The following is a 144,179-nucleotide window of genomic DNA, read 5'->3' as shown; positions in this document are numbered from 1 at the left end:
TGTAAAGGGGAGGGGATGCGCTGGACATCTAATCTTACAGATACTACCGGCCCTTTTGAGGGCAATCATAACGCTGATGCGGCCCATGGTATAATTGAGTTTGACACCCTTGATCTAGATCTTTCCAGCAGCTAGGGCTCCTTTTGTTTAGTGCAGTGGTTCTCAACCTAGGGGTCGGGACCCCTTCAGGGGTCGAATGACAATTTGTCATGGGTCACCAAATCCTGGGCTGTTTTTGAAGCCTGAACCGCTGTTCCTGGAGCCTGTGGCCGGCCAGCTGGGCTGTTCCTGAAGCCTGTGGCCGCCCAGCTAGGCTGTTCCTGGAGCCTGTGGCCGCCCAGCTGGGCTGTCCCTGGAGCCTGTGTGGTCGCCCAGCTGGGCTGTTCCTGGAGCCTGTGGCCCACCCAGCTGGGCTGTTCCAGGAGCCTGCGGCCACCCACTCAGCCTCTTTACTGCCGCCCATTCAGTTCACGGCATGGCTGGGGGGTCAGAGACTAGAGATCAGCTGACAGGGAGGGGCTGAAGGAGACCCTATCTCCTGATTTCAGCATCGGTGTCACTGCTACAAGACACTACAAAGCCAGAGACACAGTAAGAAACACTACCTGTGATTATTGGAGAAAGATGTGACTGCTTACAAAAAGAGAATCCAACAGATTGCTTAAGATTTTTGTATCACTCCTCTACATTCTGTTCACATTATTTTCATATCTTCCCACACACATTGTTTCTTTTTGCAGATCTGGCTCAAATAAATAATCTTAGAAATGAGAATGGACATGTGTGTTTGATGTAAAAGGTGTCTAGCTATCTGGTAACACCATGCTGATATGTTATGTGCTCTGCAATCCACTGTATGAATGAATCCTGCTGCAGATATTCTCACTGGTGAATGACTTGGTGGCTATGTGACCAGTGCCATTCTAACGTGTACAGTACCAGTTGTCACTTAATGCTGTGCTACTAACAGGTCCAGTGTGGGTGTGATGTGGTGTTCATGGCATCAATTCACTAAGAGATAAATACCATAGGAATTTTTGCATTAAAATAACTCATTCGGTATTTATCTCAAAAGTACAAAATTTACTAAAAAACATGCATTGTTTAACCACTTCAGCCCCGGAAGAATTTACCCCCTTTCTGACCAGGACATTATTTGAGATACGACACTGCGTTGCTTTAACTGACTAACCTTAAATTGCGCTGTCATGCGACGTTGTGCCCAAACAAAATTGATGTCTTTTTTTCCCCACAAATAGAGCTTTATTTTGGTGGTATTTGATCACCTCTGCGTTTTTTTTACTTTTTGCGCTATGAACAAAAAAAGAGCGACAATTTTGAAAAAAAAAAAAAAAATCTACTTTCTGCTATACAACATTTAAAAAAAAAATGTAAACAGCTAAATTTATTCCTCAGTTTTTTTTTTTTTTTATCAAACAAAACGTGTTTATTGAGCACAAAAGGTATACACACATACATGGTTAAGAGCAAAACAAATACAAAAGTGCTGCAAGTTTCAGCACACATAAGAGCAACATAATAAACAAAACAGACTGAAAGAACATTGGCAAACTATTCTCCACTGCAAAGAGCTGAACACCCCCCCCCCCCCCACTCCCCATACACATAGGTGGAAACGTGAGAACAATAACAGATCCTAGAACAATCGGTCATAAATCAGATCCAATGGGGCTAGTCCAGGAACTCCCAGCCATGGGGCTATTCATCAGTTTAGGCCAATATGTATTCTTCTACATATTTTTGGTAAAAACAAATCACAAGCGTATATTGATTGGTTTGCGCAAAAGTTATCGCGTCTACAAAACAGGGGATAGATCTATGCCATTTTTATTATTATTATTATTATTTTTTTTACTAGTAATGGCGACGATCAGTGAGTTTTAGCAGGACTGCAACATTGCGGCGGGCAGATTGGACACCTAACTGACATTTTTACACTTTTTTTGGAACCAGTGACATTATTACAGTGCTAAAAATATGCACTGTTATTGTACTAATGGCACTGGCAGGGAAGGGGTTAACACTAGGGGCGATCAAGGGGTTAAATGTGTTCCTTGCAGGTGTTTTCTAACTGTATGAGGGACTGTGTGACTGGGGAAACACACAGATCCATCTTCCTGCATAGCAGAAAGACAGGATCTGTGTGATCTCCCCTGTCAGAACGTAGATATGCCTTGTTTACACAGGCAGATCCCCGTTCTGTCACTGTAGGGAACGATCGAGGGTGGCCGGCGGACATCAAGTGCGCCAGACCCCGATTGGCTCCCCCACTGGCCAATGGGAGTGCGCCCACAAAAGCGAGTGCAGGAGCTGACGTACAGCTACAGTGATTTGCAGGAAAAAAACACCTTGCCACAGTATAATGATGGAGGCTGGTCAGGAAGCATTTAAATACCTTTTTTTGCAGGACCCAGCCTGGCATTTACAGCCCCCCCCCTTTTCTGAAACCTCCCTGGATACTCATGTCATGCAACCCAGGAAGCTTTGGGGCAATCTCCAGCACACTGCCCTTACGAAGCCATACACCAACATGGGGGGCAGCTGCAGGAACTGAAATCAGACAGCAGGCTCCCCGATTAAGTAAAAAGAGAAGATGGTGACACTGGACCTGGTGTGCAATTAGCAGAGCGGCAGGTTACATCAGACAATGCAGAATTTGTTGGCTGTGTAAGTAAGTTTAAGGACAACCCAGGGGTCAAAGTAAGAGGGGGCAAAAAATATATGGAGGGGGGGGGGGTGAAGTGCCTCTGTAAATGGAAAACTTAATGATTCTGCTGTTATCTGTAAGGCTGATAACAAAGAAACTGGTACAGGAAGGCCATAGAGTGTTCTGCAAAGTGTAATACCTCATTATACAGGTGCTGGCAGGATTGTAAAACATGCACTTCTCTTCTATAAAATAGCATATTTAAATTTTATATCTCTTTTTACAGTTTGTTTAAATGGCCACCATAGTCAAATATACAAAGGCGTTTTTTAAAGGGTACGTATAAAGTTTTGAATATTTTTATGTAAGCATGTAAAACATGAGCGATATATAAAAATCTTCTCAATATGTGTACATTTCTAAAAAAAAACTATAAAAAAATATATATATTTATACATGTCTGTATATCATTACATATGCTCTCTGTTTGATGCTTTGCAGTTCCAGTCATTGTTTGCCCATTACTGCTTATTCTCATAATGAGTTTACTGTATTGATTAAATAAAGCCAAATTGACTGTTCACTTTGCAAGTAAAGTTACACTTTAAATGAGGAGAAGTTCTGCTGATATCCATCATCCAATCATGTGCAAACAAAAATGTGTTTTTTGCCTTGCACCTCATTAGTTATTGGTTATGCAAACTGAAATGTCACTACATTCACTAAACTCTTGAGAAAAGTATTTTTCAAAGTAAACAGCCTATTTTCCTTTAGAAAAGGTGTGTCAAACTCAATTTCATTGCAGGCCACATCAGCACAGCAGTATGGTTGCCCTCAAAGGTCCAGTTGTGAGGTGTGTTATGTACAGAGTGCAGGGTTCAGGAGTGCATTATGTACAGAGTGCAGAGTTCAGGATTATGCTAAGTGCAAAGGCAGAGTTTAGGAGTGTGCTGTATACAGAGTGCACTTTTAAGGAAGCGATATGCACAGTGTGCAACCCCCACCCCCCATCTCCTCTGCAAAATAGCTCCTGTGGTGTCTCCTCTGAAGTGAGGCCCCTGTGGTGTCTCCTCTGAAGTGAGGCCCCTGTGGCATCTCCTCTGTAGTGGGACCCCTGTAGTGTCTTCTCTGTAGTGTGTTCCCAGTGGTGTCGCCTCTGTGTTTTGGCCTTTGTGATTTCCCTTCTCAGGGCCCACATTGAGGAATGCCTCTATACCTTCCCTCCTCCAGGACTGGTCATATCACTCACAGACTTCATTTGGCACCCAAGTGGGGAGAAGATGAGGAAGAGCTCTCCATCAATCAGCTGCCAAAAACACACTGCGGCCAACAAATCACACAGCAGTACTGCTCGTCCTGAAGCGTTTGTTGCCTGAAGATTCCTCCATTCTCTGGCCAGTCGTAGCGAAGCTGCACTCGGACCTCTGCCCAATGGCACTGGATCATTGGTGTTTATTGCTGATGTGACAGAAGACAGAAGCATCTGGGTGAATTATGCAGTGTTTAGAGATATACTGCCAGCCCAGATTCTGCCAAATGCAGCAAAGTTGATTGGACGGCGCTTCACAGTACAGATGGACAATGATCCAAAACACACTGCAAAAGCAACCTAGGAGCATTTAAAGGAAAAGTGGAGTATTCTGCAATGGCTGAGTCAGTCACCTGATCTCAACCCAATTGAGCATGCATTTCACTTGCTGAAGGAAAAACTAAAGGCAGAAAGACCCACAAACAATGAACAACTAAAGACAGCTGCAGTTATAGAGCCGGGCAAAGCATCAGAAAGGAGGAAACCCAGTCTTTGGTAATGTCCATGGGTTACAGACTTTAGGCAGTCACTGTCAGTAAAGGATTCTCAACAAAATATTAGAAATTAACATTTATTCATTATTATATTCATTTTTTCCAATTATATTTTAGCCCCTGGAAATGGGTGGGGGGGGGGGCGGGCTGTGTATAAAAATGGTTGCAGTTCCTAAAATGTGTACTTATGTTCAACCCCTTGAATTAAAGCTTAAAGTCTGCACTTCAAATTCATTTGGATTGTCTCATTTTAATTGTATTCTGGTGGCACCAAAAGTATGAAAATTGTGCATGTGTCCAAATATATATGGACCTTACTCATACCTCCCAACATTTTGAGATTTGAATGAGGGACACCTACTAACAAACAAATGTTGGAAAAGGACACACCCCTTGCCACACCCCCTTAAAAGAAAATTAACCCCAAAAAAGGTTAATTAAATCCACAAGTCCTTTTTTTTTACCACTACTATTCCTTTATATTGGCTTTTAAAATGTACAAATGCAGCAATTTAGAAATTGGATTGAAGGTTTAGCTCTGGGAAACACTTTTTGAAGGATAAAAAGTGCATTTTATATACAACTTTATAGATCAGACCAAAATGAGGGACAAATGAAGGGGGGAGAGGGACAGAGGGACATTGCTCCAAATGAGAGACAGTCCCTCTAAATCAGGGACAGTTGAGAGCTATGCTAACTGTATATGCATCATGAGTCAACCAGCTCATTTAAAACAGCATACTTCTTATGTAGTTTACAATAGTTTGAAAGAGAAACTTCCACCCCAATGATTTTTCCCCCCCTTTCCTCACTTACCTGTCAAGCTGGGTTCTCACTAGAGATATTTGGGTATGAGCTTGGGTTTGGTAGACATCAAAGTTTGCCTGGAACCAGAAATTAGTTGTCATTGCTGGGCCAAATCATGACCAATGTCATTGACTTTTGTATACACACAGTTTCAGGGCATCTCCCACCCGCAGCAATGACACCAACTTCCAGGTTTGGACCAAATTAGACATGTGCAATTCCGTTTGTAACAAATGAATTTTCGTACAAATGTTTTAGTATTCGTACATCCGAATAGCTGAAAGTACCAAAATACGAACATTACAGGATTACGAATAAGCAAAATAACAAACAAGCGAAAATACGAACGTACGATTGGACAAACTTACTAAAATACGAAACACCGAAACAGCAAAAGAACGAAAACGACATCTATAACAAACGATTTGCATTCCGTATTTTAAATCGTTTGTCTGTTCGTAATTTCGTATATTCGTATTTTCATTCGTATGTTCGTATTTTCATTTGTGTGTTTTGTAAATCCGTTTCTTTGTCTGTTCGTAAATTTGTGTACTTGAATACACTGGGCAGCGTAGTTAGTGAGTAATGTATCTTACTTACTTTATTTACTTGTATCTTACTTAAAGCGGTTGTAAACCTACCGCTTTAATATCTTAGCCAATCAGCTTATCTCTTTTGTGCTGAATCACATTTGACAGTGTAAAGCCTCGATTTTTTGGAAAACTTGCTCATTTTGAAGTTTGTTGGCAAAAAGTCTGACCGTGTGTATGGGGCTTAAGAGAAAGTCTATTTTAATATGGATTAGCCACGCGTTGAAAATGAAACTAAAATACGAGATTGCGAATGACCGCGCCGCAATGTATTTACGAAAGTACAAAATTACAAATCCATTAAACAAAAATTATTATCTAACAAAATTACGAATTTCGAATCAACGAAAATAAATTAGACAGAATTACGAATCATTCAGTATCAACGAAAATAAAACTGTTACGAAAATACGAATGGGTCCGAATAGGAAAACTTGCGTCTTACGAAATACAAACAGGTCCGAATAGGAAAACTTGCGTCTTACGAAATTACGAATCTTTACGAATCTACGGAATGAGGCGAACCGAAACAAAAAAAAAAAAAATGTTTGTTGTGCACATGTCTAGACAAAATCCAAGCTTACCCTGGTTCTCCCCAGAAAACATAATCAGCAAATCCAGTGTTGTCCTACTATGATCTGTAAATCTGATCCTACAGTGAAAAAACAAAACAAAAACATTGCTGTTGTCACATTGCTGTTGTCTGTAGAGACCCCTGTGTTGCTTGCCTACACAGGGCTGCCTTCTGACATTCGCTCAGCCGATTAGCAGGTCCTAACCATAAATCAGAGGTGGTCAACCAGTGGCCAGGGGGCCACATCTGGCCCGTGGAGACCTCTGATGTGGCCCTCGACCTCCTGCCCTGCAATGGCAGGTTGGCAAGCCCAGATCACAGGTTGCCGACCAGTCATACCACAGCATTAGTGTTGTGAAGGAAGCTAGTGGTAGAGGAGGAAAGCATCTACGGAGCAGAGCCCCATAAGCCGATGCTTCCTGTACAGTGCTGGCTTTTGCCACAGGCGGAGTCTATGGCAAAGTTTAGCCATCCTGCAGGATAGACACAGGTGCACTACGCTGAACAAGCGATGTGTGCAAACCGCAGCATGTCAGTGTGAAAGCAGTCTAATGCCGCGTACACAGGATCGGATTTTCCGTCCGAGAAACCTTGGATGGTTTTTCCCATGGAATTCCGCTCAAGCTTGGCTTGCATACACATGGTCACACAAAAGTTGTCTGAACTTTCGTCCGTCAAGAACGCGGTGACGTACAACACTACGACGAGCCAAGAAAATTAATTTCAATGCTTCCGAGCATCCATCGAATTGTATCCAAGCGTTGGAAGATGTATTTTGCACATCTGAATTGCTACAGACGATCGGATCTCAATCTTTTGTTGGTGGAAATTCTGACAGCAAAAGTCAGATGGAGCCTACACACGGTCGGAATTTAAGTTCAAAAGCTCACATCGGACTTTTGCTGTCAGAATTTCCGATCGTGTGTACGGGGCATTAGTCCCCTTTCACAAGATCGGCCCAACCAAATCAGACTCTAAATTCACCTCTATAGAACTACAGATGTAAACAGAATTTTGTCCGCTTACGCCCACCTACCTCCAATCCGATTCGCAAAAAAAAACACCTAAAGAGCATTTGTCCCCTTCCATCTGGGTGGATCGAATCGAAGGGCCTATAGAATAGCCGTGACCTGTCATCCATCCGCTCCACTCATTGTGGCCCACGACTGGTTACCAAGTTGATTAAGTGGCCCTCGCTCTTCAAAAGGTTGGGCACACCTGCCATAAATAATTGATGATCGGCTTGTGCTGTAGCGAATGACCCTACTGGGAAATGCAAATCAAGTATATTTACGTGATCCTGCACGGATGAGCTGCCCTGTAGCAGTAAAGCTACAGGAGGCAATCGGCAAGTGGTTAATGCAATAACAAAAAAACATTCAGGAACCTGATTACAAAATGTGAAAGTTAAATCAAAAATGACTTTTAAACACTGCTGTAAAAACTTGAAAATCCATGCCGATTATTCCAGGTTCACCTGTTGCAGACTTGTGTCACTTAACAGCTAGGAGCAATCAAGGCTACGCAAACAAGTCATCCATGCTGAAGGTAAACTTCTAATTGCTTGAGCCATTTTCCTCAGATTACTTTTTTTTCCCTGGTGGGACTCAGAATGGAAGTAACCCTTTAAACGGCGTGAAAGGGCCTCTTAAGGACATCCCACAAATCAAACGTCCTCAGCTGCTCTAATTATACAAGGCAGAGTTCATTGTCTGGAACACAATAAATCTGAAATCATTAACACATTCAGTTGTTAACAGAGCTCCCCTGCCAGCATACCCAGTGCCATCTGCCTAGTTATTGACGGGACTGTCAGGGGGGTGGCGGGAGTGGAGGAAGGCGCGGGTCTTCGAAGACATGCTTGGCATGAGACCAGCTTGCCTTAGGTCTGTGTTCAGATGCTTTTGATGACAGCTGGGCCTCCGCAGACTCAATGCTGCTGCCGGTAATAAGTGTCTACAATGGAGCTGCTGAAAGATGACATAGACGGGATCATGTAGAGCCGGGGAGAGGATTTGACTTCTCCATCGTTTTGTTTGTTTATGCTTTATGCAGTCAATTAATTTAAGCTTGCCAGCAGTTTACCATAGGCTAGGAAACGCGGGTTGGCCTCAGTGATAAATATCAGACACTTTTCATCTTGGCTGTGTGAGATAATATTGAACCTACAAGAGTCAACAGAAGCTGGCCAAGCTCTAATCTATACTAATGGCTTTAGGAGGCTTTGGTGACATTTTAACCTGAGAGTCTGCAGGAGGAAGAAAGGATTTCCGACTTCATATTAACATGTATGTAAGCTGGATTTAAAGGATCAAAGAACAGCTTTAGGTGTTACCGGTGGATGAGACAGTGAAACAACTTCTTTACGCCTCTTATGGTGGCCATACATGCTTCGGTTTTATTATCCGATTGATGTGTGATCATTCAAACTGTGGAAACAATGGAATAGGCATAACTTCCCTGCTGCTCAGACTCAGGCTTCATGCACACTGGGCATAAAAAAACACACCTTTTAAGGTGACTTTTTTTATTTCAGCCCCTAAACATCCCTCTATGTTAGCCTAAAATGGTGACCGTCTGCGCACAGACACCAACTCCCTGTTGCATGACTATTGTATAACATATGCACTTTTCTTTACATACCCCTTTTCTTCCAACCTCCTACCCTTACCTTATTAATTGAGACCACACTGAAAGTTGGAGAAAAACATAGGCCGTAGCAGCCTTATTTATTAACACAAACTCTTAAATTAACATTAACATAAGAAACATCTGTTATAACCCATCAGTCCACACTAGTGTTGGTCTTTGCCGGAACCTCGATCACCATCAATGTAAAATACTGCACTGCGGTACCTCTCCAATATGCTGATAGGCCTTAAGCCGACCGGCTGGCTCAGAGACAACCCCTGATCGCAGTGCACCCTTTACCAATACTTCCAGCTAACCTCCGTTATCTGGAATACCAATATCAGGACCCATATCACAAACAGGTCCTGAACTCTTCTTTCCGAGGTATCATCCTTTACCCGCAAAGCCCAACACCCGCCGCTGCCACGACAACTCGATCAACTCAACCCTGTCTGTGCATGAAAAAAAAAAAACACAAACAGAAGTACACACATGAAACACAAACCTAGGGGAGGGTGGGCGGGAACTTTTCTCCACGCTGTGTTGCCCAGGGGCAGGGTCAGCTCCTTTTTCGTTCCTCTCTGCCCCCCCCCCCCCGTGAACCACCCAATCCCAAACTCCCTAACAACTAAGTACCCTGTTTCCCCAGTCATGCCAGCCCTCCGCCTATTACATTTTATTTCATTACTCCGGACTTTTCTTGAATGTGAATAAAATGAACAAAAGATGGCTTCAGCTCCTGTTTTCTTCAAGTAGAGAACTCCTCGGATGCATTGCACCCTTTTTGTTGCCTAATTGTAGACCTGACCTCTATGATTAAGCCCCTAAAAGGTGAAATGCATTTGAGGAGTTCTCTACTTGTAGAAAACAGGAGCTGAAGCCATCTTTTATTCATTTTATTCACATTCATGCAACAGGGAGTTGGTGCCTCTGTGCAGACAGTCACCATTTTGTTGAAGTCTACTAGAGCCTAACAAGCCGATCCGGTCTGTCTTGCACCAGTCTATTGACATGCTGATCCAACTGACACAGATTTCAGTCCCGAATTGCCCGTGACATTCACAAATTCTTAGCAGCTGTCACAGGCAAGTGTCCATATTTTAAAAGTCAGCAGCTGCTGGACAGGTAAGTGTCCATATTTTAAAAGTCAGCAGGTGCAGTATTTGTAGCTGCTGACTTTTAAAAATGTACAGTATGTTTCGGCGGAACTCCGCTTTAAGGTTTGACCTCGACATTTGGCCTTGACGTTCGACCTCAACATTCTTTGAGCCATTTAAAGTCAGTTTAGGTGTGTTCGTCTGAGCAACTAATACACGGCCCAACAAGAATTTTCTTGCTTTTGTGGCTGTGTGTGTGGTGAAGAGATGAGTTTGGGCGTTTTATTTAGATATTTATATATCTTTTGTGGCCCCAACGAATCCCTGAGCGCCGCTCAGGACTAAGGATGAGCTTGGGCGTGTTATTTGGATATACCCAATTTATCGGCGTATAACACGCACCTTCACTTTAGGAGGGAAGTTTCAGGAAAAAACGTAAATTTAAAATAAAGAACTGTGAAGCAAAATAAGGGTCAGTGCCCATCTGCAGCCTCACTATTGCAATTAATGCAGCCTCACCATTGTCATGAATGCAGCCTCTCCATTGCCACCAGTGCAGCATGATCGATGCCCATCTGCAGCCTTGGAGGGGATGGGGGACGGGGGGCGGGACGAGCGCCAACAGATTACATACAAGAGAATCTCCTGTTTACACAGCAGCCTCTTTAATATAATGTCCTGCCTTCTTATGATAGACAGAAGAGTCATCCAATGGCAGCCCAGGAGACGAGACTTCCTATTACAGATTCCACCAAGTAAACAGGATATTCTCCTGTAGGTAATCTGACGGCACTTGGCCCCTCCCCGACCCCTTGAGGCAGCGCCGATAAATACAGTATATTGGCCTTGGGGGCCACAAAAGATATATAAATCCAAATTACCAGGGGGGCCACAGTAAACCGTAACGGGGGCCGCAATTGGCCCGCGGGCCTGACTTTAAACATGCCTGCCCTATACACTTTAACAAATGATCAATTTCTTATCTGATCGATCTCTTCCAATAGCGATGCATGGTTGACAATCAATTAGATTGATATGCATTATACTGGGATAGTGGGTTTTGATCAATAGTTAAGATATGATCATAAATTACGATCACAAGTTATCGATCGTAATCAACATTTCCACTATGTCATCTCATAACCTGATCTAGCAAAATACAATCGAACAAAGTATCAGTGCTGCTGACTGATGCAAAACAATCTATAATTTTCCTTCCTGGCCAATCAACCCAGTTAAGATCTGATCCAAACTGATTCTAAATCGATCGGGTAGGGAAGTTATAGCAATTGGATTGGTTTCTGATTCGATTGAACAGGGCACATAGAAAACAGTTTTCCAAAGACATGCTGGTAGGTAAATTGGATCTTGTCCAAATTGGCCCAGTATATATATGTATATCTGTGTGTATGACTGTGTGTCCCATGCGTGTCACGATCCTACGGGGTAAAATGACCGCACCAGCCAAGCAGACTCTGGCTGGAAAAAGCGCCCAGAGGCGATTCAGTTCGTATGAGTTGCGCTATACAAGTCATTCATTCATTCATTCATTCATTCATAGTGGTGACCAGCATTTTTCCAGTGTGGAGAAACACCACTCACCACAATAGTGTAAATGGGCCCCTAATCTGGTTATATCACGGCCAAATACCTTCTTTTCCATTGTCTGGCAAGATTCAGCCTCGACCCAGTCATATTAGTCATTCCATGCAAAGCCACTTATAGGGGTGGAGTCACTAAAGGCAAATAGTCACTTTGCATGGAAATGTTTCACATAACCACTTGACCCCCAGAAGATTCACCCCCTTCATGACCAGGCCATTTTTTGCGATAAGGCATTTTAACTGACAATTGCACAGTAATGGAACGCTGTACCCAAATGAAATGTATGTAATTTTTTTCACACAAATAGAGATTATTTTTTGGTGATATTGGATAAACTCTGGGTTTTCTATTATGTGCGCTATAAAGTGACATTTCTAAAAATACATAAAAAATCTGCTACAAAACATTCCCAATAAAAAAGCCAAATTTCTTCATAAATTTAGGCCAATATGTAAAAAAGCACCAATAAGCGTATATGGATTAGTTTGTGCAAAAGTTATCACATCTACAAATTATATGGATATATACTGGAATTGTAATTAATTAATTGATTTTACAGATATTGCGGCAGACACTTTGCAGGAACCAGTGACACTACTACACTGGCACGTTCTAAAAATATGCACTGTCACTGTACTAATGACACTGGCTGGAAAGGGGTAAAACATTAGGGGTTTTTACTAAGGGATGTAAAGGATTTTATTGCAGGGAAAGAAAATCCATCACATCCCTTCTGACAGCAGCTAGGTAAAAAAAGCGGAGCTCTTTTCTGTATCTCTCCTCGCCGATCAGTGGGTGCCAGCAGACATCCATTGCCTGGCACCCACTGATTGGCTTGTGCTGTGTCTAACCACAGCCCGGTCACGACTCCCCCCTACACGGAAGTGATGCATCACACACTAGGTACGTGATCCGGAGCAGTTATGCGGTCTGCAAGCGGTTAAAAGAGAAGTATGGCTAAAGCTCTTTTGGCCATACTTCTCCTATGAATCACAGGAGTGTAGATTGTTCTGCACTCCCATGACCCATTTTCAGTGGACAGTGGGCTAAAGCTCGCTGTCGGCTCAGCTGACATCACTCAGCTGCTCCAGGCTTGGGAAAAGATCTCGACCATACAGTTGGCATCTACCCAGATGTCTGGACCGGCACCTAGCCCCTACTCTCAGCGATCTGCTGAGAGACTGAGCCAGCCCCTCTCGCCTCCTCCACAGCCCAGCGCTCCAGTGAGTACTGGAGGAGAGGGCAGAGAGGAAGGGACTGACAGTCACGGCTCTCTGCTCAGAGCGGAGGGAGAGAACTGAGAGATCAGTGTTTGATTGCTCTGTTCTCACTGCAGAGCCGGCGGGGGACAGATGCAGCATCAGATCAATGCTGGATCCACCTAGGTGAGTATAATTGTTTTTATAACTTCTCTTTTAACTTAGGGTAGATAGATATACGTCTAAATTCCTCTGAAGCACAATCTGCCTTCAACTATGTGTATAGGGTTCTGTATATGGAGGTTTTCTGTTTAGTTATTCAAATTTTTTTTATTGGTTGAACTAGATGAATTTATGTCTTTTTTCAACCTACCTGTCTTTTTTCTTAAGGACCGCCGCACGCCTATTTACATTGACAGAATGGCACGGCTGGGCAAATGGGCATATATATGTCGCAAGCTCTGTTACCGTGCCCGTGGGAGCCGCGGGCTCGATGTCCGCCGTTGTCCCACGATCGGGTCACAGAGCTGAAGAACAGGGAGATGTTAGTGTAAACACAAGATCTCCCCGTTCTTCCTAGTGACATGTCACTGATCATCTCTTCCCTGTCACCGGGAACAGTGATCAGTGATGTGTCATGGCAAGCCACGCCCCCTAACAGTTAGAAGCACTCCCTAAATCACACTTAACACCTTCAGCGCCCCCTACAGGTTAACCCCTTCACTGCCAGTGCCATTTTTACAGTTATCAGTGCATTTTTATAGCACCGACCGCTGTAAAAATGACAATGGTCCCAAAATGGTGTCAAAAGTGTCCGATGTGTCCGCCACAATGTCGCAGTCACGATAAAAATTGCTGATCGCCGCCATTACTATAAAAAAAATTAATAAAAATGCCATAAAACTATCCCCTATTTTGTAGACGCTATAACTTTTGCACAGACCAATCAATAAACGCTTATTGCAATTTTTTTAACCAAAAATATGTAGGAGAATACGTATCGGCCAAAACTGAGGAAAAAAAATGTTTTGGTTTTTTTTTATATACCGTATTTTCCGGCATATAAGACAACTTTTTGCATCCAAAATCATGCCCCAAAAGTCGGGGGTCGTCTTATACGCCAGGTACCTGATGTCAGACGGCGGCCATCCATTATTCAAAAGCCGCGCCTCCTCCTCTGACTGTTCCGTGATAGGCGGAAACACTAATTTTCCCAGCAGAGCCTCTGTTTAGTGTTCCGCCTATCACGGATGCCTTCTCATCCTCAGCCTCAGCCTCGGACGAGAGGACATCCGTGATAGGTGGAACACTGAACAGAGACTCTGCTGGGAAAATTAGTTTTCCGCCTATCACGGAACAGCCCGAGGAGGAGGCGCGGCTTTTTAATAATGGAATCGCCGCCGTCTGACATACTCTGCAAACAGGAGAAGGTAGGGAGATTGTCGAGGCAGGGAATGGAATGGCACAGTGAGGCATGTATAGATGGCACAGTGAGGCATGTATAGATGGTACAGTGAGGCATGTATAGATGGCACAGTGAGGCATGTATAATGGCACACTGAGGCATGTATAATGGCACAGTGAGGCATGTATAATGGCACAGTGAGGGGTCGTCTTATACAGTGAGTATATCCCAAAACCATAATTTTAGCTGGAAAATTAGGGGGTCGTCTTATACACCGGCAAATACTGTATTTTTGGGGGATATTTATTATAGCAAAAAGTAAAAAGTATTGCATTTTTTTTTCAAAATTGTTGCTCTATTTTTGTTTATAGCGCAAAAAATAAAAACGCAGAGGTGATTAAATATCACCAAAAGAAAGCTGTATTTGTGGGAAAAAAGAGACGTCAATTTTGTTTGGGAGCCACGTCGCGCGATCAGCCTAATGGTCCGGGGCTTAAGTGGTTAATTGGTGTTCCTTATATCTGTCTGCAGCTCATCCTTCGCTTGCCCAGATGCAGTGATATATCAACAGTCTGGACAATCCTATTTGAGTCTTTAAATACTGAGAATCTTCGGTGCCTCCAGGCTTAACTACACGGTTACCTGGTAGCTAACATTTTCTATTAGTGCAGACCTACATAGAAAATATTAAATTACCATCCTCATGATCCTGCCATCATTATCCTATGCTGATTAGTTTAGTCTTCGAGAAGGTGCTGATAAAAATGTAATATCCTGTCCAGATATACTAAATCATTTCAATTTTCATGGTAGCTTCTGCAATTTACCCCCAAGTGGACCGCAGACCTACTGATCACATACATATGTATTTCAGCTTGCAGGACCAACATCCTGTAGCTAATATATTATGAATGTATATTGATACTACTAGTTATGGAAGCCACCAAAATCCATATGTTTAAGCAGCTCAATAATTGATTCTTGTATGTATGGTAGCTAAGAAGGTCTTCATGTTTATGCAGAACAATATCATATAAACCATTTTCTCTTTTAAATAATTTAAAATGAAAACAAATTGCATGATTTTTTTATATATTTTTTTATATATATTAGTGACACTTAGATGTCAGCCATGCAAATGAGCCAAGGGGGCACTGAATGTGTGCATGTTTCAGATTAGCATATTCATAGAACTGCACACATTTGCATTGCTCTATTAAAAGTAAAGCTATGAGCGTTAAAAATCTTGAGGGTGACAGATGGGCATTAACAAAAGCTGTAACGATACAGAAAGTTACAATGCCAATTAAAAAGTAGCGGTGTGTGAAAGTAGAACTTTTCCTATTCATAAATGAAAGATTCAAGGAGAAATATCTTTCCAAATAAGGCTCAGTTGAGTGGGACTGCTTAGCTTTAGCATTTATGGTACATACATGACCATCAGACTTTCAGAAGATTATGTTTTCACTCAACATCCACTAGACACACTAGATTTACTAAAACTGGAGGGTGCAAAATATGGTGCAGCTCTGCATAGAAGCCAATCAGCTTCCATTTTTTTAAATCAAAGCTTAACTGAACAAGCGTAAATTAGAAGCTGGTTGGCTACCATGCACAGCACCAGATTTTGCACTCTCCAGTTTTAGTAAACCATTCCCTGTATATCAGATAAAAGGGCCACTATAAAACAATGAGCAACGCATAATGAATGGGGTAATCATACCTGTAGCGCTTACCCCTGTATGGGATTTTAACTTAAGTTCTTTCCTATTAAGTGCAGAAGCAACACACAGCAGTGATCACTTTTTCCAGCTTAAAGCGGAGTTCCACCCAAAAATGGTGTCCGCTGTCAGGATTCCTCCCTCCCCCCGGTGTCACATTTGGCACCTTTCAGGGGGGAGCATATACCTGTCTAATACAGGTATTTGCTCCCACTTCATGCAAAAGATTGCTGCAGTATCTGTTGCAATCTACGCCATGTTCGGCCCCTCCTCCTTCCCCCCTCACTGTCTTCTGGGAGACACATAGGTCCCAGAAGACAGCAGGGACCACTCAGAATGCGCAGCGCGACTCACGCATGCGCAATAAGGAACCAGGCTGTGAAGACGCAAGGCTTCACTTCCTTATTCCCTTACCAGCAATGCGGGGTGCCTGCACCCAGAGCCGAGGGGTCGGATCAGCTTCGGGTGAGGACATTGCGGGCGCCCTGGACAGGTCAGTGTCCTTTTTTTAAAAGTCAGCAGCTGCAGTATTTTTTTTTTTTTTTTAGGCGGAAGGAACTCCGCTTTAATGACCAGTCTAGGGCAGTAATGGCAAACCTTGGCACTGAAGATGTTTTGGAACTAAATTTCCCATGATGCCCATGCACTCTGCAGTGTAGTTGGGCATCTGTCAGGAACCATGAATCAGACCGAGACAGAAGTGCAGTAAAAATTACACTTTTTAATAAAATGATAAAATTGTACAAACAGAGCAAACGTAATCAAAACATAGCCAGGGCTCGGTAACCAGAGGGGGTAGTCGAAACATGCCAGTGAAACAGGAATCTAGAGATCAGCCAAGTAGAGGCATTAAATAGGATCAGGAACCAGAAGGGAAGTCAGCCAGGCAAAAGTCTTTAACAGGAAAACACAGCAGAGAGTATCTGGATATGTTGACTAGGTGAAGGCACAGGAGATCTGATCAAGGAGGTTTAAATAGCCAGCAGACGAGCAGGAAATGAAAACCAGATGGGTCACTGTGGAATGAAGAGTGCTGGCAATTAACCAACAGCTGAGCACAGAGCTCTGAGAAGGAAGGGCTGAGCCCAGCCCTGACAGCTTCATGGAAAATGTAGTTCCAAAACATCTGGGGTGCCAAGGTTCGCCATCACTTGTCTAGGGGTTTGTCTTTTTGTATTTATTGCTGGAAACTGTTAATTGGGTTGAATCAATGGAGAGTGGAATACTACAAAATGCTTGAATACAAATGCAGGCTGAGGACACTCCTTGCTTGAGTAAAAATACTGCAAATTCTCTCACTGGCAAAGACTACAAGCAAAAATTAGGTTTTTAGCACTGTTTGAGGTAGACTAGAGCAATCTAAAACCCCGGCAGTGAAAACCATGGAAAATTTTAAGGAATTTCAGGTCTAACTGGAACAGTCACTATCCACTGCTGGGGACCATGGAGACTGTAGCTCAGTAATGAAGGTCTACTAACAGACCCAAAGAAGAGTTCCAAAGGTTGAGAGTGCTGACCATAGCATGGAGTTGTCTAGCAGCCAGTCCTGGAAGGCACCAGGGGCAAGCAGACCTCTGAAGTGTCAGCAGTCCAGCCTCCAGGAGGCTGGACTAGACACACACTAACTCTTTGCCCAGACTTCAGCCTATATACCCCCTTCCTTGACCACTTATTGAGCATAACCCCACCCCACCCCAGGGATTAGTCAAAGGGCAGTAAATATTCAAGCTGAGGATTTAAAATCTCTCTGCATGGCCATATTTGGTCTATGAAATTACAAGCATCCCGCTACTTTGTGTAAGTCAGTTGTGGGATGCCGGCGGAATCTCATGCGGCAACTCATTGAACCAGCAATGACAGCTAACTTCCAGGTTTGGATGAACTTGGACTTGGGTTTACTATCCTCTTATAATCACCATCAGCAGCTCAAACCATGAGCCTATGCCTCCTTTTCCCCACAGAGGTGTGGAGATGCCCGTTAGTGCACCACAAACATGTATCTGTACCATGACCTAAAATGTTAAAGTTATAAGTAAAATTGAAAACTGTTATAAAGAAAAAGATGTTAAGGCCCTTTATTTAATTAAAGCGTATAAAATATAAAAATATGCACTGCCCTATAGCAACTAAGCAGACTGGAATTTATGCACAGCTGTCAGTGCAAATTTATGTATAATTGGGTTGCACTTTGATAAATGAGACCTATTGTGTTAATGAAAAACTAAATTGGTGGTGTATAATGGGAACATGATATAATCAGATTTTGCTAGAATCTTATATATTTTTTTCTTACACATAGTAAACGTACACCTCAGCCTAGATATTTATGCTAGTATAATCCCAGATGGGATTGGCTATATTTTGGCACAGTATCCTGAAAATGCAACTGACCAATGATTTGAATCATTATTTTTATAAAATCAAAAGCACTAATTGAGTCCCGTGAGGCTGTTGATAAGCCTAGCTGCCAAAATGACAGAATGTGTCAAGCGGATCTGCCACATGTGTGTTCATAAATAAAAGATTATTCATTCTAAAGATATTAGTTGTGAAGGAAGTGACTGGAGGAGGCAGTTGGCTGAATCTCTTTACTTGGGTGGCTGATAGTATTCATATATTATATACAAACAAATTCCCTGCCCTCATTGTGTATCAGTAGAGTCTAGTCTATTCTGTTCATTAGTGTGAGGGTATACACACCCTAAAATATAATATATATATATATATATATATATATATATATATATATATATATATATATATATATATATATATATATATATATATACTGTATTGCCACAAGTTTCGTTAAAATGGCAATTGTTTTATAATTTTTCTTACACAATGTTGTCACTAAATGATATATTGCTCAAACATGCCATGGGCATATGTGGAATTACACCACAAAATACATTCTGCTGCTTCTCCACATGTGTGGGACTTTTTGGGAGCCTAAATCCAAGCACCACCTTCAGGCTTTCTAAGGGCGTAAAATGGTGATTTCACTTTCTCACTACCTATCACAGTTTCGGAGGCCCTGAAATTTCGAGATAGCACAACCCCCCCCCAAATGACCACATTTTAGAAAGTACACACCTTAAGCTATTTGCTGAGAGGCATGTTGAGTCCATGGAATATTTTATATTTTGCTACAAGTTTTGGAAAAATTACAATTTATTTTTTTATTTATTTTACACAAAGTTGTCACTAAATGATATATTGCTCAAACATGCCATGGTCATATGTGGAATTATACCACAAAATACATTCTGCTGCTTTTCCTGAGTATGGGGATACAACATGTGGGGGCCTAGCCGCTTACAGGACCCCGAAAACCAATCACCACCTTCACGCTTTCTAAGGGCGTAAAATGGTGATTTCACAGTTTCAGAGGCCCTGAAATGTCAAGATAGCACAACCCCCCCTTCCAATGACCCCATTTTGGAAAGACACCCCAAGGTATTTGCTAAGTGGCATGGTGAGTATTTTGCAGATCTCACTTGTTTTTGAAAATTAAGGAAATAAAGGACATTTTTTTTTTATTATTATTATTTTATTTTTTTACAATTTCAAAATTTTGTGACAAAAAGTGAGATCTGCAAAATACTCAATCAACATGCCCCTCAACAAATAGCTTGGGGTGTCTTTACATTTCAGGGCCTCCGAAACTATGATAGGTAGTGAGGAATTAAATCACCTTTTTAAGCCCATAGAAAGCCTGAAGGCGGTGATTGGTTTTCGGGGTCATGTACACACATGTGGTATCCCCATACTCAGGAGAAGCAGTAGAATGTATTTTGGGGTGTAATTCTACATATACCCATGGCATGGGTGAGCAATATATCATTTCAGTGACAACAACTATGTGTAAAAATGTTTTTTTTTATTATTATTATTCAATCACTTGTGCCAAAAAAAAACATGCCTCTCAGCAATTTCCTTGGGGTGTCTACTTTCCAAAATGGGGTAATTTGGGGGGGTTTTGTACCGCCCAGCCATTTTAGCACCTAATGAAATGAGATAGGCAGTCATAAAGTCATATTTTCAGCAATTTTAATACTCTTTCCATCCAAAAGGAATCACAAACACAATAGTGAGTAATCACCAGAAATTAAGCAATCCACCACCCACGAGTCTACTTGACCACCAGAATTCAGTTGATTGAAAAGTTGACCACCAAAATAGTTAATCCCTTCCCACCCAGGCCCCAGCGTCACTTTACCAGGCTATTATGCCTGGGATAAGGAGGGGGAGGGGGGGGGCGGGAGGTATGCTCGATAACTTGACCATTGTGATTGGCTAGCACAGTGGTCACATGATGGGGACCCACTGGCTCGCTATCATCACTGGAGACCTGGAGCTGTCTTTGACAGTTCAGTCACTGTGTCATGGTCTGGAGTTAGGCTCAGAGGATAGTAGCTATATCAGTGGAGCAGCACCCACCGACAAGCGCGACAGGTATACAAGTAGGTCACCCTGGCTGATGACACAGGTTCATCTGTCAGGTGCGGGGTCTAAGTTCTAACTGGTATTCACCAGAGCTCCTGATGGTGGAGATGGGTTTTGCTGCGTGTTAATACCAGGTCGTGGTTCTCAGGATCACACCACCAGGAGGTGAACAAGCTAGGGTCCAGGGGCAGGAAAAAATCCAAAGGGTCAGTAAAGAGTAGTTGCAGGTTGGCATTAAGCAGAAGCATAGTCCGGGAACAAGTCAATGGTAGCGAAGATACAAACGGCAACAGGAGAGACAAAAGCGAAAAGTTGACTGGAGGAAGCACAATAATCTGACAAACAGGAAGTGCAGAGACATAGATTAAATCAGGAAGTTTATGGGAGGAGTAAAGAATTCAAGGTTCACGGCAAACAAGACTCGGCGGGATCATACAAAGAGTTGTCCAGGGAACTGTCCAGCATTCCAGGTGGCTCAGCAAGCAGAGTTTTTGCCAGGCACAGATTAAATCAGAAAGTTCATGGGAGGAGCAAAGAGTTCAAGGTTCATGACAAACAAGATTCAAGGCAGGATCATTCAAAGGAATTGTACAGGTAACTGTCCAGTGTTCCAGGTGGCTCAGTAAGCAGAGTCGTTGCCAGACATAGCTTAAATCAGGAAGTTTATGGGAGGAGCAATGAGTTCAAGGTTCACAACAAACAAGATTTAAGGAAGGATAATTCAAGGAGCCATCCAGCATTCCAGGTGTCTCAGTAAGCAGAGTTGTTGCCAGACACAGCAGAGGTCCCAGGTCCAGGTCCTGACACACTGTTCCAAGAGTGTGCAGCAAGCATGCTCTTAGCACAGAAACCTTGGCCGCCCATTGATACATATCTGCGGTGTGTGGGTTGTGAAGCCAACCCTATTTTTTGACGCCACACAGTCATGACCTGTAAAAGGTTAATAAGGATTACATTGAAACCAGAAAAAAATGTCAATTTCTTTGGAAATGATTGGATAAGGGCAATTTCAATCCCATCTCCCTGTGGTCAATCAAAACCATCATTTTATTCCTTTGCAATTTTGACAAAAGTTGGATTTGAAAGGTTGATTGCTGTATTAGACTTGCATGCGCATGGCCAGCTTTAGTATGAGTCATCGCAAGGACCCTTTGACATTGCTCATTTTACCTTCATAACAATGCTTCTCACACAACCTCTTACATGATAAACAACAAAAACACTTTACTCAAATATGTCTGCAATATAATGTGTAGTTTACTAAAAGGTCTGGAAAATTAACTTTGACAAATAAAATTACCACCTGAGTCAGACGTTCGCTCAGGATTGTAAATTGTTTATAAAAACTGGCCTTGACAAAATCATATGGTCTCTGGCTAACAGGAGCGTTGTGGATGTTTCATGTCTTTAAAGGTTAACTCCATTTTCAAGAAAAAAAATATAGCAAATAAAAAAAGCATATACAATTGCTACACAATCCATATTGTAGTTTAATGTTATTAAAAATGACCCTTTTCTGTAAAGATCTTTGCAGAATGGCAAGCGGGGAGGTGTTCAGTACACCACTGATGTACATAACCCAACCCCTCCCCGAAATGTTTTTTCTTACTTGTGTGATTGACTTACTAATATTCCCAGAAGTTTGCCCCTGGAACAAAAATGTCATTTTTTGAGATACTCCCTAATGCCTCGTACACACGATCGGGTTTCCCGGCGGACTTTTTACCGCCGGGAAACCCGAGGGGAAAGCCGAAAACCGGCTCGGCAGTTTTTTTCCCCTACGCACGGCTGGTGTTCCTGGCAGGAAAATTGCCATGAGAGCTTTGGCCGGGAACCCCGGCCGTGTGTATGCTCCACGCAGACTTTCCCCATAGGAAACAGAAAACAGAAAATTCTGCGCTATCAATAGTAAGCAGCTCACACTACCAATGGACAATGGTGGAATACAAAGCAAACATAAAAAGTGTAGCACATAAAATTAATAGATCACCCAATGAAAGAATGAATAAACAGTGCATCAAACAAATGATGAAAAAATTATGATGACAATATATCAACAAAAATAGTGATGTGCAGTATACTGTATGTATAGACACGGGATGGTGTATATATAAAATCTAAATAAATATATGTGAAAAAAAAGTCCAATGTGATGAAAATTGGTGATAATAGTCCCAATGTCTCGGAATGAAGTGCAGTAAAGAAATCCACCACTGATCACTGAAAGGAAGGCTTACCAGAGATACTGTACCCTAATGGACATATGCCCAGAGGGTCAGTAAAGCAGGGTATAAACCACTCTCAGGCCTGGATCATCGGCTGCAATTCTCATGGAGACGTCTCACACGTCAATCAGAGAGGAACCCAGGGATCGAATCAGGAAAAAGGTCACTTCCAGGAACACCCAATGTGGGCCAAATTTAAACCAATATGTAGAGATGTAGGAGGAGAAGAGAACGGCACATAGCGTAATACTGAAAGGTACCAATGTTTAATGTAGGTAAAAACACTTACATTATAAAAGGTGATCAGCGCTTTTAAATGTACAAAATGGCAGTGGTGGAGTCAACTGACGCGTTTCGCATCAAATAGTGCATCGTCTGGGGACGGTGCACTATTTGATGCAAAACGCATGGGTAGACTCCACCGCTGCCACTTTGTACATTTGAAAGCGCTGATCACCTTTTGTAATGTAAGTGTTTTTACCTACATTAAACATTGGTACCTTTCAGTATTACACTATGTGCCTCTCTCTTCTTCTCTTCTTCTCCTATATCTCTACATATTGGTTTAGATTTTGGCCCACATTGGGTACCCCTGGAAGTGACCCTTTTCCTGATTCGATCCCTGGGTTCCTCTCTGGTTGACGTGCGAGACGTCTCCGTGAGAATTGCAGCCGATGATCCAGGCCTGAGAGTGGTTTATATTATTCTATTCTATTAATTTTATGCGCTACACTTTTTATGTTTGTTTTGTATTTCCCCATAGGAAAACTGCCAGGTTAAAAACCGCCGGGAATCCCGGCGGGAAAAAAGGAAACGTGTTCTCATTTTTCCCCCTGGCGGTTTTCCTGTCGGGAAAACTGCCATGGAGCATACACACGGCCAGTATTCCTGGCCAAAAGCTGTCACGGCAGTTTTCCTGACTGGAAAACCGGACGTGTGTACGAAGCATCAGGGGTAAAAACTTCTGGATCAAGGATGGGCAGTTAATTTTCCTAAGGGGCCACATGAGAAACTGGGACTGTTGTGGAGGGCCAAACCTAATTCTGCTCAATATTATGTTTTGACCTGGGAAAGTCCATAAGGATGTATACATATAGAAAAGAAACACCTAGGAAAAATAGGCACAAAATAGGTCATGAAATTGGTCTCTTTCAGATGGGCAGTCGGATAGTGGTAAAAACAGTGAGACAGTTTTATGTCCCTTCGCTTACCCAATCAAACTGTAAAATATAAGCCAGACGGGAGCTTGTCAAACTGTTAATTGAGTTTAATTGGGCCATGCCACAACCACGTCAGATGCACATGATTGTTGGGGTTAAATCAGGTACTCAAGCTCTCTCCGTTGAGTTCTTGTAGAACCTCCACACGGAAATCTGTCAGTGTGTCTCCCTGAACCTGTCAGTTTTCCTCTGGGAGGCATGCTTACAGTGGAGGCATCAAAGGCCGGCTATGGACAGCCAAAGGTCCAGATGTTGCCTTGGAACCCTAATTTGCCCAGGTCTGTTCTAGATAGATTCAGACGCTGCAACTTTTCTCATTGGAAAAGTGCATCAGGTGATTATAACGAACCAGACCCTCCCATTCAGAATCAGTATCCAATGGACACGGTCAAACACATAGCTTTTCCTTCAGAGCAGAAACAAATTGGAATCTGCAACAATGTTTAATAAAACACTTGCAATGTATGTTGATCACTATGTTGCAGATATAACAAGATAAAAAAATGAACCAGCAGCACCCCTTAAAATGACATGCTTAATATTTACTCGGCCGATGGGCATCAAGTCCTGTCTTTTTTCTTTTTCAGGGCTATGGCCGCAAATGATTTCTGAAATTGTCGGGTGTATTGGAGGTTAGGTTCCCCGCTGGGTGGTGGGGTTTATTTAATCTCACTTGCTGGCAATTACCTCATAAAGAACGTCTGGTGGACCACTGCACACTGCGGCAGACATGCTATGCAGCACACCTGGATATTTTGGATAGCAGCAGCTACAATAGGCTTCAAGAGAGCAACATCTTTTGTTATGTATTTAGGGCCAGATTCACAAACAGCGGCGCAAATTAAGTTACTCAAAACGTATGTCATTTAAGTTACGGCGCCTTAATTTTGTGTCGCAAGTGCCGTATTCACAGCGCATTTGCGCCCCAAATTGCGCAAGCGTAACTTAAATCCTGAGGCGTAAGGCAGGGTTATTGCAAGTGGGAAGGAAGTGGGCGTGCTCCATTGTAATGAACCGTGACCCCATGCAAATGAAGGGCCGGCCGTACTGCGCATGCGCGCACAAATCTGCACCTCACTGGGCATGTGCAGAACTTGGCTCGGCGCAATCAGTGAGATAGGAAAAAGGCCAAGCGTACTTAGTTTGAGAATCGCCCTGTGTATAAATAGCCCCAAACAAACACACTTCCCTTGCAAAAGTACATCCCTGTGTTCCCCTTCCTAGAGCAAGTTGCTTCTGCTCTGTCGTCTGTTGGTGTGTGTTGGTGAGTTTAGTGTTAGTTAAAAGATTTGGAGGAGTAGTAGAGTGTAGTAGTTGTGTGTTGTTTTTTATTGTATTTTCTGTTTGTTTGTTTTTTATTGTTTTTTTTCTGAGTGTATTTTCTGTTTGTTTTTTCGGAGTTTGTTTTAGAATTTGTATTAGCTGTCTGCTTGTGTGGTTTGATTTTTGTGTTTGTTTGTTGTGTGAGTATTTTTGTTTGTTTGTTGTGTGAGTATTTTTGTTTGTTTGTTGTGTGAGTATTTGTGTTTGTTTGTTGTGTTTGTTTTTTGTTGTTGCTGAGTGGTGGCTGTTATGGCACCGAAGCGCAGGAAGCTGAATTTTTCTACCACAGAGAAGCAGATACTTGCTCGGGCCATCGCCCGATATGGGCGTTATTTGAATGGCCCTGAGAGCCGGAACACCTCCCCGGCCAGGAGGAAGGAGATCATCCAGAAAATCACGGATCAGATCAATGCGGCGGGGGGGGGGAGACGAGGACCCCCAGTGGGATACAAAAGAAGATCAACGATCTTAAGAGCCTGGTCCGTGACAAGATGGCCAAGATCAATGCCCATGCCACGGGCACTGGAGGAGGCCCAGCCTGCCCCGTCAGACTGAGTGAGGAGGAATGGGCAGTGGCCCAGTGTTTCCACCCACAGCAGGTGGTGGGCCTGCCTGGCTATCAATCTGATTCTCCTGTGAGGACAGGTAAGTTTTCGGTTTTTCTATCTGGTGATTAGCATGTGTGAGTGGGGGAAGGGAAGATGTGCCAAGTGTGTGGATCCTCCAACCTGTGATTGTTTTGTGTCCTCCACAGATGGCCAGGAGATTGCTGGGCCATCAGGCCAGGAGGTTGCTGGGCCATCAGGCCAGGCTGCTGCACCATCCTCTGGACAACAGGCTGCAGAAGAGTCCCAAGAAGGGCAGGAGTCCCCAGGGGAGGGGAGTGGCCACACCTCCCCTCATGAGGAGGTTGAGGGGGGGGAGGATGAGGGGGTGGAGGCTGAGGGTGAAGATATGGACATTGCCAGGCAAGTCCTTTTGGCCTCGGATTTGTTGACCCTTGAGGCTACCCCTGAGGCTGGAAGCAGTCAGGCCACCATCAGGGGTAGCCCCTCCCACTCCTCCCCCAACAGGCCTCAACCCACAAGGGTCTATCTCTCCCCTCCTCCCAGGCCACAAGCCTCAGCTGCATGCAGGATTGCGACCCATGAGACCAGGGGGGTGGCCGAGCGTCTGCCGGCCAATCTGCAGAGGGACAATGCCCGGCAGACCCGCAATCTTGGTCAGATCAAACAGACTCTGACCCAGATGGAGGACAGCCTGGGTTCAATTAAGGAGTCACTCACTGATGTGGCCACAAACTCCTTGGCGGTCATCACATGCCTTTGTGACCTGCAGACCGCCACAACAGGCGTGGCCCAGGAGGTGAGTGCCCTGACCCAGGCTGTCCAGGACAATACCCGGGCTGTCTAGGCCAATACAGCTGCCCTCACTCTCAGTCTGACCAGGATAGCAGTGGCTTTGGAGGGCAGGCCAGCAAGAGGACAGTCACCAGGGGAGGCTCCTCCTTCCCCTGCTCACCCACCCCCCAGGATGATCCTCCTTCCCCTGCTCACCCACCCCCCCAGGATGATCCTCCTTCCCCTGCTCACCCCCCCCCAGGAGGCTCCTCTGGTTGGCCGTGGCCGTGCCCGTGGGCAGCCCAGGCGTAGCTCACGCCGCCGTTAATTTTTGGGGGTACTTTTGATTTTTGATTTTTATTATTTTTTTTTAGTATACTGTACTTATGATTTGTTTAATGTGTGTGAATGATGTGTGAATGTGGGGGTGGCATTCCTGATTAAATAAGGGAGTCACCCTCAGTTTTGGTGGAGTAGGGATCCCCAGGACCAGGGAGAAGTGATCCTAGGTCCATGTGAATGGTGTATGAATGCACAGTGACATAATTGGAGCCGTGGTGTGGCGTTACTGCTCCCAAGTACCATTGGGGGTACTTGGATCGAATCCAATTAGATGTGCATGTGATGTGTCTGTGCTAGGGACCACAGTGGGTGTGCATTCATGCATTCTCATTGTACCATGTTTAATGTGTGTGTTTACTGTGCAAAGATGCCTTCTGCGAGGCGTCTCCTGGCTGCTGTTCCCTCAGAAGCGGGGGTACCCTGGGTTAGGGGGGGATTGTCTGGTTCGGGGGTCAGGTCATCACGTATGTCAATCTCCAGGCCCCTTCTCACTGCGAAGTTGTGCAGAATGCAACATGCACCGATGATCTGGCACACAAAGTTTGGGGAATACAACAGGGTACCCCCAGACTTATCCAGGCATCGGAAACGGGACTTCAGGAGGCCAAATGTGCGTTCCACCACTCCACGGGTACGTATGTGTGCAGCATTGTAGTTTTCTTCTCCTGGGGTTTGGGGGTTCCGGTATGGAGTCATAAGATGGGGTCCCAGTGCATATGCAGAGTCACCTGGAAGGGAAAAGACAGGAGGATGTTAGTCATGCATGTGCCCCTCGTGATGTCTGCATCATGGGGGGGACAGTCATACCTGACACCCATGTCACTCACCAACCAGCCAGCTGTCCCCATACACGTTCTGTTCCAATTCTCTGGAGATGTTGCTGTGACGGAACATGTAGCTGTCATGGCTGGATCCTGGGAATTTGGCACAGACATGCCATATGAGGCATTGGGCATCCACTATCACCTGTACATTGATTGAATGCCAATGCTTCCTATTGCGGTACATGTGCTCTGTCTCATGGGGGGGCTGTAGTGCCACATGTGTGCAATCAATGGCCCCGATGGTGCGTGGGAATCCTGCAATTTTGAAAAAATCGGTCATTGTGTTCATTCGCTGGACCTCCTGGGAGGGTTTGATGAATTGATTGGCCATGCGTCTGAGGATTGCAGGGACAACCTGGTGCACACATCTGCTAATGGAGGATTGTGACATCCCAGCCACACCTCCACTTGTGCGCTGAAAAGAGCCAGTGGCCAGGAAATGCAGTGTTGCCAGGACCTTGATCAGTGGCTGCACTGCATGTGAGCGTTGTGTTGGGCTGGTGAGATCATCCTGCAGGATTGTGGTTAATTCCAGGATTGAATCTGAAGTTGCGATACACCTCAGAAGCAGTCATGGCAAACACATCTAGGCGTCTGCGGTATACCCTCTCCTGTGCCCTCCTCCTCCTCCTCCGTTCCCTCCTCCTTCTTTGCCCCTCTAAAGTCACTAGTGCAGTTATGAGCATGGATGGCCCTGGCATGTTGGCAGACAGATTGTAGTCCGGCAAGTGTGTGTGCTCAGCTCTTCCTTAATGGTGTTGCTTTAGCTGACCTTTACATGGCTGGTGTAAAATTAGGGCTGCTTTTATAAAGTGTAACTTCCTGCCGGGAAACTAACAGAAGCGCACAGGGCGTAATCTACGCCGCACACACTTAATTTTGTGGATCGCCTTATCTCCCTCATTTGCATCTTTGCCTATCAAAACAGCGGCGTGTCTAGCGTATTTTGCGTGCGAAGAAGCGCCGGTGTAATTCTTTTAGGTAGGATGGAAAAACCTGGATTTCAGGCGTATCTCGTTTTGAGGATCAGGCGCAAAGATACGCGCGACGCTAATTTCAATTACGCCGCGCATCTCGAGTTACAGTAAGTCGGCGCATCTGCTTTGTGAATCTGGCCCTTAGAACCTTATTTAACAGGGTTCAATTGTTATTGTTATTTTATTTTTTTAATCCAGCAACAGGATTGTTTTTAAGTTAGTCAATTTTAGGTTAGGTATAACAATATACTTTATGCCATTGCAAAGGTCTATCCTTTGCGGATGGCAAACCATTGAGTGAGCTACAGGAGAAGGAGATAAACCGACAGATACATACAGTACATACATGCATAATAGATGGGTAGATAGATGAATGGATGATTGGATGTATAGATAGATATACTGTATAGATAGATAGATAGATAGATAGATAGATAGATAGATAGATAGATAGATAGATAGATAGATAGATAGATAGATAGATAGATAGATAGATAGATAGATAGAGTGCCTTGAAAAAGTACTCATGCCCCTTGAAATTTTCCACATTTTGTCATGTTACAACCAAAAACCTAAATATTTTATTGGAATTCTATCAACACAAAGCAGCACATAATTGTAAAGTGGATGAAAAATTATAAATGGTTTTCAATTTTTTTACAAATAAATATCTGAAAAGTGTGGCGTGCATTTGTATTCAGCCCCTTTACTCTGATACCCCTAACTAAAATCTAGTGGAACCAATTTCCCTCAGAAGTCACCTAATCAGTAAATAGAGTCCACGTGTTTGTAATTTAATCTCAGTATAAATACAGCTGTTCTGTGAAGCCCTCAGAGGTTTGTTAGAATAACTTAGTGAACAAACAGCATCTTGAAGGCCAAGGAACACACCAGACAGGTCAGGGATAAAGTTGTGTAGAAATTTAAAGCAGGGTTAGATTATAAACACATATCCCAAGCTTTGAACATCTCATGAAGCACTGTTCAATCCTACATCTGAAAATGGAAAGAGTATGTCACAACTGCAAACCTACAAAGACATGGCCGTCCACCTAAACTGACCAGCTTGGCAAGGAGAGCATTAATCAGAGAAGCAACCAAGAGGCCCATGGTGGAGCTGCAGAGGTCCACAGCTCAGGTGGGAGAATCTGTCTACAGGACAACTATTAGTCGTGCACTCCCCAAATCTGGCCTTTATGGAAGATTGGCAAGAAGAAAGCCATTGTAGAAAAATACTACACCCGCTTGGGCACCACTCGATTGACCAGACATATGTCGACCTGCCATGCAGTTCATTGGCAAGTGTACCCCATAAGAAGTCCCATGTGCAGTTTAGGAGAAGCCATGTGGGGGACACAGCAAACATGTGGAAGAAGGTTCCCTGGTCAGATGAGACCAACATTGAACTTTTTGGCCTAAAAGCAAAACGCTATGTGTGGCAGGAAAACTAATCACCTTGAACACGTCATCACCACTGTGAAACACGGTGGTGACAGCATCATGTTGTGGGGATGCTTAATCTTCAGCAGGGCAAGAAAGCTGGTCAGAGTTGATGGGAACATGTATGGAGCCAAATACAGGGCAATCTTAGAAGAAAACATGTTAGTGTCGGCAAAAAACTTGAGATTGGGGCGGAGGTTCACCTTCCAGGACAACGACCCTAAACATACAGCCAGAGCTACAATGGAATGGTTTAGATCAAAGCATATTTATGTGTTAGAATGGCCCAGTCAAGGTCCAGACCTAAATCCAATTTATAATCTGTGGCAAGATTTGGAAATTGCTGTTCACAGATGCTCTCCATCCAATCTGACAGAGCTTGAGATATTTTGCAAAGAAGAATGGGCAACAATGTCACTCTCTAGGTAGAGACATCACCAAAAAGACTTGCAGCTGTAATTGCAGTGAAGGGTGGTTCGAAAAAGACTCAGGGGGCTCAATACAAATGCACACCAGACTTTTTACATATTTATTTGTAAAAAAAAATTGAAAACCATCTATCATTTTTCCTCCGCTTCACAATCATGGGCCACTTTGTGTTGGTCTATCACATAAAATCCCAATAAATTACATTTATGTTTTTGAATGTAACATGACCAAATTCGGAAGATTTCAAGGGGTATGAATACTTTTTCTAGGCATTGTAGATGGATGGATGATTGGATGTACAAATAGATTGATGGGGTGATAGGTGGATTGATAGATGGATTGATGGATGGATGGGATGGATGGTTGGTTGGGCACCACAGTGGTTTAGTGGTTAGCATCCCTGCAGGTTAATTGGACCTAGCAAGAAAGACAGAAACCTTAGATTGTAAGCTCCTTGAGGGCAGGGGCTGATGTAAATGTACAATACGTAAAGTGCTGTATACATTGTGAGTTCTATATAAATACCTATAATAAATAAAACAGATTGATTACAAAGGGTTGTGTAAAACTGTTGTTTCAAAGACAACATTGATAGTCATGTATCTATTTTATTCACTCTCATATTTACATTAAATACACATTTTAATCTTTCAGGCAGCATTTAATCCAAGTACAAAATAGATCATCACAAGCCATGTAAATCAGGGAGGTGTGAACCAGGCTCGAGAGCAGGATTTTTTTTCCCTAGCAATGATTAACATGCAGCAGCTTCTCCTGTCAGGCTCTGCTGCTTGTCTGTGGGTTGGCAGGAGGGAATTATCATTTTCTTACAGCAGCCTCTGCCATCACAGATAGGGGAGAAAGAGGGGGAGAAAAAAAAGTGAGGTCAATTAGCCAATTTAGCTTGGACCACCGTACACAGAGGCAACAGAATGCAATTTAACTTATCTATTCGTTACAAGAGATGCAAAGCCACAAAGAATAGCATGTTGAAGATTTTTTTATTTCCTGGTTGGTTTCATACATGAATGGAAGCCTGGAAGATATTTAGCCCATGTCAGGAACAGGACACATGAGGATTGTAGATGGACTCTACATATGGTCAGTATTGAATTTGGGATTACAGGTATGTGAGCTCCTGAGATGGACCAAGAAGCTGAGTGATATTGCATGGACTAAGCACCTGAGTGGTACACCATGGACTAAGCACCTGAGTGATACACCATGGACTAAGCACCTGAGTGATACACCATGGACTAAGCACCTGAGTGATATAGCATGGACTAAGAACCTGAGTGACACAACATGGACTAAGCACCTGAGTGATACACCATGGACTAAGCACCTGAGTAATATAACATGGACTAAGAACCTGAGTGACACAACATGGACTAAGCACCTGAGTGATACACCATGGACTAAGCACCTGAGTAATATAACATGGACTAAGAACCTGAGTGACACAACATGGACTAAGCACCTGAGTGGTACACCATGGACTAAGCACCTGAGTGATAAACCATGGACTAAGCACCTGAGTGATACAACATGGACTAAGCACCTGAGTGATACAACATGGACTAAGAACCTGAGTGATACACCATGGACTAAGCACCTGAGTGATACAACATGGACTAAGCACCTGAGTGATAAACCATGGACTAAACACCTGAGTGATATAGCATGAACTAAGCACCTGAGTGATATAGCATGGACTAAGCACCTGAGTGGTACACCATGGACTAAGCACCTGAGTGACACAACATGGACTAAGCACCTGAGTGACACAACATGGACTAAGAACCTGAGTGATACACCATGGACCAAGAACCTGAGTGATACAACATGGACTAAGCACCTGAGTGATACTACAAGGACTAAGCACCTGCCTGATACTACATGGACTAAGCACCTGAGTGACATAACATGGACTAAGCACCTGAGTGACATAACATGGACTAAGCACCTGAGTAATACACCATGGACTAAGCACCTGAGTGATACTCCATGGACTAAGAACCTGAGTGATACTCCATGGACTAAGCACCTGAGTGATACTCCATGGACTAAGCACCTGAGTGATACTCCATGGACTAAGCACCTGAGTGATACACCAGGGACCAAGAACCTAAGTGATACTACATGGACTAAGCACCTGCCTGATACTACATTGACTAAGTACCTGCCTGATACTACATGGACTAAGCACCTGAGTGACATAACATGGACCACACACCGAAAGGATGAAGTTTCAAAGACTTCATTACGAGGAAGATGCTGTATTGATATCAGCACTCTGGGACTTCAGATTTATTGCACTTTTATGACATTTGAAGCATGTACTTTATTTTTATATCTTTATCTTCTGCACTATATCTTGTATGTGTCGTTTCTGGTCAACAGATGCAAGATCTCAAATTATGTTAAATCCATAGTCTGTGTAATGGGCTTTTGTTCTGTCAGATGGTCTCATATAACAGGGAAAGCGGAAAAATATGTGCTGCTTTGCTGAAATGTTAGTGGTGTGTTAAATATGCATGTACTTAAAATATACAGATCTGGTTCTTGCAGTTATCTCATGTATGCATATTCATAGGTGTAGATGTCTGTCTATCTACGCCTTTCTTTTCACCTGATTACTGTGCCAAAGTTCTGTGGAAATGTCTAATAGACAATAAACACTTCAAATCATGTACAGTTCTGTGAAGTGTTTTTGAATGGCCGGCATATGGTACATAATTCAATACAATAAATGTAAGTGGTTGTAAAGACTGCAATCTTGAAGACGATGAAAGGAACACTACACTATATGATGGCGATCAAGTTTGTGCTGGAAACAAATAGCAATTTTTACTTACATGCTGTTTTCCTTTTTTTAGCCAGATGGTAGCTTTGCTGTAGTCACTTAGATATCGGATATAATTTTTAATCACATAGTGACATTGGATAGCCAGCTGTTGATAAGTCCTCTATTTTGCACATAATTACCCTATGTATTAAAATAAGGCATTTATTGACAGTTATCAAGCGATTATCTTAATTAAATCTAGCAATATAATTGCAAGAAAATTAGTGATGTGTGTGGTCAGCTTTATAATCAGCTTGGATTTAATAAAAAAAAGTCACCTTTTATAATCTATATTTAATGCAACCATAACCAATTGTGTAGATACAGTGGGGCTTTGGTGAGCCCACATGCATTCAGACTACTACACAGTTCTTAACTTAAAGAATTTAACTCCACTTTTGTTGAGAAAAAAACATCCCCCTCTGTATGATCTACTGTATGTATATTGCGAGGATTTTAGCAAACTTTGTTGCAGACAGGGCCGTTTGAAGGAATTTTGGGGCCCCAAGCAAAATTGACATGGAGGGCCCCCAACCCCCCCCCCCCCCACATGCAAAGCCCCCCATGCAAAGCCCCCCCAGTTCTTTTTACTCGCCCCCCGGACGCCCTCCCTATGTTCTTTTTATGCCCCCCCGGGGCCCCCCCTCCCTACCAGGTCCATACCATGTGGCATGAGATTTAGTTTCCTGTTTCCAGCCGGACTGAAAGGAAGTGAGTACTCAGTGTGCACTTCCTGTCAGTCCAGCAGGGAACAGGAAATTGAATCTCCTGTACCGCGGGGTACGCGGCCGGAGTCCGGACTGACAGAAGGAAGGAAGAGGAGCTCTGACACGCTACAGAGAAGGGGAAGTGATGACTCGAGGCTCTCTATAGAGCGCTCAGGCGGCTTCAGAATATAGGAAGCGCGGCAAGGGCCCTGCTTGTGGCCCCACGCTAGCTCGGGGCCCCAAGCAATTGCTTGGTTTGCCTGCTTTGTAGCGACGGGCCTGGTTGCAGATTCCTACCTTTTGTAATTCTGAAGAAATCACATTTTGTTACTCTGTGCCTCTGTGCTAAGTGGGTCTAATGGGAGTGGTTTCATAATTATCAACCAGCTGCTGCAAAATCAGGGCTCTAATGAGGAAAGTTGCAGGGTCTGCATCCCTTTTAGAATTTATTTTCTATTTGGAGTATCTCACCAAAAAATGAAATTTTTGTTGCAGGGGATGCTATTGCAATTGTGTATGCTATTTAATATGTATTTTTTTTATTTGCTATTTTTTTTATCCCCCATGAAAATGAAGTTACCCTTCAAAATATTGTAAGCCCTTATGAGCAGGGCCCTCCTGAATTGTAATATAACTGTACTGTCTTCCTTTTTTTCCACTGCACAAAATGCTAGTAGTATAGAAATTCTGTATAATAATAATAATAATAATAATAATAATAATAATTATTATATTAACCCCTTTGCACCAGCACCTCCCAGCCCTTTAACCACTTGCGAATGAATAACGTACATTTACTTCGGCAGAATAGTACGGGCAGACAAAGCAACCTACCTGTAAGTTGCTTTGAAACTGCCGCACAGTGGGCACCCGTGCCTGCCGCGAGCTCCGTGACCATCCCCGTGGGTCCCGCGGATTCGATGTCTGCTGGTGTCCCGTAAATGTGTCAAGGAGTGGCAGAATGGGAAGATGCCTATGTAAACAAGGCATCACCCTGATCAGTGTCGTTTTACTTGTAGCCAAGCCTCCCTACAGTCAGAATCACTCCCTAGGACACACTTAAGCCCTTCTCATCCCCTAGTGGTTAACACCTTCCCTGCCAGTGTCATTTACACAGTAATCAGTGGATTTTTATAGCACTGATCGCTGTATAAACAACAATGGTCCCAAAATAGTGTCAAAAGTGTCCGATGTGTCCACCCCAATATCGTAGTCACGATAAAAATCGCAGATCGCCGCCATTACTAGTAAAACAATTATAAAAATGCCATAAAACTACCCCCTATTTTATAGACGCTCTAACTTTTGCGTAAACCAATCAATATACACTTATTGCGTATTTATTAACCAAAAATATATAGAAGAATACATATCGGCCTAAACTGAGGAAAACATTTTTTTAATATATATTTTTGGGGATATTTATTATAGCAAAAAGTAAAAAATATAGCTTTTTTTAAAAAATTGACGCTCTTTTTTTGTTTATAGCGCAAAAAATAAAAACCGCAGAGGTGATCAAATGCCACCAAAAGAAAGCTCTATTTGTGGAAAAAAAAGGACGTTCAATTTTGTTTGGGTGCAACGTCGCATGACCACGCATTTGTCAGTTAAAGCGATGCAGTGCCAAATCGCAAAAAATGGCCTGATCATTGGGCATTCTTCCAGGGCTGAAGTGGTTAAAGGGGTTGTAAAGGTACAATTTTGTTTTTCCTGAATAGCTTCCTTTACCTTAGTACCTTAGTGCAGTCCTCATTCACTTACCTCATCCTTTGATTTTGCTTTTAAATGTCCTTATTTCTTCTGAGAAATCCTCACTTCATGTCCTTCTGTCTGTAACTCCACACAGTAATGCAAGGCTTTCTCCCTGGTGTGGAGTGTGGTGCTCGACCTCTCCCCTGGACTACTGGAGAGTCAGGACGCCCACTAACACACAGCTCCTTTCTCTATCTGCAACGTATAGAGTGTCCTGACTCTATTGTAGTCCAAGGGAGGGGGCGAGCACGACACTCCACACCAGGGAGAAAGCCTCGCATTACTGTGTGGAGTTACAGACAGAAGAACAGGAAGTGAGGGTTTCTCAGAAGAAATAAGGACATTTACAAGCAAAATGGAAGGATGAGGTAAGTGAAGGAGGACTGCACTAAGGTAAAGGAAGCTATTTAGGAAAAAAAAATTGTACCTTTACAACCCCTTTAAGGAGTTTCAGATGGTGGGAGGTGGGGTTTCTGATCATATGACTGCCATGATTGGCTGTCACAGTAGTCACAAAATTGAAAAGCTCCCGATCGCACTTAGAGATCGGTAGCTTCCTGTTAGCCTCTGATAGCTGGCCCAGGAGCGTGCAGGGAGCACGCTCTCGGCATAGTTCTGTTTATCTTTAGATACACATATATGCGGCCGCTTACCGGTAAAGCCCACCGCCAAGAGGCCATTTATATGTGTACGGCCGGCGAGAAGGAGTTAATAACAGATTGTAATGTGCAGGCAGCTTTAAAGTGAATGTAAAGGCAACCTTTTGAGCCGGTTCATACTGGAGTCGCACAGGATACCATCTGTTTTGTGCGGTGTGATTTTGCAACCTATTCATTTGAATGGTCTGCAAGTTGCACTGGAATGCAGGGAAAGTAGTGCATGCACTAATTTAAAAAATGCTTGTTAGAAAAAAAAATGCGATTTGGTGCCCGCTGGAGCACTGTGTTTGCCATCTGCATTTGGGGTGTCAATAAAGCGGAGCTCCACCCAAAATGGAAAGTTCTGCTTGAAAAGTTCCTTCCCATCCTCTTCACCAAATGGCACACCTGGCATACCTGGTTTTGACAGCAACCCACTCCCACTTCCGCTCCGAGACTCCACACTCTTCTGTGACAAGTCACAGGTCCAAGAAGGCCGAGGGGCCATTTAAAATCTCACAGTTGAGATGCCGGTGCCGTAGACAGAAGATTGAGAGAGAGAACGGCATGATGTTTAGCTTGACCAGCCCGATGGAATCCCTTCCCAATTTGGTACAAGAACTAAGTGTGTATGGAGAGTTGTCAAATTTTAAGATTAACTATGATAAATCGGAGGCGATGGGAGTGGCGATCCCGGGGAGAGAATTAAGGATATTGAAATCAAAATTTAGATTTAAATGGTCTGACACTTCCCTTACACACTTGGGTACCTCCATCCCGGCGGACCTAACACAAGTTTTTAAACTTAATTTTTTACCTTTGTTGTCGAAAACACAGGCCCTCCTGGATGGATGGATGGCAGAAGGGGTTCCATTCGTGGTTTGGGAGATCTAGCATCATTAAAATTAGTATATTACCTAAATTTCTGTACCTCTTCCAGACCCTCCCTCTTCCAATACCAAAATCTTTCTTTAAGCAAGCACAGTCCCTTATTTATAGGTTTATATGGGCAAACAAACGCCCAAGAATTAAGGCCCGTATAATATCATTAGCTAAACGGGACGGAGGAATAGCGGCCCCAGATATCTATAGATATTACCAAGCGGCGTTATTGTGCCGACTTATTGACTGGAGTAGACATTCTGGAGAAAAGTTATGGCCAGGGCTAGAGCAAGATCAATGCGGCAGTATGTTGCAGCGGGCGGCATGGTGTTATCGGGGGCTTCCAACAGATATTAAGAAGCATCCGTTGATAGGCCCCACCCTTCGGGTGGCACATAAGCTATTTGTGAAGGGGGTACTATCAACGGAGGACTCACCGCTTTTCCCAATCTTGGGAAATCCGCAGTTTGAACCAGGTTTGATGAAGGGACCATTTAGTAAATTAATAGAACAAGGGCGGTTCCAGGCATCGCACTTCTTGAGAGAGGGTTCTTGGATTACTAGGCAGGAGATGGCAAAAACAGTATTTTGTATATTGCTATGCTGATTAAGTCGTTTCTGCTTACTTTATATTAAGACAATTAGATTTCATTTCACTTCCGGTTTGTGGTCCATGCTGGTTGTTGGTCTGCTTCAACTGTCCTGACCTCCGGGTCTTGCATTCCACGTTGAGCAGCTTCCCTTTGCTGGCCAGGTTGAGACTCCTTGTTGCAGATCGGACCACTTCTGGGACCATCACCACTGGGACCACCCTGATGTCAGGCCATCGTCCTATACATTAGCATGATGAGCTCTCTTTCATCTGATGTCTTGCAAGGGTTTTTAACCTTTTGGGCTATTAAAGTCTTTTAATGCTGCACTTAGGCCCCGTACACACGGACAAAACCGATGAGAATGGTCCGACAGACCGTTTTCTACGGTTCACCGCTGAAGTGGCCTGATGGTCTGATGTGTGTACACACCATCAGTTCAAAATCCGATCGGGTCAGAACGCAGTGACGTAAAACACATTTCGTGCTGAATAAAACGAAGTTCAATGCTTCCAAGCATGCGTCGATTTGATTCTGAGCATGCGCGGGTTTTGAACCAATGCTTTTCTGTACTAGCCATCGGTTTGGTCCGATGGGGCAGCGGTCCATCGGTTCGGTTTTGAAGCATGTTTTAACATTTTGGACCGAAGGAAAACAGACCGATAGCCTATACACACGGTCGGTTTGGTCCGATGAAAATGAACTTTGGTTCATTCTCATCGGACCAAACCGACCGTGTGTACGGGGCCTAAGAGGCGCCTCTTTTTTTTTTTTTTTTATTCTTATCAGAGATTGCTTCCCTCATCGAGCGCTGCTTTAGTGCATGAAGGCACAACATTGCCTGAACTGTATCCATCCCTACTGCGGACAATTCTCTGCTCAATCCTGTTATTCAGAGTGCCCTACACACACTTTTTTTTATCAAGTAATAATTTATTACTAACTGTACATAGTCTTGGGTCTACACGGGCACATTAGTAAAATTCAGGCTTTTTTATGCACTCTGGAAGCCAATACCTGCATACGCCAGCATATAGCATATATAGCATATACCTGCATATGGCCACTCGCAGCCATTCATATCTATGGGCATCTGTAGGCAGCACCTGGGCTTGCTGGGTACAGAAAAAAGCCTAATGCCGAGTATACATGCTCAAAATTTCTGACAACAAATGTTCGATGGGAGCTTGTTGTCGGAAGTTCCAAATGTGTGTAGGCTCCATCAGACATTTGCTGTTGGAATTTCCGACAACAAAAATTTGAGAGCTGGTTCTCAAATTTTCCAACAACAAAATCCATTCTCGTAAATTCTGAACGTGTGTAGACAATTCCGACGCACAAAATTCCACGCATGCTCTGAATCAAGTACGAGACGTAAGCGTTTGGTCTGGTAAAACTAGCGCTCGTAATGGAGATAGCACATTCGTCGCGCTGCAAATTTTTTAATCTTTTAATACAGCGCATACTCTTCTTCTTTATAATGCTAATATTCACACAGAGTTCTGACAAACTGATTTCTTTATTAATTCTCGGGATTTCCTGAATAATCTTTTAATTTTTTTAAGCCAGATCTCCATAATAATGTTTAGAATTTATTTTTATAGTGATATTTTTTTATTACATTTTTTATCAAGATCTCCTGTTTTTTTTTTTTTAGAATTCTAGTGATCTCTATAATATTTTTTTTCGTTTTGTGTGTCAAGTTACCACAACAGCATTATTATCTCTAATTTTTCAACCTCAAGGAGGTTGGTTGGTGTTGGTGTCCCTTGTTAATTTGACATTGTATTTTTGAAATGTACCTGCCTACTCACAAACAAACTAACCTATTTGAAGTAAACCACATAGGCAAGTGTTTGTGAAAAAAAATACACATTTATTAGGGGTTTTTAACAAAATAAAGAGGAAGGCAATGCTGGATAAGCTGGTGAAATTGGGGAAGCCTTTGTACCTCAGGGAACCCATCAACTATTTGACAGGCAAAATTGGTAGCCTGAGGAGTCCATATAATAGGGAATGTACGTGAATATGTAGCGCTACATGTAGTGAAGTGAAATTTGAAAATACCTAAACAAAATGTGGTGTTGGAACAATTATAATCAGTCCATACATAAAATAGTAATCAATCCACATAAAAATAAAATGATAAAAATGTCCAGCATGGGTGAATATGCATAACTCAGTAGAGATTTCATAAGACTATTTGGACCATTCCATTCCATTCTTGGACCATTCCAGCAACAATTCTTCAAGCAAAATGGTGTGGATAGAATACGCTTATCAGAACTGTTGGACCCGACAACGGGTCAGTCAAGCGTGGGATATCACAACTGGCTGGTGGGCAAAACTGTAGATGGAAATCCAAAGTGTAGGATACGCCTCACTGGTGTCCGAACGGTGTCAACCAAAGGAAAAACCAATATACCAGATAATCCTTGACTGAGGGTGGATCCAATGTTAGTATCCCAACCATATGGATGGCTAGGACATCGGTAGGAGTCCACAAGGCATCTAAGGGGTGACTCGGTTCAGGTAGGTAAAAACCCTTTTTAAGGGTGGTGGAAACCAACTGGAGAGACTCAAAAATCTTTCATCCACATGACATGAAAGGAAAGAAAAAACAGGAGCTCCGATGCTGCAGGTCAAAAGGTGGGTTTTAAGGTAATAAAACCGGCATACAGAATAAAAGTGATCACAGTTCAATAAAAAAAGGGCAATATGGAGAGCGGTGTACCAGGCCCGACGTGTTTCGTTCCAAATTGGACTTCTGGGGCATCAAATTTTTGTCACATTCTTATGTAGCTGCTCCACTCCTTTTTGGTTGTTTGTTTTCTTTGGGGATAGCGCAAATATTGTTCACATACACATATAATAAGGAGCACAATCTGGTCCAGGACTCTGAGAGATCGGGAACAGCAGCAGATGACATATAAGCGCGAATCGTCTCTCACCGAACTTCTACTAATACGAGATTAGCAAAAGGAGCCCAAAGGGTGGCGCACTTGGTATTAAACTTCCCTTTTATAGTGCCGTCGTACGTGTTGTATGTGCGTTCTTGGCGATCAGAATTTTCGACAACATTTGTGTGACCGTGTGTATGCAAGACAAGTTTGAGCCAACATCACTCGGAAAAAAATCCACTTTTTTTGTCTGAATGTCCAATCGTGTGTACGCGGCATTAGGCTGAACATGTCATTTATTTCCATTTTTAAAACTAAAGGTCCTGCTTAAGAACAGTCACCACACGTTGCTTTCTATTACATTTGTTAGGAAAGCCTCTTTTCTGTGCCCCATTGAGCATAGCTTCACTTTTGAATAAGTGCTTAGCTCTCTGACTTTGGGTCCAGCCATGCCCTGTACACTTATTGACCATTGTGGTGTTTTCTTTGTTCAGAGGGCAGGAGGTGGTTGGGGTTTAGTCCTGAAATGAAAGTCCAATCCTTAGTAACAATTTGAAACCAGGATCAGAGAAGGACATTGAAGAGTCTTGCTTGCACAAAGACCATGTGGCTCTTATAAATAAAAACTTGAAAACGAAATCTAAACTACAATTGGTAACTTCTCGATTTGAAGATTTTCATAAATATATATCAAATGTCAATTCACAGCAGCTTTTCTTGATCTTTTTAACATGGAAGAACCCTTCAAATAACTTTCAACTGTCAATACTGTACCTCCTTTATCTACAATAAATTAACATAGCAGTTGGCATGGTGGTCAGTGGAAAGTAGTGGAATGTTTTCCCAGGAAATTAAGTAGGAAGATCTGAGGCTGCAATCATCCCAGAATATGCTTGAGAATAAAATAATACCCTCCAGGTGACTTTTTCTGCAGCAAAACCTCCCAACAAAACGTGGTCATAAGATTAAAAGCAACATTTATTGATAATAGTATAAAAAAGGACACATAATCCAGATAAAACACATACATAGGTATAACAGCAATTAAATTATAATTTCACAATAAATGAAGGTGCTAGACAGATGACAGAACCTATAATATGTATACCATGTGGTGACACCCAATTCTTTTTGAGACAATGAATCTCTTTCTCAGGAGTGCAAGCGTTTAGGTTCAAGATCTTTCACTAAAAGTGAACACAATATCTATTAAAATAAGCATATACAGATACAATAGCATGAATGGGGGTTGATGAAATTTTTTTATAAGGAGACATATATAAACCTAGCTCAAAAGCATACCAAAGTCACTTAACATGAAAAAAATCTAGTGTCCCTTGGTGCTCTGCCAACAAGGAGATATATAGAGATACAGTATATATATCAGCAATAATGCTCATACATATATATATATATATATATATATATATATATATATACAGTATATATATACATATATATACAGTGACTGGAGTTAGAGGTGAGCTACGGGATCACCGAGTGGTAAAACACACTGTAACAGCTTACATTGAAACTGTCTCCGCTCTGCTCACTCTCACACAGCCCCGCTTCCTCCTAACCCCGCGCCTGTAATAGACAGAATACGGGTCCAATGCTGGGATGCATTCTGTCTATCACAGGCACAGGGCTAGGAGGAGATGGGGCTGTGTGAGAGTGAGCAGAGCAGAGACATTTTCAATGTAAGCTGTTACAGTGTATTTTACCGCTCGGTGATCCCGTGGCTCTCCTCTAACTCCAGTCATGATCAGGCCACCCCTTTCACTTCCTCCGCCCTGGCAAGGGTGCAACGGGGGCAATGTAAGGCTGCAATGGGGGCAGAAATGTAAGGCTGCAATGGGGGCACTGTAAGGCTGCAATGGTAGCACAGTGAGGCTTCAATTTGGGGCACAGTGAAGCTGCAATGTGGGGCACAGTAAGGCTACAATGTGGGGCACAGTAAGGCTACAATGTGGGGCACAGTGAGACTGCAATGTGGGGCATGGTGAGGCTGCAATGTGGGGCATGGTGAGGCTGCAATATGGGGCACGGTGAGGCTGCAATGTGGGGCACGGTGAGGCTGCAATGTTGGGCACGGTGAGACTGCAATGTAGGGCACGGTGAGGCTGCAATGATAGGCACAGGTCATGCTGCATTGATGGGCAAAGGTGAGCCTGAATTGATGGGCACTGGTGAGGCTGTGCTGAGGAGAACTGATAAAGTTGTTGTAAATATTTATTTTTGTAACTTAATTCTGCATAAAACATTTATGCAGAAATGTTGGGATGTTCTGTTGGGATGTTGCTTTGACGGTATATGTAGCTGTCGTGGCTGGCCCCTGGGTGTTTGGCACGGACGTGCCATATGAGGCATTGGGCATCGGCTATCACCTGTGCGTTGATGGAATGCCACTGCTTACGATTGCGGTATATGTGCTCTGTGGCACGGGGGGGCGGTAGTGCCACATGTGTGCAATCAATGGCCCCCACGGTGCGTGGGAATCTGGCAATTCTGTAGAAATCCTGCATTGCCTTCTGCCGCAGGTGCTCATGGGTGGGTTTGATGATGTGGTGGGACATGCAAGTGAGCATTACGGGGACAACCTGGTGCACGCATCTTCTCATGGTGGATTGTGACATCCCAGATACGACTCCACTTGTTCGTTGGTAAGATCCACTGGCGAGGAAATGGAGTGTTGCCAGTACCTTGACCAGTGGCTGCACTGCATGTGAGCGTTGTGTCTTGCTGGTGATGTCATCATGCAGGGCTGTGGCTAATTCCAGGATGGCATCAGGGCTGAATATGAAGATGCAACACACCTCAGATTCCCCCATGCTAAAGATGTTCATGAGCGTTCGGTATATCCTCTCCCGTGCCCTCCTACGTGCCTGGGGACACAGTAGTAGTACTATGACCACGGCTGCCCCTGGCATGTTGGCATACAGATGTGCTGTCCTGCAAGTGTGGTTGCTCAGCTTGTCCGTAACGGTGCTGCTGCAGCTGCTCTCCAGCGGACCTGTGCACACCTGCTTTATGAGGAAAAACTTTGCGCCGGGCGTACAACTTACGCGCACATCGCGCAGCCTGCGTCAGGCGCATGTACATTCATGAATTGCTGTATCTCCCTCATTTGCATATTTGCATAGAAAATCAATGGGTGCGCCAGATGCGTCCAGGGTAAATATGCGCCCACGATACGCCGGCGTAGGAAAGTGATGTCGGTCGGAAAGAAGCCTATTTTCAAGCGTATCTAGTTCTGTGGGCACGGCGCACAGATACGACGGCGCACATTTACACTTACGCGGTGTATCTCGAGATACGCTGAGTAAGTGTTACGTGAATCCAGGCCATATGTTATATTACCATTTGTTTATTGCGCGAGTTAAAAATATTTTTTTTTAATGCTGGGATGAGGAAAGTTTTGGAAGAATTTACCAGGCTTTGGTCTCAAAAAGGTTGAGATCATCTGCCAGTACTTGAAGCATACCTGTATTTTTCCACATTGAGTCACTGTTCTGTAAAGGCTGTGACAGGATGTCAGGTAAATCTGTGGGTGTTGTCACAGACGGGACATACATTTCTGCCTTGTTTAGACAATACGCCAATTGTTATTAGGCATCGGCTGCAAACGTAGCCAGAAAAGGCTAAAGGCCGTGGAAAAACTTCAGCTGTTCAGAATGAGGCAATTAAGGCCTCTATAAGTAATCCAGAGGATTACCACTAATTTGCTGCATGCTGAGGCTTTCTGAGTGAAAGAGAGCAGTACTGAAAGTCTTCTGAGGAGGTGAGGAGAGGATTGATTTTTCTGTGTGATAAAAATCAAAAGATTATTGTTTTTCTGCTGTATGACCAGCACTGTCTGCCCAGCACTAGGCTGAGCCAGACTCCATAGATAGGTTCCTGTGTGGAAGGTAGACGCCCAAAGTGGCCAGGGTTTATTTTGTTTGATTTTGTTTATGCTGTTTGGATGCTTGCACTTGTTTCCAGCAAGATGAAAGAATAAACCAAAATCTTTGTTTTCAACCGTCTTCGACTGCCTGTCTGTATAAATTCAGTGTGTGGTGAACCCATCCACACACCCCGCTACCGAGCTAACCCCTTACAAGGCACATACACCGATTAACCATAACATTATGACCACCCACCTAGTATAGAGTGTGTTACTCGTTTGCCACCAAAACTGCCATGAGCCATCGAGGCATGGACTCCACTAGACCTCTGATGGTATGCTATGGTATCTGGCACCAAGCCATCAGTAGCGGATTTTTTAAATCCTGTAGTTTGCAAGGTGGAACCTCCATGGATCGGACTTCACATAGTACATCCTGGTGCCATCTGTCCAGGTAAGCAATACACACGCACCCGGCCATCCAACCTCATTCATCCCCTTCATGTATTTAAAGGTTTCCGTCATGTCTCCCCTTTCTATTCTTTCCTCCAAACTGTATGTATTAAAACGGAGGTCCACATAAAAAGTGAACCTCCGCTTTTCGGAACCCTCCCCTCCTCCGGTGTCACATTTGGCACCTTTGAGGGGGGAGGGGGTGCAGATACCTGTAGAATACAGGTATTTGCACCCACTTCTGGGCATAGACTCCTACGGGAGTCACGCCCCTTGCCACCCACCCTGTTGTCTTCTGGGAAACACACCGGTCCCAGAAGACAGCGGGGACCAGTTAGGACGCGCAGCGCGACTCGTGCATGCACAGTAGGGAACCGGGTAGTCAAGCCGCAACGCTTCACTTCCTGATTCCCTCACCGAGGATGGCGGCGGGGGCAGCCGAGAGCCAAACAATTACTCAGCTTTGGCTGACGACATCGTGGGCACCCTGGACAGGTAAGTGTCCATTTATTAAAAGTCAGCAGCTGTTGTATTTGTAGCTGCTGGCTTTTAATATATATATATTTTTTTTTTAGGCGGACCTCCACTTTAAAGTGTAAGTAAACTCCCCTATCCTTTTCAGCCAAGGAAGCTGCCATCTTTGCCTTTGTTTAATCTACAACTGCCATGATGCTGCACATGTGATCAGTTTAGACACCAGCCATTGGATGGTTTCTCAATTTGGTTGAGAGCACAACCAATGGGAGTGTTACATTTCCGGCACTTGCCGGAAATTAAACTGCTTCATGGATGGGTTTACTTCCGCTTTAAGTTCCTGAAGTTTCTCCTGATAGGTTTAATCCCCCAGGACCTTTCACTATTTGTGTTGCCTGTCTCTGGACTTGTTCTATCTTATCAATATCTTTTTGAAATTGAGGTCTCCAGAACTGGACACATTCTTCTAAATGAGGTCTAACTAAAGATCTATTTAAGGGAATCAGGACCTCCTTTCACCTTCTGGTGACCCCTATAGGGATGCAGCCTTGATACAGCCAGTACTTGAAGCTGTTTTTTTTACACATTGGGACACAGTATACTGTTGTGTAAAAGCACATATACAGTTCCTTTGAATCTTTTATGTCCTATGGAATCAAATGATAAGAGCGGAAATTATAACAATTTTAAATGTTTTCAACCAGCACTCCCGATGTCACCTCACTGCTGGCAGCTGTGACAGACTGATACCCGTCTAACAAAGAGGCCTGTGAAGTGCTGCTGTATGATGAGACCATACTTGCCCGCAGTCCTGAGATCTGACAGTGTGCAGAAGCTTGCTAATGTAACATGGTTATTTACACTCCATTTATTCATGTGATAACATACGGTCATATTCGCCTCCTTTGGAAGATGCTGAAATTGCTTAGCAACACTCTTGGGTCTATTTCTTTAAAGCCCTGCACGGTGCACAGATGTGACTTTAATGCTGTTTGCAAGCCCACGGGTTCTTAAGTGCATAATCAACCTTTTTTCTAATTTGGTTATCTAAGTACATGAAATAGTTATCACTTCCCTATTGGGGTAATTTACATTTTCAAACCTTAAAGCGTGAGACTGAATAAAAGTATCAGGTTAACTGTTGATTTGTTCATGGGTGAGAGTATGATTATTTTTGAGTATCATAATAACTCCATCTGCTCTTGTATGAGCTATAAATCATGTTCTTTTCTTCAGTGGAATTGCATTTTCAGACTGGAGTCCATTCTACTAGACTGATTTATTCAAGGTAGAGTAGGAAAAGGGAGGTGATGTCCAACAACAAATCAATGGGTTGTCTGTTTTCTGTTTTCTCCTTTTATAATAAAATATGATATTTGGGCTTGATTGACTAAAGGCAAATAGGCTGTTCATTTTACAAAGGATTTCCACTTTTTAAGGGAATTTACTTACCGTATTTATCGGGCTATAACGCGCCCCGGCGTATAGCGCGCACCCCCGAATTTGAAGGAAGATTCCTGCAAAAAAATAAATACTTACAGTTTGGATGCCCCTCGTCGGGGTCTTGCCCGTCGTCCATCGCGTCCTGCCTGTTGTCCAGCGCGTCCATCGGCGGCCTCATCCGGTCCGGCGTCCTTCTGCGACCATCCCCGCTCGATCCCCGCTTCCCGCGCTCTGATTCAAACCACTGCGCTGACATATACCGAGCGGAGTACACTCGTGTATAGTCAGGCGGGCTCAGCTCCTCTCGCGTAAACGACGTACAGGACGCACACGACGTGACCGCGAGAGGAGCCGAGCCTGCCCGACTATACCCGAGTGTACTGCGCTCGGTATATGTCAGCGCAGTGGTTCGAACAAAGCGCGGGAAGCGGATATCGGCGTATATCGCGCACCCACGATTTTGCCCTGTTTTTCAGGGCAAAAAAGTGTGCGGTATACGCCGATAAATACGGTAGCTTAGAAATTGAGGTGAAATCCTGCTGACTTCTATCATCTAATCATGTGTAAGCAAAAATACAGTTTTTTTAAAAATATTGGGCCAGATTCAGGTAGATCCGCGCAATATTTGCGTGGGCACAGGGCAACGATTTTTGCTCTGCGCCCACGCAAATATTTTGATATGCCCGCGATTCACGGAGCAGTAGCTCAGTAGCTCCGTAAATTGCGCGGGCGATATGCTAAATAGACCGGCGTAAGGGCGCCTAATGTAAATGATCCCGCCGGGGGCGGGAATCATTTAAATTAGGCGCGCTCCCGCGCCGAGCGAACAGCGCATGCTCCGTCGGGAAACTTTCCCGACGTGCATTGCGGCAAATGACGTTGCAAGGACGTCATTTGCTTCTAAGTGAACGTGAATGGCGTCCAGCGCCATTCACGATTCACTTACGTAAACGACGTGAAATTTAAATTTCACGAGCGGGAAGGGCGGCTATACTTTAGCATTGGCTGCCCCTGCTACAGCAGGAGCAACCTTGCGCTAAAGTCGCCGTACGGAAACTCCGTACCTTGCGTGCGCAGGGCCCGCGCAACTTTTGTGAATCGGTGGTAGTATGCAATTTGCATACTATACGCCGATCACAATGGCCGCGCCCCCTAGCGGCCAACGCAAGAATGCAGCCTGAGATATGAAGGCATAAGGAGGCTTATGTCTGTCATATCCTAGGCTGCAGTCCGCGTAGCGATGTTCCTGAATCAGGGGCATTCGCTACGCGGGAGCAAAACAGCTATTGCGCCGCGCAACCTATGGTTGCGCGGGCGCAATAGCTTCCTGAATCTGGCCCATTTTCTTTTGTGGGTGACTGGCTATTCTTTGCAGTGTGAATCTTCACCACATTTACTAAGCTAAGGGAAAATTCTCCTGGAAATTGCAAATTCCTATGCAAAGTGAATATCGGGTGTTCGCCTGGAAACCTAGCAGCGAACAATATGCGGCATTTGTGGCAAATTCGAAAGCCCTGTTAAAGTCTATGGGACACTAACATGGAAAACCAAAAGTGCTAATTTTAAAGGCTTAAAAAAAGTGTCAAAATGGTAAAAATGACACTAGACAATTTGGGACAAGTCCTTTATTAAAAAAGGAAACTGTCCCGCAAAGTCCATTCATCTTTGATCACAGCGTCTGACGGACCAAGAAAAAAAAATGGAAAAAAATCTGCCTCCATGGGAGTTGAACGTTGATTTTCCTGGTAATCAATTTTGGAGATAACATGCAGTCATAAGGCTCGGGCCTAGCCCCGGTCCCGGCGGCCATCTTGGTACACCCAGCTGTGGCCTGAAGAACTCCTTACCACCCACTCCAAGCAAGCAATCCTGGAAAGGCTCGGGACATACCAGGCACTGCCTAAACGGCCAGCAACCTTCACGGAGGCCACTTACTTACAATCTACAACTTGAAGAGTAGTCCAGAGATACAGCCCGGTAAGTAGGGGCCTTCCTGGTACCCCCTCTCTGTCCTCCTTTTCCCCCCCACCCCCTTCCTTTTTTTCTTCCCCAGCTTACCCGTCACATCTCAGCATACACTGGCCAGGTAAGTCAATCCGGGGTACCCATCTAGTTAGTTTGATCTAGGGTTCACCTATCGCCTGCTGGGGTCAGGAAGGAATTTTTTCCCTTGCTGGAGCAATTGGCCAGGCTCAGCTAGGGTTTTTCGCCTTCCTCTGGATCAACTGAGGGGGGGGGGGGTTTAGACCGGGTCATCATCTTTTGCAGCAGCATCACCATCACTGGGCGAATATCAACCGAACCTCCTGGAGCATCAGCCCCCTAACACCATCCTCATCAGCATTGGATCGACAGGATCACTGTATCATCACACCACCATCATCCCTCTCCCACCATGCTCATCATCAAGTACTCAGCTGACACTCTCCGCAGCCTAAGGAATTGTGCCTCAACGCTACTAACTTCCACGCAAAAAACACTACGGAAAGAACAACTACTAAGAATTAACCGCCAATCAACCCCAAAAAACGAGAAGTCACCGCCTCAACTACAACACTTAGAATGCGCCCTGATCAACAATAGATCGGCAGTCAAGCACTGAGAGGAAATCCACGACTTCATCGTCCAACACAACACAGATTGCCTCTTTATCACAGAAAGTTGGCTAACATCCGACTGTAACCCTATCCATTCCTAACACAATTGGTGCCCGAGAACTATCGCATCCTAACCGAGCATAGAACAGGACAAAGAGGAGGAGGCCTAGCAGTGATCTACAAATCCCACCTCGCTCTCACCAAACCAACTCTACAGAACTCATTGCCCTTTATGGAAACACTCACCCTGCAACTTCAAACTACACCCGAGGAAACCGTTCACATACTACTACAGTAGGTGAACCCGATTTTGTGTCAATCTCGCTCTCTTTCTCGGCGAGATTGAGCACCTACGAGCCCCATCGCGGGAGCCAGCGCCGAGCTGGCTTGCCGCGATGGAGACAGAGCCGTCATAGAAGCGACGGGAGATCCGACTTGGATTCCCGCCAATTCTACACATGTGCGGCGTTTGTTATGAATCCTGAGGGGGAAGTCCCCGCCGGATTTTAAATAAAAATCCGGCATGGGTCCCCCCCTCAGGAGCATACCGGGCCCTTAGGTCTGTTATGGGTTGTAAGGAGAGCCCCCCTACGCCGAAAAAAACGGCGTAGGGGGTCCCCCTACAATCCATACCAGACCCGTATCCAAAGCACGCTACCCGGCCAGCCAGGAAGGGAGTGGGGACGAGCGAGCGCCCCCCCCTCCTGAGCCGTACCAGGCTGCATGCCCTCAACATGGGGGGGTTGGGTGCTCTGGGGCAGGGGGGCGCACTGCGGCCCCCCCACCTCAGAGCACCCTGTCCCCATGTTGATGAGGACAGGGCCCCTTCCCGACAACCCTGGCCGTTGGTTGTCGGGGTATGCGGGCGGGAGGCTTATCGGAATCTGGGAGCCCCCTTTAATAAGGGGGCCCCCAGATACCGGCCCCCCACCCTAAGTGAATGAGTATGGGGTACATCGTACCCCTACCCATTCACCTGCAAGAAAAGTGGTAAAAACACAAATAAACCACACAGGGTATTAAAATATTTTATTAGTCTGCTCCGGAGGCCGCCCCCTGTCTTCTTTATTAGCTCTTTTACCAGGGGGAGCTTCTTCTTTGACGTCTTCGGGTGGGTGGGGGCCGCCGTCTGGTTCTCTTCCACCGCCGGGGGGGGTGGCTTTTAAAAAAGCCCCCACCCCCCCGACGGGTTTCCTCCGGCGTCTTCGGCGGGGCTCATCTTCTTCCGCTATCCCGACGGGTCTTCTCCGCTATCCGGGGGGTCTCCTTCTATGTTCGCCGCTCTCCGCTGTTGACTCGTCGCACCCCGGTTCTTCGTCTCGCAGTCCGGTCCCTTCTTCCGTGCTGTACGTCTTCTTCCGTGCTGTGAGTTCTTCTTCCGTGCTGTGACGTCATGTTCTTCACTTCTCTTCTTCTCCCGATGTTGACACGCCGGTCCTTCTCGCTGAAATGACGGATGCGCGCCTTGCATCGGACCTATATAGGCCTCACAGTCCCATCATGCTCTGTACCTACCCATGTGATACCTACCCACGTGGGTAGGTATCACATGGGTAGGTACAGAGCATGATGGGACTGTGAGGCCTATATAGGTCCGATGCAAGGCGCGCATCCGTCATTTCAGCGAGAAGGACCGGCGTGTCAACATCGGGAGAAGAAGAGAAGTGAAGAACATGACGTCACAGCACGGAAGAAGAACTCACAGCACGGAAGAAGACGTACAGCACGGAAGAAGGGACCGGACTGCGAGACGAAGAACCGGGGTGCGACGAGTCAACAGCGGAGAGCGGCGAACATAGAAGGAGACCCCCCGGATAGCGGAGAAGACCCGTCGGGATAGCGGAAGAAGATGAGCCCCGCCGAAGACGCCGGAGGAAACCCGTCGGGGGGGTGGGGGCTTTTTTAAAAGCCACCCCCCCGGCGGTGGAAGAGAACCAGACGGCGGCCCCCACCCACCCGAAGACGTCAAAGAAGAAGCTCCCCCTGGTAAAAGAGCTAATAAAGAAGACAGGGGGCGGCCTCCGGAGCAGACTAATAAAATATTTTAATACCCTGTGTGGTTTATTTGTGTTTTTACCACTTTTCTTGCAGGTGAATGGGTAGGGGTACGATGTACCCCATACTCATTCACTTAGGGTGGGGGGCCGGTATCTGGGGGCCCCCTTATTAAAGGGGGCTCCCAGATTCCGATAAGCCTCCCGCCCGCATACCCCGACAACCAACGGCCAGGGTTGTCGGGAAGGGGCCCTGTCCTCATCAACATGGGGACAGGGTGCTCTGAGGTGGGGGGGCCGCAGTGCGCCCCCCTGCCCCAGAGCACCCAACCCCCCCATGTTGAGGGCATGCAGCCTGGTACGGCTCAGGAGGGGGGGGGGGGCGCTCGCTCGTCCCCACTCCCTTCCTGGCTGGCCGGGTAGCGTGCTTTGGATACGGGTCTGGTATGGATTGTAGGGGGACCCCCTACGCCGTTTTTTTCGGCGTAGGGGGGCTCTCCTTACAACCCATAACAGACCTAAGGGCCCAGTATGCTCCTGAGGGGGGGACCCATGCCGGATTTTTATTTAAAATCCGGCGGGGACTTCCCCCTCAGGATTCATAACAAACGCCGCACACGTGTAGAATTGGCGGGAATCCAAGTCGGATCTCCCGTCGCTTCTATGACACGCTTGCTGGGATGTGCTGTCACTATTCCAGTGAGTGCGAGATGTCGGCGAGATCTCGGCACCATGTCGCCGAGTATCAGCGCGACGCTGTCGTGCTAAAAACACAATATCACAAACACCTACTGTATGCTACAGACCGCCTGGACCAAAGACCAATCTCCTCACACCCTTCACCGAATTCTTCTCGACGTACACCGTGAAAACCAAAAACCTGCTGCTACTTGGGGACTTCAACCTCTGGGCTAACTCAGCCCAGGATCCCATCGCTACTGCCTGCATCGACCAACTCGAAGAACTCGGTCTGCAGCAACTGATAAATACCCCCACGTATGCGTCAGGGCACATTCTGGACCTCATCTTCAAACAAAACATGAATATCAGCAAGCTAGACAACAGGCCTTTACCTTGGACGGACCACCATGCCATCAAATTTATATTAACCACCAACACCATCCTCCAAAAACCCAAACTCCCAACAACAATACACTGGGCAAGATCGCAGAACAAACTACACTCTGAACTCTTCAAAACCACACTAGCGACCAAAATAGAGGTACTAAATCTAAACCATTCAACGGAACAATCACTCAATGCCTTAAATAAAGCTTTACTATGGAAAGCTGACACAGTCGCTCCGAAACGCAGAGCTCTCATACGGAAAAACAACTCGGGCTGGTTTAACGACACTCTCACTGAAACAAGAACGCATAAGAGCTGAAGGAGCCTGGAGGAGAAAACCATCAAAAGAAAACCACACAAATTACAAAACCCTCACCAAGAATTACCACAAAGCCATCTTTAAAGCAAAAAAAGAACATTTCTCAAACACCATCTCAAAAGCCCTAAACCACCCATGGGAACTTTTCAAACTAGTCACTCAGACTATGAACCCCTCCTGCTTGGAGCCCCCTGCAAGTGAGACACAAGAATTCTGTAATGAACTATCTGACTTTTTTATTGACAAAATCGGTAAGATTCGGGCAACAATTCAACAGAAAAAAAAAACAACACAATCCCCATTCGGATAAAGCAAGAAGAAGCAACTAACACAAATAGTCCACGATCGACGAAATTTGCGCTGGTCCAAATTACCATCGACACCACAAAAAACATCATCAGAAGCATCAGAGACAACACATCTCCTAATGACATCATTCCTACAAAACTCTTGAAAGAATGCACCGACATCTTGGCACCCACCATAACGCACATCATAAACCAATCGTTCAGGGAAGGGATGGTTCCGATCACCCTCAAGCAAGGCATAATTAAACCCCTGTTAAAGAAACCCAACCACGACCCCAAAGACCCTAACCATCGCAGACCGGTAACAAGCATGAACACCATCTCCAAGATCATGGAGAAAGCAGTAGTACAACAGCTTCAGCCCCATCTGGACGACCACAAACTCCTAGATCCACTACAATCAGGTTTTCGCCCAGGCCACAGGACAGAAAACGCTCTTCTAAAGATATGGGATGATGCCCTCGAAGCAGCAGATGACGGAGAATCCTGTCTCCTAGTGCTGCTGGACCACAGTGCAGCCTTCGACATGGTAGACCACAACACATTGCTCACACGACTCAAAGAAGTAGCCGGAGTCTCAGACTCGGCCCTACCGTGGTTTGCATCTTTCCTAGAAAATCGCACTTAGACCGTGAAACTTGGAGGCTTCACGTCAGAAACACGGGCCATTACATGCAGAGTCCCTCAAGGATCACCCCTTTCACCTGCACTCTTCAACATCTACACGCCCGCTCCTCAAAATCATCAGAAAACAGGACCTGTGCTACCACTCCTATGCTGGTGACACGCAGCTTTACTTTTGAATCACCAACAAAAAAGACCAATATCATGAACTAGGAATATCATGAACTATCATGAAAAGACCAATATCATGCCTCACTCTGATCGATAATTGGATGACTGAAAGCTCCCTCAAACTCAATGGATCCAAAACAGAACTCCTCATCCTTCACGCAAATCGGAAATTTAATTCTAGGACCACTTGGACACCACCCACCATCCTCGGACAAACCATCGCGCCAAGCAACAAAGTCAAAAGCCTCGGAGTCTTTTTTGACTCAGACATGACTATGAATTTATTTATTTATTTATTTATAAAAATGCTTATTGGGAGCGCAGTCATTACCCAAAAGGCCTCGATGCGCTCATAGAACCGACATATACAAATACAAACAGTCTCTTATTACTGTACGATAATAATATAAAACCACATACTAACCATTTAAAAACTGAAGTACTAATATCTTACCCTAATTAGGACCATACACTTGAGAAAATAAAAAAGTTTTTAAAAACGTCCTAAATTTTAATAAATCCGTCTCACATCTTATGTATAGAGGTAGAGAATTCCAGAATATAGATCCCTGCACATCCAGTGTCCTCCCTCCACATGTAGTCTTTCTAAACCTGGGGACAGTCAAATTGACCTGATTAGCAGATCTTAACGCTCTGTTGGGAACATAACAGGTAAATTTTTCTTGTAGATACCCTGGGCCTATCTTGTGAATGCACAAATAGGGTCAGTAGTCAGCGGTTCTCATCATCTTCTCTGCATGCTACGTAGACTCATCCCCTTCATCCCGGAAGAGGACACAGCAGTAGTGTTTGGAACAATCATCAACTCACGACTCAACTACGCAAACTCCCTCTACTTAGGACTACCGAAATAGCAGATTTCACGTCTACAAGTCGTCCAGAACACGGCAGCCAGACTGGTAACAGGTAAAAAAATGTGGGAACCAATCTCTCTGGTCTTGAGGTCCCTCCGCTGGCTGCCCATACAGGACCGAGTGACTTTCAAGACGCTCTGCCTCACCCACAAATGTACACAGGGTAACGCTCCTCAATACTTAAGCGAGAAAATAAAACTCTACGTCACCAAGCGCGTGCTCCGGTCAACCAACCAAAACCTTCTCCAAATCCCTAAATCCAGCTACAAATCTAAGGGAGAACGTAGATTTGCAGTCCAAGGACCCCGGTTTGGAATGCTCTACCCACGACCATCCGCTTGGAAGAAAACCATTGGGCTTTTAGGAAAAAACAAAAAAAGACCCAACTCTTCTAAAGGATAAGGACAACGCTGGATGCAAGCGCCTTGAGGCGATTAAGTTTGCATTTGTTGCGCTATACAAGTTACTCACTCACTCACTCATACATTTTTCCCCCCGGTATGTGGTTGGCATATCTGCATCAAACAGCATGGTTCTTCCACTCTCACATAGAATACAGTTCATTGTTTCTGCAACTCCGTTTTGTTTTGGGTTGTGTCGTACAGTAGTTTGAAATATTATGCCATGCATTCTGAGAATTCTAAAAAAGTATTCTAAATGAAAAAAGTATTTTAAATGAAAAAATTGTGGTGCTAATGTCACAATATTAAAATGAGAACATATACTAGAATAATTCCTATAACACCACGTGATAGTGAAAATAACAATTATAAATTGACTTAAAGTACAATTGAATTTACATAAAATACAAAACGAATGACTGAAAAGAAATTTGAATTAAAGTCCATAAAAGTGATAAACTTCAAGTGATTAGCTCGGTGACAAATCTTCTATGGTTAATACTCAAACTGCACTTCCTTCCACCACACCGTTTGTGACAGTGATTCCATTTCCCTTAAGAAACAAACTCACTAAATTTAAATGCCTTGCACTCTCATGCTCGGCATCAACACTATTAAACCCACCCGGGTTAACAGTACTTCCGATATCCGACCGTGCACAACAGAAGAGGATTACTCCACATGTAAATGAAAATAAGTGCTTCCAATAGCGAAATAACGTAAAAGCAATTTATTAAACTCACATCAATCCAATCACAAAAAGCATAAAAGATAAACTCCTGGTTAGCACACTGTGGTGGTTTATTGTGGTCACGACGGACCCATGATGAAGCCAGCCTCTATGTCTCACCCTCACTCGCTCACTCGTCTGTATCGATACGTCACATTCGGTAAACGTCATACGTCACAGATGGTTGCCATACAGCCACATCCCGACACTTTTCGTCATCACGACTTATTCATGGGATTCTGAGAATTGCCTGTGTGTTATTCCTTGTATATTCAAGCGGACCTTCAGTCATTTTTTCAACTTCCCGTCTATTAAATCTTCTGCCCTTGTTGTTTTAACTTTGGATAGTAAAACATATTTTTTTATGCCAGTAAATACCTTATGCTGCCCACTTCCTGTTTCTTGTCTGGTCATTAGCCTAGGCTTATAAAATCATGCACAGCTCTCTCTCTCACTCTTGTGAGAGTTTGCCAGGAAGGAAGGAGGGGGTGAGTCATAAGAGGGCCAATGAAAGCTGCAGGGCTGCAGAGCTGGAGGTGTCCCTCTGTGTGTAAATCCAGAAAGTTAACAGGCAACAGCTTCAGCTGCCCACAGTTAAAATGGCTGTAGCCAGACTTGGAGTGGGATTTCTGCAGCATATTTGGCAAATACTGAATCACAGTATATATACAATAATATGCAAAGTGGTTGGATGGAAACTTCAGAATGGCAACGGTGTTTTTTTTACAAATTATATGAGCAGACTGCAGTTTCTCTTTCAGTTCCATTGTCTGTGCGCAATACACTAGGCCAGGGCTCAAAATGTCAAGTCCTGAGCTACTAGCCAGGCCTCAAGAGTTACTCGCCACCAGTTGCCCCACCTAATTCATACACTGCCCTGCGCCTAATTGCACCCGTAAACACGCCCTCGTAGATTATCTCATGGAATGACAATGTTTTATGCAGAATCAAGTTACAAAATTAAATATTACCAACAACAACTTTAACAAAATGGGACAGGGCACTGGGGGCAGACCAGAGGGACAGGGCACTGGGGGCAGACCAGAGGGACAGGGCACTAGAACTGGGTCTCTTCCCCATTCTCTTGCTGTCTCCTCTGCAACTCCCATCCATCCTCTCTCTCTCTCCCATTCATCTCATCATCAGGAGCCTGTGTGTGCGGCACCACGATTGCATGTCCCCACTTCCCCCTTTTATTCAGGATGGCAGAGAGGAGAGGAGCTGCAGCACAGCGGGAGGGAGCACAATCCAGCGCTGAGATCCACACAACTGCACAGCCATTGACACCATAGCACAGCACACACTGACAGCGCACAGCACACATTGAGACCAGTCTGTTCACAGTGATCAGGCTAAACTGTTGGACACTTACATAGAGCACAAGGAGAAGAAAACTGCACAAACTAGAAGGCTGCCGCTCTCATGTCAGGGCAACTTTCAGTGAGCGCTGCACCGGTAATTACCGAGTGGTAATTTTTGCAATCCTCCACCTCACTCATTACTTTCTGCTCTCCAGCTACATTGGTCGGGGCCCAGGGGAGGGGGCAGGCTCAGAGAGGTCATACTGTTAGGTCCCATGGCTTAATGAGAATTGTAAGGAGAGCACCTGTGTACTGCTCTGCCTGTGCGCGGCTCACCAGACTACTTTTCCCGAGCATGCACCTTTCCTCTTCGGCCACCAATCTCATCAAGACTCAAAGTGTAGGCACAGATTGGAGGGAGATTGGTCATGCAGCCCTGTCATCACTCGCCCCCAGCTTAAATCCACTCGCCAAATGCTAGTAGGCGAGTGGAAATTTTGAGGGCTGCACTAGGCATTTTGCCAAATTTGTTGCTTACTTGAGCCAAATACTACTCAAATTTTTCTGGCATTTCACTTTTGTTGTGTAACAGATATAGTGTAGTATACCTGGAGTAATCATCTATAAAAGAAAGAAAATACTATTTATTTCCTGGAGTCAATTTGTCCACTGGACCACAAAGATCTGAAATCTAGAGGTTTCTTAGCTCTGCTGTTGCTCCGCTTTAGAAATTGCTTTATTGTGATTTTTCTTTTTATACAGCTAGTCCTTGTTTCTTGTTTGATTACATGGACCAATTTTTATTCCACTTGCATATTCATTCTCAGCTAAAGTGGAACTCCTGCTGATCGGAACCCTCCCCCCCTCAGGTGTCACATTTGACACCTTTCAGGGGGAGGGGGATGCAGATACCTGTCTAAAGACAGGTATTTGCACCCACTTCCGGCAACACAGTCACGGGCAGATGGCGGGCAGGACGTCACCTCCGGTCCTCCCCCGTTGTGCTCTGGGAACACTTGGCTCCCAGAGCACAGCAGGACCCAATCGGCAGGCGCAGCGCAACTCGCGCATGCGCCGTAGGGAACCGGGTAGTGAAGCCAGAGCGCTTCACTTCCTGGTTCCCTCACTGAGGATGGCGGGGGGGCAGCAGAGTGACGAGTGATCGCTCGTCCTCTACTGCGGACGGCGCTGGACTCCAGGACAGGTAAGTGTCCTAATATTAAAAGTCAGCAGCTGCAGTATTTGTAGCTGCTGGCTTTTAAAAAAAAAATTCATGGCACAGCCGCTTTAATTTCTTTATTATGTCAAGACATCTGTGCCATGTGTGAATGCAGTTTGAATGTTTTTCCTTCTTGGCAGCATTAACCACCTCACTGCAGTTCAGCTGATACAGGTCATCTATAATTTTAGCCTTTGCAATCTCCTTTTGTGATGGCACAACTGTCATCTTGCCTTGTTTTGTGAGCTTCTTCACTGACAATAGATTAGTTTCAAGAGCAGGGACATAGAGTACATGTTTCACAGATATCTTTTTGGTGACACTCTGGAAAATAGGGCAGTAAAGAAAACTGTCTCCATTCCCTATGATTCCATTATTTTCCCATTAGCTGTGGTGATTTTTTTCTGTTTTTCAAGGTGAACAAAAAAAATCCTGCTATTTGTCATGTAACTCTTAGCTCTTGAATCAATACACCATGCCTGCAAAGATGAGGTGAAACTTTTGGATTTAAAAATATTCATTATCTGAAGCAAAATCAGTTTCTTCCTTCACATTTTTTTTCCTTTTGTAGTTTATTTTTGCATTCTAGCTTTCTAGATTCTGCAATCTGCAGTTAATTGACCTTGTTTCTTACACACAAAACATTTGTGTATTTATTGTTGCATTTTAAAATTAATCAGTCTTGTACTGTATTCTGGTTACTTGAATGCTTTCCTGCAGTACTAGACAGCTTCTGTATTGTCTATCTTCCTGCAACTCACAAAAATCCACACTGCTCACAGGTGAGACGGCTCCAGCGGCATGATCTCCTCACTGCAGGGTGCTCGCCCAGTCGCAGCTGAAGTAATTAGTGAAAGAAGTGTCTGGATGGCTGCACACATAGGCCCATATTCACTAAAGAGATACGACGGCGTATCTCCTGATACACCATCGTATCTCTGTTTTAGGGTCTTCTTAACTATGCGACTGATTCATAGAATCAGTTACGCATAGTTATCCCTAAGATCTGACAGGTGCAATTGTTTTACACTGTCGGATCTTAGGATGCAATACCGCGGCCGCCGCTGGGGGGAGTTCGCGTCGTAAACCAGCGTCGGGTATGCAAATTAGGAGTTACGGCGTTCCACGACGGTTTTTCGCATTCGCTACGTCGCTGCTAGTCTAGTTTCCCGTCGCAAAGTTAGTCGTCGTTTTTGTTGCCCTAACTTTACACAGCACACGTATGTGCTGTATAAAGTATGGCCGTCGTTCCCGCGTCAAAATTTGAAAATGTTTTCTTCTTGCGTAAGACGTCCGGGAATACGGAAGTACGCTACGCACGTCGCCGTTCGAAAAAATTACGTCACTTCGCGCAAAGCACGGCGGGAAATTCAAAAGGGAGCAAGCGCAGTAGGTCCGGCGCGGGAGCGCACCTAATTTAAATGGCACACGCCCCTTTGAATTACGCGGGCTTACGCCGAAGGCCGCCGGCGGAAGTTTTCTCGCAAGTGCTTTGTGAATCAGGCACTTGCGATGAAAACTTGCGGCGGTGTAACATATCTACGATTCGTTACGCCACCGCGATTCTATGTGAATCTGGGCCCAAGTTCATATACAAATGCCTTTATTCATATAAAACCAAGAAGAACATGAGGAGCACTGCATGTACAAGCAAGGTTCTACATATGAGCTTTGCTTTATCAAAGCCCATTTGTTCATTCTATGAACTGGTAATTTATACCCAACCAGACCACCCCCCCCAATGGGGGTGTTAGCAGATTAATTAACCAATTCAATACCATATTCTTATCATTAAAATAAAAAATTATGTTACAAAAAACAAAACAAATAGAAGAGTGTGAAATAAGAATTTCAAAGTAATGCCCTGTACACACAATAGGATTTTCCGTCAAAAAAAGTTGGATGTGAGCTTTTGGTCGGATATTCTGACCGTGTGTATGCTCCATACAACATTTTTTTGTCAAAATTTGCCCCAGCAAAATATTGAGAGCAGGTTTTCTATTTTTGCGACTGAAAAAGTTCTTCTCAGAAATTCCGCTCGTCTGTATGCAATTCTGACGCACAGAAAACCATGCAAGCTCAGAATCAAGCAGAAGAGCCGAACTGCCTATTGAACTTCATTGATCTCGGGTCGTCGAACATCTTGTACGTCACTGCATTCTTGACGGTCGGAATTTCAGACAACATTTGTGTGACCGTGTGTATGCAACACAAGTTTGAGCCAACATTCCGTCAGACAAAATCCAGTTTTCTTGTCGTAATTTTTGATCGTGTGTATGGGGTATAATACTAAAAATATACAAGATATAAACATGTGAACATGAGTCTGGCTGTACTATTTCACATGTTTTTATCTTGTAAATTTTTTGTATCACTTTTTATTTTACGCATTTCTATTAGTTTTGTTTTTTGTAACATGATTTATTGAATCCATTAATTAACCTGCTGATACCCCCATGGGCGTCGGTCTGGCTGGGTATAAATTACCAGTTCATAGAAAAAAATGGTCGGTTTTTGGAACGATGGTGTGTACGCACATCAGACCATCAGGCCACTTCAGCGGTGAACCGCGTGTGTACGCGGCCTGACTCGCCCCCTAGTGGTAAACATCTTCCCTGCCAGTGTCATTTACACATTAATCAGTGCATTTTTATAGCACCGATCTCTGTATAAATGACAATGGTCCCAAAATAGCATCAAAAGTGTCCGATGTGTCCTCCATAATGTCGCAGTCACAATAAAAATTGCAGATCGCCGCCATTACTAGTAAAAAACAAAAAAATAATAAAAATGGCATAAACTATCCCCTATTTTGTAGATGCTATAACTTTTGCGCAAACCAATCAATATTTGCTTATTGCGTTTTTTAAACAAAAATATGTAGAAGAATACATATCGGCCTAAACTGAGAAAGAAGTTTGTTTTTTTATACATTTTTTGGGGATATTTATTATAGCAAAAAGTAAAAAATATTTTTCAAAATTGTCACAAAAAATAAAAACCACAGAGGTAATCAAATACCACCAAAAGAAAGCTATATATGTGGGGAAAAAAAATTACGTAAATTTTGTTTGGGTACCACGTCGCACGACCGCGCAATTGTCAATTAAAATGACGCAGTGTCGAATTGAAAAAAGTGCTCAGGAAGGGGGTAAATTCTTCCAGGGCTGAAGTGGTTAAAACCACTTTAAGGTTTACCAAAGCTATGCAATAAAAGGACCTACCTAATCAATCTGTATCAAATCAGGCACACCTTTGCATTACAAAGTTGCTGATAGTGCTAAAGGAGATTGTACAATCATATTATAACTTTAATCATACATTACAGAATGCAGGATAGAATTCTGGAACATTTGGTTACACTATCTACTTCAGTATAAGAGCCCATTCACACCTAGGTGTTTTGTCGCCTGTAGTGTGACGCCCGCTGCCGCCCCGACACGCCAGAGGGATGATTTAACATTGCCCTCTATGGAGATGGTTCACATCTCCACGCCTGCCGCCTGCCGCCTGAAAAAAAGTCCCGGACCTTTTTTTCAGGCGGCTTTCGGCGTTCGGCATAGGAGATGGGAACCATCTCCATAGGGGGACAATCTAGGGGCACATCTAGGCGGACAATCGCGGCGTTTTGTCGCCGCAAATCACGGGACAAAACGCCGCGATTTTGTCCGCCTAGATGTGAATGCAGTCTAACACAACGCTCCCGAATGCTATCATGTGTCTTATTATGTACTCTTAGGCCTAGTACACACGAGAGGATCGATCCGCGGAAACGGTCCGGAGGTCCGTTTCCGCTGATAAATCCTCTGGCGGATTTTGATCTCATGGTTGTACTAACCATGAGATCAAAATCCCAGCGGAATTCCCTCCGCGGTGACGTGTCGCGCCGTTGCCAAGATTATGACGCGGCGACGTGCGCGACGCTGTGATATAAGGACTTCCACGCATGCGTCGAATCATTACGACGCATGCGAGGGATGGATTCGGACGGATTGATCTGGTGAGTCTGTACAGACCAGCGGATCAATCCGTTGGACTGGATTCCAGCGGATCGATTTCTTAGCATGTTAAGAAATCTTTGGAAATCCATCGGCCCGAAAAATATCCGCGGAAAAATATCCGCTGGATAGTACACACCAGGGGATCTATCCGCTGAAACCGGTCCGCGGATAAATTCCAGCGGATAGATCCTCTCGTGTGTACGGGGCCTAAGGCCCCATACACACGAGAGTATTTATCCGCGGATACGGTCCAGCGGACCGTTTCCGCGGATAAATCCTCTCGGGGATTTCGGCGGATTTCTATGCGATGGAGTGTACTCACCATCGCATTGAAATCCGCGCCGAAATCCTCTGGCGATGACGTGTCGCGCCGTCGCCGCGATTATGACGCGGCGATGGGCGCAACGCTGCCATATAATGAATTCTACGCATGCGTTGAATCATTGCGACGCATGCGGGGGATCCCTTCGGACGGATGGATTCGGTGAGTCTGTACAGACCAGCGGATCCATCCGTTGGGATGGACTTCAGCAGATGGATATGTTGTGCATGTCAGCAAATATCCATCTGCTGGAAATCCATCCCAGGGGAGATTTATCCGCGGAAAAAGATCCGCTGGTGTGTACACACCATAGGATCTATCCGCTGAAACCCATTTGCTGGGATTTATCTGCGGATGGATTCTATGGTGTGTATGGGGCCTAAGAAACTAATTTTGCAGGTAAGAGAAAAATCCTATTGTAACAAATAGTGGCTGAAAAATTTGAAACATTACTTTAGTAAAGAAAAGATCATCTCCACATCAGGCATTGGTCATGTCTTCTCTGCAAGAGGATTTTTTGAGACTTGTGTTAGCAGCTTTGATTTCAGCAAAGACCTACAAGGCATTGATCATGTGGCTTATAAGTAGTGTTGAGCAGAATATGCCATATTCGATTTCGCGATATATCTCGAATATATATTCGAATATTCGAGATATATTCGCTAAATTCGAATATTCGTGATATTTTATCGAAAGAAAATGATTGAGATTTTTCGCTATTGCGAATGCGAAAATAATTGCGATTTTTTGATAACTGCGGTAGGAGCACTCTGATTGGCTCAGAATATTCGTGATATTTTATCGAAATATCGCAACATGCGAATGCGATATTTATTGCGCAATTTCGAGAAATGCTGTAGGAGCACTCTGATTGGCTCAGAATATTCGTGATATTTTACAATACAAAATAATTGCGAATATTCGGCAAATGCGGAAGGAGCACTCTGATTGGCTCAGAATATTCTTGATATTTTACAATACAAAATAATTGCGAATATTCGGCAAATGCAGAAGGAGCACTCTGATTGGCTCAGAATATTCTTGATATTTTACAATACAAAATAATTGCGAATATTCGGCAAATGCGGAAGGAGCACTCTGATTGGCTCAGAATATTCTTGATATTTTACAATAGAAAATAAAAAGTGTTTTGCATTGGTGGTGATTCTTTACTCTATCCATCTGTCACAGCCGTTTGTCAATCAAACACCTTAAAGATTGAACACGTTCATGCTGCATGCTTTGGACTTTTTTTCACTTCACATATCAAAGACATTTTTATGAAAGATTATTTTTCTATTATTGGGACTATATTTCTTTATATATTTGTTTCACTGTGTATTTCACAAGTTATTTGCGCTTGCTTATTTTATAATTTGCCCACATGTCTTGTCACTAGACATATTTTTTATTCTTGTAGAGCGACTCCATTTTCTGTCTTGTATTAATTTATGTTGTATAACATTTTTGAGTTGCTGCTGTATTCTCCCCTTTTTTAAGGTATGCGCAATTTTTTCCTTCTTACAAAAAATAATAATATCAAACATACAAATATTCATAACATACACATACACAAAGCCCCCCCCTTTTGCATCAGAGACAATCAGAGTTCTCCTACCACAGTTATCGAAAATTCGCAATCATTTTCGCATTCGCAATAGCGAAAAATCGCAATTTTTTTTTTTTCAATTTGGCAACATAATAGGATCGCCTCAGCTTAGCTACTCGGCCCAGGGTCTCTAATCATACCAGCAATGCTTTTAGACGTCGATAGGATGTGATCTGTTTTAAAAATCAAATTGAAAAAATGCGAATATTCGGAATTGCGAATATTCACCGCGAAATTCGAAATATAGCGCGATTTCTCGAATATGCTATATTCGAGTCGAATATTCGCAATGCGAATATTCGTGAGCAACACTACTTATAAGGTGCCAGCACAGTCATCTTTTTCTGTATTGATAAGATTTTTTAACATTTATCTGCCACTTTTTTTATTTAACACAAATGTTTTTTCTCTGGTTCTTAGAAAAAAACTAAAACATCCAGGAAATCAACCAGAATTAAATCACTTAGTGGAGATATCAGTAATCAGAAATATTTTAACATACATTTAAAGATGTCTAAATTAGTTTTAGTGTACAATTCTTTAATAATCGTGAACAGACAGCAATTTGTTCTCGTATCTTGCAGAAGTGGCTATTGGACTAAAATAATAGTAATCAAACCCCCTTGTAAAAAACGCTATTACTGAAGTAAACGCCATTTAAAAATGAAGCAGATTGGCATTTCCACACTCGGGGATCGATATTGCTGTGAAACCTGGACATTTCATTAGAAAAGGATGAGACAAGTATGCTCCTATATACTTCAGAATGATTAAAAGAGTACATACTTCATGGATAGAGAAGATTGAAACCTTGGCTTCAGATATCACTGCTGGAGATAGCAGAGGATTGTCAGCTAAAAAAAGAGAGAATCATTTATTGGAGAAGGGCTTGAGACAATTTGTATTGAAGTCTAACTTCAAGAAGAAACATTTTTATTGTTCTATAAGGCTCCATGCACACTGAAGGTGATAAAAGCTATAAAAAAAACGCCAGTAGCTTTGCAGGGAGCCTTTCAACGTTTTTTTAGTGTTTTTGCAATAGCTTTAATCAGCGTTTTTCAGTGTAGCTTTTTTAAGGCTCCATGCACACTGAAGCTGATAAACTGCAGTTTATTGGCGTTTTGGCTTTTTTTTTAAAGCCCATAAACTGAACTCTATGTTAGCCTATGTGCCTATGCACACCTGGGCATTTTTTAGTGTTAATGAGCTTTGGAGTTTATTTGCTTTTTTTCTGAATGCCCGAAATTTGCGTTCAAAGTGCAGTTTTTTGGAGAGAAAAAAACGCTCAAAAACGCAAATCGCTGAAAAACACAGAAAAACGCTCAAAAACGCTCAAAACGCTGGTGCCAGCGTTTTTTTTTGCGTTTTTTAATCCATTGGAAAAAAAAAAGTAAAAAAAAAAAAAAGCTACACTGAAAAACGCTGATTAAAGCTATTGCAAAAACGCTAAAAAATGTTGAAAGGCTCCCTGCAAAGCTACTGGCGTTTTTTTATAGCTTTTATCAGCTTCAGTGTCCATGGAGCCTAAGGCCCCATACACACGATAGAATTTATCCGCAGATACGGTTCAGCGGACCGTATCCGCGGATAAATCCTCTCTAAGATTTCAGAGGATTTCAATGCGATGGCGTGTACACACCATCGCATTGAAATCCGCGCTGAAATCCTCTGCCGATGACGTGTCGCGCCGTCGCCGCTATTATGACGCGGCGACGGGCGCGACGCTGTCATATAAGGAATTCCACGCATGCGTCTATTCATTACGGCGCGTGCGGGGAATCCCTTTGGACGGATGGATCCGGTAAGTCTGTACAGACGAGCGGATCCATCCGTTGGAATGGATTCCAGCAGATAGATATTCTGTGCATGTCGACAAATATTTATCTGCTGGAAATCCATTCCAGGGGAGATTTATCTGCGGATAGATATCCGACGGAGTGTACACACCATAGGATCTATCCGCAGAAACCCATTTGATGGGATTTATCTGCGGATAGATTCTATGGTGTGTATGGGGCCTGAGGCTCCATGCACACTGAAGCTGATAAAATGCAGTTTATTGGAGTTTTGGCTTTTTTTGTTTAAAGCTCATAAACTGAACTCTATGTTAGCCTATGTGCCCATGCACACCTGGGCGTTTTTTAGTGTTAATGAGCTTTGGAGTTTATTGGCTTTTTTCTGAACGCCCGAAATTTGCGTTCAAAGTGCCGTTTTTTTGGCGAGAAAAAAAAAACGCTCAAAAACGCAAAACGCAGAAAAACTTTGAAAAACGCTCAAAACGCTGGTGCCAGCGTTTTTTTCCGTTTTTTAATCCATTGAACAAAAAAAAAGGTACACTGAAAAAAGCTGATTAACCACTTAAGCCCCGGACCAATATGCTGCCTAAAGACCCAAGGGGTTTTTACAGTTCGGGACTGCGTCGCTTTAACAGACAATTGCGCGGTCGTGCGACGTGGCTCCCAAACAAAATTGGCGTCCTTTTTTCCCCACAAATAGAGCTTTCTTTTGGTGGTATTTGATGACCTCTGCGGTTTTTATTTTTTGCGCTATAAACAAAAATAGAGCGACAATTTTGAAAAAAATGCAATATTTTTTACTTTTTGCTATAATACTGTAAATATCCCCCAAAAACATATATAAACATTTTTTTCCCTCAGTTTAGGCCGATGCGTATTCTTCTACCTATTTTTGGTAAAATAAATCGCAATAATCGTTTATCGGTTGGTTTGCGCAAAATTTATAGCGTTTACAAAATAGGGGATAGTTTTATTGCATTTTTATTTTTTTTTATTTTTTTACTACTAATGGCGGCGATCAGCGATTTTTTTCGTGACTGCGACATTATGGCGGACACTTCGGACAATTTTGACACATTTTTGGGACCATTGTCATTTTCACAGCAACAAATGCATTTAAATTGCATTCTTTATTGTGAAAATGACAGTTGCAGTTTGGGAGTTAAACACAGGGGGCGCTGTAACATTTAGTGTTCACTTAGTGTGTGTTTACTACTGTAGGGGGGTGTGGCTGTAGGACTGACATCATCGATCGAGTCTCCCCTATAAAAGGGATCACTCGATCGATGCGCCGCCATAGTGAAGCACGGGAAAGCCGTGTTTACACACGGCTCTCCCCGTTCTTCAGCTCCGGGGAGCGATCGCGACGGGGCGACTATAAACAAATAGCCGCGCCGTCTTCCCGGATCGCTCCCCGAGGCTTACCGACCGCCGCATGTAGCGGGGGGGGGTCCCGATCGGACCCCCCACCCATGTCAAGAAGAGCACGTACAGGTACGTTGATGTGCCTGTCCGTGCCATTCTGCTGACGTATATCTACATGAGGAGGTTGGCAAGTGGTTAAAGCTATTGCAAAAACGCTAACAATTTTTGAAAGGCTCCCTGCAAAGCTACTGGCGTTCTTTTGTATAGCTTTTATCAGCTTCAGTGTGCATGGAGCCTACATATTTGTGATTGTATATAAAAACAATACTTGCATGCTGTCATTTCTATGAATTCTCAATTCAAGTATTGCACGTGGGTCAAGCCCAGTTATCGTTTCATGCTTTAAGGGGTGTTTTAGTACTCAGAACAATTTTAAAAAGTACACCAATGGCCTCTACATTTAGTTATTCTTATAGCTGGGTACATTATCTTGTGATCCTGTGATAATTACTGGTTTTAGAATAATTCTTAAAATATTACACATAATGGAATGGTCCTTCTATGCAAGAAATGGTTGTGCTTAATTAAAGTATATCTAAATATAAATAAACCCACATTTACCTGCACTATTGGAGCACCTCCTCTTTTTTCCCCTTTGTCCATGTTATGGTTGATTGAGTTGCTGTTTGGAGTTTTTTTCCATCATGCCACCCTTCAGTCCTGAAAAGGATTCCTAGATTGGAGGTCACTTCTTCATCATCTGAGGACCACAGGGATATCCAGTGTACCCAGAGTACCTTCAAGGCCAGGATTTCCTTTAAACGAGTTGCCATCTGCGATTTGTGTGGTTTATCCAGAGTCTTCATACCAGTTGATGCGAATTGCCATCGGGATTTCACACGCTCTAACGATCTGCCTAACAAGTAGATGCACCGGTTCCGGTAAGAGTATTCTCCCTTACTCCTTTGCAAGAAGGCTTATGAGATGACCCTTAGGCCGCGTACTCACGATCGGTCAAAACCGATGAAAACGGACTGAAGATCCGTTTTCATCGGTCCAAACCAATCGTGTGTGGGCCCCATCGGTCAGTTATCCTTCAGTCAAAAAAATGAGAACTTGCTTTAAAATTGAACCGATGGACGCCTAACCGATAAGTCGAAACTGATCGTTAGTATGCAAAAGCATCCGTTAAAAACCAGTACATGCTAGGAATCAAGTCGACGCATGCTTGGAAGCATTGAACTTCGTTTTTTCAGCACGTCGTTGTGTTTTACGTCACCGCGTTCTGACACGATCGGTTCATTAACCGATGGTGTGTAGGCACATCAGACCTTCGGACCGTTCTCATCGGATGGACTGATCGTGTGTACACGGCCCTATTGTTACATGTCTGATTTGATTATCACATTCCATGGTCTTTCGAATGGACTTTATGTGGACTTATTCATTTATTTCTCACTTTTTGCATATTGAGGCACATCTCACTTTGTGTGATTTGGTCTCTTATTTTCAGTGCTGCATTTTTAATTATAGTTGTATTTGGATTTTGGTCACATTCTGTGCAGCTGCTCTTATTTGTTTTGCATTTTCACTTTTTTTTTGCACCTTTTGGTTTAGTTTTTGGACTAGTGCAATATTTCCCCTCTTATTCTCAATGTAATTCGGAGGCCTGGCTTCATTCTCTTTATCGGGACTGTTGAAGGTCTTAAGCTGATAAACATGGACAATTGTATATTAAAAAGTCTTGGTCCCCTATAGCAGCTGGTGCATGTACAGATGCAGATTTTATCAGCTTGAGTTTTTCAACAGCTATTCTCTTAAGAGGGCAAGACGAGGCCCCCAAAACGCATTGGCTATTAAGTTCATTATATGTTTGGAATAAAACCTTTGTTTCAATGTGGCGCTCCAATCTTTTCCACCCAATCATTATACAGTTGCACAAAAAAGTCTGTGAACCCACTTGAACTTCAATTCAGGATGTATTTGTGTTATTAAAATTAGAACTAAAAGTTTGCACAATTTTCACTGAAAAAAAAACATCTTTAATTGCACCTAATAAAAGTATTCCAATAATGCTATACTTTTTTTTTTAAATGGCAGTTTTTCACAGACGATAAAATGGATGAGCCATTACTATACCATGACATGCATAGAGTCCATTGTTATACAACAGGTTACCAAAAATGAATGTACAGTGGGTGACCGCGATATTGTGTCAATCTCGCTCCCTTTCTCAGCGAGATTGACCACCTACGAGCCCTATCGCAGGAGCCAGCGCCGAGCTGGCTTGCCGCGATGGAGACAAAGCCGTCATAGAAGCGACGGGGATCCGACTTGGATTCCCGCCAATTCTAGCTGCGGCGTTTGGTATGCATCCTGAGAAGGAACTCCACGCCAAATCTTAAATAAAAAGCCGGCATGGGTTCCCCCCCCCAAGGAGCATACCAGGCCCTTAGGTCTGGTATGGGTTGTAAGGAGACCCCCCCTATGCCGAAAAACCGACGTGGGGGTCCCCCCACAATCCATACCAGACCCGTATCCAAAGCACGCTGCCCGGCCGGTCAGGAACGGGGGTGGGGACGAGCGAGCGCCCCCCCCCTTCTGAGCCGTACCAGGCAGCATGCCCTCAACATGGGGGGGTTGGGTGCTCTGGGGCAGGGGGCGCACTGCGGCCCCCCCATCCCAGAGCACCCTGTCCCCATGTTGATAATGACAGGGCCTCTTCCCGACAACCCTGGCCGTTGGTTGTCGGGGTCTGCGGGCGGGGGGCTTATCGGAATCTGGGAGCCCCCTTAAATAAGAGGGCCCCCAGATACCGGCCCCCCACCCAAAATGAATGAATATGGGGTACATCGTACCCCTACCCATTCACCTGGAGGCAAAGTGTAAAAGTAAATAAACACACGACACAGGGTTTTTAAAATACTTTATTAGTCTGCTCTGGGGGCCCCCCTGTCTTCTTTAGCTCTTTTAGCAGGGGGGGCTTCTTCTTCACCGCCGTCTGGTTCTCTTCCGCTCTCCGGGGGGTCTTCTCCGCTCTCCGGGGGGTCTTCTCCACTCTCTCCGGGGGTCTTCTTCTATCTTCTCCGCTCTCCGCTGTTGACTCGGCGCTCCCCGGTTCTTCTCCTGCTCGCTCTCCGGTGCCTTCTCCTTCAGGGCTGGCCACCGCTATCTTCGTGTGTTAGCTCAATTACTAGCGGCCAGCACGCTCTTCTGTGACGTCTTCTTCTCTTCTTCTGCCTTCTTCCGATGTTGACACGACGCCTCTTCTCGCTGCAATGACGGGTGCACGGTTTGCATCCGATTTATATAGGCCTCTCTTATGATGTCACAGTCCCATCATGCTCCGGTACCTACCCACGTGGGTAGGTACCATGTGGGTAGGTACCGGAGCATGATGGGACTGTGACATCATAAGAGAGGCCTATTTAAATTGGATGCAAACCACGCACCCGTCATTGCAGCGAGAAGAGGCGTCATGTCAACATCGGAGGAAGGCAGAAGAAGAGAAGAAGAGAAGAAGACGTCACAGAAGAGCGTGCTGGCCACCGCTAGTAATTGAGCTAACACACGAAGATAGCGGCGGCCAGACCTGAAGGAGAAGGCAACGGAGAGCGAGCAGGAGAAGAACTGGGGAGCGCCGAGTCAACAGCGGAGAGCGGAGAAGATAGAAGAAGACCCCCGGAGAGTGGAGAAGACCCCCCGGAGAGCGGAGAAGACCCCCCCGGAGAGTGGAAGAGACCCCCCTGGAGAGCGGAAGAGAACCAGACGGCGGTGAAGAAGAAGCCCCCCCTGCTAAAAGAGCTAAAGAAGACAGGGGGCCCCCGGAGCAGACTAATAAATTATTTAAAAAAAACTGTGTCATGTGTTTATTTACTTTTACACTTTGCTTCCAGGTGAATGGGTAGAGGTACAATGTACCCCATATTCATTCACTTAGGGTGGGGGGCCGGTATCTGGGGGCCCCCTTATTTAAGGGGCTCCCAGATTCCGATAAGCCCCCCGCCCGCAGACCCCGACAACCAACGGCCAGGGTTGTCGGGAAGAGGCCCTGTCCTTATCAACATGGGGACAGGGTGCTCTGGGGTGGGGGGGGGCGCAGTGCGCCCCCTCTGCCCCAAAGCACCCAACCCCCCCATGTTGAGGGCATGCAGCCTGGTACGGCTCAGGAGGGGGAGGGCGCTCGCTCGTCCCCACCCCCGTTCCTGACCGGCCGGGCAGCGTACTTTGGATACGGGTCTGGTATGGATTGTGGATGGACCCCCCACGTCGGTTTTTCGGCGTAGGGGGGGTCTCCTTACAACCATACCAGACCTAAGGGCCTGGTATGCTCCTGGGGGGGGAACCCATGCCGGCTTTTTATTTAAAATTTGGCGTGGAGTTCCTTCTCAGGATGCATACCAAACGCCGCAGCTAGATTTGGCGGGAATCCGAGTCGGATCCCCGTCGCTTCTATGACGCGCTCGCTGGAATGTGCTTTGTCTATTCCAGCGAGTGCGAGATGTCGGCACCCTGTCGCCGAGAATCAGCGCGATGCTGTCATGCTGGAAACACATTCTCGGCAACAGGTACAGTATAAGCAATTCAAGTGGGAAAATGTATTGCAGAATACTTTGTAATACTTATTACAGAAATGTTAGCTTTAGTAACATAACATTGAGTTGAAACATTAGCTATATTACTTCTTTTAAACAGTTATTGTGGTTTATTCTAGGGATGAGTGAATGTGTCTAGGTTTGGTTTATATGATGTGCCTTGTACCAATCCAGAATTTAAATCCCCATTAAAGCCTATAGTGGGAGAGCCTTGAAATAATTTCATACCATTTTGAAGGCTAAAAGGCAAGACAAAATACTGACCTTGCCACTGTCATTTGCAAATGCAAAATACAAATGTTTAAATTCCATTCGGCAGTGAGCGGGTCCTCCTTTTAATGAGACTTCTATTTAAAGTGGAGTTCCACCTTAAAAAAAAATTACACCAAAAACCTGCAAAAAAAATTAAATAAATGTTTTACTTACCAGAAATGCCGGTTGCTGTGTGGATGTTCCTAATCTGTCTCTTCCTAGTCCGCGGCAGGTCTTCTTCCTCGTCCTCCTTGCGTTGTCTTCTGGGGAATGGGGCGTGCTGCCTTCTGGGAACTGTGTGTATCCCAGAAAGCAGCCGCCCATTCACAAAAGCACCGCGAGACTCGCGCATGCGAAGTAGGAAACAGGGAGTGAAGCCGCAACGCACCTGCTGCTATGCAATCCAATCAGTGAAGATATACACACCCAAAGATTGTAGCAGACATCCAAATCTTAAAGGGTCACTAAAGGAATTTTTTTTTAGCTAAATAGCTTCCTTTACCTTACTGCAGTACTGGTTTCATGTCCTCATTGTTCGTTTTTGCTTTGAAGTAGCTGTAATTCTGCTGTGATCTCCACACTTCCTGGTTGCCTGTTTCCTTATAACCATCATACTGGGAGATTTTCACGGTGGTCTAAGCTGTCATTACTGTGTGTCTAAAACTCCTCAGAACCAATCAGATTCATTTTAAAAACAAAACACTGCCCTGGATTTGTTTGTTTTTGTTCTGTGAGTCTTCCCAACTCACCTCTCACCCGGAACTTCATGTATGTACCTTTAAAACCGAAAGTGAAACTAGAGGCACATTATATGATAGATTAAATTCAATTTTTATTTATTTATTTTTTTTTCCTTTTTTTCTTTTTTTTTTTTTTCATATTTAATTATTTTCTTTATTTTAAATAATCAAGGTTACAGAAAATTTCACATAACATATATCTTATATACATTAACATATTACTATCAATCATACAGTTTGAAGGAGACCATCAGGCCGGGAAAAATAAAGAAGAGAGGGAGAACTCGGATTTATACCATCCCGGTTCCCCTCCCCTATTTTCTATTAGCCGACTTCCTATCCGAAGCCTGTTTTCCCATCTCCTCCAGGCCACTGTATTACTTATTATTTACTCTGTTCCCTTAGCCTTCATTATTCCCTACCTAACACCCCTTTAGTCTAATAAACAAAGCAAACCTCCCAAAAAAAAAAAAAAGCCCCTCCCCTCTTCTCCCCCCCCCCCTCCTCGCCGGAGATGGATATATCCTCTCTTGTTTCTCTTCTTCAACTCCTCTCCATCTACTCCCATCCTGACAGATTCTGCTCTTTCTCTATTCCTCTAACATCCTCTTCCCTTCTTCCGTTTTCATGTACTGATTCCACCCTGTCCATGTTTCTACGTATTGTTCCTTTTTATTCCTGGCTGAAAGTATTAAGTCTTCTATAGCTCCGGTCTCTCTCACTCTGTTAAGCCATCTCGCAATAGATGGTGGTGTGCTATCTCTCCACTGTAATGTTATCCCTTGTTTGGCCGTATTTATCAGGTGACATATCACCGATTTTTTATATTCTCGCATTGGGATTTGTGAGCAATGGAGCAGGAAAAAGGCCGGATCATCCGGAATCTGGTGTTCCGTAAATTTTTGAACGATTCTCTGGACTTCTTTCCAGTAATCTCTTACTTTTACACATGACCAGAAAATGTGTAGTAAAGTTCCCTGCTCCAGCCCACATCTCCAACAATGCTCAGAGTTTTCCTTACTAAATCTGTGCAGCTTTTCTGGTGTATAGTACCATTGGGTCAGTAGTTTGTAGTTGGATTCCTGTATACGTGTAGATATTGAGGATTGTAATGCTAAATGTATTATGTGTTTACGCTGGGTCTGTGAAAAATTTCTCCCCAGATCTCTCTCCCATTTTCTCAATCCCGGCAACTCAAAGTCTTCTTGAGGGGAGTTCAATATTCTATACATCTTTGAACTTACTCTTTGTATTGGTTCCTCCTCATCACAATATTGTTCAAACTTAGTTAATTGTCGCTGAAAATTAGATGGTTGTCCCAAGGATCTTAAGAAGTAGCTTAATTGAAGTGCTTGCCAAGCACTTAGCTCATAGTTCCCCCCTCTCCTCGTCAAATCCTCTATTGATGGCCATACTACCCCGGCTGTGTTTAATTGTAGAAAGTGTGATACCTGCACCTTGCCCCTTTCTTTTAATTTGTTGAAAACTATTCCTCCTGTGCCTGGTGAAAATCCTGGGTTCCCCAATATGGGAAATAGGGGGGAGCATTTTGTAGAAAATTTTGGATTTTTGCATATTTTAGCTGCAATTAACAGCGTTGGACCAATTGTAGGGTGTTTCTTCATCTTACTTGGTAGTGTTTTATAACACCAAGGGGCCCTACTTAGTTCCATTGGGCAAGACTGCTGTTCAACTTCTACCCACCTTTTATAGTGTCCGTTTCTACACCAGTCTATTAATCTCGTCAGGTGTGCCGCCTGGTAATATTTGGCAATATCTGGAACTGCCATCCCACCAAAGCACCTGGGTATCCTCATCACCTCTTTTTTTATCCTTGCCTTTTTCCCCGCCCAAATAAATCTCATCAAAAGAGACTCCATTTGTCGGAGAAAGGCCTGTGGTATATTCGTTGGCAGAGTTTGAAACAAATATGTAATTTTTGGCAGGATATTCATTTTAATTATGTTGTTTCTACCGAACCAAGAGTGAAATCCGTGTTGCCACTTCTCAAGTGATGTTCTTATTGAGTTATAAAGCGGTGGAAAATGTATTTTAAAAACTTCTTTTAAGTTTGCTGGGATCAGGGTACCCAAGTATTTAAGTGCGGTCCTCCATTTAAAGCCAAAATTTTGTTGTGTAATCTCCCGTTTCTGAGGTGTCATCGACACGCTCATTGCTTCCGATTTTGCTTGGTTTATTTTTAAGTTAGAGAACTCTCCAAATTTGATTATTTCTTTGACTAGATTGGGGAGAGAGACATGTGGGTTTGATACTGTGAACAGCATATCGTCTGCAAAAGCTGTTACTTTATGGCTCCCCTCCCCTATCTGGATACCCTGTATATCTGGGTTTTGGCGTATTTTGCTCAATAAGGGCTCCAGAGATAGCACAAATAGTAGCGGCGACAGGGGACATCCCTGGCGCGTTCCATTTGTAATTTGAAAATTTTTGGAAAATATCCCGTTTACTCTCACTGCCGCACGTATGTCTGTGTATACGCTCCCAATCCAGCTTAACATATTTTCCCCCATCCCAACATGTCTCAGCACTGAAAACAGGAACTTCCAACTCACTCTATCGAAAGCCTTCTCGGCGTCGGTATTTAGGAACACGCAAGGGATATCTCCGTCAACCGCCCCATGCACCAAGTTGAGGACCCTTATTGTGCCATCTCTTGCCTCCCTTGTGGGAACAAACCCTACTTGATCCCTATCAACTAGCTCGGGTAGCCATACCTGAATTCGTCTTGCTAATACTTTCGTAAAAAGTTTTAAATCGGAATTTAGTAGCGAAATCGGCCTATAGCTACTACACTCCGCTGGGTCCTTCCCCTCTTTATGGATAACTATAATATGGGCCAGTAATGAGTCCGGCGGGAAAGTGTCAGGACCTGGATTCGAACCTGGGACCTCAGCTGTGTCTGGCAGTGAACCTTCTCACTGAGCTATATGGGATGCTGGACAGCTCCCTGTCTGATCTGCTGGACAAACCCATCTGATCCATTGAACATTCCTGCCTTGTGTCTTGATTGTCTTGAACCTTGAACCCCTTGCTCCTCCCACAGACTTCCTATAAAAGCCTTGTCTCTGCACTTCCTCTTTGCCAGGTTATTGTGCCTTCCCAGCCAGTGCCTTGCGATTTGTCTGCTCTGCTGCCATTGTATCTGCAACCACCTGTGTTTGACCCTCGGCCTGTTCCTGGACTTCTCTATTGCCTGATCCCAATCTGCAACCACCTGTGTTTGACCCTCGGCCTGTTCCTGGACTTCTCTATTGCCTGATCCCAATCTGCAACCACCTGTGTTTGACCCTCGGCCTGTTCCTGGACTTCTCTATTGCCTGATCCCAATCTGCAACCACCTGTGTTTGACCCTCGGCCTGTTCCTGGACTTCTCTATTGCCTGATCCCAATCTGCAACCACCTGTGTTTGACCCTCGGCCTGTTCCTGGACTACTCTACTGCCTGTATACCTGCTCAGCTGCTATAGCTACTGGCCTCTGAGCCTGACTCCAGACCGTGACAGAATAACCTGGCCTAAAACATGGAGGCCGCTATAGCAAAGGCTGTGGCTCCTCTCAGGCAGCAACTTTTGGAGCTCCAGCAAGAAGTGCTGTTACTGAAAGGTACAGTAGGCCAAGCCCTGGAACCAGCATGCCCTGAGCCATTTGTGGTGATGCCAGAGAAGTTTGATGGTAGCCGTGCATCATTCTTGTGCTTCAAGGTGGATTGCGAGCTGTTGTTTGCTCTTAAGCCTAGGACCTATGCCACCGATTATATAAAGGTTCGCGCTACTATCAACCTGCTCACTGGACCAATCAAAGCATGGGCTCATCAGGTACTACAGGAAAGGAGTCCAGTCTTGGACAGCTGGGAAGCATTTATGTTAGCTCTGGACTCTCACTGTACTGTTGCCAAGAAAACCAGGGTTCCCAAGTCTGCTCCTAGCTCATGTGGCCTACGGGAACCCAGGGACAGGAATACCCGGTACACATACGACTCTGAGCCATCCCAGTATGTGCCAAGCCATGAAGCCCTAACACCACAAAGCCTTGGCATTCCTGTGGATATACACACACCTATCCTGGAAGATGTGGAACCAATGGAGATCGGGGTCATCCAGACCAAGCTGTCTAAAGGTGAAAGAGAGCGGAGGAGAGGCTATGGCCTTTGTTTCTATTGTGGAGAAAGAGGTCACCTTATCTCCCTCTGCCCAACTCGCCCACCTCGACCAAAGGTTCTTCAAGTGTGTACTATTGGGACTCATGATGCTATCCCTGCTGTTCGGCCTGTGAACTGCCAAGGTTGCTTTAAGGCCTGTCCGTGTTCGATGGCACAAGTGGGTTCCCAGACTACGGTGGTCAACGATACCAGTGCCCCTCTTGAACCTGCAACCAATACCCCTGTGAAACCCCTACCATCTGGCCTAAAGGCAACTATGCATCTTCCTGACAACAGATCAGTTCCAGTAGTCAACCCACACTCCACAGTGGTAAATACAGTAACATCACCCTGTCCTGCCAAAGAACCACCTCCTGCTCCAGAAACATCTTCGCTACTTCTTAAGAAAACGCCTGTTCCTGATACCGTCACCACTTCCGTAAAGTCTGGTTTCATCACTAATTCCTGTCCTGCCAAAGAAGTTCTACCACCTGACTGTATGTATGCCTCGAATGGCACCCTTATCCGTAAGCAGGAGCTGGAGATGTTTGAAAAAGCCTTGCAAGCGAGGAGAATCTCCCGGGCAGGAACTTCTGAAGCAATAATAAGGTTCACTCCCTAGATTAACAAAAGTATTCCACCAGAGGTTTCCTCACAAGCCAAGTCCTAGGACGTCCGGAGGACATCCTGAGAGGAGGGGAGTACTGTCAGGACCTGGATTCGAACCTGGGACCTCAGCTGTGTCTGGCAGTGAACCTTCTCACTGAGCTATATGGGATGCTGGACAGCTCCCTGTCTGATCTGCTGGACAAACCCATCTGATCCATTGAACATTCCTGCCTTGTGTCTTGATTGTCTTGAACCTTGAACCCCTTGCTCCTCCCACAGACTTCCTATAAAAGCCTTGTCTCTGCACTTCCTCTTTGCCAGGTTATTGTGCCTTCCCAGCCAGTGCCTTGCGATTTGTCTGCTCTGCTGCCATTGTATCTGCAACCACCTGTGTTTGACCCTCGGCCTGTTCCTGGACTTCTCTATTGCCTGATCCCAATCTGCAACCACCTGTGTTTGACCCTCGGCCTGTTCCTGGACTTCTCTATTGCCTGATCCCAATCTGCAACCACCTGTGTTTGACCCTCGGCCTGTTCCTGGACTTCTCTATTGCCTGATCCCAATCTGCAACCACCTGTGTTTGACCCTCGGCCTGTTCCTGGACTTCTCTATTGCCTGATCCCAATCTGCAACCACCTGTGTTTGACCCTCGGCCTGTTCCTGGACTACTCTACTGCCTGTATACCTGCTCAGCTGCTATAGCTACTGGCCTCTGAGCCTGACTCCAGACCGTGACAGAAAGTAGCCGTCTGGCCCACTTCATTAAAGAGTTTTGTTAACTGCCCTCCCAATAATGTTCCGAATTCTTTATAGTATCTTATTGTGTAGCCATCTGGGCCCGGGGCTTTCCCGTCTGCCATAGTTTTTAGTGCGGCCTCTAATTCTTCTGTCGAAATCGGGGTTTCTAAACTGTCTCGGGCAATTGGTGACAGCCTGGCTAATTCAGTTACTGAGAGATATTCTTCTATTTTTGATGGCTCTACTGATAGCTGTTTCAGATTATATAGAGAGGAGTAATATCTACTAAACTCTTCCACTATGTCTTTTGGTTTCCGTTTTAATTGACCCTCCTTCCCCTTGATTTGTGGGACATAAGTCTGTTGGCTCTTCTCCTTCAGTTTCCCAGCTATCAATTTACTGCACTTATCTCCGAATTCATAATTTATTTTCCTTCCTCTTTGTATGCTTGCTTTGGCTTTATAACGTAAGATATCTGTAATCTGTCTTCTCAGGTGGCTCAGTTCTTTGCCTATCTGGGGGGAGTGTAATTTTTTATGTTGGAGTTCCAGTTCCTGAATTTCTGCTAGTATATTTTTAACCTGTTGTTCTCGCTTCCTTTTTAAATTTGTTCCATGTCTAATCAAGACCCCTCTAATCACCGCCTTATGCGCTTCCCATACCATCCCTGGATTGCTCCCGGGGGTATCATTTATTTGGAAATATTCTGTAATTTCCCGGGCGACGTCTTCCCTCACTTCCTTGTTCTGCAGAAGGCTTTCATTTAGTCGCCACCTTCTCTCCTGGGTGGGCCCTGTATTAAGCAATATGATGCGTAAACTGACCGGAGCATGGTCCGACCATGTTATACTTCCAATAGATACCTCTACCACCGAGGAGATCAGATAGTGGGGGATCATGAACAGATCTATTCTAGAATACACCTGGTGTGGGTTGGAGTAGAAAGTGTAATCCCTTTCCTCTCCGTTCATCGTCCTCCATGCATCTACCAATTGAGCTTCGTAAAGACTGCGCAAGACCCCCCGTCTGACCCCCCTCTGTGGCAGATGAGGTTCCCTTCGAGGTGTCTATTTTTGGGTTCAGGGGGATATTAAAATCTCTCCCCCAAGATTAACCTCCCTTCTGAAAATTCCATCAGCTCTTTCAAGATTTTCCTCATGAAGGTGTCTTGGTGCACATTAGGTAGATAGACCGTAGCTAGGGTTACTTTAATTCCTCCTATCATCCCTTTCAGGAAGAGGTATCTTCCTTTTGAGTCTTGGTGTCTATCTTCCAAAGTCCATTTAATCATTTTTAAAAGGAATCAGTTAACTTTTATGTCTCTATACCCAATAAACAGTCATTTCAGCAAAACATTTTTTTTCCTTTAGTGACCCTTTAAGGTAAATCCAGACCAAGGCAGCTGCTATGAAGTCTATTAAGTTTAGTGATACAGGTGTGTAATAAGATTGTAGCAGGAATCCAACTGATAGTAGTCCTACCCAGCTGCAGAAAACATGACTCTTACTGAGAAAATATCTATTCTTGGTACAGGACGAGATGATGTGCTGTGGAGCCAAGCAAGTCTGCCAACAAATGCTTTGTCACACATGCTGGCTTCCTCGGAAGACGTTTATAGATATTTTAGTAGCTGAAAGAAACATAAAATAACAAAATTCTTTTTACTATTTCAATTTGCATTTGAACTGTACTTACAGTATAGTTTTGAGTACAGCTGGTCAAACCAAGCATACATTACTTGGGGTATTCATATATAACATCATGTATTCTGCAATATATATAGGAAAAAATGGCACTCAATTTATGTCCGTTTCCCACCCATCACGTCTCTATGCTGTCGTGAGAACCTTTCCATTAATAAATAAATAATTAGGGTTGTCCAGATACCGATACTAGTATCGGTATCGGGACCGATACCGAGTATTTGCGGGAGTACTCGTACTCGCGCAAATGCTCCCGATACCTAAATAGAATACTTTTTTTGTATTTATCAACATGTTCTATGAAAATTCTTTGAGTTTTTTACTACTGCGTGACAAGCAAATAAAACATTTTTATTCATTTTTACTCATTTTTATTCTTTTATAATGTCTTGAGTTAGAGTTCTTCATAATTCTAAATAAAATATCCTTAGTCTGTATTGTGGTTTGAAAACTGTCACATGACATTTAAAAAAAGTATCGGTATTCGGTATCGGCGACTACATGGAAAAAAGTATCGGTACTTGTACTCGGTCCTAAAAAAGTGGTATCGGGACAACCCTATAAATAATAATACAATTGCTAGAATCACTCCCCTGCCACATCCAAAATATATTTCAAAACAAAAGGGGGGAAAACTACTAGGTCAGACTTTAAAGGCAAGTTGGACCACAATCTTTATAAAAAAAATCTATATTTTATTATGGTGTATATTGTGCTCAATGCATCTAGAATGCAATTTGTCATGGTCTGTGAAAAAACCTATATGCAATGAAATGATTCTTATGTATGGAAAAAATTACTTTTTCTATTTGTACAGCGAGACCTATTCCCTGTTCATTCCCTCTTGTGTCTCCTGAAGAAGCAAACCACAAAATGCGCTGACGCACAGGGACTCACTTTTCTGAAATCATGTAACAACAATGATGTTTTTCATGTACTAGGTCCTTAGTGGCCTGACTCCTTGTCTATACAAATACATGTTTTTTTAACTGGTATCATTCTATGTATATCTTGTGTTTTTTATATCTTTGTCTATAAATAAAATATGGATTTTATATAAAGATTGTGGTCCAACTTGCCTTCAAAGTCCAACCTAGTGGGTTTTCCTCTCCTTTTATATTGATAATTAAAAAATTATTAGATTGCATGAAATTTTAATGCAGCTGGTCAAACCATTGTGTACTATTCTGTAATTAGCATATTTAATTTTTTTGAATTTGTTGGATTTCCTCCTCACCCATTCTGTACAGGGATTACTCATGTGTGGTAGATACTGCTCCTGATGGCACAAGCAAAAGGTTTCAGTAGCTATAAGCAGAAATTATAGTTAGTCCAGTGTAATATGTATGTCCTCACGAATGACCCTATGGACCTCATAAGCTACTTTTCTATAGGAGATAGAGGCACTCAAGTTAATCCTGCTTTATGTTTAAATGAGAACATGTCTATTGATACATATAATGGGGTAGATCCACGCACAACGGCGCATTATTACGCCGGGCGTAGGGTATCTAAGATACACTACGCCGCCATAACTTACCTTTTTTTTTTAATCCTCAAAGAATTCGCGCCGTAAGTTACGGCGGCGTAGTGTATCTTTGGCGGCGTAACGGTGCGGCATTCAAATCTCTGTGATGGGGGCGTGTTTTATGTAAATACGTTGTGACCCGACGTAAACAACCTTTTTTTTAAACTGCGCATGCGCCGTCCGTGGGGGTATCCCAGTGCGCATGCTAGAAATTAACCTGGAACAAGCCAATGCTTCCGACGGTGACGTCATTCTACGCAAATCCCTATTCGCAAACTACTTCAAAATGACAGCCATACTTAACATTGCGTACGCCTCATAACAGTAGCTTTAACTAAACGCCGGAAAAAGCCGAACGCAAACGACGTAAAAAAATGCGCCGGACGGACGTTCGTGGATCGCCGTAACTAGATAATTTGCATACTCGAAGCGGAATTCGACGGAAACGCCACCTGGCGGCCGCCGAAAAATTGCATCTTAGATCCGACGGCGTACTAAGACGTACGCCTGTCGGATCGTCCCGAGATGCCGTCGTATCTTGTTTTGTGGATACAAAACAAAGATACAACGTGGGAAATTTAAAATTACGCCGGCGTATCAATAGATACGCCAGCGTAATTCTTTTGTAAATCTGCCCCATAATCTTTAGATTACATCAAGTCAGTCATTAGCCCCTGAGCCACTAAAAACGTGTTACTAACAGTGCTTAAAGCGGTAGTTCCCCCTCCAAAAATTTTTTACCCTTAGTCTGATGCTCATTTTGTCTAGGGGAATCGGCTAGTTGTTTTAAAATCGACGCTGTACTTACCGTTGTAGAGAGCGATCTTCTCCGCCGCTTCCGGGTATGGGTCTTCGGGTATGGGCGTTCTTTCTTGATTGACAGTCTTTCGACAGGCTTCCGACGGTCGCATCCATCGCATCACGATTTTCCGAAAGTAGCCGAACGTTGGTGCGCAGGCGCTGTATAGAGCCGCGCCGACGTTTGGCTTCTTTCGGCTACTCGTGACGCGATGGATGCGACGGAAGCCTGTCAATCAAGAAGGAATGCCCACTCCCGAAGACCCATACCCGGAAGCGGCGGAGAAGATCGCTCTCTACAACGGTAAGTACAGCGTTGATTTTAAAACAACTAGCCGATTCCCCTAGACAAAATGAGCATCAATCTAAGGGTAAAATTTTTTTGGAGGGGGAACTACCGCTTTAAATAATAAATTCACCTTTAGCAAATCCCCATATTTAATTCAATATCCTGTGAATAGTACAATCCAGTAATCCTCCTGTATTAAATTGTGCATGTTCTTCTAATACAGACACAGATGTTCAGGGACCTCTTCACAAAAACCACCGGCACCTGGCTCTCCCGCTGTCCTGCCATTTGTAGGATGGGCTGAAAATTTAAATTGTGCACAACCTAGTGGTCATTCTTAGCTATTCAGTCTGCATGCTTGATCAGTGCGCTTTCCAGTTGAGCTCAGTAGCGGCCGCTTCAGACCATTAAAACTGAGAATGTTCTTTCTCTGTCTCAAGCTGAACTGAGCCAAAGAAGGCATTTCCACTCTAAACTATACCAGGCCACATTCCCTGAACATAGACGTACAGCATACTTTTCCAGGTTGGAACCTCCATGACAAAGCACTTTGTCCACATGTTGATGAGCACAGGGGCATCTTACTTACAACCATGCTTGTGAAGGTCTGTGGACAGAGGGCATATCAGAATCTGGAAGCCCCCTTTAAAATTAAGAGAGCCCCCCGATACCACCCCCTTCCCCTATGTGAATGAGTAAGAGGTTCTTATTCATAAAAAAGTAAATAGTAAACCAAAACTTACACAAGTTTTTGACATCCAACGTCAATCGCGCTATGCAGGTATGCAGATCCACATCAATCATGAAGAACAACTCCTGCCGAGCCACGCAAAAAAAAACTGCTGTCCACCGACACATCTGATCCGGTTGCTTCACTCTTTCATAATGAGATCTCCTGTTCCCCGCTGTTTTACCTTCCACTACAGTTGGAGGTTCACTCGACTGAACATCCATTTGTTTGCTCTTGGTTACAGCGTGGGATTATTTTGCCTAGAGAGCATCCGTGGACCTCCTCTGGTGATTCCGCTGCCCGCGTGCCCCCTACAGCATGCGTACAGTGTGCTCTATGATCGCTGCGTCTTTCAGGAACAGCTGATCACAGATTGGGGTAAAGGGCCAATCAAAGCATCCCTTTACCACGTGATCAGCTGTGTCCAATGACAGCTGATCACGATGTAAACACAAGCCCATTATCTGCATTTCTTTCTTCACGTTGACAGCAAGAGGAGAGGAGAAGAGAGACGATAACCAGCTTGTGTTAAAGGGACATCTACACTGATAATCAGGGCACTGATTATCAGTGTCCTGAATATCAGTACAGTCCCAACAGTTCCCACCAGTGCTGCCAATCAGTACCCATCAGTGCCACCTCATGGGTGTCACCTATCAATGCTGTCTTTTAGTACTCATCAGTGCTGCCTACCAGTGCCCATCAATGCAACCTATCAGTGCCTCCTCATCAGTGCATCCTATCCCTGCCGTCTCATCATTGAAGAAGAAAAATGTTTGCAAAATTTATTACAAACTATGAAAAATTGTTTTTTTTTTTCTTTTACATTTTTGGTCTTTTTTATTTTGTTTCTCAAAAAATAAAAACCCAGTGATGATTAAATACCACTAAAAGAAAGCTCTATTTGTGTGAAATAAAATAATACCATTTTTATATGACTGCGCAATTGTCATTCAAAATGCGAAAGTACTGAAAGCTGAAAATTGGCCTGAGCAGGAAGGGGGTAAAAGTGCCCTGAAGGCAAGTGGTTAAAAATGGATAATATTTTATGACTTTTATGGGGATGATGAGACATTCAAAGAGAATTTTTTTATACATAGACCCATTGCAGATTTTTCTGCACAGAGGGCCAGATTCAGGTACAGCGGGCATATCTGTGCGGCGGCGTAACGTATCTGACTTACGTTACGCCGCCGCAAGTTTCTCAGGCAAGTGCTTTATTCACAAAGCACTTGCCTGTAAAGTTGCGGCGGCGTAACGTAAATCACCCGGTGGAATTCAAATTCGGCGGGTAAGGGGCGTGTATCATTTAAATGAAGCGCGTCCCCGCGCCGAACGAACTGCACATGCACCGTCCCTAAAATATCCCAGTGTGCATTGCTCTAAATGACGTTGCAAGGACGTCATTGGTTTCAACGTGAACGTAAATGACGTCCAGCCCCATTCACGGATGACTTACGCAAACGACGTAACTTTTTAAAATTTCGACGCGGGAACGACGGCCATACTTAACATTGGCTGCGCCTCATATAGCAGGGGCAACTTTACGCCGGGAAAAGCCTAACGTAAACGTCGTAACTTTACTGCGTCAGCCGCGCGTACATTCGGGAATTTGCGTATCTAGCTAATTTGCATACTCAACGGGGAAATCGACGGAAGCGCCACCTAGCGGGCAAAAAATAAATTGCAGTTTAGATTCGACAGAGTAAGAGACTTACACCTGTCGGATCTAATGGATATCTATGCGTAACTGATTCTAAGAATCAGTCGCATAGATACGACGGCCCAGATTAGGACTTACGACGGCGTACATGGCGCTGCGCCGTCGTAAGTCCTGTGTGAATCTGAGCCAGAGAATTTATAAAGAGCATTTTCCTTGAAAGTTCAAGAGGAATTTATGCTTAAAATGTGTTAGATGATAGCCTCATACCTACTTGTAGAAGAAAAGATATTTCTGCTGACACATTCTTCACTGATCCAGTAAATCCTTCTGTTTTCTTTAGTAACTAAAATGACAAGGGTTAAGAATGAAAAAATCCTCAGTCTCAGCTCTAAGCATATAATTTATACTGACGTATTCAGTCGTTTATTTGCTGTGGTTCTGCGGTGCTTTCAGCTCAAAGGAAGGAGGTGCAGCCACTATCATAAAAGGGAAGACTAATCCCAAATTCAAACATACAGATGGAACCAATATTTTCAAATTTTCTTTCTCTGGAATAGACGAGGAATAATATATTCTATAGCATAATGCTTACCCTTTAAAGTGGTTGTAAAGGCAGAAGCTTTTTTATCTTAATGCATTGTATGCATTAAGATAAAAAGCCTTCTGTGTGCAGAAGTCCCCCTCAGCCCCTAATACTTACCTAGTTCCAGCGATGTTGTAGCAGTGTCTCAGCTGCCCAGGACTAGCCACATCATTGGCTGAGACAATAAAAGTCAGTTAGCCAATGAGGAGAGAAGGGTGCAGGGTCGGGCCACGGCTCCATGTCTGAATGGACACACAGAGCTGCCCCATAGCAAACTGGTGGCTGTGGGGCATTCAACAGGAGGGAGGGGCCAAAACAGCGGAAGAGGGACCTGAAAAAAGGAGGATCTGGGCTGCTCTGTGCAAAACCACCACACAGAGCAGGTAGTATAATATGTTAGCTATTTTTAACTGAAAAAAAATGGGCCGGATTCACAGTCAGCGGCGCATATTTCTGCCGGTGTAGCGCATCTCATATGCACTACGCCGACGTAACACAGAGAAGCAAGCACAGTATTCACAAAGCACTTGCTCCCAATGTTGCGCCGGCGTAACGTAAAATTGTAGGCATAAGCCGGCCTAATTCAAAGAAGGTGGAAGTGGGCGTGATCCATTTAAATGAAGCGTGACTCCATGCAAATGATGGGCCGAACGAACGGCGCATGCGCCATCCTGTGGACGTATCCCAGTGCGCATGCTCAGAATCACGTCGAATATACTCTCTAAGATACGACGGCTCAATGCCTACGACGTGAACGTAACCTACACCCAGCCCTATTCAGGTACTACTACGTAAACAATGTAAAATAGGACGGCTGTTCCCTGGTCCATACCTTAACATGACTTACACCTGCTTTATGAGGCTTAACTTTACGCCGGACGTAAGCCTTACGTAAACCGCGTATATTAATGCGCCGGGCAAAAGTACGTTCTTGAATCGGCGTATCTCATTCATTTGCATATTCGAATCGTAAATCAATGGGAGCACCCCTTGCGGCCAGCGTAAATATGCGCCCACGATACGACGGCGTAGGAAACTTACGTCGGTTGTAGGAAGCCTATTTTCAGGCGTATCTAGGTCTATGGGCACAGCGCATAGATACGACGGCACACATTGACACTTACGCAACGTATCTGTAGATACGTCGGCGCAAGTGTTACAAGAATCAGGGCCAATGTTTCTAGGGATTGTTTAAACAGTTAATTTCTTGTTTAGTCCACTAAAGCTTAAAGTGGTTGTAAACCTCTCAAATGAAAAATGAACAAAGCATATCCTTATATAGTGTGTACTAGCCTCAATCCAAAGAACTTAGGGGTTGATTTGCTAAAACTGGAGAGTGCACAATCGTGTGCATATGTGCATGGTAGTCAATCAGCTTCTAACTTCAGCTTGTTCAATTAGACTTTGACATAAAAACTTAAAAGCTGATTGGTTTATATGCAGAGCTGCACCAGATTTTGCACTCTCTTGCCCCGTACACACGTCCGGGTTTTCCGACGGGAAGAGGAGAGCTTTTGGCTGGGAATCCTGGCCGTGTGTATGCTCCCTCGCAGTTTTTCAGACGGGAAAACTGGCAAACCCGTGGGACAAAAAAAAGAGAACCTCTGGGGCTGTTGTATCACCTGTCACTTATGTACTCTCTGCAACTTTACCTTTAACTCAATAAAAATGTATTGACAAAAAAAAGAGAACCAGCTCTCTTTTTTACAGCCTGTATTCCCGACAGAAGTTTTCCCGTCAGAAAACCCTGCCGTGTACAGCAGAAAGCTACCATTTATGGACGTTTTCCTGTGGGGAAAGCTCTCATCTGAGTTTTCTGTGCGGGAAAAAGTAGAGAGCAGGTTCTCGGTTTTCCCCTCAGGATTTCCGACGGACCTTTTCCCATCGGGAATCCCAGTTGTGTGTACTAGGCATAAGGTGTGCGTGTACACAGTGCCTTAAAAAAAATATTCATATCCCTTGCAATTTTCCACATTTTGTCATGTTACAACCAAAAATGTAAATGTATTTTATTGGGATTTTATCTGAAAGACCAACACAAAGCGGCACATAATTGTGAAGTGGAAGGAAAATGATAAATGGTTTTAATTTTTTTTTTACAAATAAATATCTGAAAAGTGTGGCGTGCATTTGTACTCACTGCCTTGTACTCTAATTCCTCTAACTAAAATCTAGTGGAACCAATTACATTCAGAAGTCACCTAATTAGTAAATAGAGCCCACCTGTGTGTAATTGTATCTCAGTATAAATACAGCTGTTCTGTGAAGCCCTCAGAGGTTTGTTAGAGAAGCTTAGTAAACAAACAGCATCGCAAAGGCCAAGAAACACACCAGACAGGTCAGGGATAAAATTGTGGAGAAGTTTAAAGCAGGGTTAGGTTATAAAAAAATATCCCAAGATTTGAACATCTCACAGATTACTGTTTAATCCATCATCCGAATATGAAAAGAGTATGGCACAACTGCAAATCTACCAAGACATGGCCGTCCACCTAAACCGACAGGCCAGACAAGGAGACTAGGAGAGCATTAATCAGAAAAGCAGCCAAGAGGCCCATGGTAACTCTGGAGGAGCTGCAGAGATCCACAACTCAGGTGGGAGAATCTGTCCACAGGACAACTATTAGTCGTGCACTCTACAAATCTGACCTTTATGGAAGAGTGGCAAGAGGAAAGCCATTGTTAAAAGAAAGCCATAAGAAGTCTTGTTTGCAGTTTGCGAGAAGCCATTTGAGGGACACAGCAAACATGTGGAAGAAGGTGCACTGGTCAGAAGAGACCAAAATTGAACGTGTTGGCCTAAAAGCAAAACGCCATGTATGGTAAAAAGGGAACACTGCACATCACCCTGAACACACCATCCCCACTGTGAAACATGGTGGTGGCAGCATCATGTTGTGGGGATGCTTTCTTCAGCAGGGACATGGAAGCTGCTGAGAGTTGATGGGAAGATGGATGGAGCCAAATACAGGGCAATCCTAGAAACAAATCTGTTAAACCGTGTACACACGATCGGTCAAAACCGATGAAAACGGACTGAAGGACCTTTCATCGGTTAACCGATGAAGCTGACTGATGGTCTGATGTGCCTACACACCATCGGTTAAAAAAACGATTGTGTCAGAACGCGGTGACGTAAAACACAAGACGTGCTGAAAAAAACGAAGTTCAATGCTTCCAAGCATGTGTCGACTTGATTCTGAACATGTGCGACTTTTTGACCAATGCTTTTGCATACTAACGATCGGTTTTGACCTATGGGTTAGGCGTCCATCGGTTCAATTTTAAAGCAAGTTCTCTTTTTTTTGACCGAAGGATAACTGACCAATGAGGCCCACACAAGATCGGTTTGGACGGATGAAACGGTCCTTCATCCATTTTGACCGATCGTGTGTACGCGGCCTTAGAGTCTGTAAAAGACTTGAGACTGGGGCAGAGGTTCACCTTCCAGCAGGACAATTACCCTATACATACAGCCAGAGCTACAATGGAATGGTTTAGATAAAAGCATATTCATGTGTTAGAATGGCCCAGTCAAAGTTCAGACCTAAATCCAAAAGAGAATCTGTGGCAAGACTCGAAAATTACTGTTCGCAGACGCTCTCCATCCAATCTGACAGAGCTTGAGCTATTTTTCAAAGAATAATGGGCAAAAATGTCACTCTCTAGATGTACAAAGCTGGTAGAGACATCCCCAAAAAAGACTTGCAGCTGTTATTGCAGCAAAAGGTGGTTCTACAAATTATTGACTCAGGGGCTGAATACAAATGCACGCCACATTTTTCACATATTTATTTGTAAAAAAAATAAAATAAAACCACTTATCATTTTCCTTCACAACAGTGCCATTGTGTGTTGGTCTGTTACAAAAAATCCCAATAAAATATATTTATATTTCTGGTTGTAACATGACAAAATGTGGAAAATCTCAAGGGGTATGAATAAAGGGTGATGGAAGGATGGAAGGATGCCTGACGTAAGGCCGATCCTCCCGAAGACGTCACTTCTGACGAAACGTCATGGGGATAGCCAACTACAGCGTCCTCATGCAGCGCTGCCCCTGTTGCCGGCGTTTGGTTTACACAAAACGTGTCGCTCATATCCTGTTGTATTGGAGTATCTTTTGGAATGCTTAATAACTGGAGCTCCAATATCTTATAATCAAAGACACCATTTTAAATGGGCTTAACGATGGAGATATGTGTTTTCTATTTTATGGTATCATACATCACTGACTGCTAATATAGGATCGTTCCCTTTAGTGGAGGCCAAGCTTGAGATCTATATTTATGTGTTCCTGGCCATTGTAATTTATGGCCCAACTGCTCTGGTAAGAGGCGTATGGTAACTACTACTACTTGATGGTGGATTCTTCTTTCTTTACATCAGTAGACATTAGTGTTGAGCAGAATACGCCATATTCGATTTCGCGAAATATCACGAACATATAGCCGAATATTCGAGAAATATTCGCTAAATTCGAATATTCGTGATATTTTATCGAAATGAAATTTTTGCGAAATTTCGCTATTGCGAATGCGAAAATAATTGCGAAATTTCGACAACAGCGGAAGGAGCACTCTGATTGGCTCGGAAAATTCGTGATATTTTGCACTCTGATTGGCTCAGAATATTTGTGATATTGTATCGAAATTTCGCAAAATGCGAATGCGATATTGATGGCGAAATTTCGACAACAGCGGAAGGAGCACTGTGATTGGCTCAGAATATTCGTGATATTTTGCACTCTGATTGGCTCAGAATATTCGTGATATTGTATCGAAATTTCGCAAAATGCGAATGCGATATTGATGGCGGAATTTCGACAACAGCGCTAGGAGCACTCTGATTGGCTCAGAATATTCGTGATATTGTATCGAAATTTTGCAAAATGCGAATGCGATATTGATTGCGGAATTTCGACAACTGCTGGCTCTGATGCAAAAGAAGGGCGGAGAAAATAATCGCGCAATATTCCTATTGCCGAATAATCGCAATGCGAATTTTCGGCAATATAAAATGATGGCTTCAGCTACTCGGCCCAAGCTCTCTAATCATACCAGCAATGCTTTTAGACGTCGATGGAGATCTCTAGGATGTGATCTGTTCTAAAAATAAAATTGAATCGAATATTTGGAATAGCGAATATTGACCGCGAAATTCGAAATATTCACGAATACTCGAATATGCCATATTCGAGCCGAATATTCGCAATACGAATATTCGTGAGCAACACTAGTAGACATGTGCATTCGTCCGAATTTAGGGGATTTTCGCGCTCATTTTAACAAATGATAACAAACGCGCAGAATCCTAAAGATCCGACATAAAAAATGCTTTATTTTCATTTCGTTGCGACAACAGTTCGATATAGATAGAAGATTCGACATTACGGTGACAATAGTGATTTGTGTCTATCGAACCTGTGGTTGAATGTGCCTAACGTAACTCTATTAGTCTATAAGATTATTCAACAGAGAGACAGAGAGAGAACAGATTTGACATAGAAAGAAAAGATTCGACATAGAAACATGAAGATTCAACGAAGCAGCTAAAAATATACGATCGCCGCAAGCAGACATTTATGGTCAAATGCTCCGCCCATAGGCTACAGAAGAATTCTAATGTTGGTTGACTAGTAATAATAATTAATAAATATAATTATTACTAGTCATACAACATGTGAATTCTACTATAGCTTGTGGGCGGAGCATTCGACCGGAAATGTTGTACAGTTTAGCTGCTTCATCGAATCTTCTTTGAACATTCAACAGACACCATAAGTCTTCAATTGACAGATTCGATCTTAACCGTTTCCATACCGCGCCATAGGTAAATGACGGCGGCAGGAACCCCTCGCCGTTTCGGGTGGACGTCATATGACGTCCTGTGTTCCCGGCGATCTAGGGCGCACGCCGGCAGCATCGCTCGTGACCCGGCGCGGGTGCCCGGTGGCCGCGATTGCCACCGGGCACCCGCGATTGCCAGTAATCACGGCAGGAGTAAACACGGCAGGAGTAAACACACAGATCCACCTCCTGTCAGCGGTGAGGAGACCAATGTGTGTTCCCAGTACAGAGGAACACACATCGGTCTCCTTCCCTTGAGAGTCCCCTCCCCCCCACAGTTAGAACACACCTTAGGGAACATATTAACCCCTTCAGCGCCCCCTAGTGGTTAATCCCTTCCCTGCCAGTCACATTTACACAGTAATTAATGAATATTTATAGCAGTAATCGCTGTATAAATGTGAATGGTCCCAAAAACGTGTCAAAAGTGTCCGATGTGTTCGCCGCAATATCACGGTCACAGTAAAAAATCGCAAATCGCCGCCAATACTAGTAAAAAATTAATAAAATAAAAATGCCATAAATCTATCATCTATCATTTTGTAGACGGTATAACTTTTGCGCAAACCAATCAATATACCATTATTGCGATTTTTTTTTACCAAAAATATGTAGAAGAATACGTATCGGCCTAAACTGAGGAAAAAAATAAGTTTTTTTTTTAAATTGTGATATTTATTAAATAAAAATGTAAAAAATATTGTGTTTTTAAAAAAAATTGTCGCTCTTCTTTTGTTTATAGAGCAAAAAACATAAAGATTTAGGGGTAGATTCACGTAGATTGGCGTTTCTTTGTGCGGGCGTAACGTATCCTATTTACGTTACGCCTCCGCAACTTTTACAGGCAAGTGCCGTATTCTTAAAAGAAAGTTGCGGCGGCGTAGCGTAAATAGGCCGGCGTAAGCCCGCCTAATTCAAATAGTGAAGAGGTGGGCGTGTGTTATGTAAATAAGGCGTGATTGACGTTTTTCCTGAACTGCGCATGCGCCGCCTGTGGAATTTTTCCAGTGTGCATTGCTCCAAAGTACGCCGTAAGGACGTCATTGGTTTCGACGTGAACGTAAATGACGTCCAGCCCCATTCACGGACGAATTACGCAAACGACGTAAAAAATTCAAAATTTGACGCGGGAACGACGGCCATACTTAACATTGGTACGCTGCACTTACGCCACCATATAGCAGGGGTAACTATACGCCGGGAAAAGCCTAACGTAAACGGCGTAAATGTACTGCGTCAGCCGGGCGTATGTTCGTGAATTTGCGTATCTTGCTGATTTACATATTTTGACGCGTAAATCAGCATACACGCCCCTAGCGGTCAGCGGAAAAATTCAGTTACGATCCGACGGCGTAAGAGACTTACGCCGGTCGGATCTAATAGAAATCAATGCATAACTGATTCTATGAATCAGGCGCATAAATACGACCGGCCGGACTCAGAGATACGACGGCGTATCTGGAGATACAACGGCGTATCTGAAGTTACGCCGTCGTATCTTGTCTGTGAATCTACCCCTTAGTTTGGGTACAGTGTTGCATGACCACACAATTGTCATTCAAAGTGCAACAGCGCTGAAAACTAAAAATTGGTCTGGGCAGGAAGGGGGTGAAAATGCCCTGTATGGAAGGGGTTAATTAATTCGGATTTTCGGATTAACAAAATAAATAAAAACGAATTTCGGGTGTAACTAAATACATTTATTTTTGGACGAAAACGAAATTCTGAAACAAAATATTTTAGTGTGCACATGTCTATACATCAGTGATACTCCCCGGAAGATCACACATTGTGGAGGTTTCATGTTGGAACTTTTCTGTTTATTAATGGACTATATATTTTTATATACTGTATATATATATATATTTTTCTGATATATGAAAACGTGAATTTTGACACATGAATTTACATATGCACTTTAATTTGTATTTTTGCACCTTTGTAGACATATATATGTTTTTCATTTTATAACTCGAAAAGTTGGTTGCTTGCATTTCATCTTATTTGGTGTTTTATATTGCACTTTTTGCACGTTATAATTGTAATTTTTGATAATTCATATATACTTATGTTTTGTAGTGCTACTTTTTTTTACTTATACACTCTGGTTTTAGTAAATCAACTCCAATGAGTGCTCACTGCGCTTACATTTTTCAGAATATTGAAATGTTTTAGTTGTAGGAAATCGGAAAGTAGTAAAATATTTGAAAAACCATATGTAGTCGAAACCCATAGACACAAGAACCTAATAACAATAAACCCTCTGAGGGACCATCCCAGAAACTTACAGTTAGGCATGTGCAATTTTTTAAGTTACGAATACGTTTTCCGTCATTTTTCGTTATTTTAGTTGATTCGTTAACATACGAATGAACGAATGGTTTAGCGCAATTAATAACGAATAACGATATTTTCAAAATAACGAATATGGAAAACAACGAAGATACGAAAGAAGAAAGAAACGAAAACATAGAAACAACGAAAATACCGAACCCAAAAAAAAAAAATAATTACGAAAAACAAAATGAACGAAAATGCAAACTTACTAATATTCGAAGACCGAAAAGAAAACGAAATGCCGAACAAAGACTAAAAAACGAAAATCAAAACTAACGAAAAATAAATTACGGATCTTCGGAAAACTGAAATGAAAACAACGAAAATACAAAATAATGTAAATTAGCTTTCGTTAGTACTGAAATATTTCTGACCAATAGCCACTGAGCGCTGTCCCTTTCCTCTGAAGAGGTTTGTTCCTTCCCCCAATGAGCTTCTTTCTCATTACCTCCTGGCTCATTGTGTCTTTTTCTGTGTTAGACTGCAGTGCATCTACTTTCTAGATTTGTATTTGTAATATCTGACATATTTTAGTTTTCTTCTACGTCAGACTTCATTCTAGACAGGGTGTGTGTGCTAACTAAGACAGTCAAGTCAATCACAGTAAAATCCGAATTACAAAATTACGACGAGTAGTGTGTCGAATAAACGTAAAATGTATTCTAACAGAATTACGAATGCAATAAAATCTACAAAAGTACGTTTTTACAATCAAAGGAAATTAGACATGAAAATACGAATGATCATAAAGCAACGAAAATATATTTCTTTACGAAAATACGAATGCGGCATGATGGAAAATATAATATAAATACGAATAACAAAACAACGAAAATTAAACTAACGTAAAAACGAAGGAACGAATAAAATCATTTTAAAAATACGAACGCGGCAGAATACAAAATATAACGAAAATACGAATCTCGATTCAACGAAAAATAAACTAACAGAAAAAAACAGAAAACGGAAAAAAGAGTGTTACGAAAATACTAAAGAGTACGAATACGATAACTAACGTCTTACGAAATTACGACTCGTTACGAATCACGATAAACGAACAGAAACGAAACAGAAATAAACGAAAATTTTTGCTGTGCACATGTCTACTTACAGTAGCATATAAAAACCTACCCTATAAGGAGAGGAAAATAAAGGTGGCCATGGATGGATTGAAATTTGGCCAATTCAGCAGGAAGTGGTAGAATTTCAATTAATGTGTGGCCACTGCAGATAAACAGAAGTTGATCGATTGATACCGATTGACTTCTGTTCAACCATCCTGTGGCATAAAAGCTGCTTGATCAGCTGCAGGGCTGGGTGGTATATTCTGACAATGGAGGAGTTCCCCTACAGCAGTGACAGCTGGTGTTTTCTTTTTGGGGGAGTGGCAAACAACCGCCCCGGCGACCAGCGGCACGGCACTAACACCCCCAGCAAACCCCCCTACCCACTGTCTGCTGTTAGGTCCTTACCCAATCACGTGGTGTGTGGCGGGCTCTGAGATCCTCCAGCGTGAGGCAGCCAGGTTTTTCAATGCTGCGGAACATATAGCAAAGTCTGGGGGCGTTGTGAAAGCTGGGTGCAGGCAGTGAAAGCCATGGTCGGGTCCTTATGGAGTGCGCTGGGCAGCCGAGGAGCAGGGCTGATTCAGAGTGAGGCCATCTTCTAGTGCGGTTTCCCCGGTCTAGTTGACCTTAAGCATTGTGGGCTCGGAGAAAGCAGCTCCGGTGTCCTCTCCTAGAGCAACTTCAACCGTGAATCTCCTCTCTGCTTCTCCTGGCGCTAGGCGTCCAAACCCACCCATTTGGAATCCATAGTAGGGTACCCTGATATGTAGATCAGGGGGCTAGACACTAGCTGAAGGAGAAAAAAATAACCATGTATGGCCAGCTTAAATAAGATAGAACTTTAAATGTGCTTCCAGAGAGAGTTGGGGTTGTGAGAGAGAGAGGGGGGTTGTGAGGGAGAGAGAGAGAGAGAGAGAGAGAGAGAGAGAGAGACGGGTGTGTGTGAGAGAGAGAGAGGGGTGTAAGAGATGCTGAGAGAGAGGGAGGGGACACAGAGAGAGAAGGAGGGGGACAGAGAGAGAGGGAGGGGACTCACAGAGAGAGGGAGGATACACATATAGAGAGGGAGGGGACACACAGAGAGAGGGAGGATACACACAGAGAGAGGGAGGATACACACAGAGAGAGGGAGGGGACAGAGAGAGAGAGAGGGGGCACTGAGAGAGAGAAGGGACAGTGAGAGAGAGAAAGGGGACAGAGAGAGAGAGAGAAAGGGGACACAGAGAGATTGTCAGAATGTCATGTCACTTGTAGCCCAACCCCTCCATAGTTAGAATCACTCCCTAGGACACACTTAACCCCTCCCTCACCCCTAGTGGTTAACCCCTTCCCTGCCAGTGTCATTTACACAGTAATCAGTGCATTTTTAAAGCACTGATCGCTGTATAATCGACAATGGTCCCAAAATAGTGTCAAAAATGTCCGATTTGTCCACCATAATTTTGCAGTCATGATAAAAATCGGAGATTACTAATAAAAAAAATAATAAAAAAATGCCATAAATCTATCCCCTATTTTGTAGACGCTATAACTTTTGCGCAAACCAATTAATATACACTTTTTGCGATTTTTTTTTACCAAAAATATGTAGAAGAATACGTATCGGCCTAAACTGAGAAATACATTTTTTTTATATATTTTTGGGGGATATTTAGTATAGCAAAAAGTAAAAAATATAGTTTTTTTTCAGATTCTTTTTGTTTTTAGCGCAAAAAATAAAAACCTCTGAGGTGATCATATATCACCAAAAGAAAGCTCTATTTGTGGGGAAAGAAATGACATTTTGTTTGGGTGCAACGACCGCGCAATTGTCAGTTAAAACGACGCAGTGCCAAATCGCAAAAAGTGCTCTGGTCAGGAAGGGGGTAAATTCCACTGTTTATAGGGAAGGTTTTTATCCTAAAATTGTAAAATCAAAATTCTATTTACTGTTTACTTTGCCTATCATATTTCATTAATGGGAAAAGGGGGAGATCATCATTTAAACAGTAGCAATAAAATGCCAAAAGCATAATGCTGTGTTCAGATTATCCTTGCATGTACAGTATATTTATGTAAGGAGTTTTTTTCCCTTTTATGAACACACTTTAGACGTGTTTTCTTATTATATGCACAGAGAAAGTGAAAACCACAGCACTCCCTTGGTAAGCCTTACATTTGACAAGTTTGGCAGAATATGCTGTCAGCATTGAATCCTCAGATGATGTAGAGAGTAGCACTCCTCAAAGTTGTAGAAGTACCTAAGTCACTTGAGTAACCTTTGCTATTGGAGGAATTTTCTCACCTACTTTAGTATGTGTTAAATAAAATGGATTAACACGGGTTATTAAATCAAAGTTAAACATTACCACTTAAAAAAAAAAAAGGTTTATAATGTAATGACAATGATGCTGAACTTGGTATACAAGGCAACTCCGGCATTCAAAGAACGTCTTTACTGACAAAATACAGGGGCTGCCTTTGGTATCCTTTGCCTCTGAAAGTGCTAGTTGTTCACTTTTCTTTGATTTGGTGGGGTTGATTTACTAAATGCAAATATGCAGTTCACTACATAAGGGAAATTGCACTTTGCTAAGTAATTTTCCCTTAGCTTAGTGAATTAGGTGAAGCGTTGTGACTTCCATCTTCCAGTCACTACCTCGGGAGCGAGGTAGTGACGTGGGTGATGTAGATTCCTGTCCAGATCCGCCGCTCGCGCATGCGCATAGCATTCGTGTGATGTGATACAACGTCAGTGGAGACGGTGAGTATCCGGCACCGCAGGCTCATGATACTCTGGATCGACATTTGTGATCGTTCACGGTTAGCGTTCGCGAACTGTCCCGTCAGATGTTCGTCCATCACAAATTACATGCCATTGTTGAACAGTGGTTGAAATATTGGGCCTTTGGTGCTGGCGCTGGTGCCACAACACTGTAAGTCCTCACAGTTACTCTTGGTGGGCGCAGGAATGGGTCCTGCTGTTAAATTTTAGATCAAGAATTGTAATTACATGCCCCTGTTGAACAGGGGCAGAAGAATTGGGCCTTTGTTGGTGGTGCTGGTGCCACAACACTGTAAGCCCTCACAGTTACTCTTGGTGGGCACAGGAATGGGCGCAGTGAAAATATTTGCTGATCAGCCACTGCCTGTGGTATTAATATGAGAACAACAGAAATTGTATTCATGTAGCTTTAGGTGCACACTGTGCAGAGGACACAGTACACTATGTGAAAATACGTGCAGATCCCCTGCCTGTGGTATTAATATGAGCAGATCCTTGCCTGTAGGAATTAATATCAGAACACCATCAAATCTATTGACATATCTTTAGGTGCACACTGTGCAGAGGACATAGTACACCACGTGAAAATACTTGCAGAATGATCCCCTGCCTGTGGTATTAATATGAGCAGATCCCTGCCTGTAGGAATTAATATCAGAACACCAGCAAATCTATTGACATAGCTTTAGGTGCACACTGTGCAGAGGACACAGTACACCCCGTGAAAATACTTGCAGAATGATTCCCTGCCTGTGGTATTAATATGAGCAGATCCCTGCCTGTAGGAATTAATATCAGAACACCAGCAAATCTATTGACGTAGCTTTAGGTGCACACTGTGCAGAGGACACAGTACACCACGTGAAAATACTTGCAGAATGATCCCCTGCCTGTGGTATTAATATGAGAAGATCCCTGCCTGTAGGTATTAATATGAGAACACCAGCAAATCTATTGACATAGCATTAGGTGCACATTGTGCAGAGGACACAGACAGTACACCAAGTGAAAATACTGCAGCTAGCACAATCACCTGCCTGCCTGTCAGTATATTAGGAAGAGCGGATCTAGCTAATCTCAATACAGTGTATACATATATATACAACACCTGGGATGCATATATATATCCTCTATACACTGTACCTCTAACTGACTAGCCTGCCTGTCTGCCTTCTCTCTCTTACTTAAAAAAATGACACTCTCTCTCTCTCTCTCTGTCTCTCTCTGTAAACCACCGCAACACACTACACAAGGCCGACTTCCAGGCGGCCTTATATAGTGTGGGGCGTGTACTAAACTCCCTGAGCCATAATTGGCCAAAGCCACCCTGGCTTTGGCCAATTATGGCTCTCCGTTTTTTGGAAACTGTAATTGGCCAAGCATGCGGGTCATAGTGCATGCTTGGCCAATCATCAGCCAGCAATGCACTGCGAATTTGGCGCAAACGGCCCATAACGTTCGTAATTCGATGAACAATCGAACATATGATGTTCGAGTCGAACGTGAGTGTCATATTCCTCTTGTCAAGCCACTCCTGAACAACAAACAACGTCAAAAGCGTCTTACCTGGGCTAAAGAAAATCAGACCTGGTCTGTTGCTCAGTGGTCCAAAGTTCTCTTTTCTGATGAGAGCAAATTTTGCATCTCATTTGGAAACCAAGGACCCAGAGTATGGAGGAAGAATGGAGAGGTACACACTGCAAGATGCTTGAAGTCCAGTGTGAAGTTTCCACAGTCTGTGTTGATTTGGGGAGCTATGTCATCTGCTGGTGTTGGTCCACTGTGCTTCAATAAGTCCAGAGTCAACGCAGCCGTCTACCAGGAGATTTTGGAGCTCTTCATGTTTCCTTTCACAGACGAGATCTATGAGGATGCTGACTTAATTTTCCAGCAGGACTTGGCACCTGCCCACACTGCCAAAAGCACCAAAACCTGGTTCAATGACCATGGGATTACTGTGCTTGATTGGCCAGCAAATTCGCCTGACCTGAACCCCATAGAGAATCTATGGGGCATTGCCAAGAGAAAGATAAGAGTCATGAGACCGAAGAATGCAGAAGAGCTGAAGGCCACTATTGAAGCTTCCTGGTCTTCCATAACACCTCAGCAGTGCCACAGGCTGATGGCTTCCATGCCACTCCGCATTGAGGCAGTAATTGCTGCAAAAGGGGCCCAAACCAAGTACTGAGTACATATGCATGTTTATACTTTTCCAAGGTCCGATATTGTTCTACGTACAATCCTTGCTTTATTGACTGCATGTAATATTAAAATTTTCTGAGATTGTGGATTTGAGATTTTCATGAGCTGTAAGCCATAATTATCACAATTATGACAAATCACGGTTTGAAGTATCTTGCTTTGCATGTAACCAACCAACTATATTATATAGTTGGTTTCACCTTTTAGGTTGCATTAGTGAAATAAATGAGCTTTTGCATGATATTCAAATTGTTCGAGTATCACCTGTATTTGAGGTGGTTTAGGTTTACACTGATCTTGCACTAAGTTTGTATTTTCTTTCTTTGTATTTTTCTTTCAGTGTGTGCTTCAAACAAAAGGCAGCTCAAACTCAAATCGATTTCCCTCTTTCTGTGTTTACATGATCATAGATTAAGGGCTGCCAACTCACTGCTCGCAGGTGGTGGGGGGGGGGGGCTAAATGCTCTAGTTATACTGTAGAAAACAAAAGAGAAAATTATTTTGTCTAAGAACATTGATGAGGGATTACCCCATGGTGCCTGCAGCTAGAAAAATAATTTTAAAGGTTTTATAACGATGATAGGAATCTGTAAATCATTAAATGTCTATAGTCTGGACATAATTGGCTTCCTTTTTCTTGTAAAGAAAACACTGTTCAGAATCTACATTGCTAGAAGAATCGCACCATGGTATGCACAACATTTCACCTATCATGCTGTGATTCAGATAAATAGGATACTTCTGTAAATGCAGCTAAGCCTCAGGGCTTTTTTCTGCCTACAGGTGTATTGACTTAGCTCACAGTTCTTTACATCCTAAATTTTGACCATAGCTCGTGACCCCAAGAAAAGCCTCCCCCTTCCATATATCTACCAGAAGATTTCAGTTTTTTCTTTTTTTTTTCTGTAGCACCATCTAAAAAATCCTTATGCAGACCAACTGCTCATCACATATAAAAAATACTCTTATAAAGCTTTCCACTTTCCAATGTCACTTATAGCAGAAAATCAGAGGATGTGATTATTAGAGATATGCAAAGTGTAGAAAATGGGCAGATGCAGTAGTTATCTGTTAGCTTTTGATGGAAACCTTTTCCTGTAAGCCTTCATAAAATGCAAAATCCTGATAAATAATTTTGAGATTAAATCTGCGCCACTCCAGTAAAATTATATTTATATTTCTGATTAACAATTATGTTGTGAAATGTACATATTTCCTGGGAAGTCCAAGTCTTTGTATTTTAATTCAGTTGCTATTTCTACCATTAATCAGCCCAAGGCAGACAACAGGGCAACATCTGTAGTAATGAGTGTAGAAGCCCCTGTTATTTAGAACCGTGAAGTGACCATGACTCCTCCATCTTTTATCAACAGTAATTTCACATGTAGTGCTACCCCCATAGGAGCCGCTTGAGTTTGTTCAGTCCATTACTCTCCTCTTCAACCCCAGGAATTGCCTCAGCCCCTACTGGCACACGTAGCAACAGGGTTAGTGGAATAGCGCAATGGATGACACACAGACACAGTTCAAACTGTTTTAGCTCTCTCAGGTTTACGCAATCAAGAGAAGAGGCTTAAACGGCTATTGGTCAGCCAAGTCCTGGATAAACGGCTAAGACTCGGTTGAAATAGTTCTTAAAGCAGTCAAATGACAATTTTCAACAATAAGTAAATAATACCAATGTACACAATAACAGACAATCAGTAAATGGATTTCTCAAGAAGGCTATTGGTTGCTGTGAGTATTACTACTGCTAAAGGGGAACCCTAGGCCGGCCTATAATACCGTTATTCCTGATGAGAGGTAAAGTAATATAAATACCAGCAACTTGTCCCCTTTAAAGTGGTTGTAAACCCTTTGTAAAAAAAGCCCTGCAAGATAAAGGCATAATGAGCTAATGTGCATAGCATACTAGCTCATTATGAATTACTTACCTTACATCGAAGCCCCCGCAGCGGTCCTTGTCCCCCACTCTGACATCTCTCCCAGGGGTTTCTTCTGGGTATCGCAGCTCCGGCCCTGTGATTGGTCGGAGACGCAATGATGTCACTCCTGCGCATGCGCGCGAGAGCCGCCGGTAACGGCACAGTCACTGAAGCAACGGCACATATGTGCCATTGCTTCAGTTTGCCCCAGTGCGCATGTGCCGATGACATCGGCACATGCAGGGGACAGGGGATATCTCCTAAACCGTACAGGTAATTATTTTTACCGGCAGTTGGAGCTCATGGAAGACAATCAATGTACATTTTGTTGCAGGTAAAAAAATGTGCATTTACAATTTTTTGTTTTAAGAGCCTGGAAAGCATTGCACCAGCAACCAGCAGATTGCTAATGGCATGCAGGTCTCCTGCAGACTGTCAGTTTAGTGCTGTCTGCCTGTACATCATACGAGCAAGCAGTTTTACACTGACAGGAAGAATCAATGAACTACCACAGTACTGTACTCAACACGTGTAGGACTTGTAGTTTTCCTATTTACAGAACACTGTGAATGGATGAAGTGGTTGTAGGCTGATCGATTTTTTTTTTTTAGATTGTGGCAGCAAGCGAGGGAAGACAGTTGGGGATTGGGGGAGTGTGGGGGCTGGTAAATATGTAACATGTTACACCCTAAATAATGGCGTAACATGTTACAAAAGGTGAACTTATCCTTTAATCGTTTGCCAGCACATATACTGCAGATGGGGGGCTCATACAGGCTCCGTAGCGCACCTGTATGTTGCGACTTTCTTCCAGGTTTCAGGGTGTACGAGTGCACCCCCCGCCTGCCAGCTCTTCTGTGATTGACCACAGGGGGAAATAGTCAGCAGGTCCCAGCCAATGATTCATGGTTGGGACCTGCTGATTAGCTGTGTCTAATCACAGCCCAGAGCCCTGTGTTGTGGCTCTGTACAGAGGTGAAGGATCTCTGTGTTTTTTTCTGCTGGCAGAGCAGGCAGAAGAAACAAAGCGATCTTTAGTAAAAAGCAACACACATTACACAAGATGTTAACCACTTCCCAGCCAGTGTCACTAGTACAGTGACAGTGTACAGTATTGGCACTAATCACTGTATTAATGTCACTGGTAATGTCAGTGTTAGTTAGCCAGTTTTGACTAAAGCCCTGTACACACGATCGGTCCATCCGATGAAAACGGTCAGATGGACCGTTTTCATCGGTTAACCGATGAAGCTGACTGATGGTCAGTCGTGCCTACACACCATCGGTTAAAAAAACGATCGTGTCAGAACGCAGTGACGTAAAACACAACAACGTGCTAAAAAAAACAAAGTTCAATGCTTCCAAGCATGCGTCGACTTGATTCTGAGCATGCGTGGATTTTTAACCGATGGACGTGCCTACTAACGATTGTTTTTTTTTCTATCGGTTAGGAATCCATAGGTTAAATTTAAAACAAGATTGCTTTTTTTTTAACCTATAGATAAATAACCGATGGGGCACACACACATTCGGTTTGGACCGATGAAACCGGTCCATCAGACCGTTCTCATCGGTTTAACCGATCGTGTGTACGCGGCCTAAGTGTCAATTAGTGTCAGATTTCCTGCTGCGCTAGCACAGTCCCACTAAAAGTCACTGATCACCGCCATTATTAGTATAAAAAATAAATCAAAAATCTAGTATATATATCATAATTTGTAGACACTATGGGGGTTATTTACTAAAGGCAGATCCACTTTTCACTACAAGTGCACTTGGGAGTGCAGTCGCTGTAGATCTGAGGGGGACATTCAAGAAAAATAAAAAACACCATTTTAGATTGGATGATAAAATCAGCAGAGCTTCCCCTCATTTCAGATCTTCCCCTCAGATCTAAAGCGACTGCACTTCCAAGTGCACTTGTAGTGAAAAGTGGATCTGCCTTTCGTAAATCAACCCCTATGGCCCAGATTCACATACAAACGCCTATCTTTAGGCGGGCGTAGCGTATCTCAGATACACTACGCCCGCCGTAACTTAGAGCGCCATGTCCTGTATTCAGAAACAACTTGCGCTCTAAGTTACGGCGGCGTAGTGTATCTGACACGGCGTAAGCCCGCCTAATTCAAACTAGTCTGTTAGGGGCCGTGTTGTATGTAAATGTGTTGTGACCCCACGTAAATGGCGCTTTTTAGGAACGGCGCATGCTCAGTATCACGTCGAATTTTCAAAGTAAATTACGCCCGCACAATGCTTAGTCGACGTGAACGTAACCTACGCACAGCCCCATTTACGGACGACTTACGCAAACAACGTAAAATACGACGCGGTTCGTAAGTTTCCGACGTCCATACCTAACATGACTTACCCCTGCTTTATGGGGGGTAACTTTACATCGACGTATGTCTTACGTAAACGACGTATCTTGATACGCTGGCCGCACGTACGTTCGTGAATCGGCGTATCTAGCTAATTAGCATATTTGATGCGGAAATATACGGAAGCGCCACCTAGCTGCCAGCGTAAATATGCACCCTAAGATACGACAGCATAGGAGACTTACGCTGCTCGTATCTAGGCAACTGTGAGGCGTATCTGATTCTATGAATCAGGCGCCGAGTTGCGACGGGCCGCACTCAGAGTTACAACGGTGTATCTGGAGATACGCCGCCGTAACTCCTTTGTGAATCCGGGCCTATAACTTTCACGCAAACCAATTAATATATATTTACTGGGATTTTTTTTATTTTTTTACCAAAGACATGTAGCAGCATACATTTTAGCCTAAATTTATGAAAAACTTTGTTTTGTTTTTTAAAAAACGATGTTTTTGGATATGTTTTATAGCAGAAATTTTAAATTAATGTTTTTTTTTTTCCAAAATTTTTGGCAGTTTTTCGTTTGTATATTACAGTAAAAAAATAAAAACCCAGTGGTGGTCAAATACAACCAGAAGAAAGCACTATCTGTGTGAAAAAAATAAAAAAAATGTATTTGTTTACAGTGTTCAATGGCCACACAAATGCCAGTTAACCACTTCAGCCCAGCCCATGTATTTGCCCAAGGACCAGAGCACTTTTTGTGATTCGGAACTGCATCGCTTTAACTGACAATTGCGTGGACGTGCAACGTGGCTCCCAAACAAAATGTACGTTCTTTTTTTCCCACAAATAGAGCTTTCTTTTGGTGGTATTTGTTCACCGCTGCGGTTTTTATTTTTTGCACTATAAACAAAAATAGAGCTACAATTTTGAAAAAAATTCAATAATTTTTACTTTTTGCTATAATAAATATCCCCCAAAAATATATATTAAATATTTTTTTCCTCAGTTTAGGCCGATACGTATTCTTCTACATATTTTTGGTAAAAAAAAATCACAATAAGCGTTTATTGATTGGTTTGCGCAAAAGTAATAGCGTCTACAAAATAGGGGATAGTTTTATGGTACTTTTATTAATATTTTTTTTTACTAGTAATGGCGGCGATCAGTGATTTTTATCATGACTGCGACATTATGGCGGATACATCGGACACTTTTGGGACCATTGTCGTTTATACAGCGATCAGTGCTATAAAAATGCATTGATTACTGTGTAAATTACACTGGCAGTGAAGGGGTTAACCAGTAAGGGGCGCTGAAGGGGCTAAGTGTGTCCTAGGGATGTGTTCTAATGGTAGGGGGGGATAGGCTACATGTGACATGACATGGATCACCGCTCCCGATCACAGGGAGCTGTCATCAGTGTCCTGTCACTAGGCAGAATGCTTGTTTACATCAGCATTTCCCCGTTCTTCCTCTCTGTGAGACGATCGCGGGACTCCCGGTGGACATCGAGTTCGCGGGACTCGCGGTCACACTCACGGTGCTTGCGGCTGGCGCGCACACCGCCGGCGGCACATGCGCCCACAATACCGCGTCTTAAAGGGGATGTACCTGTTCGCCCATATGCCCTGGTCGGCAAGTGATTAAAGTAGTGCAGTGCTAAATAGCAAGAAATTGCCTGGTCATGAAGAGGGTAACATTTTCTGGAGATTCAGTAGTTAAAACAATATGCAGCAGAAGAAAATACCATAGTGCAGTATTCTTTATTTAAAACTAATTAACATATATATGCCAAAGTGTGCACTCACATCACATAAAAACAGTTGCCAGAATTAAATATGGTGTTTACCACTTATTCCAAGATGGCACTTGGTTATCCCTACTTCCCGCATGTGTTCCACGCACCGGAAGGTGAAAATGACGTCATAATGGATCATCCGGCATAACGCGTTTTGTCTAGCTTGACGTTATTAGGGATGAATGAATTTTTTTTAAGATTTGGATAGAGTGAAGGGGGATTATAACACCTGTCAGGTTTTTATTGTTGTCTGTGCCCCCCTCCAAAGGAGGGTTACCCTCTCTATTTGTCCTGTTTACTGTTGTCAAAGGTGAAAGTGAAAGAATATACCAATTTTTGGGTTGTTCTAGTAACCCTGGCGAAAAACAGGGATTCGCTCAATTTGGAGGAATTTACTCTCACTTATTGTTTTGTCTATAGGGCAGTAAATCAAGGGATGTCTGCCCAATGGAACACAGATCGAAAAAAAATTGACATGTGGTTATAGCCCTATAATCCAAAATTAAAAAAAAAGTTTTGCTTTTTTTATCTACTTTAACCCTTCTATCCATGGAGAGCCACACACAATTTTAAAGACTGATCACAGTTCAGCTTTGAGAATTTCACTTGACCTGATTGGCTCTGAGGCCTCGTACACACGGCCGAGGAACTCGACGTGCCAAACACATCGAGTTCCTCGGCGAGTTCAGCCCTAAAGCCGCCGAGGAGCTCGGCGGGCCGAGTTCTCCCATAGAACAACGAGAAAATAGAGAACATGTTCTCTATTTTCTCGACGAGTTCCTCGGCGGCTCCATCGGGCCGAAAGTGTACACACGACAGAGTTTCTCGGCAGAATCCGGCTCTGACCGAGTTTCTCGCTGAATTCTGCCGAGAAACTCTGTCGTGTGTACGAGGCCTGAGGCCTCGTACACACGGCCGAGGAACTCGACGTGCCAAACACGTCGAGTTCCTCGGCGAGTTCAGCCCTGAAGCCGCCGAGGAGCTCGGCGGGCCGAGTTCTCCCATAGAACAACGAGAAAATAGAGAACATGTTCTCTATTTTCTCGACGAGTTCCTCAGCGGCTCCATCGGGCCGAAAGTGTACACACGACAGAGTTTCTCGGCAGAATCCGGCTCTGACCGAGTTTCTCGCTGAATTCTGCCGAGAAACTCTGTCGTGTGTACGAGGCCTGAGGCCTCGTACACATGGCCGAGGAACTCGACGTGCCAAACACGTCGAGTTCCTCGGCGAGTTCAGCCCTGAAGCCGCCGAGGAGCTCGGCGGGCCGAGTTCTCCCATAGAACAACGAGAAAATAGAGAACATGTTCTCTATTTTCTCGACGAGTTCCTCAGCGGCTCCATCGGGCCGAAAGTGTACACACGACAGAGTTTCTCGGCAGAATCCGGCTCTGACCGAGTTTCTCGCTGAATTCTGCCGAGAAACTCTGTCGTGTGTACGAGGCCTGAGGCCTCGTACACACGGCCGAGGAACTCGACGTGCCAAACACGTCGAGTTCCTCGGCGAGTTCAGCCCTGAAGTCGCCGAGGAGCTCGGCGGGCCGAGTTCTCCCATAGAACAACGAGAAAATAGAGAACATGTTCTCTATTTTCTCGACGAGTTCCTCAGCGGCTCCATCGGGCCGAAAGTGTACACACGACAGAGTTTCTCGGCAGAATCCGGCTCTGACCGAGTTTCTCGCTGAATTCTGCCGAGAAACTCTGTCGCGTGTACGAGGCCTGAGAATTTCACTTGACCTGATTGGCTCTTAGAAGAAAACACATAACAAAGCCTGTCTGACCCCTAGTCAATTATTCCCCTTGGGTGTTATTTGATGTTTGCTTCAGTGGTAAACCTTTAGTGTGCTTCTTGAAATATTTTATGCAGCTTCACATAAATATCAAAGTAGGTGTAATATAATATGTTGACATACTGCAACACAGCTAAAGGATTGTACAATCTCACAAAATCCCTTATAAAAAATGCATGTTAGAATTCAGATGTTTAAAACATCTGCTGATGACTGAATGCACTTATGTGTGCACAAATAAATCTATAAGACACTTCACTATATTTTCTTATATTTTTGTTTTCAATCTCTTTTTATTAAATTTATAAACACTTTACATAATACATATTACATAAACATTCATATAATTAATTATTTATACATATTATCCTGTTTTCCTAACTTGGGGTCTTAATTTATAAAATAAGGTCTATCCCCTTCGATCTTTTCCCTTGTTATTTTCCCAGGACTTCCTTGTTACTTCCTAACTCCATGTTCATTCATTCATTGTGGGACTTTTTGTTTTCCGCCATTTACGGGCTATTATTAATCTGGCTGCTGTTATCATGTGGTCATAGGTGTGCGCAGCCTATTGCATTAGGGTGTGCACCTCAAATCTCTTGTATCATGTCCACAGTCTCTGACCATCGCCTGTATCATGTCTGCAATCTTTGAGGGGTGAGGCTACTGAGGAGTCAAGAGCAGGAGTGCTGCTAGGATGGGGGTCACGGGAGGAGTCAGATGTGTGTGCACTGTGGAGAGGATAATATAGGTTGAAACCAGAAACACCCAGCTGGAGCCCAGAGAGGACCATCTGACTGAGCCCTGCACGGTGCACCTGAGAAAAGGTTAGAAGCAGTGCTGCAAGGCCAGTCTGAGGGGGGGTCAGTGATGTAAGGGGTGAATACAGTAAGTTAAGGGGGCACTGATACCCCCTTACATTGGTGCATTTACTCTGCTGAAGGTGATCTGTAGTGACCAGAGTGCCCCCCACAACCTTAGAGTTCCCATTTTAAATGCAAGTTGGAACTCCACAGAACCTGATGTAAAGGGGAACTCTTTACAATGATGTGCACTCTGAAATAAGGTGATCTCTGGCAAGCCCCCCCCCTTACATCAGAGTTTCCCTTTACACCAAAGTCTGCAGCATTCCTTTTTACATCAAAGTTCCCCTTGCACTGTAAGGGGTAATCCTGCAGACTCTGATGTAAGGAGATACTCTGTGCTGGGTTATATTAACCTGAGCTTCATGTAAATGGAGAAATACAGTGAGGAAAATAAGTATTTGAACACCCTGCTATTTTGCAAGTTCTCCCACTTGGAAATCATGGAGGGGTCTGAAATTGTCATCGTAGGTGCATGTCCACTGTGAGAGACATAATCAAAAAAAAAAAATCCAGAAATCACAATTTATGATTTTTTAACTATTTATTTGTATGATACAGCTGCAAATAAGTATTTGAACACCTGTCTATCAGCTAGAATTCTGACCCTCAAAGACCTGTTAGTCTGCCTTTAAAATGTCCACCTCCACTCCATTTATTATCCTAAATTAGATGCACCTGTTTGAGGTCATTAGCTGCATAAAGACACCTGTCCACCCCATACAATCAGTAACAATCCAACTACTAACATGGCCAAGACCAAAGAGCTGTCCAAAGACACTAGAGACAAAATTGTACACCTCCACAAGGCTGGAAAGGGCTACGGGGAAATTGCCAAGCAGCTTGGTGAAAAAAGGTCCACTGTTGGAGCAATCATTAGAAAATGGAAGAAGCTAAACATGACTGTCAATCTCCCTCGGACTGGGGCTCCATGCAAATTCTCACCTCGTGGGGTCTCAATGATCCTAAGAAAGGTGAGAAATCAGCCCAGGACTACACGGGAGGAGCTGGTCAATGACCTGAAAAGAGCTGGGACCACCGTTTCCAAGGTTACTGTTGGTAATACACTAAGACGTCATGGTTTGAAATCATGCATGGCACGGAAGGTTCCCCTGCTTAAACCAGCACATGTCAGGGCCCGTCTTAAGTTTGCCAATGACCATTTGGATGATCCAGAGGAGTCATGGGAGAAAGTCATGTGGTCAGATGAGACCAAAATAGAACTTTTTGGTCATAATTCCACTAACCGTGTTTGGAGGAAGAAGAATGATGAGTACCATCCCAAGAACACCATCCCTACTGTGAAGCAGGGGGGTGGTAGCATCATGCTTTGGGGGTGTTTTTCTGCACATGGGACAGGGCGACTGCACTGTATTAAGGAGAGGATGACCGGGGCCATGTATTGCGAGATTTTGGGCAACAACCTCCTTCCCTCAGTTAGAGTTTTGAAGATGGGTCGAGGCTGGGTCTTCCAACATGACAATGACCCGAAGCACACAGCCAGGATAACCAAGGAGTGGCTCTGTAAGAAACATATCAAGGTTCTGGCGTGGCCTAGCCAGTCTCCAGACCTAAACCCAATAGAGAATCTCTTGGAGGGAGCTCAAACTCTGTGTTTCTCAGCGACAGCCCAGAAACCTGACTGATCTAGAGAAGATCTGTGTGGGCCAAAATCCCTCCTCCAGTGTGTGCAAACCTGGTGAAAAACTACAAGAAACGTTTGACCTCTGTAATTGCAAACAAAGGCTACTGTACCAAATATTAACATTGATTTTCTCAGGTGTTCAAATACTTATTTGCAGCTGTATCATACAAATAAATAGTTAAAAAAATCATACATTGTGATTTCTGGATTTTTTTTTTGATTATGTCTCTCACAGTGGACATGCACCTACGATAACAATTTCAGACCCCTCCATGATTTCCAAGTGGGAGAACTTGCAAAATAGCAGGGTGTTCAAATACTTATTTTCATCACTGTATGGTTTTTGACTTTTGTTATAACTTAAAGGGACCCCCAGCCCGCCCGGTTTACTTACCTGAGCCCTCCCTACTTACCTGAACCATTATGGGAGTGAGTGGGGCCTCATGTCTAAGATTTGCCTAAGGCCTCACAAAGCCTAGAGCCGCCTCTGCTGGAGAGCACATTGAACACATTTTATAAGTGGTCAGAAACTTGTAAATAACTCATGAAAGAATAAAGTTACGTTAAAACCAAGCACACCATTGTTTTTCTTGTGAAATTCCAAATAAGTTTGATGTGTCACATGACCCTCTTCCTATTGAAAAAACTAAAGTTGGATTTAAAATGGCCGACTTCAAAATGGCCGCCATTGGTCACCACCCATCTTGAAAAGTTTCCCCCCCTCACATATACTAATGTGCCAAAAACAGGAAGTTAATATCACCAACCATTCCCATTTTATTAAGGTGTATCCATATAAATGGCCCACCCTGTAGATAATATTACATTCTTATTATTTGGTTGTCTCTCAGACCCGAACACCTTCTGATATATTTCCATTATCCTACTCCAGAGGTCCCTCAGCACATGATATTTTCTTATATTTTTATAAAACAAAGTAATAATAATAAAAATAAAAAAATATATATATGAACTAAACTAGACAATCAACTGGCAGACAATTGTGTTAAGTGATGATTCCTGGTTCCGTTTTAATCAGTTCCCTCACAAATACCATAAAATACAGAATTCCTAGCAATACATTGCCCAAATCCATAAGCCAACTATCATTAGATAAACACAGAACACATTTGTAAAAATGGACTGAGTTAGGTTACGCGTGGCCAAGCCATCAATGCAACTGAACGCCAGGCTTACAATATTTAAGAATTGGATTTCTAAGTCATCAAATGTCATTGCAGTTCAATACCTGACAGAATACGTTAATGGTAGCTGTAATTCTTATGGATTTAATTTGATCTGATTATTTGCAATTATTGAAAATCTATAGGGAGATGTCAGGCTTGCAGTGCATGCAGGACAACTGAAGAATGTTTCTAAACTGCGAGCATCGTGCAAGGAAGAGTGGGGAAATTGATTAAAGCAATAACAGAAACAGCATTACCTAATGGAGCAAATATTTGTAAGTTGTAATATTTAACAGGAAGTGTTATGAACTACTGACTCACAGGGTGGCCAAGCTATTACAGATGTTCAATTTTATGTTGTTGTTTTTTTTAAACAATCTACTAAATTTAAATTTGCATTCTTTTCTTAGTGGTGGATGTGTTAATATACAGTGCCTTGAAAAAGTATTCAAGCCCCTTGACATTTTCCAAATTTTGTCATGTTACAACCAACAACGTAAATGTATTTTATTGGTATTTTATGTGGTGCAAAATATGTTGTAGCCATGTAGACCTATCTAATTTAATAAGAGGGCTACATGTAAGATCTAGTCAAAAATTGCGTGCCAAAATAGAGAATTATTTTTTTTGCAAAATGTAAAGTATAAATCATGGCAAAACCTTCTTTGCTTGTGTTAAATAGAGTGGGGAAATGGTGAGAACAACTTTTTTGTTCTAGTTTTTGCTGTCTGTCCTGTTGAAGAAGTCTTAGGCCCCATACACACGATAGAATTTATCCGCGAATACGGTCCAGCGGACCGTTTCCGCGGATAAATCCTCTCGAGGATTTCGGCGGATTTTCATGCGATGGAGTGTACACACCATCGCATTGAAATCCGCGCCGAAATCCTCTGGCGATGACGTGTCGCGCCGTCGCCGCGATTATGACGCGGCGACGTGCGCGGCGCTGTCATATAAGGAATTCCACGCATGCGTCGAATCATTACGACGCATGCGGGGAATCCCTTCGGACGGATGGATCCGGTGAGTCTGTACAGACCAGCGGATCCATCCGTTGGGATGGACTCCAGCAGATGGATTTGTTCTGCATGTCAGCAAATATTCGATCTGCTGGAATCCATCCCAGGGGAGATATATCCGCGGAAACAGATCCGCTGGCGTGTACACACCATAGGATCTATCCGCTGAAACCCATTTGCTGGGATTTATCTGCGGATGGATTCTATCGTGTGTACGGGGCCTTAGGCCTTGTACACACGAGGAGACATGTCCGATGAAAACGGTCCGCGGATCGTTTTCATCGGACATGTCTCCTGGGAGCTTTTGGTCTGATGTGTGTACACACCATCAGACCAAAATCCCCGCGGACAGAGAACGCAGTGACGTAGAAGACACCGACGTTCTCAAACACGGAAGTTCAATGCTTCCACGCATGCGTCGAATCAATTCGACGCATGCGCGGGATTTCGGTCCACTGGTTAGACGTACTAACCAGCGGACATGTCCAACGGACAGGTTTCCAGAGGACAAGTTCCTTAGCATGCTAAGAAACTTTTGTCCGCTGGAAACCTGTCCGCTAGGCCGTACACACGACCGAACATGTCCGATGAAACTGGTCCGCGGACCAGTTTCATCGGACATGTTCGGTCGTGTGTACCGGGCTTTAGCTTACTTATTGTCCTAGTCACAATTTTCTTCAAGAAAATAGGTAAGAGGGAATGCAAAATATCTTATTGTCACTGAAACTGGAGTAAAGGATACCCCCAAGTGGAGACACTTGTTCTGAAGAAAAATGTCAAAGGTGGGATATCCCCTCTTTTTGGTAAGGTTTTCACTTGCATCTAGTTGTGTGTCATGGAATAGGATGTGAGAGATCTCAATGATGTTGCAATCACTTACCATAGCCAAAATTTTTTTTTTTTTCTGGGATTATGCTTTAACCTTGCTTGCCTTACCATTGGTTACCATTGATTAGCGAGACCATCGATTGCATCAATGGACCAACAAGTAGATTAGAGATTCAAGTGCCATGGCCTACTGCAATGTTACCTAAAGTACCTTTTGGTAAGCATGACATGGTGTAGTACCCTTTCATGTTTCCCCTTGACCATATGGTATATATTATGATGCAAAGCATGGATGGACTTCCTCTAGATCTACATTGGGTTTCACACTGATTAAGAGGTCTATCAAGGAGCTCTCCACTCAGATAGCACATGACCTGGGCGCTCTTTGGAGGCTCTGTATTTTGGCAACGTTGAACCTTTAAAAAACAACATTAAACAATAACATTGGATTGCATCGAAGCATAGGCCGCCTACCAATAACTTCCGTTTTAGATGAAACTTTTATTCAGCCACAGACAGCTGTGATTGAGCACATTGTGAAATGCATCTTCAAGGGTTGGTTCCTGGTTGGGGACTTGCTGCTAGCTGCCTGTGGCTGAATATTTTTTTTCCAGAAGTGACATTATTGGTGTGCGGTCTTCTCTTTGTTGCAGTTCCGGAACCCAATATCTCTGTGGAGGACAAGGAGTACTTAGCACTTGAAGCTGTACATCTTTTTTCAGAACATCCACCAATATTATTGGGTGTTATAGGCCTAATACCGCGTACACACAATTTGAATTTCCGACAACAAATGTTCGATGTGAGCCTTTGGTCGGAAATTCCGACCGTGTGTAGGCCCCATCGGACATCTTCTGTCGGAATTTCCGACAACAAAAATTTGAGAGCTGGTTCTCAAATTTTCCGACAACAAAATTTGTTCTCGTGTGTAGACAACTCCGATGCAAAAAAATTCCACGCATGCTCTGAATCAAGTACGAGACGGAAGCACTCGGTCTGGTAAAACTAGCGTTCATTAAGGAGATTACGAATCGTCTCTCACCAAACTTCTACTAACACGACTGGTATTGAACTTGACTTTAATAGTACCGTCATACGTGACCACGTTCTTGATGTTTAGAATTTCCAACAACATTTGTGTGACCGTGTGTTTGCAAGACGAGTTTAAGCCAACATTCGTCGGAAAAAAATCCACAGTTTTGTTGTCAGAATGTCTGATGGTCTGTACGCGGCAGATTTAAGGTAAGTATTGCACAGAATTCAGAGAACAAAGATATTGTTTTTAGTTTTTGGAAACAAAATGCCTAGAAACTGAGAAAAGCCACTGGGAGAACTGTGCATTAATGAAGGGAAATCTAGCACTAGTTGACAACAAGCTGTCTGTTTTGTCCCTGTACAGTTTAGGTAATCCTATGGTATTTCTGCCATCTGATAATTACCTGCAGAACAAAGGCAGTGTGGAGACACCTGTACTCCTGGATGCATGGGTTAGCACAGTCCTCATTAAAATGTTATGGTCTGTGCACTCATTTTCCATAGACCGTGCACTTCATAAATGCTGCAGTGTTTGAAATGTATAAACATATATCCATGGCAGCCATAAACTTATTGGATATTTTAAAGTGTTATACATAAGACATTCTAGGTAAAATGTTAGAATATGCCAGATTTCTTTCCTAAATGCTCTATCTCAGATCACTGTGTAGTTATTAAAGGGGTTGTAAAGGAAACATTTTTTTCCCCTAAATAGCTTCCTTTACCTTAGCGCAGTCCTCCTTCACTTACCTCATCCTTCCATTTTGCTTTTAAATGTCCTTATTTCTTCTGAGAAATCCTAATTTCCTGTTCTTCTAACTGTAACTCCACACAGTAATGCAAGGCTTTCTCCCTGGTGTGGAGAAAGCCTCTTAAGGGGGGAGGGGGCGAGCAGGCAAGTCAGGACACTCTCTACTTTGCAGATAGAGAAAGGAGCTGTGAGTTAGTGGGCTTCCTGACACTCCTGCTCGCCCCCTCAATAGGCTTTCTCCACACCAGGGAGAAAGCCACGCATTTCTGTGTGGAGTTACAGACAGAAGAACAGGAAGTGAGGATTTCTCAGGAGAAATAAGGACATTTAAAATCAAAATCGAAGGATTAGGTAGGTGAAGGAGGACTGCACTAAGGTAAAGGAAGCTATTTAGGGGGGAAAAAAATCATTTACAACCCCTTTAATATCAACCAGTAAAAAGTAATCTTTAATCAGTTTAGATCAAAAATAACAATTAAGAAACGATTAAAAAAAAAAGAAACTATTCCATATTGGTAAGTATAGATTAGTGCACTTTTCACATTGTTCTTTGCCCTAAGTAAAGACACAGGTTTCAGGTTGTAATTAAAGAACAAAGTAATTGCATTGACATATGAGGGGGTTTTGGTTTAGTACATGCTAACTGCATTTAATTATGTATACCAAAACATTGCATACATTATAGTAAATATATGTTTAAAGTGGTATTAAACCCAAAACTCCAAATGTACTATATTGCAGCTGAGCAATCCTTAAACCTTAACTTCACCCTTTAGGGCATGTTGCCTCCCATCCACCCCTTCTCTCCTCCTCTGTAAATATCTGGAATTTTTCTTTGTCCTTTTTTTAAAACACCTGCCCCCAGTCAACCCCCCCACACATCGTTCGTCTAGGCCAGGGGTCTCCAAACTTTCCAATTGAAGGGCCAGTTTATTGTTGTCCAGACATTAGAGGGGCCTTAATTTTGGCCCTCCGGGAGTAAAATATTCCCCAGCATCAGTGGTGGTAATAAATGCCTCTGACTTAGTGATCAGTGTGAGTAAAAAAAAAAAAAAGACATAGCACCTTTGATCAGTAGGAATGGAAATAGTGCCCCATCGTTTGTCATTGGGAGGAATAGTGCCCCATTGTTTGTGTCATTGGGATGAATAGTGCTCTATTGCTAGTGTCATTTGGAGGAATAGTAACCCATCGTTAGTGTCCATGGGAGGAAAAGTGACCATCGTTGGTGTCAATGGGAGGAAAAGTGACCATCGTTGGTGTCAATGGGAGGAAAAGTGACCATCGTTAGTGTCCATGGGAGGAAAAGTGACCATCGTTGGTGTCAATGGGAGGAAAAGTGACCATCGTTAGTGTCAATGGGAGGAATAATGACCATTGTTGGTGTCAATGGGAGGAATAGTGACCATAGTTGGTGTCATTGGGAGGAATAGTGACCATAGTTGGTGTCATTGGGAGGATTAGTGACCAACGTTGGTGTCAATGGGAGGAATAGTGACCATCGTTGGTGTCATTGGGAGGAATAGTGCTCCATTGCTGGTGTCAGTGGGAGAAATGATGCCCTGAGGGCCAGGTAAAGGCATACAAAGGACCACATTCGGCACATGGGCCACAGTTTGAAGACCACTGGTCTAGGCAAATGACGTGCACTTTGCCCGCACAGTCTCCTGTGATATGTACGTCTCATATCCCAGGAAGCATAATTCTTCATTGGGAAAGAAAGAGAGGCTGGGGCCAGGTGGTACGTCATTGGCGAAGCCGTTGGCTTAACCCGAAAGAGCCGTCAGCTTACTGATGAGATCACAGAAGAAGATGGCGGGACTCGGGGGACAGAAAAGAAGCAGATTGCAGCAGAAAAACGCTGGATCCGCTGAGTGGGTACGTCTCCTAAATGTGCAGAACCTGAAACCAGGTAAGTGGGGGTTAAACAAAGAGGAATAGGGAGCGTAAAGGTCCGCTTTAAATTTGGTGGCTGATGGAGGAGCAACAGGAACATCCTTGAACAGCAGCTTTGTCAATAAACACAGTGCATGGACATGCACAGAACACGGGGTACACTAACGTGTTTCGGGGGAGCACCCCCTTCCTCAGAGCTGGGCTATGAGGAAGGGGGCGCGCCCCTGAAACGCATTAGCTGTACCCCGTGTCCTGTGCATGTCCATGCACTGTGTTTATGGCATTTTGTCAGTTGCATTTTATACAAAAAAAAAATGTATTATTAAATTACCTCTGGTAATGCACTAGGTGTGCATGCCTTCCATTTCTGTTTTTCTTGTAGGACTTTACTAACAAATTAAAGCCAAACTCCAGCTAACATTTTTCAAGCCTTTATAGCAAACAGTATTTTCATTTTGGGATAAAGGTTTTGCTTTAACATAAATGAATAAAAGTTAACTGTTGTAAGAACCCCTGTCAGTGGTAAATGGTTTGTCTCGATCCTCTCATTGTCAATTTTGCTGGACAGCTTGGTCTGTTTAATCACTTCAGCACCGGAAGGTTTTACCCACTTCCTGACCAGGCCATTTTTTTGCGATATGGCACTGCGTCGCTTTAACTGACAATTACGTGGTCGTGCGACGTTGTACCCAAATAAACAATTTAGAGCTTTCCTTTGGTGATATTTAATCACCTCTGCATATTTTTTTTTTTGCGCTATAAACAAAAAAAGCCTGGCAACTTTGAAAAAAAAAAAATATATTTTTTACTTTCTGCTATAATATATTTCTAAAAAAATATATAAAAAACGAATTTCTTCATCAGTTTAGGCCAATATGTATTCTGCTACATATTTTTGGTAAAACAAAAATCACAATAGGCGCATATTGATTGGTTTGCGCAAATGTTGTAGCATCTACAAACAATAAGTGATCTTGCTATGCAAGACCACTTAACTATGGGATAGATTTAGGGAATTGTAATAAAAAATGTTTAGTTTTTTTTACTAGTAATGGCGGCGATCTGCAATTTTTAGCGGCACTGCGACAATACGGCGGACAAATCTGGCCCTGGGCTGCTGGAATAAAGCTGTGCGAGTTCAGCCGCCACTTGTCAGTCCTGATTTCAGCTGCGATTTCAGAGACATCTGTGCAGGTTTCTGCACAGATGTCAATGTAAATGGCAGCCCCAAATAGCAAAAAGTAGTACAAAAACTACGCCACAGATGTGGCGTTGCACCGATTAGGCAAATGCCACAGATTTGACATGTCAAATTGTACCAATGTAAACAAGGGCTAAGTGGCACTTTTTGGTGTCCAGTGACACCAATGCAGTGACCAGTGCTATAAAAATGCACTGATTACTGTATAAAGGGCACTGGCAGGGAAAGGGTTAACACGAGGGGCGATCAAAGGGTTAAACGTGTTCCCTGGGAGGTGCACGCCCCCTAAACCGTGTGCCCGAAACCACATACAGGTATGTGATTTTGCACACCCGGGCCGCCCTGCCCCAGTAAATGTACGTGGGTCGGTCCGAAAACGGTTAAGGAAGTTGAAAAATAACAGACTTGCTGGCCAGATCACCAGGTGAAAAATAACAAAAATTAAGACAAATGCAGCCACCTCAACTAATAGCTGGTAAGCTGAAGTATAATTGTTTTTGGGGTTTATTAACACTTTATACTGGTATTAAACCCAATACAATTTTTTTTAATATATTGCAGCTTACCAATCATTAGATGTGGTGGCTGCTTTCGTTTTTGTTTTGTTTTTCCCTGTGATCTGGCCAGTAACACACCTTCTGTATTAGAATGCCCCCACTATGAATGGAGAAGCAACAGAGACACCTTTGAACAGCAGCATTGTCAGTCTGGGGGGGGGGGGGGTGTTAGATGTACTAGCAGATTTAGATACACTAATAAATTGAAACCACACTCCAGCTAACACTTTATAAACACGTAGGGCCAGATTCACATAGGTTAGCGGATCTTTAGATCTGCGTAACCTATGTGATTTAAGATCCGCCACCGCAATTTTTTAAAGCAAATGCTAATTCACAAAGCACTTACCTCAAAACTTGCGGTGGCGTATCTTAAATCCTCCTGCGGAATTCAAATTCCGCGGCTAGGGGGAGTGTAGTATTTAAATCAGGCACGTCCCCACGCCGATTTAACTGCGCATGCGCTTTCCGCAAATTTTCCCGGCGTGCATTGCTCCCAATGACGTCGCTAGGACGTCATTGGTTTTGGCGTGAGCGTAACTTGCGTCCAGCGCTTTTGTGAATCGATGTATGCAAACAACGTAAAATTTCAAAATTCGATGCGGGAATGACGCCCATACTTAACATTGGCTGTGCCTCATAGAAGCAGGGGTAACTATACGCCGGAAAAAGCCGAACGCAAACTACGTAAAAAAAAAGCGCCGGGCGGTCGTTCGTTTCGGAATCGGCGTATCTCCTCATTTGCATAATCGTTGCGTAAATAAACCGAAACGCCACCTAGCGGCCGGCCTGGAATTGCAGCCTAAGATCCAACAGTGTAACACAGTTACACCTGTCGGATCTTAGGCATATCTAAGCGTAACTGATTCTATGAATCAGTCGCATAGATACGACCGAAGTAAATCAGAGATACGACGGTGTCTATGTGAATCTGGCCCGTACATTTTTGTTCCTTTTGGGATAAAGATTTTTTTATATAAATAGATAAAATCTAATCATTGTAACATCCCTGTCAGTGGTGAATGGTTTGTCTTAACCCTCTAACTGCTACTATTCTGACTCCGATTGTTGTGAAGCGACTTGTCCCTTGTGAGACCTCTATGCCTGGCCTGTATAAGCAGATATAATCACTGAGGACAATCCTTATCAGATAGCTTGAACTCACCAATACCGATTCTATTCACAGAAGTTGCTTTAATCCCACACATCAGAATACATCAGATGACAGGTTACAGCAGATAAACAGGTTTTAGTATTGTGCGGTCAAAAGATGATACTGTCTGTAGCTTACTATGCAGAATACATGTGCCCTTGTTACATGTGGCCTGTAAGCAGTCTCCAAAGACAGGAAGAAGAAAGTCAGGAAGAAGGGGTGGAGCATACACAGAAAGGATGTGTATAATAGATCAGACAAAGAAAATTTATAAACTGTGCATTACCACAAAAGGTTACTAGATGGCAGCATGTAAACAAACATAACATCCATAGTAAATGGTTAAGAGAAACATATTATATATAACAAATCTATACGCCGATTGGGCGGCACAGCTACCTCTGCAGGGCAGTTTGTTCTGTTGAAAAATAACAAACTTACTGGCAGGATCACCAGGTAAAAATAAAAGAAAAAGGCTTAAAAAGAAAACTAACGCAAGCCATCACAACTAAGAATCACCAATATAAATAATGTTTCCTTTTGGTTTTAATACCGCTTAGGTTTTTACTGTATTTTCTCAAAAGTATTTTGGAGGAATAATGCAGTCCCTCCTTGAATGGTCCATTATCAAAAAAATAAAATAAATTTAAGTACTAAAATCTAGCCTTTGTTCCTGTTATGCTCACATACTGTGGAATCAATTCCTTGTGAAGTTGCTAATGCACAATGCGATTGCTCTTTTCCAATGATCTCTGGATTTCAATGCCTAGAGTAAACTCAGAGCTTATTTTCTTTTACTGTTCACAACTAATTAAAGGAGCAATCTATGCATTAAGGTGAAAAAACTTCAGTGTATACCACCCCCCGAGCCCCCGTTTTACTTACCTGACCCGTCGAAAGTCCAGAGATCCTCTTCGCCGCTCAGCCTGGCCGCTGATTGGCTAGAGCGGATGGATTGAAAGCAGCGCAGCCATTGGCTGGCGCTGCTGTCAATTACATCCAGTGACACGGCGCGCCGAGGGGCGGGGCTGAGTGATTTAGTGAGCGGCTATGGCCGCTCGCTGTATCAAGGGAGCGCGCCCGAAATTACTCACCACCATGTGAGCTCTCGCATGACTGTGGTCAGTATTTTCGGGGAGGACCACAGACAGCCGCCGAGGGACCCCATAAGACGTGGAAGGGGGACACTCTGTGCAAAACTAACTGCACAGTGGAGGTAAGTATAACATGTTTGTTATTTTAAATGAATTTTTTTTTTCATTTACTAACCCTTTAAAGTTAAAGAGGAAGTAAACCCTGATGGGGTAATCTACATTATATATGTAGCGTTACCCCCTCAGGAGCCGCTGGTTAGATTGGGACGGCATGATTATGTTACCTCTGTGATGTGTCTAGGGATGATGATGGATTAACGGAATGTCCAAACAGCAGGGTGTCGTTTTCTGTGCTTTATTTACTTGCCCAACATGGCAAACAGTCAACTTTAGGTAGATAGAGATAGGTTGGTGAAAGGAGAATTTGCAGATTCAGGCCTATAGATAAACGGAAGCAGTCCTGCCTCCAATGGGACTTTAACTCACGTCGTCACTCCAGCCGGAGTGGGTAAAGTGTACCTGGACAGGCCTCTCACACCTGGCAGCCAGAGTATCACTTAGAACCTCTGAGAAGGAACAATCTCTGCCACTGACTTGGCTCTAGTGAAATTTGCAATTAGGAGTGGAACCTCTGCCACAGGCCCTTTGCTCAGGAACGAAGATAGTAGAGCGAATCCTCTCAGTAAATACAATTTGGCTGAATCTCCCTCAGGTAGCTCTTCCATATGGTCACCGACTAACAGGTTGCCATCGAGCAAACTGTCAGTGTACGGTCACCGTGATCCCCAATGGATTGTCTAGGCCCTGTTGGGTTGCCTGCCTCCCTGCTCACCTCAGACTGACTCCCTATCGAACAGCACAACTCGCTTGGGATCTTCCTCATGAAGTGTAGGGACCTAGTAAGTCACTGGGGCCCCTTTGCAGTTTTAGTTGCTCCGGGCCATGAGGGCCTAGGGTCAGGAACTTCGCGTAGCCCTTTCCCCCCCCGGTCTGGTAGGCCATCTCGCCGGGCCCCATGATGTGCGCACACCCTAAAGGTGGGTGCCGCACCCGGAACCAGGAACAAACGAAGACCCCACAAAATGGCGTCCGCCCTACAAGTGCCCTCCCCCAGCATGCCCCGCGAGGGAGAAACTCCTCTGATTGGCTGCTGGCAGAAGGCGCCCTTCCCTGAACCCCTCTGGCGCCACCTGCTATCCAAAGATGGAACGGTATCTTTGGAACACAGAATGGAACCATCCCCTCTAAATTTGACATAGCACCTGTACTGAAAGTACACAGGCGCTACATATTTAATCTACATTATATATCAGTGACTAGTGGTAGGGTAGACAATGCATAGGAAGATTTATTCTAGGAATTGTGATGTGAGGTTACACTTTGGCATTTTCACCATGGGTGCTAAAGATCCTTGGTCTGACATTTAATATACCAAAATACACAGTACTTTCTAACAAAAATTTTCAACAAAATCCTCTTTAATAGGGATGAGCTTTATGTTTGGGTCGAACATGAGTTTGACGCGAACATTGGCTGTTCACCCCCGTTCGCCAAACAATTTGGGGTGTTTGCGGCAAATTCGAAAAGCCACAGAACAACCTTTAAAAGTCTATGGGAGAAATCAAAAGTGCTAATTTTAAAGGTTAATTTACAAGTTATTGTCCTAAAAAGTGTTTGGGGACCCGGGTCCTGCCCCAGGGGACATGTATCAATGCAAAAAAAAGTTCTAAAAATTGTGTTTTTTTTCGGGGGCAGTGATTTTAATAATGCTTAAAGTGAAACAATAAAAGTGAAATATTCCTTTAAATTTCGTACCTGGGGGTGTCTATAGTATGCCTGTAAAGTAGCAGATGTTTCCCGTGTTTATAACAGTCTCTCTCTGCATTGCTGCTTGGGTCCCCAACAATACAGATAAAAGTCATTGAAAAAAAACGGCATGGGTCCCCCCTTAGTCCATTACCAGGCCCTTTGGGTCTGGTATGAATATTAAGGGGAACCCCGAAACAAAAAAAATAAAAAAATGGGGGTCCCCCCCAAATTCCATATCAGGCCCCTCAGGTCTGGTATGGATATTAAAGGGAACCCCGCACCAAAAAAAAAAGACCCTTATCTGAGCACGCAACCTGGCAGGCCGCAGAAAAAGAGGGGGGGACGAGAGAGCTGCCCCCTCCTGATCCATACCAGGCCACATGCCCTCAACATAGGGAGGATGTCCCCATCAACATGGGGACAAGGGCCTCATCCCCACAACCCTTGCCTGGTCTGTGGGCGGGGGGCTTATCGGAATCTGGAAGCCCCCTTTAACAAAGGGGGGCCCCAGATCCCAGCCCCCCATGTGAATTTTTAGGGGGTACATTGTACCCCTACCATTTCACAAAAAAAGTGAGAAAAAAAGGAAAAGAAAAAACACACACACACAGCTTGGGACAAGTCCTTAAATAATAATAAAAAAAATCCAGCCCCGTAATCCTTTTATGAGTCCGACGCGCTGATACGAATGATACAGCCTACCAATTCACATAGGGAGGCGGGATCTGGAGGCCCCCTTTCTTAAAGGGGGCTTCCAGATTTCCGATAAGCCCCCCGCCCACAGACCCCCACAACCACCAGCAAAAGTTGTGGAGATAAGGCCCTTGTCCCCATCAACATGGAGACATCCTCCCGATGTTGAGGGCATGTGGCCTGGTACGGTTCAGGAGGGGGGGGGCGCTCTCTCATCCCCCCTCTTTTCCTGCGGCCTGCCAGGTTGTGTGCTCGGATAAGGGTCTGGTATAGATCTTTGGGGGGACCCAACGCCGTTTTTTTTTATTTTGGTGCAGGGTTCCCCTTAAAATCCATACCAAACCTGAAGGGTCTGGTTTGGATTTTTGGGGTGAAACCCACGCCATTTAAAAAAAAAAAATTGGCGCAGGGTTCCCCTTAATATCCATACCAGGCCTGAAGGGCCTGGTAATGGAATTTGGGGGGACCGCCACACATTTTCTTATTTTTTTTTGGTTGGGAGTTCCCCTTAATATTCATACCAGACCTAAAGGGCCTGGTAACGGACTGGAGGGGGGGGGGCCCATGTTGTTTTTTTCAATTACTTTTATCTGTATTGCCGGGACCCGACAATTCATTATAGCCGCAAGTAGTTTTAAATTACTTTATTTTCCTTTAGAAATGACATTTTGTGCAGGGACTTTTCTAAGCACGGGAAACACATGCACTATTTTACAGGCATACTATAGACATCCCCCAGGTACGAAATGTAACCACTTAAGGATCGCCTAATGCCGATATATGTCGGCAGAATGGCACGGCTGTTCACAGGCACGTATATATATATATATATATACGTCGCCTTTAAGAGCCCAGCCATAGGTTGCGCGCACGCGACCCGGTCCGAAGCCCCGTGACCAGGCCTGCGGGACCCGCGGACTCGATCGCCGCCGGTGTCCCGCGATCAGTCACAGGAGCTAAAGAACGGGGAGAGGTGTGTGTAAACCTTTCCTGTTCTTCACTGTGGCAATGTCAGTGATTGTCTGTTTCCTGATATAGGGAATGACGATCACTGACGCCACACGAACAGCCCCGCCCCCTACAGTTAGACACACACATGAGGTCACATTTAACCCCTACAGCGCACCCTAGTGGTTAACTCCTAAACTTCAATTGTCATTTTCACAGTAATCAGTGCATTTTTATAGCACTTTTCGCTGTGAAAATGACAATGGTCACAAAAATGTGTCAAAATTGTCCGATGTGTCTGCCATAATGTCGCAGTCATGAAAAAAATTGCTGATCGCCGCCATTAGTAGTAAAAAAAATATATTAATAAAAATGCCATAAAACTATCTCCTAATTTGTAAACGCTATACATTTTGCGCAAACCAATCGATAAACGCTTATTGTGATTTTTTTTACCAAAAATAGGTAGAAGAATACGTATCGGCCTAAACTGAGAAAAAATAATGTTTTTTTATATCTTTTTTGGGGATATTTATTATAGCAAAATGTAAAAAATATAGAATTTTTTTCAAAATTGGCGCTCTATTTTTGTTTATAGCACAATAAATAAAAACCGCAGAGGTAATCCAATACCACCAAAATAAATCTCTATTTGTGGGGAAAAAAGGACGCCAATTTTGTTTGGGAGCCACATCGCACGATCACGCAATTGTCAGTTAAAGCGACGCAGTGCCGAATCGCAAAAACTGGCCAGGTACTTAACCTGCATAATGGTCCGGGTCTTAAGTGGTTAAAGGAATATTTCACTTTTATTGTTTCACGTTAAGCATTATTAAAATCACTACTCCCGAAAAAACTGCAGTTTTTAAAACTTTATTTGCATTTATACATGTCCCCTGGGGCAGGAACCAGGTCCCCAAACACTGTTTATGACAATAACTTGCATATAAGCCTTTAAAATTTGCGCTTTTGATTTTTCATGTTCGTGTCTTATTGACTTTAACGGTGTTTGCGTGTTCGAACAAATTTTTTGCCTGTTCGCATGTTCGGCTGCGAACCAAACCAGGGGGTGTTTGGCTCATCCCTACTGTTTAAATTAATGAATAAAATTATGGGTTCACCGGTCAATGGCATATTATTCTGGATAAGATGTCACAACTGTTAAAATTGGATCCTGTAAAATGCCACGGGAGAATGTGGATTTCAGCTTGTCTGCATTTTTGAACTGAATAACATCAATATGGTCAGTGAACAATAGGTAAGTCAGTCTGTACACATCATACGGGTTTTCATTACAATGACTGATCCACCAAGCATATCACTGTCAGAGGAATCTTCCATCTCCGAATGACAAGAAGATAATTAGGGTAGGGTTAGTTTTAGGAAAAAATGTCATGTAGAACAGCCTGTAGAGGAAAATAAAAGTCTTCAGAGGGAAAGTGTGCCCAAAGTTCAAATTTTAATGAGAAATTTTGACATCTACAAAGACTGCTGTGCTTTCTTTACTGAGCAATATGACTGTTATGAAGAAGGAGGTGGATGAAGGATGGTAACATACACTGTTTTATCTTTAATTGCTCATTTACAAAGCCTCATCTATAGTATGCATTCATTTAATGTGATTCCACACATTTTTTGTTCCAAATTAAACAAACCAAACTAACCGTTAACACAAAAATAAAGAGCTTTAATGTAAAATGCTGTTAGGAAAACAATTTTTTATTTTATTTCAAACACAATATAGTAAATGTTTCTGCTATTGATTAAACCATCCACATTTTGGAGAAGGCTGTATGTGCATTGACTTTATAAAGGAGAGGAACAACACGATACAGCATCTTAAAAAGGGACTGTTGGCTGGGCTGCTACATGTAATGGAAAGAAAGGGGCACAGCAACTGGCATAGAACACAAAACAGTCGGATATTAAATCAGCAAGTTCATCCTATTTGTGGTTTGAAGATCATTTTAGTTGATATTCATGATGCATAGGTTCACAATGCAGCATGTTCTATCTTAAAAAACATGTAAATATGTATGCAGTCATTTCCAAAGGGATCTGACTATGGTCCAACACACGATCATTTTTCGGCATGAAGAGTTGTACGTCACCGCGCTTTGTTCATAATTTTTTTTAAATGATGGTGTGTGGGCAATGTCGTTTTTAATGATGAAGTTGGAAAAACGTTGTTTTTTGGACATGCTGAAGAACAACGTTTTTTTTCATGGCGAAAAATGATTGTGTGTACGCGGCATTAGATACAGTACATTAACACAGAACAGGAAGTAGAATAGCATTTTCATTTTCAGCAGTTCTTACTCAAACAGTGCATGTAGGTCATCTTGATAGACACATCTCATGTAGACTACATTTAAGATGCCAATGCACACAAAGATTTAAAGTAGTTGCCTAATCAAACAGTGCAAGTAGGTCAGCTTGTTAGATACATCTCATATGGACTTTACACACTATTATCCCAGCAATCAAAAAAGTTGGGTATCCATTTAATATATATATATATATATATATATATATATATATATATATATATATATATATATATATATATATATATATATATATATTTATGATCAGGTCCCTTGGACCGAGACAAACAGCAAACCACACAACGATGCCACAAGACTCACAACGAAACACAGACCTGTGGTGTGCCCTGGTCAGCTGGTCAATACGCCAAAAAGGGGGGCATACACAAAGATAAGTAATGAATAATTGTAGAAAGATGTGCAAGAAAAGTGGCCTGAAACGGGAATGGGTGGGATGGTATCGTGGACCGGAACTGCCAGGGCAGCAGGGGAGTGGGCTGAATATATAACCCCCTGGACTCCTCCTATAAATTCAGTCCATCATACTGGCCTTCTTATTTTGAACCGCGTCAAGCAGCGAACCACATAAAGACGCCACAAGACACACAACGAAACACAGACCTGTGGTGTGCCCTGGTCTGATAGAGACAGAGATTGAGCACTGCCGTGCTCTGAACCCCCGGAAGGATTAGGAGGAGCAGAGATGAGATCATTGCTGTCAGCCTTTGACATGGCTCCAGCTATATAAAAAAAAGGGGTATGTGTTAATAAAGTCGGAGTATGCAAGAACAGATGAGAGAAAATCGCAAGAGACAGAGAGAAATGCGAAAAGGTATGTAGCGCTACCCCCGCAGGAGCCGCTGATTTGTTATTGGGATCAGCATATTGAGTTACCTTAGTGTGGCGTATGGGTGCAGTTGGAGAACAAAGCAGTGAGCGAAGGTCCAGACAGTGAATAAATGGTTTTCCAATGCTTTATTCCAGGCCAAATACGGCCAACATCAACATTAAATGGGAAGAGCAGGTTGATGAAGAAAAGGGAGAACCTTGCAGTGTCAGGCCCAGGTATTAATTGAGCAGTACCAAATTATTATTCCTCGCCACTCTAGTTGGAGTGGGTAAAGTGCCCCCGGACAGACCCTCTCACAAGCCTGGCAGCCGAAGCGTCACTTAGGATTTGCTGGGAGGAACAGATCTCTCTCACAGACCTGGCTCTAGGGCCCCTGCCACAGGCCAATTACTTTAGGTGTGCTAGATGGATAAATGGAGCAAATCCTCCCAGTAGGTTTTAGCATAGGTCACCAGATGACAGCAAAACGTACCTGTCAACATTCCGGTCACCAGATCCCCGATTGGTTCGTTCAAGCCCTGTTGGACAACCTGCCTCCGGGTTCCCCTCAAGCCGACCCCCCAATCGAACGGCACCCAGCCTGGGATCCTCTCAATAGAACTGGGGACCCAGTAAGTCACTGGAGTCCCTTTTTACCTCCGGATGAGGGTTTGTGTAGACTGAAATTCTGGCCTGGAGGGCCGCGCTGGCGGGGTCCATGGATGCGCGCACCCTGAAGGTGGATGCAGCACCTGGAACTCGGACCCCGCGAAACTCGGTTAGCACATGACACCTGTCACAGATATACCCCTCCCCAGCATGCCTTGCGAGGGAGAAACTTCTCTGATTGGCTGCTGGGGAAATTTGCTCTGCCAGAACCCCTCTGGTGCCAACTGCTGGCCAGGGATGGTATTGCATCCCTGGAGCACAGACTGACCCAGTGGACGTTTCTGGAGTGACAGAAGTCCCAATTTTAGCAAATTTTGAATGGGAGCAAAGTAACTCTCCCATTCCCCACTAACTTTAGCGTAGTGCCCATACTGAAAGTAAGGGGGCGCTACAGGTATAATGGTGCCTTTCGATGCGTTTGGGGAACACATGATGAAGTGGCAATTTTTTTAAAGACTTTAGGGTTCGGAGGAACTGAGAATAGCCAGGGATGACTGGCTACGATAACCAGTAGCTAGGGTGCCCGGTCATTGTCAGACCTGTGAAAGAACCAGAGCCCTAGGGCGAGAAGAACCTGATGTCTGATTGAGGCCTAAGTAGGTATGTTACATTCTGTAGCACATGATGTATGGTAAGACCCTTCAGGTATGGTGTGGATTTTAAGGGGAACCCCGCGCCATAATTAAAACAAAAATTGTGTGGGGTTCCCCCCAAAAATCCATACCAGACCCTTATCTGAGCATGCAACCTGGAAGGCTGCAGGAAAAGAGGGGGGGGAAACAAGAGAGCCCCCCCCTCCTGAACCATACCAGGCCACATGCCCTCAACATGGGGAGGATGTCCCAATGTTAATGGAGACAAAAGCCTCATCCCCACGGTGGTTGTTTGACAGTTCTTTTATAACCGAGGGTGGCGCCACCCGTGACGTGGACGGGTGACCCACCCCTCTGATGCAACAGGGGTTTTCTGTGATGCATTAGAGGGGGCGGGGTCACACGTCACGGGTGACCCCGCCCTCGGTTATAAAAGAACTATCAAACAGCTTGCGCGTTTACCAATTCACATAGAGGGATGCCAGGATCTTGGGGTCCACTTTGTTAAAGGGGGCTTCCAGATTGCGATAAGCCCCCCGACCGCAGACCCCACAACCACCGGGCAAGGGTTATGGGGAATGAGGCCAGGGGTCAAGTCCTGGGGAAAAAGTGTGGGAACTCCCACCCAAGATCCACTCCCCCACCAAAAAAAAAAAAAATCATACGCTCATATGCATAATTACTAAACCGCATGTTTTTTTTTTTCGATCCACTGTACCTTAGTAAACCTTTATGTTACTGGCCGTTTCCTGTATATGGATTCATCGGGTAGTATGCGGGTATTCGCAAGTTACCCGCAAGTTATTTTTAAATCCCGTGATAACTCGCGGCAGACCTCCGCAATGTCTCCTGGGAACAATGACAAAAGCTCCCAAGAGACATTGCGGCATCGAGGAAGTGACGGAACACCCGCACACTACCCGATGAATCCATATACAGGAAGTGGCCAGTAACATAAAGGATTACTAAGGTTTGCCTGCCCCTGACAGTGGGCATTGCCGTTTAGTGAAGGATTGGCCCGGGTGGCTCGGCTGCTCTTGGCTGCTCTAGTCCTGCAAAGGGAACTGAGTTCCTGCTGTGAAAAAAGTGCAGGAACTCCGTTCCCACGCGTTCCCGCAGGACTTGAGCCCTGAATGAGGCCCTTGTCCCCATCAACATGGGGACATCCTCCCCATGTTGAGGACATGTGGCCTGGTACCCCTCATCCCCCCTCTTTTCCTGCGGCCTGCCAGGTTGCGTGCTCGGATAAGGGTCTTGTATGGATTTTTGGGGGAAACTCCACGCCATTTTTTTTTTAATTGGTGCAGGGCTCCCCTAATATCCATACCAGCCCTGAAGGGCCTGATATGGAATTTGGGGGGGACCTCCACATATTTTTTTTAATTTTGGTTCGGGGTTCCCCTTAATATTCATACCAGACCCAAAGGGCCTGGTAATGGACTAAGGGGGAACCCATGCTGTTTTTTTTTTAATGACTTTTATCTATATTGCTGGGACCCGACAATTAAATATAGCCGCGAGTAGTTTTAAATGACTTTTTTCCTTTAGAAATGTCATTTTGTGCAGGGACTTTCCTAAGCACGGGAAACATGTGCTACTTTACAGGCATACTATAGACACCTCCCAGGTATGAAATTTAAAGGAATATTTCACTTTTATTGTTTCACTTTAAGCATTATTAAAATCACTGCTCTCCAAAAAACGGCAATTTTTAAAACTTTTTGCATTGATACATGTCCCCTGGGGCAGGACCCGGATTCCCAAACCCTTTTTATGACAATAACGTGCATATTAGCCTTTAAAATGAGCACTTTTGATTTTTCATGTTCGTGTTCCATAGACTTTAACGGTGTTCGCATGTTCGAACAAATTTTTTTCCTGTTCGCATATTTTGCTGCGAACCGAATTGGGGGGGGGGGGTGCTCGGCTCATCCCTACTTTTAACTTACATACTCTATGGTAACTCTTCTTCAGACAAATAGTGGTTTCCAAGCAGAAACAATGTGTCATCATTGAGTTTTATTCACTGATCATTCATGTCAGTGGTTGCAGTTGAGGGTCACCACTTAAGCCCCGGACCATTTTGCTGGTCAAAGACCTGGCCACTTTTTGCGATTCGGCACTACGTCGCTCTAACTGACAATTGCGCGGTTGTGCGACGTGGCTCCCAAACACAATTTTGGTGGTATTTGATCACTTCTGCGGTTTTTATTTTTTTGCACTATAATCAAAAATAGAGCTACAATTTTGAAAAAAATGCTATATTTTAACTTTTTGCTATAATAAATATCCCCCAACAATATATAAAAAAAACATTTTTTTTCCTCAGTTTAGGTCCATACGTATTCTTCTACATATTTTTGGTAAAAAAAAACGCAATAAGCATTTAGTGATTGGTTTGCGCAAAAGTTATAGCGTCTACAAAATAGGGGATAGTTTTATGTGTCACAAACTACGGTGAACGGGAGTGAACCACAACTGCGGTTAAGGAAAGAATTCAATGCACCTCCCTATGCTATGTGAGATTTCAGTACTAGGCCCCAGGCGTCACTCCAAGCAGAAAACAGGAGTTTGGGGGGTCACTACATCATCTCTCTCACAAATAGGAATGCATTGAGCTACTAGAGGTGGAGGTATTACAACATGCCTCCAACCGCTAGCGTAGAAAATTTACAATAAAGATCAAAAAGCGCAACTGCATTAAAGACTCCAATGCAGGCACTCTATGTATAGTGATTATCAGTGCATCACTCCAATCAGAGAACAGGAGTTTGGGGATTCTCTACATCATATCACTTAACACAAGGAATGCATTACTAAGGGAGTCAGTATTACAACATACGTTCCAACCTTATTCAAGAAAGGGTATAACGAGTATGTTCAGTATTTTAGAGCATGGGCCCCTAAACATGTAATAACTTATGTCAAGCATGTAGCATATGAGAACACTTTATAGCAATTTACTTAAGAGAGACAACTTTAGCGTAATTGAATTGAGAGTATATGTCGCTTTAAGATATTGCACAGCGGTCAGCTGAAGACACAGCATAATAATCCCAAGCAGCAGGATAAGCCAATTTTAAATAAAGTACTTGGAAAGGCTATATGTGTAGCGGGTAATTCTAGACCAGAAATAGTACTTATCCGTTTTGCAGGGATGAGTGTTTTCCAGAGTATTGCATCAGAAATGGGATTCTTTTGTGAAGCATCTCCTGGTGGGGGATATCTTGCGGTGTCCGCAACAACTCTCGTAATGTTGACAGTGCAGATCCAGGTGAGGGATGGTTTCCAGTTTAGGAAGGATAGTACCTGTAGTTGTCTTGTAGCCAAGCCGGCTACGGCCGACAATAATAGAACCCCGTTTGAATGGGGCTAGAAGCTTTTATAGGCAGCTGAACGCTGCATGGAGTAACCAGCGGTGATCCGTGACGCACTTCCGCGTTCCAGGTTGGAACGCATGCCGCGCCGGGCGATGACGTCATTGAACGGTCCCTGTATGTGTTCCAGCGTGGACCGCAATACGGCGCGATCGGGCGTCTGTTACAATATGGCATTTTTATTAATATTTTTTTTTATTAGTAATGGCAGCGATCAGTGATTTTTATCGTGACTGCGACATTATGGCGGAAACATCGGACACTTTTGACACCATTTTGGGACCATTGTCATTTTTACAGCAATCAGTGCTATAACAATGCACTGTTTACTGTAAAAATTACACAGGCAGTGAAGGGGTTAACCTGTAGGGGATGCTGAAGGGGTTAAGTGTGTCCTAGGGAGTGCTTGTAACTGTTAGGGGTCGCGGCTTGCCGTGACACGGCACTGATCATTGTTCCTGATGACAGGGAACGCGATCAGTGACAGTGTCACCTAGGCAGAACGGGGGGAGATGTTGTGTTTACACTAACATCTCCCCGTTCTTCAGCTCTGTAACCTGATCACGGGACAATGGCGGTGATCGGGTCCACGGGTCCTGCGGGCGCAGTCATGGAGCTCATGGCAGGGTCGCGAGCCTGCCCCCGCTGGCAAACGCATGACCACACAGCTCGCAAAACACCCATGTGCGCAGTTGTGCCATTCTGTCTACGTATATCCTTGTGTGCCGGTCGCGAACCGGTTAAACTTCTTCATCCACCTGTGTGCATTGCTCTTGTCAATGGTGTCATCTTTATAAACAGTTTGCAACCTTCCGTGGATGTCGGACATCCTGCACTCCTTTTTTGTCAATAACTCAATAATGGGGCTGTCCTTCTGCTTGGAATCGATTATTATTTAACTGCAATGGAAAAAAAGAAGAGCTACTACAGAGGAAGAGTTACTCTACCAGTATCATTAAGTTAAAATGTTATCCCCACTTTTGCATTACTTTTGGTGCTGCTCTCATAATACTACTACTACTACTACTAGTAAAAATAAATATATTCTGTTAGAATTAAAACTATTTCAGTTCATTCTTTACAGACAGAGCCAGTTTTCCCAGTTGTTTCTATGTGCATTTCTGTCATATTTTCTAAGAAGGCAACTGTCCATAAATATGAAACAAGTATAGGAGTTGTTGCTGAGTTTTCATTAGGAATATTCCAACAATCTGAGCAGTTGTTCCACCCACTGGCTTCTTGCTGGGTGAGGCTGTAGTGATGGATTTATAGTCCTACTTCCGGGAGGGACAGTGGTCAGCACTGCAAGCCTTCATCAGCTGTGCTGTAAATTGCTTTCCTCTTAGAGATTTCACAGGCCTCATCTATAAACGGGAACATTTACAGACCAGAAAGCACTAATGTAATTCTTCCTGAATGCAGTGCATAGATTGCATGTCAGAAATGCCTCCCTAAATCCAATGGAATGGATATCAAGTGTAAACATGGAGCAAATATGGAGCAAGTGTGTAAGTAAAAATATCTGCCATCACTTGAAAGACACTTGGATGCTATATAAATCTTATACACAATGTTCTGTGGGCATGTCCGCTTTACATTCCTCATCTCATTGTTACAAAAATCAAGAAGTATTCAGAATACTGAAATAGGTCAAAACACAACTAGCGATGTGCCGAACATACCTGGGTTCAATTCAAGACGGGTTCGGAGAAACATTACTAAAGTCCACTGCTGAAACAGAAAACCCCACTGAAGTAAACAGGAGCTGAATTCCAGGCGTAGAATATTTTTACATTGGAAAAGTTTGGACCAATGTAACTATGTATACGGCAGGGCTTTTTTTCAGCCGGAACAGTGTTCCGCCACCTCTGGCAGCCCTCTTCTTTCCAGGCTGTCACTCAACAAGGTGGAGAACATTTTCTATATTACTTTCTCCGCTGGCTGTGTGCTAGCACCAGCACCCAGGGCACCTTCCCCACAAACGGGTCCAGATGTTGCAACTGTAAGACGTTTTTTAATCTGGGGCTTCTAGAGGCAGCTTCTGTCTCCCGCCTGCTGTCTGTCAGATCAGTTTAGCATGGAGTCAATTGAAGTGCTCTGAAAGTCCTCCTTGGCTCTGTGCTACACTGATCTGGCAAGTGGCGTTGCACAAAGGATATTACACAGTAGCCAGTTTTACTGAATAGAATGAAGGTGGCTGCACCGTTTTATTGGCGTGTAGATAAACTGTGTACTGTAAACCATAAAGCTATGAGAGAGCTGCGGAGGGAAAGGGATGGAGGGGTGGCTGTTCAGAGAGACAGCTGTGGAGATTGTTCTGCAGTGGTCAGAGCTGCGGATAGGGGGGGGGGGTGGGTGCAGAGGTGAAAGATTAGAGGTTGCAGAGGTTGTGAGCTATGGATTAAGGGGAGCTGTATATAGGGGTGCAGAAGTGACATATGGAGGGGCAGAGAGATAATCTGGATGGTGGTGCAGAGTTGACTTGTTGAGAGAGGGTAAACAACGGGGGGGGGGGGGGAGGTAAGGTAAACTGTGGAATGTAGGGGAGAGAAGAGGGGTTGAGCTGTAGGGGGAGGAGTGGGTGAGCTGTGGATAGGAGGGAAGGTGAGCTGTGGACAGCGGGAGAGGGTGAGCTGTGGATGGGGAGGAAAGTGTGAGCTGTGGATGAGGGGAAGGTGAGCTGTGGATTGGGTAGTAGAAGGTGAGCTTTAGACAGGAGGAGAGAAGGTGAGCTGTGGATGGGAAGGGAGAGGGTGAGCTGTGGATGGGGAGTAGAGGGTGAGCTGTGGATGGGGAGGAGAGGGTGAGCTGTGGACGGGGAGAAAGAGGGCGACCTGTGGAAAGGAGAGGCAGGGGGAGGAGGAGTTGAGCTGTGGATGCGTAGAAGGTGAGCATTGGACAGGAGGGGAGAAGGAAGAAGGTGTGCTGTAGATGGGGATGACATTTTTTCTGCACAATGTGTGCTACACACTCCTCAGTAATGCACAATACACACTCTTGTGTGTTATGTACTCCTGAGTCCAGTACTCTGTGTGCTACCCTTTTCTGAACCTTGAATTGTGTCTGAGCCTTGACCACACCCTTTATTTGGCATGACATTACTTGCCTCTGGGTTCCACGCTTTTTTTTCTTGCTTTTGTAGTATTTTTTACCAGAATAAAAGGCAACACATTTTTACCTTTTATTGGAGTGCGGCTGTCCAAAATTTCTTTCCTCCCATTTGGGTTCCACGCTGAGCGGCTATCCTGCTGTATTCTTAACAAAGGAGGTCTGACACACAGCATTGGCACCATCGAGAGAATGTTTTGCATTTATTGAATGAATGCAAACCATTCTCTGATTGTATAAGGTGGTGAGGCGTGGCAGTGACATCACTCTCTCCACCTTGTCCAATCAGGGAAAGCTTTGCTTTCCCTGGGAATTTCCTTCAGCAATATCAGACCCTTTTCCTAGATGAGAGTCTATTATAGATGTTGAAACCCAACCCAACCCAACCCAACCTAAAAAATAAAAAGGTTGCATGGTGTTGTCAGACATCAATCATCATGATTGAGGTATCCATATTGCTGGATGATATGGTTGATGATATACTTTATATATATATACAAATTTAAGCCCCTCGCTTACTGTATTTGTACCTCCACAACTGCAGCACATACCATGCGTACCATTTACAGGTACATTTCCAAAAAATGTTATATCATCAAAAAGTTAATTTATGACAGTAATTCAATTCAAAAAGTGAAACTCATATATTAAATAAATTCATTACAAACAGAGTGATATGTTTCAAGCATTTTTTTATTTTAATTTTGAGGATTATGGCTTAAAGGCTAGTGAAAACCCCAAATTCAGTATCTCAGAAAATTTGAATATTGTGAAAAAGTTTAATATTGTAGACTCATGGTGTCCCACTCTTATCAGTTAATTAACTCAAAACACTTGTAAAGGTTTCCTGAGCCTTTAAATGGTCTCCCAGTCTGGTTCAGTAGGTTACAATCATGGGGAAAACTGCTGACTTGACAGTTGTCCAGAAGACAGTCATTGACACCCTCCACAAGGAGGGCAAGACGCAAAAGTTCATTGCTAAAAAAGCTGGCTGTTCACAGAGTGCTGTATCCAAGCATAATATTGGAAGGTTGAGTGGAAGGAAAAAGTGTGGTGGAAAAAGGTGCACAAGCAACAAGGATAACCACATTTTTGAGAGGATTGTGACGCAAAGGCCATTCAAGAATTTGGGGGAGATTCACAAGGAGTGGACTACGGCTGGCATCAGTGCTTCAAGACATGGGCTGGAGTGGAAAGGCACAAAATCCAAGTTGCATGAGGGCCAGTGTAAAGCTTCCACAGCCAATGATGATTTGGGGAGCCATGTCATCTGCTGGTGTTGGTCCTCTGTGTTTTTTCCAAAGTCAGCGTAGCCCTCTACCAGGAAATTCTATAGCACTTCATGCTTCATGCTTCCCTCTTCTGACCAGCTTTATGAAGATGCTGCTTATTTTAATTTTCCAGCAGGACTGCCCAAAAGTACCAATACCCGGTTTAATGATCATGGTATTACTGTGCTTGATTGGTCAGTAAACTTGCCTGACCTAAGCCACATACATAATCTGTGGGGTATTGTCAAGAGGAAGATGAGAAACACCAGACCCAACAATGCAGATGACATAACACCTCAGCAGTGCCACAGGCTGATCACCTCCATGCCATGCCACATTGATGCAGTAATTCATGCAAAAGAAACCCCGACCAAGAGTGCCTACTATACTGCACATGGACATACTTTTCAGCAATCCAACTTTTCTGTATTAAAAATCCTTTTTTTTATTGGTCTTAGGTAATATTCTAGTTTTCTGAGATACAGAATTTGGGGTTTTCACTAGCTGTAAGCCATTTTCATCAAAATTAAAAGAAAGAAATGCTTGAGCTATATCATGCTGTGTGTAACAAATCTATATAATATATGAGTTTCACTTCTTGAATTGAATTACTGAAATAAATTAACTTTTTGATGATATTCTAATTTTTTGAGATGCATCTGTATATGTTGTCATAAATGACACTCTTTAAATCAGTCTTGTTAGTAATAAAACAACCACCAGGTGCTGCTCTTTTTAAGTAAAATCCCTGGCCAAATCTCTGTGGTTCCCTACTATGCTCATTGGCTTCTCTCACCAATCTCCACATCACTATAGGATGTAGTAGATGCACTTTGTCAGTTCTGCTTTAAGTGGAAGTCCATGCAAAATCTAAAATCCCTGCAACTATAGACACCACAGCTTTAACCCTAACCTCTCTATCCCTGTAAAGAAAAGATGAGTATACATACCTTTTTGGAAGCCGATCTGACAAGCTTCGACCTGATCTAAAGTGCCGGAAGCTCGGCAGAGGACATAGAGGACAGCGGCTGTGAAATTAATAGGAAGTGACGTCACCCATAGAGTTACTATAGGGCTTCCGTTGTCCTCCATCTCCTCTGCACCCACCTACACAGAGAAACTGCGGCTGACAGCTCGGCATGGGATCCGGTCGAAGTGGGTCAGATCGGTTTCCAAAAAGGTATGTATACTCGTGTTAGATGTCTGGTGTCTATAGATGCAGGGATATTAGATTTTGCATGGACTTCCACTTTAAAATCAATATGTCCTACAGCACTACTAGAAAAAAATTCTATGGATAAATAGGGCAAAAGGTTTAACTTTTTATTAATAAACACTGTGGGGAATTACCAATTTTCTAAACATTCAATGTGCTCTTTCACTGCAAAATCCTTTGATTGATCTTCAGATTTTCCCCACATGTTTTTTCCATTAGAAGCTATTAGCTAAAGTTTGCCAACATCTGGATTTTCTTTTGCTGAATACAAAAAACATTTATAAGTAGAACATGTAATATCTCCCAATGGCAGACACACTAAAACATTTTTTTTCCTTTCAATTCCCTATGGAAACCTACATTTACCCAATTGTCCAAGTCTGCATTTGCTGCACCCTCAATGAACTGCAAATAAAGATATGGCCAAGAATATTTACTTGTGTGTGCCATGTGCAACTGACAACAGAAGACTGTATGAAATTTGTGAATTGTGAGGGGTAAATATGGTTGACCCAGGCATGTGAATGTATCTTGTCCTCCTAACCTTTATAAATGTATCCCCAAGTTTTGTAAGAAAATTGTATAGCAGCTGTTTGTTTTCTAAAATGCAAAAGAAATTGTGTCATGAAACTTGACAATTACCAAGAATGACATATGTGTAAAAATAACAAAAAGTCTGACAGAAGAAATCTATACTTTAGAATGACACAGTCAGAACCTGACCTTAATCCCCCTGAAAAGCGGTGATATGATCTGAGCAAGAAATCCAAAAATATACATTAATGGAAACCATTCTGCATACAGGAATGATCCAAAATATTGCATAATCACTGCACACTTCTGATCAGCAGCTACAAAAGCAATTATTAGGGGTTACCACAAATTTAAAAAATAAAACAAAGAAGTCCAAATGAAGCCAAAAACTGCAAATTCAGTGTTTCTTCGATTATAAGGGAAATGACATATGTGGATACCAAACGCCACCAAACTTCTTAATGATAAACCACACAGCACCTCAGTGTGCAACAGAGATGGCTTTCCAGAATCATATGACCCCCCAATTAAAAGTGGTCAACCAGTGCTTGTGTATCAATCCAAGATATCCATCTTTCTTCAAAAACACGTTAAGCGATGGTACTGCTGCGTTGTAATAGATCGCTGTGCATCTATACTCAGTTGGACATAGTATCATGAAAAAGAAAAAGACATGCTCTCCATAGTGTAATCCTGATTAAAACACTAATTTAATGTGCTAAATGCACTTACAATGAAGAGGTGACAACCAGGCACTTCATAGCACATAAAAAGCTCATATTCCAGAACCCAATATGGCCGTGGCTGGGTCGCATATGTGTAGTGTTGTGTGTTCCATCTCTGCCCTACTAGTTTCGTCAAATATGACGTCATCAGGAGCATTGCAATGCACATAAAATTTCATTTATCTTAGCGCTGCCCTATTGTTTTGTGATGTTTATTAACATAGGTTTAATGGTATTGTGCTAGCTGCTAAGTTCTTAATTTGTAAGCATTATTAAATGAAGATTGGCAATGGCAACTGAATATACATACTTTTTCTGTCAATTTTCCTTATCGTGTAAACCCTTATTTTAAGAAAATGTGGTAATATAAAATGTTGTTTGTTAAAGTACACCCACATAATGGTATGCCTTACGTTGTGGCTTCAAGTCTGTGGAACAGGCAATCAGGTGAGTTCTTGTACTATCTTCATAGATTTCTGGGATCCCTATATTGACCACATCTTCATGGCCCAGTTCTGGTTTGTCACCCTCCATGTCTTCCTTTTCATTGTGTTTGCTGCTTGAAACTTTTTGTTGAAAGTGATTGAGCTAACTGGGTTTGGAGGAACTCAAGGCACTTTAAAGAATATGCAACAGCCACCTGCAGGTAAAAATCAAAGGAAGAAGTATATGGACAGCCGCACACCAAAATCAACCTTGGAAGGTAGCCTTTATTGGTGAAGAAGGATAAAAGCACTACAAAGCACAGCACAGCAAGCAGTGGGATATAAAAATCTGATGCGTTTCGCACAAAGGTCTAGTGCTTAGTCATAGCTAGTTTAGCTATGACTAAGCACTAGACCTTTGTGCGACACGCATCAGGTTTTTATATCCCACTGCTTGCTGTGCTGCACGTTGTAGTGCTTTTATCCTTCTGCACCAATAAAGGCTCCTTCCAAGGTTGATTTTGATGTGCGGCTGTCCATATACTTCTTTCTTGGATTTTTGCCTTGTGCATTGCCAGCACCCACGGTCTCTGAGGAGGATATTGATTGCTTATTCCACTCACCTGGAGCAGTGGTCTTTCTTTAGCCACCTGCAGGTGCCGGGACTACAGATCTGGGGCAACTTGGCAACCACAAGGTAAGGTAAACCAAAAATTGACTGTAAATAAAGCTGATTATGATTTAGCTGAGATTAGATTAGATTATCGTGTATGAACCCTTATGTGTAAATCAAAAACATTCCTCAAGGTTTCCAAACATTTTCTCTAAATTCTTTTCTGTAAAATTTTTTTTTTTTTGTGCAATATTGTGATATTTCTGGCTATCGTCATCCTTGATTGAGATGTTAAATTGATTGCATAATGATTAAATAAGCTTAGTGAACTAGGGCAAACCTGGACATCTGTCTCTGAGTGTCGAAAACAAAGGAACATAACAGCTGTGAAAGCAGCAGGAATATGATTTGGTATATGGAATATTCAACAGTCAACTTGTTCTTCTTGCAAGCCTCTTGGTGATACATCTTGAACCATGTGAAACATAAATTATTTTTGCTTGAAAAAAATGCACTTTCAAAATGTTTTAATAATGATCTGAAAAGATAAGCAGCCTTTAAAAGTTTTTGTTTTGTAACAGGAGCAATTTTAGAATATTTAAATATGTAATATTGACTCAAAAGGTACCTTATATAGCTCTTAGTGCTCCCCCCCCCCCCCCCCACACCCCCAAATCCTTTTTTTTTTGCTGCTGTGATCTGACTTCCTAACAAATTCTTGCAGACGTATCTATTCCTCGGTTAAAATTATTATTGTTTTTTTGCTTTTTTTCTGCACGGAATGTCAACAGACACACTGTCACTGGAAGGTTGGCTCTCCTGGGTGAATCACCATCATGGTACGTTGGCCGATTTAAGACCACTAGGGGGCGCGCGCCGCCAGAGCCAATGCTGTCAGGGGAGCATAGACAGATTGTCTGTTCCTAGTGATTAGGAACAGCAATCTGTCTCCTCCCCCAGTCACTACACTCCCCCCACAGTTAGAAACACCTCCCTAAGGAACACAACCACTTGATTGCCCACTAGTGTTAACCCCTTCTCTGCCAGTGACATTTATACAGTAATCAGTGGCTATTTTTAGCTCTGATCGCTGCATAAATATCAATGGTCCCAAAAAAAATTCAAAAGTGTCCGATCTGTCCGTCACAATGTCGCAGTCCCAATAAAAATCGCTGATCAACCCCCTAGTAAACTAGTAAAAAAAATATATAATAAAAATGCCATAAATCTTAAGTGTTCCCTAGGGACATGTTTCTTACTGCGGGGGAAGTGTAATGACTGGGGGAGGAGACAGATCGCTGTTCCTAATCACTAGGAACAGACAATCTGTATATCCTCCCCTGACAGAACAGGGATCTGTCTGTTCACACTGACAGATCCCCATTCTGTGTCTCTCAGGAGCGCTCGTGGGTGACCGGCGGACATCACAGCACTTTGGCTCTGTCCTCCTTCACTGACCTCAACCTTCAATTTTGCTTTTAAATGTCCTTATTTCTTCTGAGAAATCCTCACTTCCTGGCCTTTTATGCCTTGTACACACGAGCGGAAAAAGTCAGACGGAAGCTTTTCATCTAATATTCCGTTCGTGTGTATGCCCCATCTGACTTTTTCCAACGGAATTAGATAGAGAACATGTTCTCAATTTTTCCAATGAAAAAAAATCTGAGTTTTCATTCGTCTGAATGCAATTGCGACAGACTAAAAACCATGCATGCTCATAATCAAGTCGACGCATGCTCGGAAGCATTGAACTTAATTTTTCTCGGCTCGTCGTAGTGTTGTACGTCACTGCGTTCTTGACGGTCGGAATTTGGTATGACCGTGTGTATGCAAGACAGTTTGAGCGGAATTCTGCCGGAACTCCACCGGAAAAACCGTCAGAGTTTATTCCGCCGTGGGAAAATCGGTCGTGTGTACAGGGCATCACTAGGGATGAGTTTCAAGTTCGAGTCGAACTCATGTTCGACTCGAACATTGCCTGTTTGCCTGTTCGGCGAACAACGAACAATTAGGGGTGTTCGCGGCAAATTCGAAAAGCCGCGGAACACCCTGTTAAAGTCTATGGGAGAAATATAAAGTGTTAATTTTAAAGGCTAATATGCAAGTTATTGTCCTAAAAAGTGTTTGGGGACCTGGGTCCTGTCCCAGGAAACATGTATCAATGCAAAAAAAAAGTTTTAAAAACGGCCGTTTTTTCAGGAGCAGTGAATTTAATAGTGCTAAAAGTGAAACAATAAAAGTGTAATATTACTTTAAATTTCGTACCTAGGGGGGGTGTAAAGTCAGCATGTGAAAAAGCGCATGTTTCCTGTACATAGAACTGTCCCTGCACAAAGTGTCATTTCTGAAAGAAAAAAAGCATTTAAAACCGGCTTTGTGGCTCTAATGAATTGTCGGCTCTGGCTATTCAGAGATGATTCATTCATACAAAATAAAAAAAAAGCGTGGGGGTCCCCCCAAATTCCATTAACAGGCCCTTCAGGTCTGATATGGATATTAAGGGGAACCTCGCCGTCAATTTAAAAAAAAAATGATGTGGGGTTCCCCCCAAATATCCATACCAGACCCCTCAGGTCTGGTGTGGATTTTAAGGGGAACTCCACCCCAAATTAAAAAAAAAATGGCGTGGAGTTCCCCCAAAAATCCACACCAGACCCTTATCCGAGCACGTTAACCTGGCCGGCCGCAGAAAAGAGGGGGGGACAGAGTGCGGCCCCCCCTCTCCTGAACCGCACCAGGCCACATGCCCTCAGCATGGGGAGGATGTCCCCATGTTGATGGGGACAAGGGCCTCATCCCCACAACCCTTGCCCGGTGGTTGTGGGGGTCTGCGGGCGGGGGGCTTATCAGAATCTGTAAGACCCCTTTAACAAAGGGGACACCCAGATCCTGGCCCCCCCTATGTGAATTGGTAATGGGGTACACTGTACCTCTACCATTTCACGAAGGAAGTGTAAATAGTTTAAAAAAACACACAGACACCGTAGAAAAAATTCCTTTATTAATAAAAAAAATAAAATAAAATCCAGCGGTGGTAATCCACTCTCGATGCGGCTCCCTGCTCCAACGTTGTCTTCTATCCAGCGACGGGTGATCTCTCCAGCGATGGGTGATCAGCGGTCCGGTCCAGCGATGAGAAGATCCATCCGTCCAGAGCGCAGCAGGCGAGCTCCTCTCTCCGCTGGACACAGCCCAGCAGAATGACACGCTGGAGCTTTGACATTTCTTATATAGGGGAAGTGGCCTCCCGTCACGTGACCCCGCCCCCTCTGACGCACCCTCGTACGTTTTTAAAAATTTGGGGTGGAGTTCCCCTTAAAATCCACACCAGACCTGAAGGGGGACAGGACCCAGGTCCCCAAACACTTTTTAGGACAATAACTTGCATATTAGCCTTTAAAATTAACACTTTAGATTTCAAATGTTCGAGT

The sequence above is a fragment of the Rana temporaria genome, chromosome 3 (assembly GCF_905171775.1).
Source record: "Rana temporaria chromosome 3, aRanTem1.1, whole genome shotgun sequence".
Lineage (NCBI taxonomy): Eukaryota > Metazoa > Chordata > Amphibia > Anura > Ranidae > Rana > Rana temporaria.
Note: the sequence above shows the minus strand (reverse complement) of the source record.